The sequence below is a fragment of the Trichosurus vulpecula genome, chromosome 6, assembly GCF_011100635.1.
Source record: "Trichosurus vulpecula isolate mTriVul1 chromosome 6, mTriVul1.pri, whole genome shotgun sequence".
Lineage (NCBI taxonomy): Eukaryota > Metazoa > Chordata > Mammalia > Diprotodontia > Phalangeridae > Trichosurus > Trichosurus vulpecula.
Genome location: NC_050578.1, coordinates 277,623,815 through 277,763,417, shown reverse-complemented (window position 1 = coordinate 277,763,417; position 139,603 = coordinate 277,623,815). Strand labels below are relative to the sequence as shown.

Sequence of the window (139,603 nt, the reverse complement as noted above, 5' to 3'; positions counted from 1 at the left end):
TTTTTATTTTCAGAACATTCCTTTTGGGCGAGTTTTCCTTCATTTGCTTGAAGGTGTCAGTTTTGCTTGCCATTTTCACTCTTCCATCTTGGATCTCATTTAATTTTTTCCAGGTACTCTTGGAGGTCTTGTGGCCAGGACATTTTTTCTACCCAAAGTTTTCCATTAGAGGTCTTTTTTTTTTCTTTTTTTTTTTTGGAGGGGAGGGCAGGGCAATTGGGGTTAAGTGACTTGCCCAAGGTCACACAGCTAGTTAAGTGCATCAAGTGTCTGAGGTCGGATTTGAACTCAGGTCCTCCTGACTCCAGGGCCGGTGCTCTACTCACTGTGCCACCTAGCTGCCCCTATTAGAGGTCTTAAAACAAAAGATAGATGGCTGCTTCTCAGTTATCAGAGACTTAGAGTTGGAAGAGATTCCAGAGATCCCGTAGTCCAACCCCCTTCTCTTATTTTACAGATGAGGAAACAGTCCCACGGAAGTGGTTTAGCCAGCATCCCATGTGTAGGAAGGAACGGAGCAGGATTAAAGCCCAGGGCTTCTGCTTCTGTTTGCCAACACTGTACAATGCCATCCTCGTGCTCTTTGCTACTGAGCAAGGTAAATTCCTTCAGCACATGACTCGGCTGCCTTACAGGTGCGTGGCAGGTAGAAGTTTCGGGCTGGAGAAGTTTATCTTCAGCAAGATAGACGATCTGGAAACAGAGCACAGGTTCAAATCCTGCCTTGGACACTTCCTAGCATGGAGATCTTGCACTAGTGTCCTTGCCTCACTTCTCTGGGTCTCGGTTTCCCCATCTGGAAGGGATAGCCCTAGCACCTGCTCCTCAAGGTTCTGGGGCCAAATGAAAGCGTGGCTGTAAAGTGCTTTGGGATCCTTAGGGTGCTACAAAAAATGCACCCCTTCCTTATCTTGTAAGAGGCAGTTGCCTGGGGCAGCAGGAGAGTCATCCTCCAAGCTAGGAAAGCCAAATCTTACTTCTGACTGGGAGGCAGAAGGGACCATAAAGGACAATTTACCGATGAGGAAGGGTCATGCGGGTAGACAGGCAGGATTTGAACCAGATTCTCTGACTCCAGAACCCAGCCCCTTTTCATGCCTCGGAAGATCCAGAGATCCACAGAGAGGCGCCTTTATCTCCCAGGACACCGGACAACACTTTATGGCTAGATAGGCCCCAGGAATTGCTGATTGGCATCTGTGGGAGCACTTTACCTACGTCCACAGATGAAATCACAGCCCCGGGCCCAAAGAACAGATGCTGTTGTCCCTTTGGAGCCAAGTCTGTGCTCCTGGGCCCTCAACCAGAAGACACAGGCTTCTGCCACAAGGGATGGGTTGGGCCACGTAAGCCCTGACAGAAGTGGGGTTCGGGGGTCCTGACCATGGAATGGCCGAGCTGGAGACAGAGAAGCCCGCACAGATCATAGCTTTGGGACTTGGAAAGGACTGAGAAGTCTGTCTAGTTCAACTCTTACAATTTTACAATTTTACAGCTGTGGAGACTAAGTCACTTGCCCAAGGTAAGTGGTCAAGCTAGGACTTTCACCCAGGTCCTGGGCCTCCCAGCCCAGCGTTCCTCCCTGGGCTGTTTGGCTTTGTCCAGGACCCAAAGGGCAGCTCCAAGGAAGGGTTTTCAATAAAACCTCCATCTGATTTGTCCAAAGGTATCCTAGCTCAGTGTGAAAAGCCCAGCGGGAGCCCTGGTGAAAGAGTAGCTGCCCAGATGGCCTTGGTGGGGAGGATCTGCAAGGTCAGGTCCAACCAGAGAGGGCCTCCAAGCCTTTCCCCTGGGGTTTTATTGATGGCTGGAGATCACTCAGGTATTTCTGGACATCACCCTCTTCCAGGAGGGGAACCAGTTAGAAAGGGGGAGTGGAGGACAAGCAGCTCTGATGCCCCCTCCCCATAACCTGAGAGTCAGATCCATATGTACAAAAATATTTATAGCTGCTCTTCTTGTGGTAGCAAAGAATTGGAAATCAAGGGGATGCCCATCAATTGGGGAATGGCTGAGGAAGCTGTGGTATATGAAGGTAATGGAATACTATTGTGCTATAAGAAATGGGGAAGCTACGGACTTGATAATAACCTGGAAAAACATACATGATGTAATGCTGTGTGAGTGGATCAGAACCAGGAGAACATTATACACAACCACAGACATATGGATTCTGTGGTGACTAACCCTGACAGACTGCTCTTCTCAGCAATACAAGGTACAAAGACAACTCCAAAGGACTCACGATGGAGAGAAAGAACTATGGAGACTGAATGCAGATTGAGGCACACTATATGCTCTCCACTTTTTTTCTTTAGGTTTTTTTTTCTCTTATTTTCACTTTTGTGTTTTTGGTTTTGTTTCTTTTTTCTCCTGATTCATTCCATTGGTCATAATTCTTCTTTACAACTTGACTATTGTGTGAATAAGTTTAATGTGAAGCTATATGTAGAAGATATATTGGATTCCATGCCATCTTGGGGAGAGAGGGGGTTGGGGGGGAAGAAAATCTGAAACTCAAAATCATGCGGAACTGAGTGTTGTAAACTAAAAATAAAAAAAAATCTTAATAAAAAAAAAACCTGAGAGTCAACAAAGGCTCTCCAGGTCTCTCTCCAAACAAAGACCATCCCCTCAGGCCTCCTTGCCTTTCCCCATCCAGGTGTTCTCATCTATTCCTGGACAGGACAGGCAGAGACAGAAGTGGCTTTCTTGGGGGCTTATGTAGCCTGCAGGCCTTTAAGAGAGCTCAGTGGAAAACACCGCTAGATGAAAGCCTGTGTGATTTCTGGGAGGGAAGCATGCCTTCTTCCTGGCATAGTGGAAGGAGGACCAGGCCTGAGTTCAAATCCCAGCTTGGCCACTGACCATCGATGTGATCTTAGGCAAGTGGCTTGCACAGCTTCTCTCTGGCTCAGTTTCTTCCTCTGGACCACATGCCCTCTGAGGCACATTCCAGCTCCTTCAATCTTCCTCTCAATAGAGAGGTGGTGGGCTACAGGTGTGGAATGAAGCATACATTATTATCACACAATATATTGGTTTGTTTTGCATATCTGTGCCTCCAAATTACAAGGGAGAGTCATTGAGAAGGAACAGCAATATTTTTAAATTGTCAATAAAATATTTTAACAAATACATTTGTATTTAACATATTTTTATTACAATTTTATTTGACACATTTAAAAAGTATTTTAAAAAACAAAATTTTAAAAACAAAAAATAACAAATAAAACAAATATTTTGGTTTTTAGGTGAAATGGCTTACAAATTTTCAGAAGAGACACAGGCTATGGAATTAGAACATGTTACCAAGGGTAGGGCAGGGAAAAGGAAGCTTCTCTTCCTCCAGGCTGACAGCTGGGGGCCCAGAGCTACTCCCCTCACATCCAAGTGTGTCCTTCCTGAGGGAATGACATGGTATCTGTTGCCTCCAAAGCAGGCAGGAGTGTCTGGAGACAGGCAGGGGCAAAGGAGCACAGAGTTCTTCCATGTTGATGAACAGAGTAACTGGGAGGCCGACTATTGGGCTGTGGAGTCGGGTCCTTGGGTTCAGATCCTGAGTCTGGCTCTCACTACCTGTGTCTGTGGGTTAGTCACTGACACTCTCTAGGGTTCAGTTTCTTCTTCTGTAAGATGGAGGGCACGGACCAGAAGATCATTATGGTCTTTTCCAACTAGCAGATTCCACACCCTGGGATTCTACTGCCCTCGACAAAAATCCAAGCTCCTGTTTGTCTGGGGCTTTCCCTACATGGGCAGGTTGGAGCCTTGCCACAGCCTTGGGGGTAGCTGCCATCATCACCCTCTTTCACAGAAGAGGCTTAGAGAGATTAAGCAGCTGACCCATGGTCACCCAGCCAGGAAGCCTCCAGGTTAAGAGCTCCATCCACTGCATCACCCTGCCTGCCCCTCCAACACTGCTCTGATTAGGTCCTTTGCTGGTCAGCCATCATGTGGTTAGATTTGCCTACGTTTATGTCCTTTAATTGGGGAGAGGATGGCTCATTACCACCTCTGGAATCTCTAGGACTGTGTTAAATAACAGGGAGCAAAGGGAACATCTTTGCTTTGCTCTACTATTACTGGAAATTACTATTGTCCAATATTATATGTCCAGTATTACTCCAACATCTCAAGAAATTGTTCCTTCCTGGTATTTCCCCCCCTGGAGAGGGTAAGCCCCTTGCTGTTTCCCTCACAAAGCCCCCACCCTAGCCCAGGCCCTCATCATCTCTCAGATGATTGCCATGGCCTCTTCAGAGATCTCTTTGCCTGGAGATTCTCCCCACTCAGGCCTACCCCTCATCCCACTCCAGCGGCTCCCCTTGGCCTCCAGGATCAACATGAGCTCAGCTGTTTAGTTTTCAAAGCCCTTCCCAGCCTGTCTTCCAGCCTCCTTGGACATTGCTTTCCACCTGCCCCCCTCCCCCGTTCCGCCACCCAGCCCAGATGGCCTTCTCTTCCTGTTCCTCACTGTGCCCTATCTGTACAGGCCATGCCCCATGCCCGGAATGCATTCCTTCCTTATCTCTCCTTCACTGGGTCCTTAAAGTACTTTGCACCGAGCCTGGCACATAGTAGGTGATAAATATTTTTCCCCTTCCCCTTCCCTTTCTCCTGCCTCACTGAGCCCTTCTCAAACCTTGAGATGCTCTCTAGTCTTCATCTTCCTTGGGAAGCCTTTGCAGATCATCCCAACCCCTAGAGTCCTTCCCCCTCCAAACTTCCTCGCATTTAATTACTTTATATTCATTTACCATTTATGTTGCGTGTATTTTACATGTTGCCATCTCCCCTGCTAGAATCCCATCAGCTCCTTGCCAGTGGGCATCGTTACACCCTTTGTGCCTACGTCCCCAGTGCCAAGCACAATACCAGGCATGCAGTAGGCACTTAAGTATTTGCTGATTGGTTAATTGGTTAAATGCCTTGTTAGGAAGGGAATACTTTCTGGAACCTCAGATGGGGCCCAGTGACTTCCTCAGCCTTTCTAGAGACACAGAGGCTGCTCTAATCACACAAATTAAAGCTGCCTAGTGTTTGTGCTGAAGTAATCACATCTTCAAGCTAGTGATGGTAATATGTTTATAAAGCACCTACTATGTGCCAGGCACCATGCTAAGTGATTTACGGACATCATCTCATTTGATCTTCTAACAGCCCTGGGAGATAGGTGCTATGTTCTCCCTGTTTTACAGTTGAGGAAACTGAGATGGATGGAAGTTAGGTGGCTTGCCCAGGGTCACACAGCTAGTAAGAGTGTGAGGCCTAATTTGAACTAGGGTCTCCCTCACTCCAGGCCCAGCCTTCTATCCACTGCACCAGCTAATTGGCTGACTAAACACAGTAAACACATCGGTGGGGGCTCATGAGCTAGGGGGTCTTTTTTTCCTTGATATGGACTCATGGGGTGTCTTTTATGGCAGACCCTATATTCAAGGAAGTAGGTTGGGGCAGGAGTTGCCCATACTTTTTCCTTTTTTCATCTGGGACTAGTTTCGGCAGCCTATGTTCAGCGATGGGAAGGAATGAATTGTTTTGCAGCAAAGAGGGCCCAGGGGAATGACCGTGATGATCAGCACAGCTGGGAGTTAGCAATCATGTTATTGTCCAGATGGCTCCAGGGGTCCAGGTACGTGTGGGCCTCTGCTCTTCTTGGAAGATCCGCCAAGACAAGTCCTGAGGACAATCCCAGAAGGAGGCTTTTCCCATACATATAAACCAAAGCTCCCTCAGGTTACAGGGTCAGCAACTGAATGAGTCACAGAAATGGTCATTGGAGTCAGCTGGTGGGATGATCTTGCCCCCTTCCCTCTCTGTACCTCCCAGGATGATCTAAGCCCACAGAGAAATATTTTTAAGTCAAGATCTGAGCAGAAGAGGTAGAAGATGAGGCCTAGTCCTACTGGGACCACTGACCGCTGTCCACTGGCTGTGACCTTGGTCAAGTCCTTCTTCTAGGTCTGCCTCTTGGAAGGAGGGCCAAGTCTTGTCTATCACTCCACAAAGCTCTGGCCTAGAGATCCCATGTAAAGAGAAGGGCAGAGTATGTTTTTGTGAGTCTCACAGACTCACTGTGGGCAGGAAGCTCATTCCACTTGGGACCTTTGCAGGAAACCAGCCCAAGGCAAGCAGGTAAGGGTGCTGGCTGAACATGCCCTGCCTGAAGAACAGGGATACTGATTGGGCCAACCCCTAGGGATGAATGAGAGATGGCAGCCTCTGGGTGATTCCTCCTTTCTGGAGGCTTCTAATTCTGTCTTAGCCTAGATGCTAACTCACTGAGTTGCCCTAATTCTCCTGTGCCTTAAGCTTCCTTCCTGGAAAATAGGTATGCTGACGGTGATCCTGTGGGAGTTGGTGCTTACTTGCTTCTCCCAGGAAAAAAGATCACAGAGTTTTTAAGGCTAGAAGAGATTGCATGCTCATTGGATTTTAGATCTGGAAGGGCCCTCAGAGGTCAAGTCCAACCCTCTTGTTTTTGGAGAGGAGAAAATTCTGGCTCTGAGACCGGAAGGAAGCAATTTGCCCGAGGTCAGCCAGGTAGGGAGTAGCAAGAAGCAAACTGAACCAGGATCCTCTCATGGCTAAGGTGGTGGTCCACCCAGGGCCCTGAAAAGCACAAGTGCCAACCATGGCGGCCATCGCCTGGAAGGGAAGCAGTAAGAGTAACAGACTGCCCAGAGTTTGAGGAGATGATGCTCAAAGGTCAGCATGTCGTCACTGGGTGGGCTGGGCTCTCTACGCAAGGCCTTCTTCTCACCCCAACTGTGCCAGCTAAAAACCTGAGCCAGGACCCCTTCCAAATCACCCCCTTTTCAATATCTGAAATGATCTAATCCCTTTCTAGTATCCCACTGGGATTAGGTACTTTGCAGATGGGCCTGTGGGTCAGCATTAGCATTGTCCAAGCCCCAACAACTGCAGTCATAGAATTTGTTCTAGGATTTCGCTTGAGGTGACCTAGGGGTCAGCTTTTCTCTTGTATATGAATTCTTTTTTTTTTTTTGAAAACTGGACCGGGGATTTCATCCATGTTGGAAGGCCCCAAGGAAGTATTTCCTCTATAGTCGACTAGGCCAGGTAACTACACCCAACCAGTACTCCTTGTGTCCAAGGGCAGGATTTGAACCTAAGTCCTCCTGACAAGCTTCTGGCTGTGCCATGGGGGCTCTCTCTAAGTTAATCCTTTATACGATCTCACATACTTCCCTTTAGCATCGTGCTTTAGACAAGTCATCTCCCCTCTTCTGAGGGTTCTAGTTTCCCCCTTGTTAAAATAGGTTTGCCTTGGATCACTGGAGCCTGAAGGCCTGGGTTCTATGGGACTTTGGGACCCTGGCTTTCCCTCTTTCTTGGTGAAATGGCACCATTGACCTAGACAATCTCTAAGGCCCCTCCCAGCCCCAAAGTGACTCTCCCATTAGCCCAGTGTCAGAGTGGGGACTCACACCCTGGGGTCCTCCCTCCCTTGACCACTTTTCTTCTCTTCCTTGTAGGTTGCCTCTCTCCACACAAGGGCTTATGTACTATTGGCTGCCGTGATCCTGGAAGCCTCATTGTTCTCAGCATTCATCTCAGCTTGAGATGCCATCTGTCACCTGAAGCACCTTCTGCCCACTGGGGAGCAGCTGCTGACGTCCCTGGTGTCTAGTCACCACCACCCCCCCACCTCCACTAGGGAGGCAACTCAGAATCAGACTCTAATTAAATACTGGAGCCTAATTGTTTGCCCAGAATTTCACTCTAAAGTCTGAGACAAGGAGGTTGGTAAAAAGACATCAGGTCTGGAAGGGGTCTCAGATAGTTGATGATCCAATCAACCCATCGACAAGCATTTATTAAGCACCTGCTGTGTGCTAGCCCATTGTTTCACAGAGGATATACATGAGTTACCTGCCCCGTCACACTGGCATGACCCAGGACTGGCAGCTGGGTCTCCTAGTTCTCACTCTCCACTGCCACCCTGCCTCCATGGGACAAGCTGCCTTGCAACAGGTGGCACACTTTTTTCTTTGCATCCATCCTTCCTGTATCTTCCATGGGTAAGAAGCTGGTTGTATATTCTATGTGTAATGGGGACCTGGAGCATGCCAATCCAATTGAAGAAACATTTAAGTGCCTCGGATATGCCACAGTGCTAAGCCCAGAGTGTCTCAGATGGCTTCTCCACAGGGAGGATGCTAGAGGTTTGCTTGCAGGAGAGGGGGCGGGATAGGAGGACCAAATATTTATTAAGCATCTACTACATGCCAGGCATTGTGCTAAATGCTTTACAGATATTATCTCCTTTGAGTCCAAGAGTCTCATGATGATGACAATGGAGCATGTGTAGGCATTCTGTAACACGGTTCCTCTTCATGTGATGAAGAGGAGGTTCTTGGACTGGCTGCAGAGACATTTGCGCAGGCTTGTTATCACAGCCTCCTGCTCTTTGGCTCAGCACTCTTGGAGAGGGCCCAGCAGTCAGTGAAGGGTGTGGTGCCTCTGACCTGGGCAGTTCAAAAGGTGAAGAGGGTTTCTCAGCATCCCATCTTTCCAGAGTCTGGGTTTTGTGGCCAGCACAACATTGATGCCCTAAGGTATAAGGAGTGACTTCTGATAGCGATCTTTGGGTCCCAGCCCAGGGGTAACAGAGATGCAATCATGCCACATCTGGATATGAGACAGGTGGAAAAAATTTTCTATAGGAACTGAGCCAAGATATGATCCAGAGTCAGAGATGAAGTGATAGAGGAAAGATGAGATGCCCAAGGTGTTGTGTTTGTGCGGCTGCGTCCTTGAAGGAAACAGCCCTTTGTAAAAACCAATTCCCATTAAATAGTTAAATGGAACTGATGCTGCTCGTCACCAGTCCACTAACAATGGAGGGATGCAGCTAGTGGGGGCTCAAACTCATAGCAGTAGAGAACAGAGGCCCTCATAAAGCCTTCAAACAACCAAGAGCTCTAAGGGGCCATATTAGAAGCCTGACCTTGGGAGAGAAGGGGCTGAGCTACATCAGTCAATGAGTGTGTTTAAAGATGTTAATGAGTATTGCCTGGACCTAGAAATGGGAAAGTAACTGGGTATAGCCTGGGCAGCGGATGAAAGCCCTGGCTAAGCCTGGGTTAGGGGAGGGGAAGTAGAAGCTCCAGCACGAGGAGGTAAAAAAAGAGAGACCTGATGATGGGAAGCCAGAGCAACCAGGAAGAGACCTGAGAGCAGGACCATAGCATACCAATTATGACTAGCACAGAGCACGTTCAGGTTTGAAAACCACTTCATAACAGCAAAGTGAGGTAGGTGTTCTTACTGTGCCCATATGGGTGGTACCACTCTACCCTCTCTACCTCCCTCCCACTAATTCTCCCCAAGCTCACTGCTTTGCTTCCTTTTCCCTTTCCCTTGTTACATCAGCAGAGCCAGGATCAGAACCCAGAGCCTCTGACTCCAAAGTCAGGAGCTTTTCCATCGTTCCGCTTGGCCACGGTAGAAGGGAGTGTTTCTTCCCAGGTGGCTGGGGCTTCCTGGAGCCTGAGCCAGAGGGTGGGGTCCTACTCAGACACCCCTCATGGGATGCAGTGACCCAGGCCTCCTCAGACAAGACCCTCCCTCTCCTGACCTCTGGGTGCTCCCTCCCCCAGGCCGTCCCTCCTCAGCTCCATTTCCTGGCCTCTTTCACACCTCAGCCTTCTATAGAAAGGCTTTCCCAATTCCCTCAGAATTCTACCGACCACCTGCTCTCTCTTACTTCCTATTTATCCTATCTAGAGGTTACTGGTATAGAGTCGTTTGCATGTTGTCTTCCCCATTAGACCACGAGCTCCCTGCCTTTCTTTGTGTCCCCAGGGCTTAGCACTGTGCCTGGCACATAGTAGGTGATTAAAAATACCTGTTTGTTGACTGATTGATAGTAGAAATTCATAAGAGCAGGACATTGAAACTGGTGGTCCAGTCCTAGAGTAACTGTCCAAGTGACACTTGACTCCATAATGGTACTGATGTCCCTAATAAGTCTCCTGGAAACATGAGCAGGAAGTGGGATGGGACAGGATCAATAGGGGGGGGGGTTAGGATTAGCTTGGCAAGAGGGAATAGGTGGTGAGGACACAGTGAGACTTTTCACATAGACTTACTCCATGAAATTGGCAAAAGTAGGACTCCCCCCCACCCCGCCCCTGCCCAAGAAAGGCTGAACAAGTTGTGGTATATGAATGTCCTGGAATACTATGGTGCTATAAGAAATGACAAGCAGGTGGATTTCAGAAAAACCTAGAAACACTTACATGAACTGATGCTGAGTGAAGTGAGCAGAACCAGGAGAACACTGTGCACAGTAACAGCCACACTGTATGATCATCAGCTCTGAATGACTTAGCTCTTCTCAGCAATACAATGATCCAAGACAATTCCAAAGGACTCGTGATGCAAAACGCTCTCCACCTCCGGAGAAAGGACCGATGGAGTCTGAATGCAAATTGAAGCAGGCTGTTTTTACTTTCTTCATTTGTTTCGTGGTTGGTCTATTTCTTCTTTCATAACATTCCAAACGTAGAAACATGATTTACATGATTGCACATATATAATCTCTATCAGGTTGCTAACTGTCTTAGGAAGAAAGGAGAGGGAGAAAATTTGGAACTCAAAATTCTTTTAAAAATGAATGTTAAAAATTGTCTTTACATGTAATTGGAAAAAATAAAATACTATTTAAAAATAAAAACTAGACCCTTGATGGTGTTGGGGAAGAGCCCTGGATTTGGAGCCAGAAGAGCAGGGTTTGAATCCTGCCTCTGATACTTGTTCCCTGTCTGATTTATCTCTCTGGGTCTCAGTTTCCTCATTTATAAAATGGAGGGGCTGGATTTGATGAATTCTGAGGTCACTTCTTTAAATCCCACGCTTCTTCCATGATTAAATTCTGTATTGGCAGGGATGCAGAGACATGGTCACGCTGATACGGCGTTGGTGATACCGCAGGTCCAATATTTTGGAAAACAATCTAAAAATGTGCTATCAAAGTGCACTAATCTTGCCTTTTGGCATAATAACCCTTTGAGTGGGGCTTCATCCTAAGAGTGATAAAAAGGAGGGGGGAGGACTTGGTTGCCGATGAAGTATTAAAGATACCTATTTGTGTCGATAGAGATAACCTGTACGTCCAGTGAACGGGACACAGATAAAGTAAGAGGTATTAATATAATGGAATAAAAAGAGATTAAAAAATTCAAGGAAATAACTTCAATCGATAAGCATTTATTAAGCCCCTACTGTGTGCTAGGGACCGGGCGAAGCTAAGCCCTTAGACGGCTGCCTGAACAGAGGCGGGTCTCTCAGCTCTCAAATATCCGCTCCAGCAAAAAGACCTAAAAACGATTTACAAAAGAAATTCTAACGACTAACTACATAAAATGACATCTTCTATCCGAGGTCTACTAAAAAAAATAAATCTGCCAGAAGCCGATGGGCAGCAGGAAAGGAGGCCGACAGCAGCATCAACAAACCAGCCAGGGCTTTCCGGCATAATCAGATATGACTAGGAACTACGTGTAGCAGGCGAGGCTTTGTGCCTGGAGGAGCAAGATCAAAGGGGCCCTCAGAAAACCTCAGATCGATGACCTGGGGAGCCCTAGGGAGGAGTTCTGGAAGACAGGAGTCATCAAAGCAACCAGAGCTGCACAGCGGCTTAAATCAGGACAGCCTCCCCCTGGGGGCTCTAACACCCCAACACTCTATCTGGAGACGGCATAAAGGACCCTGAAGATCCAGGCTTCTAACCTTGAAGACCTAGGAGGGGTGGGGTCGGGAAGTCAGAGCAGGACCCAGGACAAGATCAAACCACACCACCCATCTCACCTAAAAACACAATGAGAAGCATAGAGCCCCAATTCAGGAATTAAAGTGGGAAGGATGAGAAAATACAAGAACACAACGTTTAGTTTAAAAAATGATTGGAGATCTAGAGAGTTGCCAACGCAGAAATCGAGTACCTCTAGGACAACTGCAAGCCGTGACTCAGTACAAATGGGATTTCCACAAGGAAAAATATCAAAGAAATGAAGCAAGAGATGATAAAAAAAAACCCAAAAAACCAAAATCAAATATCTGGAAGAAAGAATTAGAAGAATAAACAGCTTACAAGAGAAATAAATATGATATTATATATTTATAATTTGTATATTATTATACAAATATATTGTAAATACATAAATAAATCTTACCCAAGTAACAGATTCCCTGAAAACTAGAATAAATCAGATATCAATAACTTCATGAGGAAGCGAGAAATGTTAGAACAAAACTGATAAATCAGATATCAATAACTTCATGAGGAAGAGAGAAATGTTAGAACAAAACTGAGACTGAAAAATAGAAGAAAATATAAAATATCTGATATCAGAAACAACCAAGTAGAAATAATTCAAGAATCATTTGATTCCCTGAAAACTATGATTTTAAAAAAGCCAACCCGAGTACTAAGCATAATGTTACTGGGAGAAAAATGGGTCTTTAATGGAATAGAGGACTTTCAAGTGTGTCTGATGAAAAGATCAGAACCAAGTAAGAATTTCGAAATATAAACACAAGAATTCAGAGAAATCTAGAAAAGTAAATTTATCTGAGGAGTTGGGAAGGGTTGTGCAATGATATAATGTTAACATTCCAATAGGAAAGAATCTTAATGTCTTTAGAGGATATTGAGGGAGTTATAAAAGAAAAATGGAGGTCCCAAGGATGGACTAGTTCTGTTCTTTGGTTTTTAAGAGGGGAAAGAGAAGAAAAGGTGAAAGGAATATACTAATGCAGATAGGAGAAAGGGTAGCTGTTTCTTGGCATATGTAAGACAATCATATAAATGTGGAAGAAGGAGTGAGGAGACTTTGGGCATCAGATGAACCTCTTTCTGATCTGAAGTGAACAACGAAGGGTTGCATGCACACATACACACACCAATTTTGTGTAGAAATACATCAAACACACCAGGGAAACAAGCAGGGATAAGGAGAAAGGCAGATTAAAAGGAAGGACAATGATCTTAACAAAAAGAAACTTTCTTATTCTGAAGGGGAGATTAAAAAGGAGAACAATTAAGATTTGGGAGGGAGCCAATGGGGGAGTTGCTAAACAAACTATGGTATATGAGTGTAATAGAATATTATTGGGCCATAATAAATGACTAAAGTGCAGAACTGATATGGAGCATAGTGAGAAGAAGTAAGAAAACAATTTATACAAGGACATCAACATTGTAAATGAAAACTAAAGAATTCTAGTCAAAACAATGATCCATCATGTGTTCGGAAGACTTATGACAAAGCATGTTACCCACCTCCTGACAGAGAAGAGATGGGCACAAGGTGCAGAAAGAGACATATTTTGGACATGTCTACTGTGTAAATTTGTTTTGCTTGATTTCTTTGTTTATTTGTAACAAGGCTTTGACTATTTTTTCCTCTTGGTTTTAAATGGAGGAGCGGTAGAGTGGAGGGGAGGCAATACCAAAAGGAAAAAAAAAAGATGTGGAAAAAAGTGGCTAATGAAATACAGTTTTTAAAATACACAAAAGAGAGCTGAAAAGTCAGAAGGGAGGAGATGAGGAGGATAGTTTTGAAAATGTGTTGCATTATGATGTACTTTTAAAAAAGAAGCAGGGTGAAATGGAGATTCACAGTTTCATCCGCAAGCATCTTTTTGTGTTCCGTGGATATGGAGTGCTCTTTTTGCTCTTCAAGTTCAGAAAAAATGAAAATACAAGAAAAAATTGTTGTTCATCCTTCACTTTGTAAGAGGGTCAGTGACACCATGGGTTGATATCTTGACTCACACGAGAACTGGATTTAAGTGAGGCAGAGTTGCACAAAGTTGTCAGCATGATTCTCTCTTCCAGAGTCATCAAGTCCAGCGGCAGGACAAGAATCAGGACATCTGACAGGTAAAAGTTGGGTGCCAGGTGGATACCAACAGTGGGTGAGCAGTCCCAAAAAGGGCTCGGCAGCCCTCCCACCAGAGGGGCTCGTCCTCCCTGACCCTCGTAACAAGAAAATATGGAAGGACATGAAGTGACCAAAGAAATGAAGCTAGCAGAATAAGAACATGACGAGCTGTTGCAACAATTGGGCTAGCAGCTGCTGTGGGGGTGAAAGACCAACACGAGCCCAACATCAAGAAGGCTGCCAGCACACGTTCTTTTAATCCGCTTTACTAAGAAAAGTAGTGTTAGGGGGTTAACAATCTTATTTCAATCCAACATACAAAAATCATTCACTTAGTTCAGGGGAAAAAGCCAGCACCCTGAACTTCAGGACAAATACAAATCACAAAGATACATTATAAACAGACCAAATACAATGCATAGTTACCAAGAATCCATCAACATCTGAGTTCAGGAGCCGGGGAGCTCATAACAACTGCTGGCCCAGAGTCACGTGCCACTCCAGGCCACTCCTCCTGTGGCTCAGAGCCGCCCAAGAAAATAGCTCTGTTCTTTCTTCTTATACAGTCTTTAGCCGTCATCAAACATCATCTGAGTGACCAGAACTTAGGCTCCTACTATTGGCTCTGGTCTTAGCAACTCCCCTTAGAACCCTGAGGGCTTCACACCCACATAGGCTTAGCACCTAGCAGATAGGGGTTTGGGCCTGGGGCTTTGCATCTAGTAAGGCTCAAAGACACTTATCATTCTAAAACAGTAAAAAAAAAAGTCCCAACTTAATTGATATCACACATGCACATCAATTACCAATGAATTCTTAAAGCATACAGACACTCAAACCCCAAACTTAGCAATTTTATATGGACACAGATGAATGCAGGAGACTCAAAGAAAATATCTTTTTAAAGAAATTATTTTTTGGTAAAACGTATGCTATGTATTTTTTTTTCATTTTCAGTAAGCTCCTTTCAGGGTATTAGAGTTTCATATCATGCAGGACACTTAATGTCTGTCGAAATGAATTGAAAGTGAATTTGGCTTCAATTTCAGGGTGTGTTAATCTTGCCCCACATTTGGGGCAAGATTATTGATTTATTACTATTTGCTACAAATATTAAGACACAAAAATGGCAAAAAGAAATCTTGGAGTGGAACTATGGAATGGCTGAGGGAACAAGTACAATGGTCCCACATTGGACAGCTCAGGTTTTCTCTGGCGAATCATCTGTAGCGAATAAAGGAGAAGGAGGAAGGGGCCCAGGATGTAGACTCAACATTTTACATAAGAGAAGAAATCTCAGAGACTATCTAGTCTCATTGGCAGGGAAACTGAGATCCAGAGAGGAGAAGAGACTTGGCCAAGGTTACACAGCTCGTGGCAGGAGAGCTTAGGACAGTGGGAAAGGCTGGAACTCCCACTGTTTGGAACTAAAGGGTCAGTGAGTAGCAACATTGCTGAGAAATGGGCAGGAATTTGTACCAGGCCCTCAGAGGACAGCTCTGTGCCCTGCTGTCCAGAGCCACACACTATGCCCAATCTGGAGCAGCTTAGGAGGGCACACGGTCATGTGTGTATGCGGAACAGGGGAAGCACATTGCCAGGACTAAGTTAGGAGCTGGGAGGGCAGATGTGGTGGAAAGTCTGGATGGTGAGGTTTTCTAGGGTGACTCTGGGGCCCAGGCTGGGCATGGAAGCCAGTGAAACCAGAGGAAGTTGATGTATTAGGAGAAGAGAGAGGAAGCCAATGGCACGGAGGCCCTGGTGCCTCAGACAAGATAAGGAAAACAGACATGATATTGGTGGTCTCTAAGAAATGGAGAAAGGCTTTTGTCTTGATTTTTAAATAGAAGGTACATTCCCCAACAGAAAAGTGCTCAAAGAATATGAACACACACAAGGATACTTCTCAAAAGAACAGCTGCAAAGTATACATGGCTGTGTAAAAGAAGAGATAATTACACTAAGAACCCAGCCCTCCCGAGCATGCCCAGTGCTCCGAGCCAGATGCAACCACCATGTGAAAGCTGGAGCACGGGCAGGTATTCTGTGAGGCATCCAGCTGGCTTCCAATGGGCCTCTTTGAATAGCTGCTGACCCAGCAACCAGGGTGCAAGACTCATTAGCAGGGGTGATTGCCATTCAGTCCCGTGGCATCCAACAAGGAGGATGAAGAGGAGGTGTCTCAGGCCTTCTCTCCCCGGAGTCATTGTTGAGAGCCCCAGGGCCAGGACCAATGCTAGGGGCCTGCTCCCCCCACCCAGGGAGACATGAGCACATGGTCTTACTGTTGCGTCTTTCTCTGTATATTCTTTTCTGCTCTTACCTAAAGGAGTACTGGGAAAAGGCCACAACCTTGGGAGCCTCTAAAGACTGAAGTTCCATTGAAGAGGTTGCCCATAGCTAGATCTGGTGAGGCCCCAGCAGATGACTCAGAGATGGAGCCACCTACCCTTGTTCTGGGGGACCTCATTAGTGTGAGTTGGGATAAGGACTCCCAGAATCTCACAGGGGTGAAAGATAGATAGACAGACAGATAAATGGATAGGTGTCACGGTGGATGGAGTGCCAGGTCTAGGGTCAGAAAGACTCATTTTCTTGAGTTTAAATCTGGGCTCAGACACTTAGCTGCCTCGGCTTCCTCGGCTAGAGAAGAAAATGGCAAACCACTCCAGTATCTTTGCCAAGTAAACCCTAAATGGGGTCGTGGAGAGTCAGACACATTGAAACACCTACACAATAACAAAAATAAATATAGATGTGGATGGATAGAGAATTTATTAAATACTTAACGTGTCAAACATTGTGATAAGGTTGAGCCAGACCACAAATAATAAGAAAAACAGAAAATTTAAAACTGTGAGACTTCATCTCATGCCCAGAAAATGGATAAAGATGACAAAAGATGAGAATAGTTGGCCTTGGAGATATTATGAGAAGAACACCATTGTTGGAGCTGTGAGATGGCCCAACCATCTGGAAAGCAATTTGGAATTACACAAAGAAACTGGCTCAAATGTCCACTTCCTTTTATCCAGAGATGTCATTCCCCAATAGTGTCACTGACAAAAAGAAGCTGTAAATACTAAAATATAACGGCACGTTTTGTACTAATAAGAAACTGGAAGCAAGCTAGATGGCCATTCATTAGGGAATGGCCAAACACAGCATGATACATGAATACAATGGAGTATGATTGTATTGTAAGAAGAAATCAACGTTAATCTAGAGAAACATGGGAAGACTCATACGGAGAGGTTGAAGTGCGCAGAACCAGCATGGTGATATACACACACAACGGAAACACCCATAACAAGACAACGGAAACACCAAACAGAGAAACTCTAACAGAGAATTTGGTCCTAAGGAAGAGATGAGGGAAGATACCTCTCCCCACAATCCTTGCAGAAGTGACCATATATGGTGTCATACTTTTTCAACATGTTGGTTAATTTTGCTTCCCTGGTTTTTTCTTTATTTCTTATTCTTTGTTATAAGGGATGGTTCTCTGTTAGGAGGAGGAAAGAGAGACGGAGGAGACAGAGGAATGTAGGTGATATAAAAGCTAAATATAGCATTAGATTTTTTTTTAAAGGAGAGGCAACTAGTAACCACATGGAACCACTATGGATTCGCAAAGAATAAGTCTAGCCCAACTAAAGTCATTAGCTTTTCTTTGCCAGAGTTACTAGACCAATCAATTGGGGAATTGCTGTAAACAGTGGCTCTGGATTTCAGCAAGCCATCTGGCAACACCTCATAAACAAGATGGAGAGATGTTGGCTAGACAAACAACTCAAAGGATTTGAGTAACGGTCATGTGCCAAGCTGGAGGAAGAAATGGGCACATGACAGTGTCCTTGGTTGGCCCTGTTAGATACAACCTTTTTTATCATTAACTTGAAGATGTGATTGGCACGGAGGTAGGCGTGGCAAAGCAAGTCACATGAAAAAGGGTTTTGGTTGGCTGCAAGGCTGTCATTCCATTCTTCACCTTTCTGTAAATTACCATGTGAAGGGCATTGAACTAGGCACTGGAGATGAGCCAAGCATGGGATGAGGATGCCACGAGTTCATAATGACTTCATCAGCTGTGGCAGTAGAGGTATTGCCAAAGAAGTAAGGCACTTCTCCAGGGTGACCCTAGGCCTTGGGATCAACAGGAGAGGTCAGGGAGGGCCAGTCACTCACTCGATGTTCCAGGATGATCAGAAGGGAGCGACCAGTCTGACCCTCTGGCTTGAGGAGTTTTCTTTTTGACAGCTGCAGAGGGCCTCACCCTCGAGGCTTCACTATTTCAATGTTGCCCACGAGTCATGAAACATGGCACTCATTTGTTTCCCTCAGTCCCTGTAGCACTTCTCCATTTCCATTAAAGTGCAGGGAATGAGAACAACTTGGGAAGGACATTTGGTGCAGGGCAGTGTCGGACAGAGAGGCCTCCAACTGCCTGGTCCCCCAGGCTCCCAACCTAACAGAAGCCTGGATCGCTCCCTTGCTCTCTCTCACTCCCCAGATCCCATATAGCAACAAGGACTGGTGAGGAGGTCACCTCGGTGCCATCTCTCCAATTGGCCCCCTTGTCTCCCCTGACCCTTCTCCAGCCAGGTACGAGCCCCCATCACCTCAGGCCTGGATTACCGCAACAGCTGCTGGGGGGGGGGGGGGGGGGGTCTGCCTGCCTCCAGTGTGTCCCTGGTCTTCCAATCCACCCTCCACCCAGCTATCAAAATCATCTTCCTAAAGGGCAGGTCTGAGTCATTGGCCTGTTCAATCAATTCCGGTGGCTCCCTATCACCTCCAGGATTAAATATAAAATCTACTGCTTGGTTTTTAAAGCCTTTCATAACCTCCTACCTTGCCAGTCTTCTGACACCTCTCCTTTCCTTCAACCCAGTGAGGTCATCCAGCAGGGCTCCTTCATTATATGCACGAGACCCAGAGCAGACTGGTTCGCTCAAGGTCATACAACTAGGAAATGGTAGACCCAGTATCTGAGCCTGGATCCTGACTCACAATCCATCTCTCCATTGCACCACAAAATATTCCTCTGGCTCAGTTTCTCTCCCTCTAAAAAAGAGGATAAAAATATTTGTACTACCTTCCTCTTCGGGCTGTGGCCATTAAATGAAACCACACACAGTGTTTTATGATGCACCTTCAAGCACAATACAATTGTAAATCATCATTATTGTTTTTATTGAGGTTTCCCAATGAATGGAGACTGGGAGGGGAAGGAGAGGAGAAATGTCAGTGGGAAGGGCTCAAAGACAGGGGAATAGATATGAGCTTGAAAGTTTGCCGACTACTAAATGACATAACAAAATACACTTTGAAGATCCTGTCTGGATTCCACTATATTGGCATTTTGTCTTCTCGGATGAGAAAGCAGAGGTTCAGAGAGGTGGCGAGGGGCCCAAGGTCACTGGGCCAGGGCCAAGCCAGGCCTCTGAGCCAGCCCCTCTGGCCCCAGGTCCAGCAGGAACAGCCATATGTGAACGCCTGACTTTTGGCTACAAATGTGAGTTATTTCCTCTCCCCCCCAAAAAAGGAACTACACCAAGTTTCCCCAATCTTAAAGAGGATGAACTCCAAAAACCCTCAATTAAGAAACTAAAGCTCTGAGCAGCCTTCAGCAACTTGGGAGTAAATAAATCAGCAGCAGGGGAGAGGCTCAGGCTGCTGCAAGTAGCCTGGACGCCATGGGCTCTCATAGCCACATCTCCCACAGCTCGCTCTTTGCAGGGTCTGAGCTCCTGGGAATTTCTCTAATACCCTTAATGAGGCAACTTCTCTGTCCCCCCAGGGGGGCCTTGGTCCCACAAAAGCTCCACTGGGCAGAAATCGGAGAAGAAAGGAGTTACTTCACTGTGCAGGCCACGCCCCCCCCCTTCCCTGGTTTCCCTCTTTTCTCTTTGGGAGATTTCCAGAATTCCTTCAAGATTAACCAGCTTCATGGTAATGGTTAGTAGGACAAAGGAGACTGTCACCTGGTAGGCTTGGGCAACGAGCTCCACCTCGGCAGCTGTAACCTTCTCTGAAATGACTGCCCTGCCCCAGAGACCTTGGTGTTCTGCCAACTCCCCGCCCCCCCCCCCCCCACCTGGAGAAGGTGAAGGCCTGCCTCCAAAGGCCTCCAGCTACTGACTGATGAGTTTGGAATGGCAGGGTAGCCCTACCTTAGGTCCATAAAGGCACATTTCAGCCTCCTAGTGGAGACTGCCAGGCACCTCTGTAAAATGACACCTTTCTGGTATCCTTGGAATCTGGGGGAAGGGAGGAGGGCCCAGGTTTTCCAGGGCCGGGAGAAAGGCATGAAGTCTAAAAACAGACTTTTCTACACAGGGAGGGAGGGAAGACCAAGATTAGGTTAAGGGATGCATGGGGACCAGTATGGCTGAGGACCCGGGAGGGCTCGGTAAACATCACCTTTGGTCTGAGCCGCCGGGAGCCCTGGATCAGGCCTATCTGTGGGAGGGCTGTGGGGCAGTGGAGGTCAAGGCTCCCCGGGGCAGCTGGGCAGGAGCTGCTTGGCTTCAGCACTGACCAGCCGGCCATGGGTCTGTGGCCATCCCCTGGACACTGCCTGGCTCTTTGGCAGGGAGTCAGCACCTTAGAAGGGTGAACAGCTGCCCCTGCGTAGCCCTGTGCCCCAGCCACCCCGAGATGCAGGGAAGCTCCGAGATGCCGCCCAGCTGGCATCTCCTGCTTCAAGGACCCAGGTGTCTCCTCCGGCCAGTGAGGACAGGCGGCTGTGGCAATGTCTGAGCCTCCCAGCCAGTTCCCCCGCAGAGAGCCCGAGCCCCCTCCCCAAGGTCATCCTGAACTGCACTGGCCCCTGGCCTCCCCCTACCCCAGCCAGCTCCCGCACTGATGTCACTGGATCTTCGAAGCGTCCAATAAAGTCCTGGCAGTCCCTGACCCTCCGCAGGAGCGCCCCTTGCCCACCCACCCCCCTGTTCGCTTCTCAGTCTCCTCCTGGACTCCCCGGGGACCTCTACAGGCTGGATTGGGGGCAGGGAGGGAAGCACCCCCCTCCCCTCTCTCCTCCCCCACCCCGGTGCCCCTCCTTTGTCTGCTCCTTTCTCCCCCTCCCCTTCCCAGGTCTAAGTCCTCGCTCTCCCGACAGTGGGGGTTTCTCCCCTCCATTTTGCTTCCCCTCCAGTCTTCTTTTTCACCTGTTTGCCCTCCAGGTTTCTTCTCCTTCTTCGCCTCCGCCTAAGCCCTCCCTCCCCTCCCCTCCCCCTCCCGTTTCAGCCTTCCCTTCCGCTAACCCTTTCCCTCCCAGCCCCTCCCTTCAGTTTCCTCCTCCACCTGTTCCCCTCTTCTTGCCTAGCCCCTCCCACTCCGTTTGCCCCTCCACCTGTTCCTCCCTTTCCCTTTCCCCTCCCCCTAGGCTAGCCCCCTCACTCCCCCCGCCCCCCGCCTCCCCGCTCTCCCCTCTCCTCCTCCCCCCTCGGTCCTCTGGCCAGGCCTGGCCCCGCCCCCTGCCCTCCCCTCCCCGCTAGGCTGCGGAGCCCGAGGCGCCGGGGGGCGGTGCCCGCGCTCTCCCCGCCTCCTCGCCCGGCGCCGGCCGGCCGTTGGGCGCGAGGTGGGCTCGGGGGCGGGGCCTATCTCGCGGGCACCAATGGGCGCGGGCGGGCTGTGACGCCGCGGGCGGCGGGGGCTCCTCGTGCCGCGCGCCGGGAGGTGTAGGCAGCGCCGAGCCCGCGACCGCCTCAGACGCTCGGATCGCCGCGGACCGCGCTCTGACCTCCGCTGCGGCCGCCGCTCCCGCTCGGGCTCCCGCTCCCGCCGCCATCCGCCGCCGCCGCCCGCCCTCGCCGGCCCCTCCGGCCACCCAACCCGCGCCCGAGCCCCAGGCTGCGGCCCAGGCGCCCCCACGACCCTCCCGCAGGCCGGCCGGCCTCCCCGCGCTGCGCAGCGGCCCCTTTGTGCGCCGCCTCCCGGCCCCGAGCCCCCGGCCCGCCCCGCTCCGGCGCCATGAAGACCAAGTTCTGTAACGGCGGCGAAGCCGAGCCGGCGCCCCTGGGGCTGCTGCTGAGCTGCGGGGGGGGAGGGGGCGGCGGGGGAGGGGGCGCCCCAACGCCCGGCGGGGGGCCGGCGCAGCAGCGCGACGCGGAGGCGGTGCTCGAAGCCGAGGAGCGCGGCGGGGGCGAGGGAGGGGGAGGCCTCTGCCGGCCGCCGCCGCCGGTGCCGGCGCCCGAGCGGGACGAGGAGCCGGAGGAGCCCGAGGACGCGGCCGAGGACGAGACCCCCGACCCCCGCACCCGCCGCAAGGCCTACCTTTGGTGCAAGGAGTTCCTGCCCGGAGCCTGGAGGGCGCTGCCCGAGGACCAGTTCCACATCAGCGTTGTCAGGTCAGGGCCGGGGGCGGGGCCGGGGAAACTGAGGCCTGGACGGGGGAGGGGGGGAAATGGAGACCTTGCCCGTGGGGGATGTGGGGGTGGGGCGGAGACCTCGCCCTGGGGGCGTGTGTATGGTGGGAAACTGAGGCCCGGACCCTGGGGGTACGACGGAGACCTCGTCCCGGGTGGGGGGTAGTGAACTGAAGCCCAGACCCTGGGGGATGGGGGAGGAGCCCCCTCTTACCAAGAAGAAAGGGGATGTGTCACCCTTAGGAGGGAGGGAGCATTCTCCCTCTATCGGGGGGGGGGGCGCGGAGAAAGAACATCCCCCTATGGAGAAGGAAACTGAGGAGGCTCCGCTCCTGGGAGTTTTCCTGATCCCCTCCCCCTAAGATCCTGGTCTGTTGAAGTCCTGGGACCTCTCCAGCTTCCCGGAGGTGTGCTTCGGGTACTGTTAGTCAAGCCCCCCCTCCCCCAGTTCAGTCAGGAAGCCCAGAGGTTGGGGGAGGGTGTTTCGACGATTTGCTGCTCCCTAGGACCGTAGACCCCTAGAGCAGGAAGGGACCCGAGCCCTTATCCAGACCAAACCCAAAATTTGACTTGGAGTCTGGGGTCTGAGACTGTGAGTGGGAGGGGGGAGGTTGGAACCTTAAGCCAGCCCCGAATTTTGCACAGGCCTTGGGAGGGGGAGGGGAGGCAAGGCTCTCCCGATAAATAAGGGTTACAGACCCTTACTCTTCTCCCACCCACTGCAGCTTTGGGCCACTGTATTCTTGGGAGAGCCACCTGGGGGGAGGGGATGGGGGGGGCAGGAATGGAGAAGAACCTTGGGATAGTGGTGGAACCTTTTGTGTGAGAAGACTGGAACTGCCCACAAAAAGACCCTGAAGGATCAGTCCCTTATCTGGTGACCTAATTCATTTTCCAAGGCCACTGCCTCTGGGTAGGCCTGCTTCCCTACCCCCTTCTGGGAAACTCCCAGACTCATAACAACATCCATACTTGTGATTTCTAGAACTTAGGTGTCCCTGAGAGGTTTGAGAGCCAGGAGGTGCCTAGGAGATCATAGAATCCAGTCCCGTAATTTTATACAGAGGGAAACTGAGGGCCCGGTAGGAAAGGAGCCGAGCCCAAGGTCACTCAGGTTGCTAAGAGTAATCCTAGAGGCAGACCTAACTCCCAGACCCAGGGTACTGGGAATCTCCATGAATTCAGTTCCTCTTTCTTGTTTGAAGAGATGTCGTTAGGCTTTGGCTCCCAAGAATACTTTTTAAAAACCCTTAGAATGTATGCCTCTTTAAAGACATGTTTAAAGGGAAAAGAAAGTTCTTATGATAGTCACATTCAGATGTCAATCGTAAAACATCCAGAAAACTGCTGTCTTGGAACTTTGTCCATGGGAAAAGAAGGTATGTCCTTGGTATGGGTTGCTTTGGCTTAGAATCTGTAGCTTTTATTTAAAATCCTTAGGGTGGTTAGGGTGTGAATTCTTGTACGGTTTTCCATTGGATTTGCTTGAGGCCGGTTCAGCCCACCGAGCACACAGGTAACCTGGCCCAATGGGCAGAGTGCAGTGAGATGGCCTCCTTAATCCGTACAGCCAGCAGAGAAATCAAAGGTATACACAGTACATCAAACCCTCTTCAGTTGTCAGTGGGGTGATACTGGGGGTGGAGGGTGATACCCACGCAATGCCCAGGCCCAAATCTAGTCAGTTTCAATTTCTGTGCCTTGTAGCAGACTGCCAAGAACGTAACACATGTAACCAATGTGACCTTCACTTCCTCTTTATAGCCCTAGAAGCTACGGCCCTGTGGAATCCCCTTGACGAGTACTGTCTAGTCCTGAGTTTCATTGCCACCAGATGGACTTTCTTACTTGTGCTGTTAGTGAACCTCCCTAGGCAGGTATCTCCCAGAGCATGCAGAAGTGTCCGAGGAAGACATGGGAACGGAAAAACCACGGGGCTGTCTGAGCAGTGTGCAGCCTCTAGCTGCCTTTCACAGAGATGGGCTTTGCCAGAAGAGGCTTACTGGGCTTTTAATTAGGAGAAGGAGCCAAAAATAAGTGGCCTAAAGAATGTGATAGTGGTGGCAGGGGCCACATGGGGCAGTTATTGGTGTTATTCCTGACATGACCCTCCTCAGGATTGGGGGGGGGGTGATTTCAGGTGTTTTCAGATGCCTGTGAATCTGTTCTCACCTCTGATTTGAGGCTTCATTGTGGTGACCTGTGATGGTTTGAGCGTGCTACCTTGTACCTTTCATCTCAGACGGAATGGATGCGGTGGGTGCACCATCAGTCCGTCATTGTGTGGTGAGTGCTATTAATTGCCTGTTATGTGCCAAGCACTGTGCTGAGTGTGAAGGATACCAAAAGAAGCAAGGGACAGGCCCTGCCAGCTAGGAGCTCACAATCCAAGGAGGGAGATGACAAGTGTGTTTATACAAATCAAGCTATATACAAGATAAGTAGGAAATTATTAACTGAAGGAGGTGGGATTTTAGCTGAGACATAAAAGAAGTCAGGAGGTGGAGTTCAGGAGGGAGAATTCCTGGGGGCCTGAGAGACAGAATACACCGTGGCAACAATTCGGCTAGCAGCTGCTGTGGGGGTGAAAGACCGGCACAGGTTCTTTTGATCTCCTTTACTTTACTAAGGGAAGCAACATTAAGGGGTTAATAACCTTATTTCAGTCCAATATGTACATATAAACTCACTTAGTTCAGGGGAAAAAGCCAGCACCCTGAATGTCAGAGCAAATACAAACAAATTACAGACATACACAATATAAACAGACCAGATCACAATTCATAGTTACCGAGAAACCATCAGCATCTGGGTTGAGGAGCCGGGAGGCTCTTGGAGCTCCTCCAGGAGTGAAAGCCTCAAGCAAATAGCTGTACTCTCTCTTTTTATACAGTCTTTGGACTTCATCTGAGCCACCAGAACTTAGAGGCTCCTACTGTTGGCTCTGGGCTTTGCTCCCTTTAGGACCCCGAGGGCTTCACGCCCACATAGTCTTAGCACCTAGTAGATCGGGGTTTGGGCCTGGGGCTTTGTATCTAGTAGTAAAAGGGAGTGGGCCTGGGGTTTAGCACCAAGTAAGACTCAATCAAAGAGACTTAATTTATCATTCTAAAACAGTAAGAAAGAAAACCTTAGTTACCAATGCATACACGGAGCTGAGAGATGGGGGGAGGGGGGGGGGTCCTTGTTCATGGAACAGGCTGGAGCTGCTGGATGGAAGAGGACATGTCTGGGAGGGAGGTATAGGAAGCCAGGAAAGGTGGGAGGGCCTTGAATGTCAAATGGCATTTTGTATTTTATCCTGGAGGCCACAGGAGACTATTGTATAGTTTCTTGATTGGGGGGGAGGGTGACATGGTTGGGTCTGAATTTAGGAAAATCACTTGGATGCCTGAATGGAGGATAGGTTGGGGTGGGGTGAGAATTGAGGGAGGCACCATCCCCACCCCCCAGCAGCTATTGCAGTAGTCCAGGCATGAGGTGATAGGGGTCTGCACCAGAAGGGTAGCAGTGTCAGAGGACAGGAAGGAGCATGTTTGAGAGGGATGCTGCAGAGGTGACATTGTAAGCTTGACAACAGATTGGATTTGAAGGGTGAGAGATAGTGAGGAGTTCAGGGTAGGGTGGGGGGCCATGCTGCATGTGCCCATTAAGGAGGGGAAGATACTGAGTTCAGTTTTGGACATGCTGGGTTTAAGATGTCCTCTGGGAATCCAGTACAAGATGTCCGAAAGGCAGTCGGAGATGAGACACTAGAGGTCAGCAGACAGAGTGGAGAAAGAAAGGTACATTTGAGAATCATCCCAATAGAGATGGTCTTTAAATCTATGGGAGCTGATGAGATTATCAGGTGAAAGTATAGAAGGAGAGAAGAGGGCCAAGGATGGAACCCTGAGGTTAGAGGGCAGGTCTGGAGGAGGGTCCAGCAAAGGAGCTGGCATGGGGTGGGGGGGCGCATATCCTGAAACCCTAGAGAGAGGAGAGGGTGACCAACAGTCAGAGGCTGCCGAGGTCAAGGACTGAGGGTCACTAAGAGATCGTTAGGAACTTTGGAAAGAGCCATTTGATTGGACCAATGAGTGATCCTTGGGGGTTAAGGAGAGTGAGGGGAGACATAGACTTGACTCCTGCCAGCCAGAGGAAGCCAGTTCCATGATTGTTACTGAAGTGACACCTCATAGGAGCTTCGTGATAAGGAAACAATTTACAGTCTAATCGCATTACCTGCAGAGTCCTGGGGATGGAGAGACCTTCAGGTCCATGTTGGTGTCCAACAGGGTTTCATAGTCTAGTGGGGGGGGGATAGGATTTACCTGGTATTGGACCTTAGACTTATTTGGAGGAGATGAGATGATAAAGCAGAGAGAGAGACCTGCTGTAGGAGGTTTTCCCTGTGCCCTCAGGTCTGGAAGCTCATTCCTGATGAATGAGAGGTTTTTTGTTTTGTTTTGGAATTGCAGCCAGGCTGTGGTGATTGTGTTGTGGTAGTTAGCATTCTCTTCCTCTTGAAATGAGTTTGTTTTATGTGTTTTGTGTTTGTCTCCTTGAAGGTAGGGACTGTTTTTGTCACATCTCACCAGCGCCTGGTTCTAGTCAGCACTTCAGAGATTTGTATTCAGTTAGAGATGGCAGGTCTTCCCCTAGGTGAAGAGGTCATTATGAAGATTATTGAGGTAACCCCTCTGAATTGTTCCTTTCTATGATAAAGATGGATGTTTTATTCAGCAGTGCTAATGAAGAGAACATGGATTTAATTAGGCCGTTTGGTAGAGTATAGAAGTCCTTGCAGTCATCTGGATGTAATTCATGCTTCCTAATTGGATTGCATCTCATGGTGCCCATATCCCTATCACATGTAAGTGCCAGCTGGGCTGGATACTGACACTGGTAATCTGGACTTGACAGCGTCGATGGCCTTCTGTTTAGGTCCCGTGTATCTCCTTGTCCCTTGGTTTTCTAACCCTGCCCCCCACCCCCCACCCCATAGTAATCTTGTTCGATGTTGATTGCTCTGGTGAGCCTTTCTTCTCTTCGGTATTGGTCACGATAGGTGCTTGTTTTGTTGTTGGTTTCGAGTCATTTTAGTCCTGTCCGACTCTTCATGACACCATTTGAGGTTCTCTTGGCAAAGATACTGGAGTGGTTTGACATTTCCTTCTCTAGCTCATTTTACTTGCCCAGGGTCACACAACTCGCATCTGAGGCTACGTTTGCACTCAGATCTTCCTGACTCCAGGCTCAGACCTCTATCCACTGGGCCACCTAGCTGTTAATAATAGTGGCCTGATGCTTCTGTTTTAGAATGAGTTATATGGATAGTTGTCACAGTAGCCACTGCTGCTATATGGAAGACAAATTTGGCAACTCGTGGAGTTTTAAGTGGCCGTCTACTGTAGGACAGTAGGAAAAGAACATGTGTGGGGCGGGGGGCGGAGGGGGGAAGGTGTGGAGGGTGACAGGCAGGAGAATAGAGAAAGAGCAAGTCTTACAATTAGACCTCTTAAGTTGCAGAAGAAATGGCGAGCGGCCTCCTGAGGAGCCTGAAGAAGCCTCAGGGTCCAGGATCGGCTCAGAGACCTGGAAGGACCCCAGCAGCCCTGCTGCTGCTCTGCTTCTCAATTGTGGGTTGGCCAGGGAGGAGAAATGACTCGCTGGACCCCTCCTCGATGGCCTCTTGGCAGGAGAGCTTGGTGTATGGACGCTCAGCAGAGATGCTGGCCAATAGCTTGTGCCTACTATCTGTGGATCTCTTTAATCGATGCTTAAGATTTAGAAGGATGCTGATCCCACTGAAGGAAGATCTCTGATGAAACCTTTGGTTTACAGGGCCTGCTATGGAGAAAGCAGCTTACAGATTGATTAACTAGAAAAGCGGATTACACTTAGCATCCAGTTACTTGTAATGGAGAGACAGTGAAAAGAGGACTTTGCTATCTTCATTTTAATCATTTCAGAAAAATTCCGTTGTGAACTCCCTGAGGGAAAGAGCAAGATCTAGGCTTCAGAGTCTGTCTGGTCCATCCTCATGAGGCACCTGGTTGTGTAGCCCTGGCTGGAAGGCTTGGGGGGGGGGTTGCTGCTTCCTGAGGCACCCCTTCCACTTGGGAATGACTCTTGTTGTCAGAAAGTTAGACCTTGCAGCAAGCAACCCTCCATCTGCCTTTCCTGCCCGCTGGGGCCAAATGAAATAAGCTTTACATCCTCAGAAAGGATTATGGGAGGTTTCTTGTTTTATCCATAAAAGAGAACAGAGGGCAGCTTTGAAAGTGACAAGCGTCTTGTATATTATTATATTATACTTGGATGCACACCGTGGAGATTAGCAGCTTCATGCCCACTCTTCTGTTTTACTTTGTTCATGGAGAAAACCTCTCCAGATCACATGGAAGGGACCTTAGAGTTGTAGTTCATTTCATTCATTTTACAGATGAGCAAACAGGCTCAGAGGATCAGGGGCCGAGCTGGGATGTGAGCTCAGATTTTCCAGTTCCAAAGCCAGCTCTTGACAGCTTTGCCCCCTTCGACAACAGATCATCCATGGGGGTGCCAAGAGCCCATTGGTGTTTGCCACGACACCAAACCTTTCTCAGACAGCCATCCAGCCAGGTTTTCTCTATCTTGTACTTGCAAAATGATGTTTTCAAGCCTGTGTGACACAAAAGGTGCTTGTCCCCATTAAGTATAACAGTACAATACTTGACCCAGCATTCCCAGTCTGTCACCTCATATGTTACTGTCCCTAGCTTGGTACTGTCTGAGTCAATCTGAGGGTGAGTCTTGCTAACATCGTAAAAGCATGGCAAAGTCCTTTGTCTTCTTTCTGAACATGCCTCTTAGAAGTCTTAAGTTGGTTGGTGAGTGCCTCAAGTCTACAGAAGTCTCTTTTGAGGCTCTCTCCTTTTCTTATTGGATGGAGTGGCCTCAGAATTTCAGCCCTTCTGGGCAGGTTTCACCCATAGAGTTAACTTAAGTCCCAGGATCCTTTCTCTAGACTCTTGGAAATCTGCCCTCCTCAGATCTAGGGGGCCTTCCCGCTTTCTTCTCTCTCTCATCCATTTTTTCTGCCTTTCCTACCCCAGCAGTGTGAGGTCCAGATACAGACTTTTGGAGATGCCTTCATCAGTTCTGCCACTTTTTACTCAAGCCAAAACAATCATCAGCTGTTTTGCTTCAGGCAGAGTGAATTCTGTGGTGCACACCCTCAAAATTGAAGTGTCCCCCTATATGGCTATACTATGCTTCCATGAGCCCCTCCTGTTTCTTCCTTCTGCCTAGGCTGTTTGTAGTATATTCCAGAGGCAGTAGGGTTTCTGCCTCTGATGCTCCCCCCAGTCTCTTTCCTGAATTTCCTTAGACACGTCCAAATATCGATTGTCTCTTTTTTACTTTGGAATAAGAGATAGAGTTCAGAGCCGGGTCCTTTTCCACCAAGGCTCCTGTTATACAATGCTGCGAGGTCAGATGTTCCTGACGCAGCAGGATCTCACGTTTCTTCTGTGGTGTTCACACTTGGTGCATTTTATGCGAGCCGCCGTGGCCACAGATTCTGTTGCTCGCTCCTTCCTTCAATTTCATCTCCTGTGAATGGCTGTTCTGCCTCTCTATTGTAGCGAACCTCTTTGGTGTCCAGTTTGTAGCCAGGTAGGCAGTTGTCTCCCTCCTTTGGGTTGCCAGACTCCTTGCTCCATCCCTGGCCAGGAACAGGTTATTATCTTCTAAACCATAGCCTAAAAATCTAAAGTCTTGTCAGACACCAGCTTCTTAGCTAGCCCTTGCCTTCAGTAGGCAACAGTGAGAGAAACATCGATATCTTCAGCAAGGACACTGGAGTGGTTTGCCATTTCCTTCTGCAGTGGATTAAGGCAAACAGATTAAGTGACTTGCCCAGGGTCATACAGCTTGCCCTATGTGTCTGAGGCCAGGTTTCTACTCCATTCTTCCTGAGTCCAGACCCAGGGCTCTATCCACTGAGCCATCTAGCTGCCCCTAACTTTTTTTTTTTAATCTCCTAGATGTTATTTAAAAAGGACAAACTGGTATACACTACAGTCAAAATAGGAAAAATGATAAATGTGCAACCTGAATGTTGATACTTTGGAATATTTAGGAATTTGTAGTTAGGATGTGAGCCAGGGTAGTAAACATAATTAGCCCTGGGCTAATTTGCCTGCTGAGATGGAGGAGGTCACAGGCACAGAGAAAAGACACCAGAGAGTCTATTGCATTCCTTTAGGTGATGACCTGAGCTGTGTTGCTGGTTTGAATGTTTCACCTTGGGGGTGGTTATCAGGAACCCATCCCATCCAGTGCTTTAAGCATTATAAAGTACTTGACATATGCATTCTCATTTACCCCAACCTTGTGAGGGAGGTGGAGACCCTTCAGGCCCAGCAGGGTGGGTTAGGCAGGTGGGAAGTCTCACTCCAAGTATAGGCTTTTGATGCCTGCATCTAGGCATAGGTTCCCAAAGTGGCGATACTGCCCCGCTTATGGGGCTCTGGAATGAGCCAGGGGAGTGGTAGTAGCCTCGGGAGCAATTGGGGGGCCTTGAATAAAAACTAGGGGGTGCTGAGTAATTTTTTTTAAAAGAGAGCAGTAGGCCAAATAAGTATGGAAACCTCTGAAAGAGTGATGAAATGGATGGTCTTGTGCTTCGTTTTAACCCCCCCTTCAGGTTCTAGAACATTTTGCATGTAATAAGTGAGCAACTACTGGCCCAGAGGAATTGATCTTACTAGCCTTTAGTCAGTCGACTAGCATTTAATGAGTGCCTACTATGTGCCTTGTAGACAGGCATTATGCCAAGCACTGATCTTGCATTCTGTTCCACTTATAAATAAAGGAATCAGTACTTACCTTTCTGAAGGCTGAGGATTTGTTCAGATAGTCACCTTTGCAGTCTGACTTCCAGTAGATGCTCAAACAGCTGTGGGGGGCCAGCTACCTTTTCCTGAAGTGGAAGCCTTTCCAGGGAGATACTCTCTCAAGTTTTTATCAGCAAGTGTCAGAAGCACCTCAGGAAATCTATTTGGCAGAGACTAGTTAGGGCACTTTCTTCTTGGTTTTGCCTAATTCCCTCACCCAAAGGCATCACTGGCAGAGTAGACGGAGTACAGCCACATGTGGAGTTTTGCGGCCTGCCCTTGGTGGGCTGGCGTGGGCTGGCTCGGGCTGTCCGAATGGCCACAACTGGCTACATGGGAGGGGTGGCTTCTTTCTGTCTTGGGACTGTGTGGGCAGTGTCATGGGCCTTTTTCTTGGGCATTCGTTGTTGATGTTTTGGGGAACCCACTTGTGGGCCATAAGCTTCAGTGTTCCCAGGAAGAATCAGTGAGGCCCATTGAAGTGCCCAGAGGGAGGGCATCTTCAGCAGAGGCACCAGGTATTGGCGACATGAAGAGGTGCTGCTAGGATCACATGGAGCGTGTGTTTTAAAGAGTTTTACCAAGCCCATCACTTCAAATAGCTCCTGTTTCTCTTCCCCAGCAAGCCAGCCTGGTACCAAAGAATAAAAGGAGGGAAATAAAAGCAAGTTGGCCAACTGAACCAGCTGAGTATGGTCTCTGCCGCGTCCCTCCACTGGTTAGGTACTGTGCTAAGTGCGGGGGATACAAAGAAAGCAAAAGACCCTGCACACCACTGGACAAACAGGCCATGCAGAGGATACGTTGTGGGTAGTCTCTGAGGGAAGGCCCCAAGGTTAAGGGGAGGACTGGGTAGGAGTTCCTGCAGAAGAGAAGCCAGGAGGCAGAGTGAAGGAGACTAAAGTTCTGAATGTGGAGAACAGCCAGTGAAAACTCTTGAAATTGGGGCAGATGGAGTGTTTTGTTCAAGGAACAGCAGAGGAGGCCAGTGTTTGGAGGGGAGTGAATGTGTGAGAAGCCTGGGAAGAGGCCAGGTGACGAAGGACTCCAAATACCAAGCAGAGGGTTTAATGTTTGCTCCTGGATGTAATAGGGAGCCACTGGAGTTTATTGAATATGTGCGTGTCGGGGGGATGCTCACACCCGTGTTTTAGGTAGGTCACTTGGGCAGCTGAGTAGAGAGTGGACAGGAGTGGCAGCCAGACCCACCCTCCCAGTAGCTGTTGCCATAATCCCAGCATAAGGTGCTGAGGCCTGTACCAGGGGATGAGACAGTGTCAGAAGAGAGAAAGGGTTGTGTTCAAGAGATAATAGAAGGTGGGGTGACTGGGAGGACAGCAGTGCCCTGGACAGGAAGAGGGGAGGCTTTGAGGAAAAGAGATGAATTCTGGACAAGTCTAAGAGGGTCTCTACAGGACAATCCAGCTTCAGGTGTTGACAAGCAACTAACAGGGTGGCTTTCACTGTCAGTGGTAACTTCTCGACAATGCCAGCTGTCCCCTTGATGACTGAATGATGTCTCGGAGGGCATGTGCTAGAGAGAAGTCGGGGTGTTTCAAGCTGGGGGTAGGTCACATCGGTCTCAATTTTAAAACTGCCTGTTGGACACAGAATTGGCTCAACAAGACTGCTTGGCAAAGTTGGCATCTGCAATGACTAGCATCTAATGACCACTGGGTGATGATGTCATAAAAAGGTGAGCCAGAGCAAGGGCACATTGGCTACGTCAGTGAAGAAATCTGAATTGTCTGTGGCATTTGGACCTAGGAGAGAACTCCAGTCAGAACAAAGCATCTGTGCCAACGTAGCCTTCAGGTGGTTTCTTGTATCAGTAACCAATACAGCCTTCATGGCAGTGGGCCAGAGGCCAAGTGACCATCAGATGGATCGAGAGGGTGCATTTCAGGGTTTTATGGAGGCGAGACAGTTGAGCTTCAAGGTGTCCGTGGATTCCTCTGCACTCAGGAAGCCTTTTTCCATCACTGAGCTGTTCACTAATGGGAAAGGCGAGATTTTACCCTTGTCCACATGTCAGTGCGTGGCAGGAATCACCGCACTCTACCGGACACTGGTACCCAGGGAGGATCCTGAGGCATTTTTTGGGGGGGGGGTTCCCCTCTATTCTCTAGGGGATATATTTTTCTCAGTTCTTTTTTCTTCCTCTTTCCTTTCTCCTTTCAGTTTTTCTTTCACTCCCTTCCTCATCTCCTAGTGGGACTAGTAGGCATTATATTCAGCACTTTGGTGACACTTAAGTCAGGGAAGTTACTAACCTCTGCTCTAAGGGAGAGAAAGAGGGAGGGAGGAGGGGAGGGGGAGGGGGAGAACTTAGAACATTCTTCAGAAGTCTGGGAACAAATGTTAGGCTGTGCTGAGTTAGCTCTCAGTGAGGGCAGGAGGTGGGGCTCTCATCCTGAGACATTTGAAATGTTTGCAAAGATTTCTCCTGCAATCAAATCATTCTTTTTGTAAGTCGATCCTACCTGTAGGAGACAGGAGGTGAGTGGACAGAAGGGCCAGGAGGATTCATGCCTCCCCCCTCCTTCCAGGTTTAATACTAAATGCTGAGGCACAGCCCTGGCCAGTCACACATGACCGTTTGTACATCGCCTGCTGTCCCCCAGTTAGTCTCACACAGTTTCCTCTTTATCATTGAATCTTCTGAAGGCTCTGACAGCAGAAACCACAGTGAGTCTCAGGCTTCCTGGGTTTCTAGGAGAAGGGACTTTGTAGAGGCTTGGATGAGGGACTGTGGGGTCTGATGAGGAAGCAGAGTCCCGAATCCTACCCATGTGCATCTGAAGTCTGACTCCAGGTGTCCTGCATTCTCTACTAGGCCAGGCCTTTTGGCTTCCAAGCTGTGCTTCTGTGTATGATGTCTATGCCTCTTCACTCAGAAGCACTCGCTGTTCCCATGCTGCCCTCTGCCCTCATTTGCACAGAAAGATCTACCCTGATAGCCCTCATCTCTGCCGCTCCAACCTGGTCATCTCAGTCCTGCTGAGTAAATTGCCATGAAAAGCAGGCCGGTGCCTGGAAATACCAGAGAGCAGCTGGCGATTGCATATGACTGCGTGTTATTGGTCAGTTCACTGACAAGAAGGCGGGGCATCCTTTCAGTAGTTGCCAGATGCATAGAGAAGGCAATGCCCGCTGGTGTCAGAGGAGAGAGAAGTGATATTGGCCAAGACACAGTGGCCTTGCGCTCTGGAGCCACACGGCTGAATTAGGGTGAATGGGGGAAATTCCTGCAGATATAGTTGCTAGTTTAATTTGCCATCTGTCCTGTGGCATGTGTTAACTACTCTCATGTAAGCGAAGCTGTCGTTGGTGGGCACTGAGTCGCCACTGATGGCAGCCCTGGAGTAGAGCAGCTCAGGCTGAGAACATCTGACTGGCTCCCTTCTGCTGCTTGCGTTAGCACGGCAGTCATTTTGGGATTTCTGCCATACGTGTTGGGGGATTTCACATGGCATTCCCAAGTCTTAGACACCTACGGAGCTGTGGATAACTTGAAGAGCCAAGTCACTTTTCTCACTTGTATAGAAAACATTCAGGGGGAGTTCGCCTATTTACAAATTACTGTGTGAACTTGGTTTTTACTTGTTGGTTTCTTTAAGAGAGAAGGGCTTTCTCAGGCAAACAGATTTATTCACAAGAGCCTTTCTAAAGTAGAGTTTAATAAGAACCTCCCAGATTGACGTGATCCTTTAGGGTTTGGTAGACCACTTGCCCCACACAGCTTTGTTACCTGGTGATAGGAATTTTCGTCCTGGCTGCTGAAGAGTGCCCAGGCTTCCTTGGCTTCCATTTTCCCCACAGAATGTATTTCTACTTTCATATTCTTGTGATGTGGCATTTGAGCCATTTGCTGCATGCCAGGAGCCCAGTGCTGGGTTTGAAAATGGTGAAATGCTTCTTGTTGACCAGAAGAGCAGGCTGCTGCTCCCACTGACTCCTGCTTGTCCTTTCAGGCTTCCTGCTTCTTAGGGCACTTACTCTGTGAGGCTTGAAATCTGTTGAGTTTGTTTTATTTGATAGAATATTTTGACAGTTGGATATCTTGTAGACTTTGACCCATGAAATCATGGCATGGATCCTAAGTTCAGGGTAGAGTGCCCAAATCTTAGACCAGAATGGTCTCATGAGCTCTTGCCACCATCCCCATCACAATGCCCTCCTACTCCATTCCCAGGCATATCATTGGAGCTGGCCATTCTAACCTTGGGGTCAGTGACCTCTTCCTATTGAGTGCATCATTGACAGTTACCTTCCTGAAGCTGAAGCCTATTGGGTGACAGTTGTAAAGGAGTCATTGTGTTCAAGCTTACACAAAAAAGAAGACAGCTGGTGACGGTTCCCAGGTTGTCAGGAACCTTGGTTTAAGCCAAGCTGGCCTGCCTGCCCATTCAGGAATATAGGGATAAACTGTGAATTCAGTAAGCTGGTTGAGAACAGTAGTTCATCTGTTTGCTCAAGCTTTTAGCTGCACTTTTAACAGTGTGTCAGGAAGGGGACGAAGGCTCCCCTTGGATGTGGTGCCAATCTTGTTGCTTGGCGACCAGAAGCCCATTTGGATCATGTCTGGCACTACAATAGAATTTGAACAAGCTCGTACCAATAGAGCTGACTGGCTTTGGACAAACATCTAAGAACTCTCAGATGGATTCTTCTTCCCTGTATTTTTTAGGTGAAAACATTACTTGCCTTCTCAAGAACTTGGTCTTTCCCAGGCATGTGGTTCCTTCCCACTCACCCACCCAAACCCTTCCTTGCATGAATACCAGGCAAGCAACTTAATCATTCCTTTCCTGGTCCCAGGAGTCCAGCAGACCAGTACTTTCTTCCTGTCGTATTTGTTTGGCTCTCCCTTCACCCCCAATGACTCTGTGATTCTGTGACTATGGAGGGGCAGTTACTTAAGCAGTGAAAAGTGGGCAAAGAACACTAGGCTTTGCTTTTTTTTTTTTTTCACTGTGTTCTCGATAAAAAACTAAAACCATTTAATGAGAGACAGCGGTTTAGTGGAAGACAGGAGTCTTCCATTGTGCTTTTGCCGCCTTGGACAAATTACTTCTTTGGTCCCCTTCTTCACAGCCAAGGAAGTTGGACGGTCTCCCCAGCTTTGTCAGGAAACACTGCCCGAAGTTGTAGCTTGGGCTCAGGGTAATCGGTGTGGCAGTCACTGGGACTGGAAGGCCGCTTGGCAAGAAGAATGGCCAGCTGAGGAAGTTACTTTGCTTTACTGTGGAAAATGTGAACTATACACCGTGATGGAATTTTCTGTTCTCTTGTTACGCTTATTCAAAAAATCATGTAACCATTGTTTTCTAGGTTTGTACTTTTGGGTCTTCACAAGATTAAATAGACCAGTGAGTATGGATTGCTCTAATGTTGTGTCAGAATGTGGCCCACGGCATAATGATGCTACTGCCTAATGCAGCTGTTTGGGGACTTTACGTTGAGATTTATCCTGGCTGAATTTGAGAAGTCCTGGCTGCCTTTGCTTTTCTAGGTGGTTTTCACCAAAGACCACAGAGAGGATAAGGAGCTTAGACACAGTAAATTCATCTTGATCGGTTCCTTCCTTTGAATCAGAAAGACTATAGTTCTGGTAGGAGGTAGATTGAGGAGCCAAGGGATGAGGGAGCTGTCCTCCTGACACCCCACCCCTCAGGAATCATCTGGATTGATTCTCCTGGTGGAGTCTTGTCCCTGGCTGGCTAGCCTGCTGTGTATAAGGAGAAACCAGAGGCCAGGACAAGTGGTCTCTTTAAGAAATGACTTTCCGATGGTGACTTTGAATTCAGCTACTGTTCTAAATTGTGTTTATCTGTTTACTAGTTTCTCATTTTTTTAACATTTTTTTGGCTTGGTCAGACTTTTGTGGGGCCAGAGGAAAAGCAGGGCTCGACTAAGGAGAAACTTGAGGAGAAAAGGCTGCTGCTGTTGACCAAAATAAACTTTGGAAGATCCAAATGTGGGCTTGCTGGCTCATAGTCTGTACTGGCGAGCCAGCCCAGAGAGCGTTCTGTCGTCCTGGGCTCCCTCTCTTCCAACCCCAGAGTTCAGGCCTTCAAGGTCTTCACGCATGAATCTTTACGGGGATGGGATTGAGGCCAGAACAGAATCCCCAGGGTCACACGAGGAGCAGCTGGGATTCCCCTCCAGGCTCCGGCTGCCCAGCTACATGAGTTACCTCAGTTTCTGAGGGTCTCTGAAAAAGGGCATGCTGTCATTTTTTATCAGTCCTCCCTCCTGTGGCCAGTCTTAGTTCTGTCCTCAGGACCTGGGCTGTACATAAATGCAGGGGGGTTGAAATATGCTGCCCTAGGAAAGCCTCGAATGTACGCTTTTGGCATTTGAACCCTTGGAATTAATGCAGATCAGCAATTTTCTTAGTCCTGAGTAAACTTGCTTAGGCTGACTACATTGACTCTGTGACTCCTGGGAGACGATCACATTCGACTCTCAATGGTTTAGTCAGATTTATATCGTCCCAAGTAGGCACCTGCTCCTGCCAAGGGGGAAGATGTCACACTGTCTTGATCCTTTTGGTTTTCATAGCCTTCGTTAGGGCATGGGGTTCCAGAGTCATTTGAAAAAGTCTTTTAGACTTCCCTTTTCTGCCTTTTTGAGCTCCCGTGTATAGCGGGCTGTTGGCATTGCAATGTAAGACTGCTGCGTGCATCGGCGAATGGCTCCTAGATGGAAGAAATACCCCAGTTGACAGCACTGTTGCTGAGTTGTGAATGTGGGGGGCACCGATGGGGAAAGCCTTGCCTGGGCCCAGGTGCTTCTCAGGCTTCACTGTCACGAGCGTGACCCACGGTGGCTGCTCTACCCCTCATTGTCTCCTCTTTCTGTCTGTATTGCATCTAAGAGATCTCCAAGATGAACTAACTCTGCAGCCTTCCCCACACCACTGCTCATGGAACAGTCACAGTACTAAGTGTCACTGGCTGACAGTCATGTTCTTTTAAAGTTGGTAACGCTCCTTATTTTGGTCCACGGGCTACAGGTCTGTGAATTACTGTTCATCTTACAGATGAGGAAGCTGAAGGCTGAAAGATACTTTGGCTTGCCGAGGGTCATATTCATCATAATGATCGGAAGTGGGGTTGAACCCCAAGTCTTCCTCATTTCCGTGTCTGGTGTTCTCTCTTTGTGGAAACACTTAATCTCTCTCTTCTTTGGACACCTTGATTCATTCTCCTGCTTGTTAGACAGCCTAGGGGCTTGGGCACTGATGGTGAGGGCTGGATTCTCCCTAACAGCCCCCCAGAAGTTAACACTTTAAGTTGTTAGAAAATTTGCAGTCCATCAAGGTGAGCTCATGATTGAGGAAGAGGTTTTCATCAGCAGTGGGTGGATTCTTGGAACTTCTTCAAAAGGGAAACGTTTACCTCCCTTTTTTGCATTTAGCAAGCTATGGAGGGAACTATGGAGGGAAAAGGTTTAAAGAGTGCCCTATGAGGAGTAGTTAGAAGTTACAGAAATGTCTCTGAAGCTGATTGAGAATTGGGCCATGGGAGTATGAGGGAACCCTACAGTAATTAAATGCTGTCATGTGTTAATGGCCATTCAGTACCATTGGGTTGCTCCCTTGGGTCTTTAATCGATGTTCCAAGAGCTATATCTTGAGGGAGAAAATCAGCATCAATCCAAGAGTAGTCAAAATGACCCTGTTGTCTCTTCTCTCCAACAGAGGTGGCCTCAGCAACATGCTCTTCCTCTGCTCCTTACCTGACTCTGTCCAGTCTGTCTCAGACGAGCCCCGGAAAGTGCTTCTGCGCCTGTATGGTGCCATTCTACAGATGGTGAGTAGATTCTTTGGGAGTGGGGGAGGAGGAGACTGGCCTAATCTGGCACTGTTGAGATGTAGTCATTTGGAGTCTGGTGAGACAGTACCTTATTTCTTGCTCTGCCCTTTCTAATTCCATTCCTGTTCTGATTTGGTATTGCCCTGGTGTGGACCTCCTGCCAAGCCAGACCCCACTGTCTTCTAGGGCTGTAGGGGTAGGCTAGGCATAAATCAAAGCTGTGTTTTCTAAAACCTAGGAGAATGTTCTCTTCAGAGCCTCCGTGGCCCGTAAGGGTCTCTTAAGACGACACAGGCTCCATCTGCCCTCAGAGGTTTGAGGCAAGAGCTTTGAATTAGGTACAGATTCATAATCCATCATTCCTAGATTGCCCAAAACTGTAGCCTAGTTTAGAGTGTGAAAGGCCACTGTTTGCTGAATTGCCTCCTTTATAGTGTTTTTAGCTTGCAAATGTAGAATCCTAAATATTTGTTTTCCAGAATATTTAAGCTATGTAATTAACATTTTAATGACCATAAAAAGAAATGTTTGTCAATATGAACTTTGTATGTCAGCATATTTGATTTCCTTGGCTTGCTTTTGGAAGGGTCCATTCACAGAACTACCAAAATTGGCATTTTACTCAGAGGGAAAGCCTGGATACCTGGCAGGTTTCTCCTTGCAATTTTTGTTACTGTCATATGTAGTCCCTCTCCCTAACTGGGTACAAAGCCCTTTTTGTAGAAGGGTGTGTCAATTAGGTCTGACAGATTTTTAGGAGGTGCTCTCTCTGTTCACCCTGTGGTCTTTCTGGGTGCTGAGAAGAGTCAGTGTGTCCCGGTGCCATGGTCACCACTCCCGAGCAGCCTTACTGGGCCCTGCTGCCCTGGCATCTTTGCCTGAGAATAAAAATGCTCCCTGTGATCCGGATGTTCTTTCAGTGGAGGGAGACACTTCTGTGTGAATAGGCCCTTTCATTATGCAATTTTCCTTTTCATTGTGTCAGGATATGAAAATGACCAAGATGTGAACACGCTGGAAACAGTGTCCTGTTTTGGGGAACTTTTAGGTCCTTCCTTCCCTTGAACAGTGGCATTTTACAACACCAGTCTCAGGGCCTTTGGTTCTATGGGCTCTTGTGAGCATGGCTGGGGCTGTGGTCTGTTAGCTTCACTCCTGACCCCTGAAAATCCACATTAGAAACAAAGAAAGAATGACCCAATGAACTCTTGAGAGCACCCACCTGGGCCCGTGGCAGGGTATAGATGGTCCTAGAGGGCTTGCAGTATCACAAGCAGGCTGTGTCAGCTCTGAAGGTACCTGTAATTAGAAGGTTCAGGCCTCCAAGTAAATATGAAAGAAGCAACAGCACGTTCTCCAGCACTTTGGGGTTCTGTTTTAGCCCATTTATTTCTTGTGCCTTTTTGAAAATATTAATGACTTCACAGGCCGCCTGGCATTCCGAGCCCAAACCAACCATCGCAGTCCTGACTGTATTACTGAGAGCCAGGCTCTTCTGAAATACAGCTTAATTTGAATTCTGTTACAACCCACACTTCATTCATTCTTGAATGAGTAAGGGCCACACCCCAGGGTTAGGGGAGAGGCACCTCACACCTTACTGTGCCACAGAACTAAGCATTTCTGCTTTGACTGAGATGGCCATGGCCACCTACTGAAAGTGGGAAATTCTTTGGAGATGCTTAAGCAAAAAATGCTGCTATCATATCTGGCCGTGAAATATCCCCAAATGCTTCGGCTACAAAATACCTACCTAACCGGTCACTTCCTTGGCCAATAGAAGATTTAGGAGTTTCCATTCCCAGAGGACTCAGGCCCAGGTGAGGTAGGCCGGTCTGCCTCAAACTACCCACATGGAGGAGGGGGGAGATTTGTGTGACTACTGCCCAGGACCATTGAGACGGGCACTGGGCCCCTTCTTCTTGGGGCTGTGCAGCATACTGACCACCACCCTGCAGACTTTTATTTCCAGTTTATGAATATAGATAGTAACTTTTTAAAGCAGATTTGTTTGATAGCATTCTGGACCTATAAAATTTAGATTTTTAAGACAAACTGTTTTGTAGGACCTGAAACCTTAAATTTAAGGCATCTTCCCTTGATGTGTGAGAGTGGTATTGACTCTTAGAAGCCCCCAGTCTGACTCTTAAACACTATAGGCAAATCTCAGACAAAATGAAGGGCAGCCAGGCTCAGGATGTGAATTGAGAATAAGAAATATTGTGCCTTTGGTCTGAGGCTCTAGCTGCCACACTCCAGAGGGGTTCACCTCAAATCCTCATGGCCCTGCCTCACTAAGTCCATATGACCAGTTCTGTGATGGAATCACTAGAAAATAGGGTTTGCTTTGCAGAATTTTTAATCATTCCTTTCCTGGAATGGCTTTTCACAAAGGAATAGATTCCAATGTAACTTTTGTCAGCTGCCACCATGGGCCTTGCTGCATAAACACAGCCCTGCCACCCAAGGCGTGTGCCAGGGCTGCTGACACAGGTGCTGCTCACTGTTCCTTTGTCCCCCAGGTCATTTCAGTGGGTGAACATGTTAACCTGGGCCAGACTCCCCCAGTGGTGATGGTGAAGTGTATGTACGAGTGGGGGAGGGGGCCAAAAACCGGGTCTCCTGGGTGTTTTGAGATGTCTAATCTCCTTTATTTCCATAGTGGCAATGAAATGACACTAAGGTTTAAGTAGCAGAGTCCAGGTAAAACTTTGAGATTGCCCTGAGGGGGGGTGCACTTTCTGTGCCCAAACACCTGCCTCTTCAGCAACTGTTTCTACGTAAGAGAAACCTAAGTAATGTTCTTCACTGTTGTTCTGTAGACTTCTTTGGGGCTGGATCTGTGTGAGCATTTAGGTGGCATGTGCACATTGTGGGGGGTGGGGAGGGAAGGCAGGCTAGAGCCAACTCGTTCCTTCAAAACAAGTACCACAAACAAGATCGAGGAGACATTCATGCACTGTTCTTTATGTTTTATTTTGTTTCAAAAAGCTAAACATTTCCAGCAGCCCTAGAAAATGTATTAAACATTCTGGGACCTAATCACAAAACTGCATAGAAATGCAGCTATTCCAAATTCACTCCTGATAATTCTCAATAGGGTTGATGCAGGAGGAAGGCCCCCATTGTAACAAACCAGACCAACTGGGAAGAGGGAGCTGGACAAGTCAAACTCTCAGTAAAGCAGGGCAGTTTGTGTTCTAACTCAGAGAAGTGCCAAGGGCAAGGACGATTTGCCATTCAGGAAGGGCACCACCTAGCTGGTGGAAGAGAACTTGGAAGAAGAATGTACAAGTTCTGGTGCCCTGTGCCTGCAGCCTGAATCTCTCCTTTCTGCTATTGGGAAGGAAGAGGAGCAGCCGGTTTGGCAGCTTTACAAACCATCCGTCACCAGTTTGGGAAGACACGAATGGTCAGTCTGTAACGCTCATTCGGTGGAACCTCTGTTGATTGGTTGCGTTGGCCTCAGAGGAACACTTTGTACCTTCCTCAGGCAGAATTTTGATTCTCTGTTTAAACCAATTCCTGTGCATGAATGGGAAGATTTGGCCTCGCCATTATGGGCAGTCCCTTGGCATGAATGTTTGTATCCATACACATCAAGGGGCCTCTCGATTGTGGGTTTTTAACGGTAGAATGCTAACATTAGTGCTTGTTTGAGTACTAACCATAATGAAGTTAAACAGATTCAAGGCCCAAGGCAGATATGCTTTAATAGTTCAAAAAAAGATACTTGGGAGACAACATTTTTTTCTTTTTACCTTTCCAACTGGTTTCTCAGGAAACCAATCTCCTTCCCTTCCTCCCTCCTTTCGAATTGAATATCAATATTTGCTTGTGGTAGCCTCTGGACCATTAACTGTAAAGCATTCTGTCCTGAAGCAAAGGGGCTCTTCTTATTTTCTCCCCCCTCAGTTTGGGGTCTCACAAGTTTAATGACTGTGGCGGTCTCGTACCGCTTTGTGAGCACCCCTAGTAACAGATCACAGTTTTCAGAAAGTTACTTGGTTTTGTTAATTCCCTTGAGTCCATGAAAACCTGGTTTCCTTTGTGTGATGAACACTTTATAACAATAAGTTGCCACAAACTAGAAATAACTTTGAATTCAATTTGTTTTTGTTGCTAATAGGACCACTGACTCAGTTACATTTACTTTTGTTTGGTTGCTTAAAAAAACCAACCCAAACCAGCCAGCACAGTGCCACTCGGTTGGAGGGAGTCAGGCCGAAGCTGCTTTGATCATCTCGGCCCAAACTGACTCTCCTCTACAGATAAGGCTTCCTGGTACTGTATGTGCCCACTAAGTGTCCACATCCCTGAGCTGACCCCGGAGCCTAGATGGCAGCCAAATCACTGCCCAAAGTCCTTCCATACCTGCTTTGGTGCCTCCTTGGGGCAGCTCCATTGTCTCATCTCGACAATCCAAGTCTCTTTGTGTTGCTGGTCCTAAATGTGTGGGGGTTTGTCGCATGATGCAAACACAGATGCCTGGTGCCTGGCCGAGCACCTCGGATGGGGACGTGGCTGTGCTGGGTGGCGCGAAGGGATTTGGAGGGTAATGTACCACTTTAGCTGTATGTGCATGTGTTCTCTGCTGCAGGCTTGGCCATGCGATCGTGCCTAGAGCACTCTGGTTTCCAGGTGACAGACACGATTCACGGTATAGTATATGAGACCTCTGAAGTGGGAGCATTCTCTACGGCTCTAATTTCTTTCTTTTAGTTCTTGGTTTCAAGAAATGCTTTTTAAAAAGAAAGTTGTAACGCTTATTTAAGGAGCACCAGCTCCCTAAGTCTGGGCTGGGTTTGCAGAGCTCGACAGCAGCTGCCAGTCCACATGGTGGGGGGTGGGGGTGGGGGACGCTTGGTCCTCGGGCCAAGGCAAACCAGACCCCTGGTTTCTGTTTCCTCAGTAAAGAATGATGCTTAATCTCCTGGTCCCTGATGGGGACCCTCGCTTATCAGGATCCTGGTGAAGTATTGGAGGTTTGGAGGCTTCCTTCCTCTACACCACTTTGAACATGTAGTAAATCCTGTCTGCCCATGTAAATCCAAGTTGGAGACTTGACTCCCTGGAGCTCCAACCCCCAGGATTTAACATCAGGCCCGCCCCTACCTCCTACCCTCAGATCTTAGGACATGACATTTTCAGTGTCATTAAATGCATTTGAAATTAGATTTCTTAATTGGAGACATTCTGGTGCATCCCTGACGAGGGGTGGAAATCACTAGTCCAGTGTTTTTCCTCTGTCCCTGCTCCTTGTACCAGTTCTTCTGGTACTTTCACCAAAGAAAACTTTCCCTCTGGCATTTTAAGATTCACTGGGACATGACAAGTTTGAAACCCAGTGCACAGCTCCTGTCACCAAAGGAATTCTATTCCCCTGTTTCTGGGAGGGTCCAGGATTCAGTGATGGCCCAAAGGCTAGAAGCCCGGGGATGGAGCCTTTTCTTCTCAGCTCCCCTTAGTAGCCACACACTGTTGGCCTTACTTGGGTTAAAAGGATAATCCAGGCTAAGGAGAGGGACATTGCTTTCCCTACTGCAAATTCCTTTGGTCCTGGAGCTCCGGCTGACCCCTGTACATATATGACTTTAACTTTGCCGGCTCTGGGTTTCGTCTTCTGTGAAATGACCTTTGAGTTCCTATAATCCTGTCCCCTAGGAATCCAGGTGTGGACAGCGTAGGGGCTGTCTGCCTCCCATGAGCTGCTTCTGAAAGGCCAGCCCTAGCTTCAAGCTCCTCTCCTCTTTAGCTCAGCATGGCCAGAATATCAGAGGAAACCACCTCTAGCCACCGCTATGCTGCGAACATTTTATTTCCACAGCTGCAGTAGTATTTATTGATGAGCTGCCTCCCCACAAATGCTCAAATGGATTCCTTCACAAATGAGATTGCCGTTTTTTCTGGCCCATAAGCACCTGAGATCTCATTGGGTGCTGTTATTAAAGACAGTTCTGACAACAAACCCAAGTCCTGTCAGTCCAAGATTTACCCATCTTGAAAATCCATGTGTGTCCCTTGGGTAGAATTTCAAGGTTTCCTCCCAGTTCTTTAACTCTTGTGGGGGAGAAAAGAGCTGGTGGAATTGACTAGCTTGGGGGTGTCTCTCCATCCTCACCAAAGGAGATTTCCTCCTGTCTTTTCTCAGCTCAGCATCTGGCTCTTGCTCCTTGTCCTCCATTTTCCCCCAACATGATTTGGAGAAGTCTTGTCTTCTCTACTGAGGAAACAGGCTGGAGCTGGGTTGCCTTCCTGGTGGTGCTGCTGCATCTCCCATTCGGTGGAGGGGGGGAGGAGGGAGATGAGATTCCTTTGTAAAGGAGCTAATTGTAAAAAGGGATGATGGCCGTAATGAAGAGAAATGGTGTGGCCTTTCAGGCCTTGAGAAAAAGAAGCAATTTGTAACTTTGGATGGAATGACTTTCTTTCAGGAGCACCATTAGGTAAGGCAAAGGGGCTTCTTCCATTGGCAGAGTAACCTTTTAACTGTGTCACCCCCGAGAAGATACAGCTCTTGTTATAACAGTGAGGTAATGACCGTAGCTCTGTTTAGAATTTGTATGCAGGTCAAATCCCGTTACAACACGTTGTAGGCAGCTAGGCACGTAGCTTTTGGTTTAGCTGTCCTCGAGTAGCTTCATTAACACTGGGAGGTTGGAGGGGGCGGTGGTGTGGGCCAGAAGGGAGGGATGGGGGAGGGGGAGGTTACCCACATCTAGCCAGGTGCACACCTGGGTTGACCCCACAGCCTCGCCCGTACAGCCTTAGAGAGAGGCCCGGCATTTCCCCAGCACCTTCCCCTGCCTGCCGTGCCCTCCTGGGCTGCCCAGTGCCAGGCTTTAATGGCTGGGGAAGAGTCATTCCCTACTCTTTAAAAACATCATCTAGCTGGAGGGGAGAGATTTCTTTACGGGACGTTTGGAGTCTGGTTCTAAGGCAGTGGATGATAGCTAACATTTATATTTCTTTAAGGTTTGCAAAATGCTTTATACACATTCTAACTTGACCCTCACAACAACCCTGTGAGGTAGGTGCTATTTTTATCCTGATTTTACAGGTGAGAAAACTGATTCCCAGAGAGGTTATTTGGCTTGTCCAGGGGTAGCATATCTGTTAGTAAGTGTCTGAAGTAGGATTCGAACTCAGGTCTTCCTGACTCCAGCACTCTGTCCAGTGCACCAAGCTGCCTCCCAACAAAGGAGCCAGTGCTTTATCAAAGGACAGAGCTGGAATGTTTACCACACTGAATTCACAGAGCAGGATTGCTTTAGGGTGAGGTCAAGGCTTAGAAATAGATTTTTCCGAACTTGGAGTTGTCATGGCTTTCCTTGTAACGGGATTTGACCTATAGCACCTTTGTTCGAAGGGAGTAAGCATTTCCTGAAATGGCCCCACTTATCCTTGGTCCAGCCACCCAGCTGGGTTCCACTCAGTGCTTAGGAAGGGATGAGTGAGTCTGCGAAGTCGGGCCCGGAGGACCCCTTCCTCACTAGGAGCCTTCATTTTGTTTCCTTGTTGGCACCCTTAGCGCCACATGCTCCCTAAGAATCAGTCTCCCTGCTGCCAGAGGAGCTGGAGAGACTTACCTGGCCTTTGCCATTTCCCAGCGACACCGCTACCTTGGGAGCGGGTGTTTTTGATAAAGCCATGGAACCGGAAGGTGTGCGGCTCAGGAGAAGGTCCAAAACCCCTGGTGCCGTTTTTGAAATTTAGAAAAAAGAGGCTTCCTTTATGGGCTTCTTTGTGTTTGTCAAGCCGTATCTGGGGCGGCGCTCTCTGAATGTTAAGGCAGCCGCCATGACAGCGACCTTGTTGGCTTCCTTCTTTCCCATCCCCTTATTAAACACGGCAGAGCCCGGGGATGATGGGGCAGGGAGGGTGGGGGTGCATTTTAAAAAGCTTCTTTAGAGCCTTCAATGGAATCTTTGTTTAGTAACCTGTTGGTAGGCAGAGAATTTATTCTACAATTTCATCAAGGAAAGTGATAGAAAATATCTCCTACCTAGGAGGGGGGACTTAACCTTTCGGGAGATTTCACTTAAATTCTCACAACCCCATTTGTGATGGAGGAGAAAGGAGATGACTGATTGCTTGGGTAACTGCTTTGAAAAGTCAGTGACCAGATAGGTGAGCAAGGAGTGTTCCTGCCTGTGCATGGGGAAAGCTCGCTTGGGCCTGGTCAGGGCAGATGCCGGGCCAGCTTCCTGCCTCGGCAGTACATTTCAGCTCCAGCACGGTCAGACTTAGCCCATGTCCAGCTCTGCTGTCCTGGGAGGAGGGAAGTGTAGACTTGACACTTGATATGGGTGCCTCACCCTCAAGCCCTTAGAAATTCCAGTTGGAAGATGGAAGTATTCCACTTACTTTCCTCTAGCAGTGAAATTGCTCTTAGGTGCAAGGGTGGCTGTTGAAAGGTGAAGTTGCTATTTGGAGCCATTGTAAGGTGTCGGTGCTTCTTTATGCTGGATTTTGTTGGTGTAGTTTAGGCTGCTGCTGGGCAGATCTGGCCGGAAAGAGGCTAGCTCCTCTAGTTCTGTGATTTGGTTTTGTCTAGTTGTGATGGCTGCAAGTTAAAGTCTGCATTCGTTTTCACTGCCTCACTGGAAGTGTTTGCTTTTTCTCATTCATAGAGATCCTGTAATAAAGAAGGCGCTGGACAAGCCCAGAACGAGAATGCATGCCAAGTGAGTGATCTTGGGAGATGTGGGGTGGGTGAACCCTCCTCAGAGAAGGGCTCTGAGGCTTCTGCTGCTGTTACCCTTCTACCCAGGGGCTAGCTGAAGAGCCCTGCCTTTGACTTGGAGTCAGATTCCAGTGTGGAAGATGCTGGGCCTAAGCTTTTTGGTGGGAGGGAGGAGCCCGGCTCCTAAATGGAGTCATGGGGAGTGTTTGACCTGGTTGAAGGACAGAATGAGTCCATGACTCAGCAGCCAGAGGAGAAGACCAGAGCCATGGGGTAAATTTAAAACCCTGAATCGGGTACAAAAAAAATAACCCTCAGCTAGGATGGAAAGTATTTTGCATGACCATCTGAGTCAGCTGTAGGCCAGGGAAGCCATGAGAGTTGGAGGAAGTGAGAAGGGAACAGCCTCCACTGGGTGCTGCCTTTGACTGCCCTCATCCCCAGTGGGAGGTTCAGGTCTGGGCAAGGCTGTGTGACAAGCTGGAGGGTCTAGAGGTGGGCAGCCAGCTTGGGGAAGAGCCCAGAGTAGGCATCAGCTGGGATGACCGGCCTCAAGGATTGCCAAGCTGTTGGGGAGGAGCCATTAGACTTGTTCTCTGTAGCCCCTGAGGCCGTGAGCATCATTCCACAGCCACGGCTAGTGCCCACTCAAGTCTGGCCCCTCGTGCTTTCCCTTTGAATGCCTCCTTCTGGCCTGAAAGAACAGATGTTGGGGGTAGGGGGCTGCTGTGAGACCCCCAGGCAGAGGCTATTTACTGGAAGACTAGATAGAGGGGGGCTGAGAGTGGAGGGAAAGTAGGCCTTCAGATGATATGGGGACATGAAGCCCACAAGACCTTGGGGCTCGGTGCAGGGCTCGAGCCACCCCCCACCCAAAGGAGAAGTCTGAAGGGTCAGAAGTACATGATCCACAGGTGACCCTCACTCCCCTCCCTGGAGCGGGGTGGGTCAGGCACCAGAGCTCAGCAGGAAGTGCTGCTGGTCATTTCCCAAACAGGGAGCCTAACCGTTCTTTTCTCTGTGTCTGTGCAGGGTGCCGAGGCCATGGTGCTGGAAAGTGTTATGTTCGCCATTCTTGCTGAGCGGTCCCTTGGCCCAAAGCTGTATGGAATCTTTCCCCAAGGCCGCCTGGAGCAGTTCATCCCGGTAAGAGGCCTTCCTTTTCCGTGGGTGCTTTTGCAGTAGGAGCAATTTCCAAAGGGGCTTTTATTGTATGCATTGCTGGATTTAGAAAAGCCCCTCCCATCAGGTAGCTTTGTGAGGGGTGGCCAGGGGATTACACAGCAGCACCTGGCTCCCCCATCCAGTGAGGCTTCCATTGCTTAAGTGAGGATTTTAACAGTTGAAACATCAGAGAGACTTGAGCTGTAGCAGCAGTCAATGGGCATCTTTTGCAAGTGTATCTTTGAACCCTGACTATCCTGCAAAGACAGCCCAGAACAGAGAGGACCTGTATGCAGAGTGTCAAACTGTCCATACCCTGAGCTGTGCTGGATCCCCACACTCCCCTTGGCAAAACTTTGAGCCCCTTATTGGCTCTAGGGGAGCTGGAAGAGTGAGCAGGTTGCCTCTGGGTGGGGGGGCCTCTGTGCCTGGGGTCCAGAGGCCCACCTCCTTGAAAGGTTTCCATCTCTGGAGTACTTTGCCAGCTGTTGGCCCACTCTTAGCCCCCCTGAGCAGCCTCTCAGACTTGTGGCTCCTGAACCTTTCAAGGGGTTGAGAGAAGTGACCTCTCTTCGAGCTTCAATGCAGCTTGTGGGTACCCAAGAAACAAAGATCTGTCGCTGTTGTAGCTGGAGAGAAACCTCCTTCCCAGTCAGTCAACAGGTCCCAAGATGTCCAGGAGTCTCTGGAAAGGAGGACAGTTGTTTCCACAGCTTCAAAATGTCCTCCTTCTCTGCTGATTTTCAGGTGGTGTTCCCCATCCCTCAGCTAACTTCCCCCCACGAGATGCTGCCTGCCCCCTTTTTGAGGCCTCTGGTGTCAACGAGATCTTCCAGGGGACAGACTTATGCCTCTGGCCTTTCTCTTTCAGAGTCGACTAGGGGGAGGGCCTCACTCCCTTCCACTGTCTCCCAGGTTTCCCATCATTAGCACCTGGTTCCTCCTGGTTGGTCCGCATCGAGTCCATCCTTCGGTCATTTGTGGTCGTGATGGCTAGGGTTAGGTGGGAGAGCCAACTCTGCTCCTCCTTCCGTCTCTGCCAGACAAAGGGTCACAGGCCACTGTCTTCATGTCCTGTTCGGGGATGCTGGAATAACCAAGTAATCTTGTGTGGGCAAATGTGGTGGACAGGCCTGATTTCTAACCAGAATGTGATTGGGTCTCTTTGGCTTCCACCTTTTCAAGGGTCATGTGAATTATTGTCATGACCTCCAAGGAGGGCAGCTCCTTTCATAGTTTTGTTTCTGCATAGAACTGTGAGGCTTGTCTGCAAGTTAGCCTGGAATGTTGTTTCTCAGTTTCCTCGTCTGTAAAATGGCGATCATGATAGTGCCTGCCTCCCAGGGTGGTTGTGAGGATCCCATGAGAGAATATTTGGCATGTGGGAGGGCACTTAGTGCTTATTTCATTCCTTCCTTCTTGAAGGGACAGCTGGGCTAAAAACAGTCAGTGTGACAAACGAGCAGTTTTCTTTGACGGAGATTAAGCCTACAGAACAAGTACTTGGAATTTTAGGCTGTGTTCATAAAAACATGTCTTGTCTGGAGCTAGAGACCCTGCCAGACTGTCCTGGCCAGACCATCCCTGGAGCATCATGGTCAGCCAGACCACCCCCATTTGGACCCACAGAAGGTGACTGGCATGGTGCAGAACCCCAGAGAGGCTGTTTGAGGATATCAGGAGTTGAGAGTTGCGTTCAAACAGTTGAGGGGGATCAGAGCTGCTCTGGGTGGGCCCTGAGGATGGTGAGTTGTGCAGATTGTGACATGGTGTTGGGCTAATGGCCTCCAGAAACAGAGGCACCCCCTGAGCAGGGGCCTGCACTGTGTGTGGGGAGAAGGACTGGGCCATCCCCAGAGAAAGCATCTTCTGCTTTGCACGGGGCAGGAGGGAGATGTGACCTTGTCTTCTTTTCCTCTTTCTAGAGCCGTCGGTTAGACACTGAGGAGTTAAGTTTGCCAGATATATCTGCAGAAATAGCTGAGAAAATGGCCACGTTTCACGGAATGAAGATGCCGTTCAATAAAGAACCCAAATGGCTTTTTGGAACCATGGAAAAGTAAGTGGTCGGACTGGCCTGGCCGGTGTTGCGTCATTCGTAAGCGATGCCTAAGTTTGTCTGCCGCTTCCTTGAAGTGGTCAGTGGCAGTATTGTAGTTTGCTAGATTCCGCCTCCTCTGACGTGAGACATGGCAAAGCCCGGTCCTGCCCTCTCTGGGCCCCTCCCACTTGTAAGTTGTGAGAAATGCCATTGAACAGGCTGACAGGGTAGGCCCCCAAGGCTCCCCAGGCATCCCTGGCTTGGATTGGATGGTGGAGGGTTCTTCCTAAGAACGTAGGATTGCGTTTAGGAGCTTGACCAGGTTCAGCAGACTGTCTGTAGAAGAAGCGCAAGGGGCTAAAATCAATTGTCTAAGCTTCCTTTTTCTTTTTTTCACAAAGATATTTAAATCAAGTTCTGAGAATTAAATTTACCAGAGAATCCAGAGTTAAAAAACTAAACAAACTCCTCAGTTATAATCTGCCTTTGGAAATGGGAAATCTAAGGTGAGTTTTCCTTTTCTTTTTTGATCCTATGAATTAGTCTGTCTAAAAGATTACGTTTTCTCACTGTCACCATAGCCATCTCCTAATTGACCAAAAAATGTAAGATCCCATTGTTTGCTTTGGAGAAGGCCCTGGGCTCCGGCAGGAGAACACAAGGCTGCCTCGGGAGCACCTTCAGGGTCAAATGGCGTCCAATCTGAACATCTGGTGGGGCACAGAAGGCACGTCCTCAGCACTGTGATGGAGGAGAACCCAGTGCAGGGTAAGGAGGTGAGGTCTGCTCCTCTGGCCCCAAGACTCTGCTGAGTCTTCCAAGAGAGATCTGCGACCGTGCAAAAGAGTTTGGCTTCACCATTCATGCCGCAAATACCAAGGAAAGGAACAGCATCTCTTGACCAGGTTTCGCCACACACGTGGATGGACACTCTTTACAGCTTCTCTGGCAGTGTGCGGGACAGGCAGTACCAGTGGGCAGTGAACTGGGCTCAGGGCTGAACAGAGAAGACGAGGCAGCTGGATTGTATGACGGCAAGATGAGAAGGTCACTTTTCAAGAGGGAAAGAGGGCAGGAGGAGGAGAGGCAGAGTGCTCCATTGTTACGGCACCATCGCCATGTTAAGAGACAAGAAAGAGGGCATCCACTCCATGGCCAACTTTCGGGAGGGCCTAAATGAATTTTCTGCATCATTGGATGAAACTCGTACATTAATAAGATCACAGACACCAGAACATGCTGGTCATCTACAATTCACGTAGTGGGATACTGACCTGGTATCTTAGGGAGTAAAGGGGAGCACCAGAGAGGCGTCCTCCAAAGGCTTCCAGGGCTGATGCATGTAGCCAGGGCAGTGCTCAGGGAGGGGTTGCCTGGGGACAGCTGTCAGAGTCCCATCTCCAGACGTCACGAGATACCTTTTCTCTAAGATGTCGAAGAAGTCTCAGATGCTTTCTAGAGAAGGTCAATTTTAGGAGCCAGCCAAATGATGGAAGAGAAATTTGTGGGCCAGGGAAACTGGAGGTGCTGCACCCAAGGGCTGGGCCTCCCTTACCCAGGCCTGCTTTCCTCCCCTCTTGGCCCAGGGCTTGGTGGTGCTTGCTGGTGGGGGAGGAGGAGAAGGAGCCCAGACAAGGGCTCTTCCAGCCCCTTGCACTTGCCCTTCCTGCCTTGGCCTCCAGCTTCTGAAGCATGTTCAGTGCCTGTTCACTGAATATGTGTGTGAGATACTGAAAAGCACCTCCTTTTCTAGGTCTTTGCTGGAATCAACAACGTCGCCAGTGGTGTTTTGCCATAATGACTGCCAAGAAGGTAGGAGGGGGAGTTTCCCTGTCCAATGGCTGCCTCTCGGGGTGGTCACCTTAGGCGCAGGGTGGGTGGGTGTGATCTCCTCTACCTGCTTCGCCTTTCAGGGGACTGACTAACCCTAACTTGATAGAAAACCACGCCAACGCACTTAAAACCTAAGGAACTCTTGAATCCTACCCAAATAGACAGTAAAGGCAGCTGGGGGGGCACGACAGAGCACTGGGCCTTAGAAACACCCGGGTTCAAATCCAGCCTCCACACTCACTAGCTGTGTGACCTTGGGCCAGTCACTTCACTCGCCCCTCGCTAGAAGGGTTGTGAAGATCAAATGAGACTCTTCCTTGTGGAGTGCTTAGCACGGCACCTGGCACATAGTAGGTGCTTAATACACGTTGGATCCCTTCCTCCAGTAACCCTGCTACGGAATGTACTGGTTCCATGGTACCGTTGGTCCTTGTGATTGCCATGAGCGCCCCACGTCTCGGGACCATCAGTGCCAAACATTGAGTCCAACAGTCTTCAATTAAATACGCCCCCAATTGGCAGCCACACGTTGGTTACTGGGTAAGGCTTGGCAATGATGTCAGACCAGAAGTGGGCCAGATGGAACAGAGGGACTCTAGAGTGAAGACATTTGTGGGCCGCTATCAGGGCATCCCAGTGGAAGGGACTCCAGCGACTGCCCCTGGGTCCCAGGAGGGTGTACTAGAGTAGCAAGCTGCCTCCTCATTTCCCCAAGGAGGAGACCTGTGGGTGCATGCTGGGTTGCACCTTCACCAAGAGGTCACACTCCTTAATAGAAGGTCTGTGGGTCCAACTCTCTTGTAGGGAACATCCTCCTTCTGGAAGGTGAGGAGAACTGGGGAAAACAGAAGCTGATGCTCATCGACTTTGAATACAGCAGTTATAATTACAGGTAATGTGTCCGGCGGGCCTTGTAGCTGCCGCGTGGTCTGCTTACTGTTTGTTTTGAGATTCCTCTCGTGGGTAAATCAGGAAGCCAGAACTGCTTCTTCGGGCAGAGAGTTGTTAATTCACATCACCTAGGGAGCCTGGCGAGGAAGGGTGCGGAAGGAAAAGCTGTTGGCATTGACCAGCCTTCATTTTTGTGAAATTAAAAAAGAATTTTAAAGATAATGGGACAAAGGAGAGGAGATTGAAAACTAGTGTTTGAGCCTAAGAGTGAATGGTCATTTCTGGGGAAAGGGGGAGGGATTCATTTTTCAACAAAAACAGGTCTAAGAGAAGTTGACAGTTTCTTGGGGAGGGGGAGTCATGACTTCAAGGAAATGGAGACAAAATTGGTGAATTTAGTTATGTAAAAAGGAAGAATGCACAACAAAAAACAGTGAACCCAAAATAAGAAGGAAAGATAATGAAGGGGAAGATATTTACAGCAAACATAATAAATCAGAAATCCAAAATTCCAGGAACTGACACAAATTTTATAAGGGTCATTGTCTAATAGATAAGTGGTCAGACGGTATGAACAGCATTCCTTAAAATAAGCGTAAATTGTTAGTAACTATTTTAAAAAGTTACACGTTATTTTGTGAAATAAAAGAACTCTTGAACACCATCTACCTGGATAATTGGTAAAAATAGTAATAAAAAAAGGCTAAAGTTGAATGCTTAGTGAATACGCTGCGCTGATTCCCAGCTCGGAGCAGCCTTTTTAGAAGCAATCCGGAATCCTGAGAGCTGGAGAAAAGCATTCCTACTCTTTGATCAGATGATCCCACAGTATCCGTAAGGATGTTCATTTTTTTTCCCCATAAGTTACTTTTTTTTCTAGTTCCATGTAAAGATAGTTTTCAACATTACTTTTTTATGAGATTTTGAGTTCTGTATATGCATCCCTATTCCTAAGCACGAAACGCGGAAGAGTGGTGGACTGAGTGGTAATAGAGAAACAAAACAATCATCTGGCTCTCTTAAGGAGTGACTGCTGTGCACTGTTAACACCAGATGGTGCCACATGGAGGAGGAATTTGTAGAGAGCTTAGCTGATATGCTCTTGAGTGCAGAAATCACTGCCACTGTTGATTTTGTTCACTCAGGTCTGACTCTCTGTGACCCCATTTGGGGTGTTCTTGGCAGAGGTACTGGAGTGGTTCACTGTTTCCTTCTCCAGCTCATTTTACATATGAGGAAACTGAGGCAAACAGGGTGAAGTGACCTGCCACAGTAAGCATCTGAGGCCAGATCTGAACTCGAGTCTTCTTGACTCCAGGCCTGGCGCTCTATCCACTGCACCACCAAACATAAAAGTTGGAGGATTTTTGTGGTCCGTGTTCCCCACCAGCCCTTATCCTGCACCGCAGGGAGTCAGGATCGGTGCCCCCTCTCACCTGCTATTTACTGCTGGGTGACCTTGGGCCAGCTCCTCAGCCCTGGGCCTCAGTTTCCTTGTCTGTAAAATGAGAGGGTTGTCCTCTAGGTCTGGGGTCTTGTAACCCAAATGAACTCTGGGCCAGCAAGATGATGGGTATGGATCACATCCTGAGCATGGTAATTGATTTTCCTATTGTAGAGGCTTTGACATCGGCAATCACTTCTGCGAGTGGATGTATGACTACACTTATGAAAAGTACCCTTTCTTCAGAGCCGACACCTTGAAGTACCCCACCAAGAAACAGCAGGTACGTCCGCATCTCGGGTGGCTTTGCCAGTTGGGGTTGGTCCCCTCAGCTGTAAGCAGACAGACAACGTTTCCCTGAAGAATCTTGCATGAGGTAGCTTTGGGAGGGGGCCGAATACAGGAGAGTGTCTCAGAAGGCATATTGCCCCACTTCGGGACCCAGCGAGGGGCTTTTGGAGAGAATGTGTGTTGTAAGGAGCCTGACTTTTCTGTGGTTAGGAGAGAACTCAGATACTTGGGTGCAGAGAGAAAAGCAAAGAGAAGGGGTTTCCTTGGTAATCCTATGATTATGATTAATTCTGGAAAGGAGCCTGAGGCCCTCTGGGCCCATCACGCATGGCCCACCTCCAGGAGGGACTTTCTGCTCATCCCATACATTCCATGCAAAGAAGTCCCATGAGGGCCCTTTGTTGGGCCTGCCTGCCTTCCCGTGTGGGAACTAGACAGGTCAAAGGCGCAGGGACACCCAGTGGGCACTCAGTGAATGCCTGAGATTCCAAAATGAGACCGAGGGAAGACAAAGGGTTCAAGTAAACTGTGGTCTGAAGGGAGCCAGTGGTGTGGAAGCCTGCTAGCCAAGAGGGAGGGAGCCCCAGACTGGGGGCCGGGCCAAGGGCGCCTCTTCTCCTCTTTCTTGGCGTCATCCCTCCCTCCCTCCTCTCCTCACCAGGACTGGCCCTTTGGGTGTGCTCTGGACGCCGGCCTGTTCTGTCTGCTGTAGACTGCCCCTGTGGCCCTCCTTTCACCTTCTCATCTTCTCTGTCCTCCTACAAACTGGAGCTCCCCCATCTCAAAAGACTCGCAGGCCTGCCAGCCCCGGGGCTCTCTTCTATGGGGGTGTGTGTCATTGTGTCCATCTGCCTCTGCTCACCCTTTTGTCAGCTGGCTTGCAGACAGGCATAGGCATCTTGTGGGTGCTCTGGACATTCTCTTGCATGATAACTTCATCTGTCCTGGGGGCTCCTGGGGCGTATCTCCAGCCCCAAATTGTGCCTTTTGGACATTGTAGCTGGCCCGCCATCTTAGACGTGTCTGAAACAGAACTCCTTTTCTTTCCTCACCTCCCAAACCCAGGCTCTGGCGAGGGGTGACAGACAGCCACCTTGCAGTGCCAGGAAAAAACAGGCAAGGCCCCCAGCACACTGGATGGGCCCCTGATGAACTGAGGGGAGCTTAGGGACTAGAGGGTCTCAGAATGGGCAGACGCAGAGGTTGTAACCTGGAGAATATTTGTATGTGTTTGTTTGTGTAGATACTGAACCGCCCCTTCCCCCTTCCCTTCCCTGAGGGTCAGACCTGCTTCACTTATGTGCTTGTACCCCCAGGGCCTAGCATGGTGGCTGGTGTATAGTAGACCCTTTAAGCGTTGCAGGTTTGCCCACCTGCAGACCAAATTCGTGCCTGGGCACACAAAAGCATGGAGGCCCCTGGATCCAGGGGTGCATCATCCTTCCTGCCACCTGCTGTAGGGGGCCCTGGCACCGATCAAGGTGTGGGCTAGTCCAGCTTTACGTTTTCAAGTGGGAAAAGCTTGTAAGAAATAGCTTTGGAATTCATCAGACCCATCAGGATTCCTTGGAGCCTTGGCTTGTATTTCTAGGTTTGCATCCTTGCCTCAGTGGCCCTGGGGTGGGACTCGTGGAGTGGCCTGAGCCCAGACACACTGGCCAGTGGTCTCGGAAGTCTGGCCATAGCTCTGGGAGCTGGAGACCATCTTCCTTCACAAAGACTTCATGGCCAGTTTACTTTAAATAGCCTTTTGTCGTTTAAGTTGTGTCAGACTCTTCGTGACCCTGTGGACCATAGCACTCCAGGCCGTTCTGTCCTGCACCATCTTTCAGAGTCTGTCCAAGCACACGTTGGTCGTTCTATGTCCCTTTCTATCCGTCTTGTCCTCTGCCATCCCCTTTCCTTTTGCCTTCAGTCTTTCCCAACATCAGGGTCTTTTCCGATGAGTCTCATCTTTTCATCATGTGGCCACAGTGTTTAAGCTTCAGCTTCAGTATTTGTCCTTTCAGTGAATAGCCTCAGTTAATTTAAGTGTTGACTGCTTTGACCTCCTCGCTGTCCAACACTCTTCAAAGTCTTCTCCAGCACCACAATTCAAAGCATTGACTCTGCTGCATTCAGCTTTTCTTATGGTACGACTCTCAACAGCCGTACGTGGATACTTAAAAAACCATAGCTCTGACTGTGGACCTTTTTAGTGTCCGGCTTTGCCAGAGCTGTCCTTCCGAGGAGCAGGCATCTTTTCATTTATGGTTGCAGTCTCCATCTGCATGGTCTGCAAGCCCAGGAATATCAGATCTGACGCTGCTCCCATTTCTTCTCCCTCTCTTTGCCAGGAGCTGATGGGACTTAGCTCCAGTACTGTGTGCAAAGTGTTTCTTAACATGCAAGAATGTGTGGGTTTGTCCTCCCGGCTCCCTTGGAGCTTGGAACCGCTGAGCTGAAACACGATCCTCCTAGAGTCGTGGTTGTAGCCAAGCCTGCCGGAGAGGCTGTGGTCGTTGAGCAGCTTCTGGTCAGTTCTGAGACGTCCCTTGGATGACCCTGGCATGTTCTCCAGCCTGTTGGCCCTCCCGACACCGCTCCTGCAGCTCTCTGGGCAGTGCCACTCCCTCCCTTCGTTTAGGGGGCACTTCTGCTTCTCCCACTGTCAGAGACTGTTGGAGCACACTCGGACGTAGCCTCTGTTGTATTCTCCCTGTCCATCGTTTTCTGCATTTCCGTGTGCGACTTTCTCTTCACATTCTCAGGTCTTCTTAGTTTCTCTGAATGTCATTTGAGGAAATTTCCCAGGATCCCTGCTACGGTTTCTCTGTTCTGTCTCCGTGGCTTCTGGTCCCTTGAGCTGCGTCATTGTTGCCTGGTGTTTTGTCTCCCCACTCTGCTTTGGCACCTGCTCTGTGCCAGTCCCTGCCCTCGAGAAGCTCCCATCCTGATAGGACAGACAGTAGTTAGGTGTCAGCCACCTTAGCGGGCTTTCCTGAGGGGCGTTTTCTTTTCCTTCTTTGTTTTTAAGAATCCCTTCAGCCCTCTCACTCAGATGTCTTGGCTTAGTCTCATCTGATAATGATTGGAAGTTGTAGTGACCTTGTGACAGAAGTCGCAGCTGGCGACAGCAGGTGCTCCTGGCCTCTAGCTCCACAATGCACAAATTCACTCGTTCTGTTTGTGACTGATCTTTCCCCCCCCCCCTGCCCCTTTTTTCAGCTTCATTTTATTTCTAACTACTTGGCTGCCTTCCAAACTGGATTTGAAAACCTCAGCAACGAAGAAAAGTCCAGGATGAAGGAAGAAATGTTGGTGGAGATCAACAGGTGACTTGTCCTCGTTGGCGTCTGGTGTGTGTGTCTCTCTGAGGGGTGCTCCCAGGGCCTCAGGTTTGCACAGGTGGATGTGATTGGCCAGGGCAGGGTCACATCTTCTGCCCCATTTAATGACAGAGCCAGCCGCTGGCAGACTTGAGTCAAGGGCCTGGCTGACTCTTGGGTATCCGGCAAGACTGTCTTCATAGAAAACACCTTAAACATCTTGCTTGAATCTTTACTTTGGGCATCTTCTGGCCCATGAGTCTGTGTCAGAATGTTCCCTGCAGTGGGACCTTCGAGGTAACTGAGCATTCTACAGGATGTTCCCTAAAGAACTCGGGTCTGCTGGGAAAAGGCTGCTCAGTAGAGAGGATTAGGTGGCTCTCTTGGACCAAAGGGGAATACTCCAAGAGCCACCAGGGGCCTCTGACTGCATGTCTGTGATCCTGCCCTGGTCCCAAGCTCGTTGACTTCGTCTCAGCCTCTCTCCCCACGTGGAAGCACCATTGATTTCCCAGGTTGGCAGAGGGACTAGGAATGGGCCAGAAATCAGACAGAGGGGCCCTGAGGAGATGAAGCACAGGGGTGTGGGAGGGAAGAAGGACAGATCTGAGGAAGCTCGATTGTGGGCTGAAGGAATTCCCAGAAGAAATGGGCGGGAAAATGTTCTCAGCAACTTGTTTTCATTATAAATGCAACCCTCAACAAAAGTACTTGGATAACCATACATAATAAGAGGAGGGGCTCCCTGGCCTGCTTCACCTCTGTCCACTGTGGCTCTCTTCTTGGCAGCCCAGGGGTGGGGAACCTGTGGCCTTCCAGGTCCTCAGGTGTGGCCTTTTTATGAAGGGTTTGTTCTGTGCAGTTTAGAATCTAAACCAACCTGCTAGTCCATAAGCGTATCTCCTAGTGCAGAGAACGGGCGGCAGTGCATCCTCCTCTTTCTCGTCTCAAGAGAGAGAATAAGAAAACTTAGCAGCTCCCCCGGGAGCACCCTGACCGCCCCTTTAGTCCTCCTTCTCAGGGAGTGTGACAAGTTCATCTAGAGTCCTGAAATCACTTTCACAATCACAGACGTTTAATTTTTGCAAATTCAGCTTCACCCACTGGGCAAAAACAAAACCAAACACCACATCCAGGAAGGAGAGAGCAGCAACAACTTAGTAGAGCAAGCAGATGCCCTGGGGTGGGTGTGAAGGGAGAGGCACCCCTGCCCTCCTGCTCTGTTCTCCAGCAGGCAGGTGGGACAGAGTGGCTCCTCCAGGCCTCAGAGACAGTCTTTCTCTCAAGGTTACAGACCCACCTGGCCAGCCAGCTTCCCTAGCCTTCTGTCCTTGATGGACGATTTTGGTTAGACCATTTTCACCTGGCATGCTGACCCCAGAGCCTTATGCCCACAAAAAGATGTGACTCCCCAAGACTGTGAGAGAAAGCGAGGGTAAGGAGAGACAGCAGTAAAGAGCGTGTGTGCCTTTGTTTCAAAGCCTGCCTCACCCCTCCCAAGTTTTTCCTCTGGCCCTGTAGATCACCTTCAGGAACCCTGCAGGGTGGGGGGTATGCCCCCCCCCCCCAGCACCTGCTGCTTTAATCGGCTAGGGTCCGGGTATCTGTTTGAATCAGGCATGAATCAGACCAGTATTTTAAAGCACAGATGTGATTCTGGTGTGGATTTGCCCTTCCGGAAGGGCTGGGAAGCCCTAACCAGACCTTTGGACACGGCTTGTGACTGACACCCTGTTCTAGAACGTGTCTCTCATGATATTTTCTTGTTTCTGATTTACCTTTACAGGTTTGCCTTGGCCTCCCATTTCTTCTGGGGACTTTGGTCAATTGTACAAGCCAAAATTTCATCTATTGAGTTTGGGTACATGGTATGTGTCATATCATTTTCTCCTCTGTTCTCACCTGCCCTTCACCCCTTGGAGAAGTTATGGAGGGAGCAGTTGGGCATTTAAAGGCGGTGACTCCCTCTCTCATAGCAGGGTGACCCAGAGGAGGCTGGCCCTTCTTCAGGAGCCTAGTGGTCAGCACGAGCTGTCCCATAGCTGTCCAGGGTGCCGGAAGGGCTGCTGTGGCCAGACTCAGATGGGGCACGCTTGACTGTCCCCACTCTGCCTTGGCTTGGCGATCTCCCTTCAGTGGGGAGATACAGGGGGCACATGCTCATCTTTGGGACATCGTGTTAGAAAGTTCTCTGTTAACTGCCCTCACGATCACAGTCACGGCAGTGGACACGGACCCTGGAGCTCTCCTTTCTTGCCTCTCTCTCTGTGAACGAGAGAGGAAAGCCCCCCACTGCAGGGCTCCGGTCCCTGAGGCCTGCCTGTTCTCTTTCCCTTAGGACTACGCACTAACCAGGTTTGATGCCTATTTTGACCAGAAGAGGAAACTGGGCGTGTGAACCTTGGAGCCACTTGAAGCAGGGGGTCCCTGCACTGTTTGTATGAAGAGAGCAGCTGGGCGGGATTTCTCCTCTGTGCTTGACTCGTGCACCTGCAGCCAAGGAGGCTTGGCCGCCTCCCTTGAGAACCCCGATGTGTGTGAGACTACAGAGACTATTAAAGTTGAGTGACGTTGATTTCCCATCTCGTTGACGATTTCCCTAGGAGTCTTTGACATGAGATGGGGAAGCAAACCAGATTGAGTGAGTCGAGTGTCTCATCATCTTTTACTCCTCCTTCCGGCAGGTGGGGAGCTTTTCCCCCACACACACCAAGAGCAAGCAGCGTTCGGGGCAGGGGGGCTGTTTTTTATTGTTTCATGGTTATGTATTTTTTTAAACGGGCTGGTAAAGGTTGTGGCCAGGATGTTTGGCGGTAGCCGTATATTGTAGACACTACTAGCTTGCAGAAGGAACCAGGAGCTGCCCACGGCATCACTTCTTGGAGGGCACGCTGTGTACACCTGCAGCTCTAGGACACTACTGTTCCAACCCTTGGGTCCAAAACACCAGCGCTCAAGAAAGCACATCAACAGCTCACGCTGTAGCTTCCTTGTGACTGGTGAACTTGCTTTATTATCCAGAGGTATCTTATTGTAACTGGAAAGAACCCTCCCCACTCTGGCGGGGCTGCCAGTGGGGAGGGGCAGTTTACATGTGCTTCCACCAGCTGATGGGGCCCTAGGCCTCCCCCTAGTCTAGAGCCTCCTGTGTGGTGGGGAAGGGAGCGAGAGCACTTGGTCTTCCTCCTCCTCCCACCATTTGTGGGGTGGGAAGGGAATCCTCGTGAAGGTTGAGAAGCCCCAGCTACTGCCCCCACTTCTCCCTCCTGGCACCCCACTAGTACCATGATTGGGGTGACCAGTGGAGCTGTGCTCAGAAATGGGGGCCCCAGAAGAATCGCTGTGAAATGTCCATAGGTATTAAACGACCCTTTGGGCTAAGCCTGGAGCTCTTTTTGACTCTGAACTTGTATTTGAGTTTTGTGTGCAAACATTTCAGCCACCACACAGATTGTACTATACTGAAAATAAAAGTTATAAAATCAGACCTTGCTGTTGTGGGGTTTTCATCACGCTGCCTCGTGTTGTTAACCTCAGTGTTTTGGTTTTGGTTTGGTGTTTTTGTATGAGGGATAGCTCTTGGGAAGGAGAGGGAGAAGACTGGGGAAATCCAGGTGATGCAGAAAACAAAAGCTATAAATACCTTTTTTAACTAATGTCATTGCTTGCTGAAACCAGCCTCTATGTGGAGGGTGGTCTGCTCGTTAGCCCACCACTTGGAGCGCTCAAGTCTTATCACCTCTGTGGTCCAGATGACGATTCTGCCCTTGGCCAGGCTTGGCCGTCCTGCTGTGAACCCAAAATCTATTTGGGAGTTGGCCCCGTGGGAAAGTTCTCTGGCTGAGAGCAAGTCCCCAAGAGATAGAAACAGGCAAGTTTCAAAAGAAGAAATGCAAACTATAAACTACCCTATGAAAAAATGCTTCGTCTCCCTAATAAGAATTACAACTCTGGAGTTTAGCTCGCACCCGTCAGACTGGGCAGGACAGGTGGTTGCACTCATGCACCTTGGGACTGGACAAGAAAAGCCACTGGGCTTTGTACCCAGCAATCCCAGGAGCAGGCGCACTGCAGAGATCAAAGAAGTGTATGGCAGAACTTGGGGGAGGGGATGGGTGGACAAATTGGGGCACATGAATGGATGGAATGGGATCTCGCCCCTAATGCCTTCAGAAGTGAGGAAGATGAAGAAATGTGAGCGGAGCCAGAATGAGGAAGATAAAGATGAAGACGTGCACCCGCCCACACTGGTCAATAGGGGGGCTGTCTCCACTCCAGGCAGAAGGAAGGTGGGCTGAGGATTTGGCTTAGTTTGCTGTTGGGCCACAGCTGTACGTGACCTCTGCCCCCAAGCCTGTGCCCTCATGGAGAAAGGCTGGTTCAGTGAGAAATCAGCATTGACCTTCAATTCAGAGGGTGTCATTTCAAAATGTGGTTTGGTCACATCATAGCTGTGTGATCTTGGAGGGTTCCTTCTGCTCTCAGGGATGATTTCCCCATCCGTTAAGTCTGAAAGGGACCTTTGTGGGCAGCCGATGTAGCCCATACCTAGAAATGAGCCCCCTTAACATGGGCAGCCAGGTGGGGCAGTGCGTAGAGCATTTGCTGGACTTGGGGAGCCCTGTAAGAAGACTTCCATTCAAATCTCAGCTCTCTGACCCTTGGTCATTTCACCATTCTGCCTCAGTTTCCTCATCTGTAAAACCCTTTGGTAGCCTTGAGGTGCTATGTAACTGCTAGCCACTGGTGTTTTTACTACAATTACTATTATCTCCGTCAAGTGGTCACCCAGACTTGGAGAGGGAGAGCCCCTGGCAGCCCAGGAAACATCCTAGTTTGGGGCCATGCAAGGGCTCTGAAAACAGTTCTCATGTGCCCCCCAAGCCTCTTCCCCACATTAGATAAGCCCAGTTCCTTCAATGGATCCTCCCTAGGCACAGAGTCAAGGACCCTTCCTGGCCTGGGTGCCTTCCTTTGTTGATACGTATTGAGCTTCCGAACTGCAGCCTGCTGCTCACCTACCCACTCTTCTCTCATCTCAAATTTATGAAGTGGACCTGGAAGATGACATTGTCCCCTAGCGAATTTAATCTCAGATTCGGCTGAATTGGATTCAGACTGGTGAGATCTTTTTAGATCCTGACTCTTCCAGGCTGTTAGTGATTGTCCCCTCACCCCCAGCTCGGTGTCACCAATGGGGCTGATCTCAAGATCATCCTTAGGATCCCTGGGAAGGGAGCTTGGCTACAGCATCTCGCACTGGGGAGTGACAATGAAGCGTATCAATAAAACATTCAGACAAGGGAGGTTTCTCGGGCTGCAGCCCAGCCAGAGAGCTCATCTCCTTCGGTCACAAGCCCTCCTGTGTGCTCTTCTCCCCCAGGCCTGGAACGCTGGGCCAGCCTAGCAGGCTTGAGGCCTGCCAGAGCCAGGAGCAAGGCCAAGGCCAAGTCTGCAGCACAGTTCCGAGGCCTGGCCACAAAAGGGGCTTTGTCCCCCCACCCCGACCCCGAGCTGTCAGGAAGGATCCTTTGCAGCCTGGGCGCTGGCTGAGAAGGTGGCTCCTCGCCCCACTCCCAGAGGAACAGGCAGGGGCAGGAGCCAGAGAGCTGCTGAATCCTCCATCTCCTGGCCTAACAGGCCTCTAGCTGCCGATGGCCAGTGCCCCGCTCCTTGGGGGATCCAATAACTTCCCATCATAACCCTTCATTGTACAAGAATTGCTCAACCTGTTTTTACAAAGCGAGAAACTGAGGCTTGGAGGGGCAAAGGGACTATTTCAGGGTCTCATAGCTAACGAAGTGTCGGGATTCGAATACAGGTCTCAGGATTCCAAGCTCAGGGCTCCTTCCCCTCCCCTGTGCCATAGCACCTAGCAAGCCAACAGGCTTAGAACCTCTAGAATTCAGAAGCAGCTTAGTTCTAATAGAGGCCAGCAAACATCCCTTCGACCCCCTCCCCGCTGGCCAGGCTACATTCCAATTCCACTCCCAATATAGGGTGACCCCACGCCCAAGTCACTCCCATTTCCTCTTCTGGAAATGGGCGCTAATGACTTTAGTAACTGAGCCCTTTGCACACGGTAAAAGTTGTGGGTCGCTGAAGGTCATTCTCTCCTGGCCAAGGTGTGCAGATGCAGGGGCCAGGGTGTAAGAGGGGATTAGGTACATTCAGCTGGTACCCATCCAGCTGCAGCCTTGGTGCTCACAGAGAAGCAGACAGGTGGAGGGGAATCTGAGAATGGTTGGGGAAGGGGCTCTGCCTTGGCACAAAGTCAAGAGCCCAAGCTGGGAAGGGAGGCCCTCCTCAGGGGGCCTATTCAAGGGCCCAAGAGCAAAGTCTTGGGAGCTCTACAGAGCTCCTTGAGGGCAGGGTCTTCCAACTTCTTTCTCTGGCACTTAACACACAGTGGGTATCTAATCAATGTTTAAGACGTCGCTTTGCCCCCCAGCTCTATGGAGATGGATGCAAAGATTACTCAGAGAGGTTGCCCCTTGTCACTGGTCACACAGGTAGGCAGTGTCAGGTGGGGCTTCAACACGTCTGCAGGCAGACATGGTCCCCTCCTGGCCCACACCCCCAAAGAACCAAGCAAAACAAGTAGGGCCGTGGCTCTTTCAATTCTTCTTTATTGCTGTTGATGACCCTCTGAGGGACACGGGTGGGCATGGGGCACAGCTCTATAGGGCACTCTCCTCCACCTCGAAGGTAAATGGGCTCAGCTTGTAGCCGGTGCCGGCATAAAACTTGTTCTGGAACTCCACCCTGTGGGCCAAGCCGGGCCGTGAGATGGGCATCAGGGAGAGAGCTCCCGCCGTCCAGGCCAGCCATCAGCAGCCCCTCCTCCCCCACTCACCAGTGCAGACGCAGGGCGTGCAGGAAGGCGGACAGCCCCTCCATCACCAGCAGGATGGCCACAGTGAGGACAGCAAAGGCAGCAAAGATGGGCACCAGCACCAAGCTGGCCACGCCCACCTCTCGGTCCATGTTCAGGCCAACACGCATCACCATGGCCCATAACACTTCCGAGAGTTCTGCAGGGGCACAGAGGCAGGGAGGCATTTGTGTGCTCAGCCCCCTGCCCCGAGCAAACGTCCTGCCCATTCTGATTCTGCAGAACAGAAACCGGGGCCCAGAGCACCCGACACACACACGCCAGCCACATACATCTCGTCACCCATCCATCCATCCCCATTCTAACTCACTCCTCAAGTCTTTTGTCCTCGGGGCTTCGGGTTTCCCACTTGTAAAATGAGGGAAGTTGGCCCAGGGGAACTCCAGGGTTCCCCCACAAAACCCCCTCTGACCAGACCGGCCACAGGAATGCACCCTGGCCAAGGACCAGGAGTCTGGACTGTACAAAAGGCACATCTCACCTCCCAGGCTCCGACTGGCCTGGAAGCCTTTCACAAACAGGCCTTATCTCCCCACCAACCAACCTGAAGAGCCTGGAAACTTCCCGAGGCTAGAGAGGGTATCTGCTTGTGCCTGGGTCTGCCCGCACAGGGAGCCAGCCAACCAACCTGGGGCAGAGCCAAGGGCCAGGACCCAGGACTCCTGGACCATGGGGGCAGCTGCTGGTTCCCCCCCACCCAACCCAGCACTGGGGGAAGGGATGCCTGAGCCCCTTCCTTAGGCAGGATGACCCAGCTCCTGCAGTGGCGGTGGTGGCAGCACTCACGGGCATGGGCCAGGCTCAGGGCCCAGAGACGAAGGTAGGAGGCAGTGTTGGAGATACAGCCCAGACAGTACTCAATGGTATGGATGGCCTGGTGCATGAAGATGTCCGAGAATTCAAACTACAAGGAGGAGGGCATGAGGCTCACAAAGCAGGAAGGAAGAGGAACAGGAAAATGGAGGGTATCCCCATTTCAACACTCCCATTTCACAGCTGGGGAAACCAAGGCTCAGAAAAAGGCACTGACTTGCCAAGGGTCACACAACTATGAAATGTCTGAGATAGGGGTCAAAGCCCTGGTTTCCTTGGTCTAAACCCAGCTCTCTGTGAACTCCAGAAATCAGAGGCTGGCTGGAGAGGGGGGCCCATGAGCTGGGGTACTGCAATCTGCCCCTTCTTACAAATGAGGATGCGGAGGTTCAGAGCAGGGTTCCCAGCTGGGGATCCCAAGAGTGAGGGGAGCAGGGCATGGGGAGGGCTGGCTGATGCCAGACTCACCTTGGGCTCCTCCTCTGCACACCCCACTTCCTCCTCATCTTCCTCAGCCCCATGTCCATTCAGCGAGGGTTCGTCCTCTGTCTTCCCCAGAAGGTGTGTCTTCTCTGAGGAGCCCTGGTCTCGGGGAGGTGGGTTAGGCTGCGTCAGGTGGGCAGGAAGGCCAGGTCCCCCATGCCTGCACCCTCTGTCTGTCTCTCCCCCACCACAGTGCCCGCTCCCAGCTCCATACCTGCATGTAGCGGCCAGGCCGTCTCCTCCGACGGTGCTGGGAGCACAGATACAGGGGTGTCCCCAACAGGAGGACGGGCACAGAGGCCAGAGCCAGGATCACCAGAAACATCTGCACAGGCTCCTGTGGACAAGAGAGTGACGTGGTTATAGAGACACAGAGACCAGAGTCAGAGCCCCCAGCCACACTGACACCCTTCCCACACCTCCAAAGTCACTGGCAAGGTCATTTCAGCCACAGCAGCCTCCCTGATGACAGGAACAACCCCCAGACTCCCCGCCTAACCTTCAGGATCTGTCTCCTGGCCCTGGGAGTGAGTTGGCTGATCTCTCCAGCCCAGAGAATACTGCATGGTTACTCAACATGGGCCTCAGCCCTCCCATCTCTCTGGCAGGAAGTAGGTTCTCCAATACTTAATCTGCTTAAGGGAGGGAACTGTACTTTGCTGCCTCATCCCCCCTGATGACACCCCAGGGACACCCCCATGGGAGCAGCCTCCCTTCTCTGGCCCTGACCCAGACCCTCAGGGAAGGACAGGGGGCTCACTACCTTCCAAGGCAATGTGTTGTTCCTAATTATTAGGCAGTTTTTTCTTATACCAACTCTGTGATCAGGGTCTATGGTGTAGCACACCACACATCTGCACTCCTATCTATGCACATGTGGACAAACTGGCCATTTGACGGATGGACCAGGTGGTTTTGCTGACTTTTTTTCTTGTTGTTAGAGATTTTTCACTGGGGAGGGGAGGGAAGAGGTGTAAGACAAAAGTGTGTGGGGGCACATTTAGCCTGGAGAAGGGAAGATTCAGGAACCTGAGAACTGCCATAACCTTCCTGAAAGGCTTGGGGAGGAGGCATCAGCCTGGGCATGATGGGGGTACAGTGTAAAGAGGCCTTCCCTCGAGGAGAAAGGGCTGCCTAGGTAGGGGGAGCCGAGGCTGGAGGCCCCCCTGTTGGAGGTGCCCCTACAGGCTGTACCAGAGGTCTTGGAAGTGGTCTCTGCTAATCCTCAATGAGCTGTGATTCTTGTTCCAATAAAAATTGGTGTTGAAAAGGAAATGTGCCTGGTCTCACAGGAATCAGAGCTGGAGAGAGCCTTAGACACTGCCTAGCCCAGCCCCAAAGGGAAAGCAACTCGTGGCAGAAGGAAAACTCGAACCCAGCCCTCTTGACTCCCACCCGAAGCTCTTCCCATCACCTTCTGCTGCCAGAGCACCGCTCAGCTCTCGCCGCCTGCCATGGAGCAGAAGCTCCCTGTGGGCAGCAGCTGTTTCAATTCTGTCTCTGTATCCCCAGCACTGGCCCAGCACCCAGCAGAGCAGGCCTTTGGAAATGCGGGGGAGGTGGGGCAGCCGGGGGACAGGGGGCTCCCTCCGAGCTCACCTGGTGGGGGTACAGGGGCATGTTGGTGGGGCTCCGGGAGAAGAGGAACATGTTGATAAAGTGAATGAGGATGCTGGGTGCCTTGGGGGCGCTAGCGGCTGGGAAGCACAGCCACTTGTAGGCAATCATGAACACCAGGTAGCCAAAGAGGCCCAGGAGGAAGAGCATCTCCGGCAAAAACTCGAGCAACAGCCGGTGACGCTGCCGGAAGTGTCTGCGGGGTAAGGGAGGTGAGAGGCAGCTGCAGGGGCCTGGCCCCCCCACCCGCTCCTGCCCTGCCCGAGCTCCCCCCCAAGCCCCTAGTCCCCAGCTTGCCCCTGCCCTGCCAGAGCCCCCAGGCTGCCCCTCCCCAGCTCCCAGCCTGCCCAAGCTCCCCCACAACCTGCCTCCCAGGCCCCAAGCTTGCCCCGGCCCTGCCAGAGCCCCCAGGCTGCCCTAGCTCCCCCGCAACGCCCCAGCCTGCCCCCCAGCCCTGCCTAAACCCCCAGGCTGCCCCTGCCTTAGCCCTCACAGGTGGTTAAAAACACCCAGGATGACCCCAAAGGTCATGTGCAGGATGCCCAGAATCACTGACATCTTCATCTTGAAAGAGTTAAGAAAGCTCAGGTGGTTGATGGCCAGACTCCAGATCTAATCAGGATGGGAAGGGACAGTCAGAGGCTCCGGGTCGTGACGGAGGGAGGGTGTGGGCTGTGTGCATGGGTGCTGGGGGGAGGGGAGCTCCTGGGTCACCCCGGCCTCTTCCTGGGCCTCCACCCTCACCTGCTTTCTATTTCCTGCAGCATCTGACACTGCCCCTGCTCCACTGCTTAGAGAACCCGTTTCCTTCATCACAAGCCATATAATACTGTGTTTATAATTATCCCCTAGGCTGTGACCTCCATGACAGCAGGGCCTGTAATTTCCCCCAGGGCCCAGCACAGGGTTTGGCATGCACTAGGGGTTTAATCAGTGCTGGTCCTCCTGGGTCTTCTCTTCTCCACCTGAACACCCTGATCACCTTCAGCAACTCCTCCGACAGCACAGACCTCTGTCATCCTGACCCCCTCCCCTCTCCAAGATGACTCCAATGACCTCAGGGCATCTCCCTCTTCAGGTCCATCCTGCACAGGCTGCCACAGTCAGCTGCTGGAGGAACAGGTCTGACCCCACCACTCACAAATGTCAGTGGCTCCTACTAACTCTCAATCTGGGCCTGGCTTCCTGTCCCAGCCTTCTCTCCCTGAAGGCTCTTGATCCTGCCAATGTGCCGGGCTTTGGGTGGTTGTTAGCTACTCCTCGGCACAGGCTGGACGTGCCTTTGTCAGGGACATTGTCGAGGTCCAGCTTGGTCAAGACCAGGCTAGCCTGGACCCCTCTCAAGCCCCTTCTGTCAACGGGACTTCAGCACTCCGCAGACCTGCCCCAGCCTTGCTCCCACACACATGCTCCCCAAACCATGGCCACTCAAGAAAATCCTATCCCCATCCTCTGAAGCCCAGCTTAACTGCCACAGTAGACATGATCATCCTAGCTGGGAGTAAGGACCTCTCAACTCCTACAGGGTTTTGTATTTTGCTTCCTTCCCCTCTCTGGCCTCAGTTTCTCCATCTTAAAAACGAGGTGATAAGGCCCCTCCCAGCTCTGACACTCTATGTTCTGTGTTCTGTGACACAACCTATCTCTGACATTCCATGTTTTAAGCCTCCCCAGCCCCACAGTGACATTCTAACTTCTAATGTCCCTCTTAGCTCTGAAATTCTCTGTTCTGAGGTCCCTCCTGCCTCCACCAGTCTGTGTTCTAAAGGCCTGTCCAGTTCTGACAGTCTAGGACTCACCGGGTCGATACCAAAGGGGTAGGGTCCCCGGAAGACACCAGCCACATTGGGATCCAAGCTAAGGATGGGGTGTTCGGCCAGAAATGCTGAGCTGTAAAACACAAGCTTGTCAGGGGGCATCTGGAGGTAAGTGAGGAGGATGGGGCTCAGTTGGGGTGGGGAGAGCTTCACCTCCAGTTGGACTGGTTCGCCATGGCCCTGACACTCCAGCCCGAGGAGAAGATGGTGGTGGCTCTACTGAAACATTCGTTGTAGATGAAGCCAGTGTAGACAGAGAAGGCCCCCATGAGCAGAAGCAGGTAACGGCCTCCGAAGAAAGTCCTCCAGATCTGGGGAAGGGTGAGGAGTGAGGGTCTAGTGTCCAGGGAGATCCCATCCATCCTCCCCCACTCCTCCCAAGCCTCCAGGATTGACAGCTGGAAGGATGGCAGCATCACAGATCTGGCCTGGGAGGGATCTCAGAGGCCCCATAATCCAGCCCCTGGTTTTACTCATAGGAGCTGAGGACCAAGCACCCAGAGCAAGCCTGCTCCACCCCCCAGAACCCCATGCCCCTCACCTCATTCTGTGAGGCCTTCATGCCAGGCCAATTCTCTCCAAGTACCATGGCCAGGGCGAAGAGAAACATGATAAGTCCATGCCCCACATCCCCAAACATGACGGCAAAGAGGAAGGGGAACGTGATGATGGTATAGGGGGCTGGGGAGGAGGAAGACCATAAGACACATCAGCCCAAGGCTGCCGCCCCTCCTGAACTACTTCAGCATTCACCCTCACAGACCCACAGAAGGGGGATTGCCTGGTTCAACTCCAGCCTCTGACAGATGGGGAGACTGAGGTGCAGACGTGGTGAGCAGAGCCAGGATGCAAAGCTCATTCCCAACCCCAAATCCAAAGCACTTCTGCTCTAATGCTCTGCTGAGTGGAGAGACCAGCACCCAGCATACTCCCAAGGGCCCCCCCCCATTTCTCAGCACACACCTGCCCTAACTCTGTACACAGCCAGTCTCAATGGGGGTAAGTGCTTGCTGGGCTGTGCCTGATGGGTGCTCCCTGGGTCCCTGCCCCGAGTCCCCCGCTGTGAAAATAAGAAGGACTCTGGGAAGCAGGACAGGACCTTAGAAGCCATCTAGCACAGCCCCCACATTTTATAGAGAGAAAAACAGGCCCAGAGAAAGCAAGAAGCTTGCTGAAGGTCACACAGCTGGCGAAGCTGGTTAGGAATGAGGAAAGGGTCATTATCCTTCAAGATAGAAACATCAGCCATTGGCCACTCTGGGAGGGGCAGGGAATCCAAGCTAGAGACAGTGCCTGGATGGTCTACACTGACAGTGCCTGGTCTACACTGCTCAGTTCTAGGTGGCCCAGCACCCATCTAGATGACATTCTTTGGAGCAGCCACAGCACTGCCCTTACTCGAACCCAAGCCAAGGTCCTAGGTCCAGCAGTGGCCCTCCAGAGATGTGGCTGTCCTCCCATTGCAGCCAGAAAGTCAGCCTGACACCCACCCCTGGTTCTGGTGCTCACAACTAGGTCCAGTCACCTAAGGAGGACGGAGTCCCATAAACGTATTCCCCATTGTGGCAAACAGTGTGCCCTGTTCTTTGTACCACACTTTTCTTCACTCCAGCCCCAAAAGGCGTCCCTTCTCTGTGAACTTGGGGAGTCAGTGTGAATGCCATTAATCTTTGCCATTCAAACTTTGTAAAGTTTCCTTTTGCGAAAGAGAGACAGATATAGAGAGAGACAGAGACCAACACAGAGAGTCAGAAAAGGAGACTGAGAGAAAGAGACACAGAGAAAGAGAGAAAATAGAGAAAGAGACAGAGAAAGAGAGATGGGGGAGGTGGGGAAAGAGAAAGACAGTGGTCTAGTGGTCTAAGAACCCAATCCATGCAGGGGCGGCAAGGCCTGGCTGAACAGCTGTTTGTGCAAAAACCATCTGGGAGTCGGTGGGTGGCGGGCTCAATGTAAGTGACCAGGGTGACCTGGCAGCTGTATGAGCTAATTAGATCCTGGGACAAAAAGTCCTGCTCAAACCCCACCTAGAGGATGGCAGTCAGTGCTGGGCACCACCAATGAGGAAGGACACTTTGCAGCTAGGGTGGGCCTGAGGAGGACAGCCAGGAAGGGCCTGGATGGACACCATAAGAACCATCTGTAGGAACCAGGACTCTGGCTGGAGAAGAGCAGCCATGATTGGTGGTGCCCTTAGCTTCCTGGAAGGCTGTGCCATGGAGGAAGGCTTAGCCTTGTTCATCATGGCCCCTGCAGACAGAGCTGGGCTGCTACTGACACGATGATAATTTGGCAGTAAGTCACGTGGGCTTCCTTTGGGGGGGGGCAGGTCATGACCTCCTGTTCATGTTCATTTTTAAGTGGGAGAAGGGCATTATGGGAGAAATGGAGATGTGTATGATAGGATGATCTGGGGAAGTGGGTTTCAGCAGCTTAGGGCAGGGATGCCCATCCTAAGGACCGCCTGTCACAGAGGCTAGAAAGGAGATTCCTCAGTGGGGGAACCGGGATCCTTTCCAGGTCCGAGGTCCTGGATTCTATCAGGTCCTACAGCTTGGCAAACCCAGTGAATGAGAGCAAACCAAGAGGAAGGATGCTTGGACCACAGATCCAGAGTCGGGAGGGTCTTCAGGGGTCAGAGTCCAACCCCCTCATTTTCCAGATAAGTAAACTGAGGCTGAGAGTGAGTAAAGGGATGGCCTGCCCAGGGTCACGCAGATAATACATGCTGAGCCCAGGTGTTCCTGAGCATGACCATCATGCCACTACTATGCTATCCTGCCTCGGGCCAAGCTGGGCCATGTGGGACATCACCACCCAGAACTGGAAGGAAAATCTGGCCTCCCCAATACTGTCCCTATGCCCGCATCAGTCAACTGGCCTGACCTCGAAAGATTCCTGCACCGTGAGTGCTCACCTGGGTTCACCTCCTGGTAGCGTCCCACACCATAGGCATCCACAATGCCCTGGAAACTGGCGGTAAAGCGGTTGGTGCGGACGAGCGTTGGGGGCGAATCTCTGGAGGGGATTCGATGTACCACAGTTCCCACACCAGCCCCACTTCGGAGCTGGCAGCAGAGGAGAGAGAACAGGGCAACAGATAATCTGATGAGCTGTGCACACTGTGCTAGGCACCATAGATTTGGGGACAATGATGACCCTGCCCTCCAGGAGCCTACATTCTTTTGGGGGATATAGCCTATACACAAGATACAAAGCATACACAAACAAAAAAAAAAACCACAAGCTGGCACCACAGTGCTGGGCCTAGTGTTAGGAAGACCTGAGCTCAAATCCAACCTCAGACACCATCTAGGTGACCCTGAGCAACTCCCTTCACCCTGTTTGCTTCAGTTTCCTCCTCGGTAAATAGGAAATGACAAATCACTTTGGTATCTTTGCCAAGAAAACCCCAAATGAGATCACAAGTAAGGACAAGACTAAAAAGGACTGAATTTTTGGCAAAAGGGAGCTTTTGATCTTTAAAAATCACACCTTGAAGGCACAGGAGCTTTTAACAGACCTGTTAATTACCCAGATGAAGAGGTTTAAGGAAATAGAGACTAATGGGCTACAGATTCTAGAAAGAACAATCTCTGACCCAGTTTTCACTGGAGACTGTGCTGAACCCTGACAAAATTAGGGTCATCAGGGAGAAGAGAAGCAGGAGTGGAGATGGGAGAGGATATGTACAGAGAGCTTTGGGCTTAGCCTGTTACTACGCACTCCCCAGGCACCATGTCCCAGAGAGCAACTTCCTTCCTGGGTGGGAAGGGGAGGTCAGCTGGCTTTTACCACCAAGGTACAACTCCAAGGAACTAGAGGGGTGGCAGGAGAACCCCTTCAGCGCCAATGGCTCACTGGAGCAGAGGGGCCATTCTGGGGGGTTGGGAGGGCCTACGGAGGATCTGCATCTGGACCACTGGGAGCTCCCAAAGGGATTATCCTTCGTTCCTTTTCAAGTGGATAAAAAGGGCAGTTCTGCACATCTGGCTTCAGAAAGATGCATTTCCACTACAACCAGTTTCCCTAAAGAGGACAAGGGAGGGGGTGAAATATTTATAAGAGATGGATTTGCTGGATTAGATCGATGGGCTCCACTCACAAGCCCCTGATCCCTCATGGTCAAACACACCTCTCACCACACAGTGAGAAGGCCTGGAAATGAAACATCGTCTATGAGGAACAGCGAGTGAGGGACTTAAGGGCCACAGTGTTGAGTGAAGTTGGTGGGAGAACGGGGCCTTGGGTGAGCTCCCTGGAGCCTGCCCTGCCCAGGCTGGGGACTCACCGAGCTCTCGTTCAGGGTCTGCTGCAAGGTTCTGAGGTCTCGAGTGGGGCACCAGACCTCAGCGATGAGACACTTGTCAGTGACACTGAGGCTGCACTGGTTGAGCATTAGGTAGACAGCCTTCATCTTGTGGATTTGTACTTGCCACAGGGGCAGTAGGCCTTGGACTCGATGGAGCACCTGTCCCAGGAACTGCTCTGTCTCCTGGAGCACCTGGAAAAGGGGGCCGAGCAAGGGACAGTCACCTGTGAGTCTGGGGCAGCTTCCCCAGACTTCTGGACTTCCCAAAGTCACCAAGCCACTACCTTCTCTGAGCTTCAACTTCCTTCTGTGTACAAGGAGGGGCCTAGACTATGTGCTCCCTATGGCCCTTCTTTCAGCCCCAAATCTCCTTCCTATTATCTCCCCCAAGAGACTATAAGCTCCTTGAGGGCAGGAACTGTTTCACTTCTGTCATTTGATCCCCTGGGCCTGGCACACAGAAGGTGCTTAGTAAAGGCTGATTGGTGGATTCACAGAAGAGGGATTGGGTGGAACCAGGAGCAATGGCAGGGGCCTTGCTGGGCTTGCCCTTCAGCCAGGACTCACCACACTCAGGTCCTGTTTCTGCTGCTGCAGGTGCTGCAAGCTGGCCAGACGCTCCTCCTCACGCTCCGGATACGGGAACACGTTGCAGTGAAAACTGAAGGGACAGTGGGGTGGGGTTGGGTGACGTGGAGTGAGGCCAGGGCAGGAGGAGAGAATAGAAGGGCCGAGTGGGGGGACTCACTCACCAGTCTGTGATCTTGCGGATTTTCCGTCCAATCTGCTCTCCCCAGTAAGAGATGAGGAAGATCACCCAGGGCACGCTCTCCCCCTGCAGGAGAGGTCACCACCAGGTGTGACCTTCAGAGCCAGCCCTTTCTCCTGCCCAGACCCACCCCTGGGGCTCAGATGGCACTGCCCCTCATTCACAGTCCTGAGGACACAAAGCAGAGGCTGGGCAGGAGCCCCAGCCCCACAGGAGGCTGAGTCTGTACTGGACCAATCCCGCTTCCCTGCAGTAGGGAGACTACATGAGGACGGGGGCTGTTTCTGTGTTTTTGCCTTTCTTTGTGTGATTGGCAGAGAGAAACACATAATAAATGCTTATGGATTTAGGTTGGTCACTGGTTAGGGTCAGGGGTCAATAAGGGTCGAAGGATCCTTGAACTTGGCCTCACTAGCGCCACACTGTGACCACTGAACCCTACAACCTCAGACAACCCTCCAAGGAGAAGGGCTTGGTCCTCACATGACTGGCCTAGGAGCGTACCCCAACCAGGGCGAATGATCCCTCCTGGTTTGGTTTGGTCTCCCCAAGGCCTGTGCCAGGGCAGCAGAAAGGGGAGGCCCCTTACCGTCAGGGGGTCCTCAAGTGGCTCTTCCATGTCCACGAAGCTGGAGATGAGGTAGCCACGGCATGCCCGCCACAACAGACGCTCAAGGGCACCGGCTCGCCAGGGCTGGATGGCCCCTGCCACAAAACTAACAGATAACCCCATGAGAGCGGGAGAGGGCCAGACTCGCCTACAAGACAGCCTCATTCTGTGTCCCTGCTCACCCCTGGGGGACAACTAGGCAAGTGGAAGCACAGATTCATGCCCCCATGAAACCTGCCGCACTTTGATGCCTTGTCCCAGAGTGGGAACCCTCATGTCAGGTGCCAGCTTCCCTGAAGCTCCTGTCTTGTTACATGGAACATCACAGAGGCAGGCAATGTGCAAAAGAAACAAGACAGGGGGCAAGAGTCCTGAATTTGAGCTTCAGTCTGGCTCTATGACCAACATGCCAAGGGCCACAGGCATTGGCTCTTCGTTTTTCAGCTTCTTTTGCTATGGAGGCGGTTTGGACTAGATGATCTCTAAGGCCCCTCTCAGCCCTGCCATTCCATGTTCTAAGGCCCCTCCCAGTCCTGACATTCCATGTTCTAAGGTCTCTCACAGCCCCGTCATTCCCTGTTCTAAGGCCCCTCCCAGCCCTGCCATTCCATGTTTTAAGGTCTCTCGCAGCCCTGTCATTCCCTGTTCCAAGGGCCCTCCCAGTCCTGACCTTCCATGTTCTAAGGCCCCTCCCAGCCCTGACATTCCATGTTCTAAGGTCTCTCCCAGTCCTGACATTCCCTGTTCTAAGGGCCCTCCCAGCCCTAACATTCCCTGTTCTAAGGGCCCTCCCAGCCCTGCCATTCCCTGTTCTAAGGTTTCTCCCAGCCCTGACATCCCATGTTCTAAGGCCCCTCCCAGCCCTGACATCCCATGTTCTAAGGCCCCTCCCGGCCCTGACATTCCATGTTCTAAGGGCCCTCCCGGCCCTGACATTCCATGTTCTAAGGCCCCTCCCGGCCCTGACATTCCATGTTCCAAGGGCCCTCCCAGTCCTGACCTTCCATGTTCTAAGGCCCCTCCCAGCCCTGACCTTCCATGTTCTAAGGCCCCTCCCAGCCCTGACATTCCATGTTCTAAGGTCTCTCCCAGTCCTGACATTCCCTGTTCTAAGGGCCCTCCCAGCCCTGACATTCCCTGTTCTAAGGGCCCTCCCAGCCCTGCCATTCCCTGTTCTAAGGTTTCTCCCAGCCCTGCCATTCCCTGTTCTAAGGGCCCTCCCAGCCCTGCCATTCCCTGTTCTAAGGTTTCTCCCAGCCCTGACATCCCATGTTCTAAGGCCCCTCCCAGCCCTGACATCCCATGTTCTAAGGCCCCTCCCGGCCCTGACATTCCATGTTCTAAGGCCCCTCCCGGCCCTGACATTCCATGTTCTAAGGGCCCTTCCAGCTCCCATATTCCAGGTTCCCTTCAGGTCCACACCTGCCCTCTCAAGTACCTAATCCTGAGATCTGCTCGTGGCCCAGCCGGGGGGTCAAGTAAAGGAGTCTCTTCCAAGGGCCAGTTGGGGGCAGCATCTGGAAGCTGTGGAGCCCCAAGGACACTAGATTCAGGGTTCCACACCCAGATATGGGAGTTCCTGGGAGCCCCACTCCAATGGGCTGAGTCCACCCCGCACCCTTGCTTCCCACCACGAAGCCCCGGGAGGCAGGGGGTGCTCTAACATGCTGGCCGTGGGTGTAGGGCCCCTGCCGTAGGACTGCCATGTGCTGCTGGAGCAGGTGCATCCGAGTGCGCATGGCCTGGTGGTTACCCCGGACTTCCCGAAGCTCCTGTGCCACCTGCTGGGTCCCCTCCTGGATGCGCAGCAGGTCCTTAGGGGGCGGTGCCTCCGGGTTTCCCTGGGGCTCTGGGAGGGTCAGGCCAGCTCTTCTCACCTCCTCCTGCAGGAAGGCTGGGGACAGAATGGCTCTGGCCAGCTCGTCCTAGTCCTGAGCCTCACTGCCCTTCAGGCTGAGAAGCCCAGGTCACTCCCTGAGCCCCTTGACTGAGCTTCCGGATGCTCTGAGGCCAACAATTCTACACCACAAGCACCCACTATGTGAAAACTCCTGGATGCTCTGAAGCCAACAATTCTACTCCACAAGCACTTACTATGTGCCAGCTCCTGGATGCTCTGAGGACAATTGTACTCCACAAGCACCCACTCTGTGCCAGGTCCCAGACTGGGCTCTGGAGATACAGTGCCTGGAGAAAACCCTTACCGAGGTTTGATTCCTCAGGGCACAGGAGCCTCTTGGGCCTAAGCCCTAGCCCTGTGCTGCCCCAGCACCCAGCAGCATGGCCTTCCCGCCATCCCTCCCCCCAGCTGCCCATGCTCTGGCTCCTCTGTTTCCCACCCAACAAGCCTTGCTCACATTAGTCAGCTGAGCTGGTTAATCACCAATGAGCAGCACGACCCCTTTTTAAGGCATGAGTGGGTCACGTCACTACACTGGTTCTGGACAGCGCACTCTGGAGGCCAGACGTCATAGGAGCCTTTCCAGATGATGTGGATAACGTGCGATGAGAGCCCCAACAGACCGATGCCACAGACACGTGCACAGGCGGCCCAAATGCCTGCCTTCTTTTCTCCAACAATCCCGCCCAGTCCTGACCGCCCCATCAGAAAGGGAACCATAATGGCCCCAGGAGGCCTTTGGGGCTTCTCCGGCTCGAGCCTCAGATCCCAGATGAAGCCCAGTCTGTGCTGCCTTCCTCCTTTCTTCCCCCTTTGCCTCTCCACCTCCCCAGCTCAGCCCCGGCCTCAGCTCCCATTCTCACACTTACAGAAGGTCTTCTCTAGGTCCTCACAGCGCCGAACCTCCCCCACGTAGCGTCGCTGAAAGGTGCTCACTGAGGCGTTTAGCTGTAGCCAGAAAGGCAGGGTCAGCGATTAAGGGGCAGGAGAGAGCTGTGCGGGCCCCGGTGACTGCCGGCCAGCCCCGGAGCCCTTCAGAGCTCATCAGGGGTCTAGGGGTGCTTCACAGACTGAAGATGCGAAGCTCGAGGCCACCCAGTCTACGCTCCTTATCTCACAAATGAGGAAACTAAGACCTGGAGTCACATAGCCCTTAAGCATTGGGGCCAGAATTTGAACCCAGGTCCTCTGACTTCCACAGCACCGTAACGACCCTCCTGAAGCTTGGGGTCAGAGCCGCTGGGCCGGCCCTTTCATCCCAACCCCCAATGAGCTCAACCAAAATTCAGCAGTGAAGGAGCAAAGGGGCAGGACTTCCTAGAAGCCAGGGCTCTGACTGAAAGTGGCTGTATGACCTAGCATAAGTCATTTCCCTGCTTCACACCGTAGTCTTTCCCCACAAATGGGTATCACATAATTTATAGAAATGTGGGTGCGTGTGTGGGAATATATGCCAGCTATTACTAGAGATGCGCTTTAAAAAAAAAAGGGGAGGCATGCCCCCCGCCTCCCAGAGAGAGGGCTCCATCTCAGCACGAAGAAGGCACATTTCTGGACATGGCCGATGCGGGAATTTGTTGGACTTGACTATGTTCATTTGTTACAAAAAAGGGGAAAAAGTAAAACAAAATGCCCGTCGCATCCTGAAACAAAGCATCTCGAAGGTGGGAGGGACCTTGGAGGGATCCGGCCCAAGCATTTGCGGGGAAGGAGCTGTGGCTCAGAGATGGGCAGGGACTTGACCAAGGCCACACAGCTGATGAGTGGTGGGGATGAAACCCTGGCAAAGTAATTTCTCTCCTAGCCCAGATGGAGCACATTTGGCCCCAGATCTTTCTAGCCAGAGGTGCCAAGCTGCCTGAAGAGGGAAGTATGCCCATCATTGACTCTCCTGGCACTCCAGTAACTTTGTGAGACCCTCTCCCTCCTGGGGCCTGACGAACCCCTCTGGGGCCTGGTACCAGCCCCTCCTGCCTCCCCTCCCCCTCCAGGATGCACCTACTCCCTGCAGCCCTACTCACATCTCTAAACTCCACCAGGCCACGCTCTCCCAGGTCGCTCACACAGGTGTAGGCAGCGGCTGTGGGCAAGAACAGCTGGGCCAAGGCCACCTCCTCGCTCCTGAACATGGAGCCCATGGTTCTGTGGGCACAGAGAAGTCAGGAGTTAGTGGCACCTTGCCACCCAAGAGAGGCACTCAAAGCTGCTGCTTCCCGGCCTCCCATGGGAGCTTGAAGGATAAAAGGTGCTTATCTCCACATTGGCTCCTTGGTGCAGGCTCAAGCCAAGTCTCCAGCCTCCACAGAGCCTCCCCTGAGTGCCCGACCCACAGTGAGTCCTTGGGATCCCAGCTCTAGAGCTGGAGGGGCTGCAAAGGCCATCTGGGCTAAAATCATCATGTTACAGAAACTGAGGCCCCAAAGCAACTCCCAAGGTCATACAAGTTGCGAAGGTCAGAGGGGGGATCTGAATCCAGGTCCTCCAACTCCAGAGACAATAAGTACTCTTTCTTCAGCACCAGCCAGAGCTACAGGGACTCTAGGGCCCGTTCCCCAGGCCTCCATCCTATATTCCTTCATGATATTCTCAGAATCTCTGTCAAGGAGGACCTCAACAGGAACGCCCCCCTCCCCCAGCCCCGTCAGGGGGTGTCCTCTGGGGCCATCCCCCAGACAGCCCTTCTCAGGGCATTCATCTACACAAATGAAGAGGTTGGGGGAGGTGGCCTGTGGGCTCCATTTGGGCTCTGATCTAGGCCCATGGGGCCTTTTTTCCAAGCTGAACACACAGAGCTGTAGAAGCCTGTCCCTCTACTCAGCAGTCTCCAGGGCCCTCATTAGGGTAATCATGCTTCCTCCTTGGGAGAGACACTTCCCAGCTTATCAGAGTCCCCTCTGTACTGTGTAGCTCAGAACTGCCCAGACGGGGCCTGACCAGGGCAAGGCCAGTGGGGAGAGGGCCAGCTGGCTGCTTGAGACTGTATGGCCTCTAGAGCAAACCAGACTCAGGGCCCTCACCCAAATGACCCCATGGCCCCATTTGGCAGAGAGGAAGGAGGTGTTGGTTAAGGGCCGGGGCCTCCACTTCTCTGTCAGCTGATGCAACATCTGGAAACAGAAACCATCGTTTCTTTGCTCACTGCTCTACTGGCTGGGCCTTTCTCCCAAGCAGGAGAAGTCAGAAGGTGGTGGACACCAAGCGGTCTGTGGGGGAGCTGATGACCCAAGCCATGCGCCCAGGTCAGGGCCGGGGGGAGGGGATATGGCCCAGGCTTCAGACAATTCAATAAGCTTCTATTAAGACCCTACTATGAGCTGGGCCCTGTGCTGGGCACTAGGGACTCATGGGCAAGACCCAAAGAATCCCCACTCTCAAGGAGCTCGCACTTCACTGATAGGAACCAACAGGCCCAGGGAGAAGTAGATAATTAACAGGAGTACTAATAAGTAGCGTGTCTGTGCCCAGCACTTGCTGCACGCTAACTCCTTACAGATATTAGCTCACTTTATGCACACACATGTATATGAAACACAATCTCTCTAGAAAGACATACAATCCACATGAAAAGGAGCACTGGGGAAGGGGGTCCCACTGTGGGGGTGGGGAGCTGGGGCTCTAAGAGAGACTGTCTCTGTGTGTTGGTTTCGGGATCAGAGGACCTGGGTGCAAATTCAGATCTGCCACTTACTAGCTGTGTGATCTTGGGCAATCTCTCTGGTCCAGTCAATGCCCAATGAGGAAGTTGGACCACACGGCCTTTTGGCTTTCCAGTGAAGATCCTATAAGAGGCAGAGGGAGGAGGAAGCGCATTTCTGTCATGGGGCCCAGAATGGAATTGGAGAAACTTTCAATCTGACCTAAGGAAGAAGGCGTGAGGTGACTGGCCCTCCTGGAGGCCCAGTTGAGGGCCTCCTCAGCAGCATGGGACACACGTGCCCACACAGGGAGGGCCAGGCAAGTCACACACTCCTACATGGCTGCCCCCACTCCCGCCTCCCACCACACATAGTCCGGCCATGCCTCCGAGTTCTCTGGGGGACAGAGCAGGCCCAGCAGGAGAGGGGATGGGAGAGGACAGAGGACAATGATCGCCTCCCCTCTCCTGCCTTCAGATGCTCCCCCTTGGCCCAGAGGAGCACCTAGCCAGTGAAGGCGCATCTCCTGCCTGACCTCCATCAGCCCTCAGTGTGCCTCAGCTAGAGGGGAGGCAAGGAAGAGCCAAGGTTTGTTCTGCAGAGGACCACAAACTGCAAGTCAGAGGCTGGGGCTGGGGGGTGGGCAGCCCTTACACCAGCTCCCTGGCTCCTACTCATGACCTTGGCCTCCCTCAGTGTCTGCCTTCAGACTCCTTCCCTAGTCTACAGCAAGGCTCAGGCAGATAGGGGTAACTTGAGGGATCCTGAAGAAAGACTGCCCTGAACTGGACACTGCCCCCTGTATGGGCACTGCCCTGTAGCCCCCTCCTGGGCAGCTACAGACCCCCCCTGTACTGGGCACTGCCCTGCAGCCCCCTCCTGGGCAGCTACAGATCCCCCTACACTGGGCAGTGCCCTGCAGATGCCCCCTGTATGGGCGCTGCCCTGCAGCCCCCTCCACCCCCTCTAAATCACCCTCCATTGTGCCTAGCTGACTCTCTTTCCTTCTTCCCCCACATCCATCCCGTCTCCCTGCTCCAGCTCTGGCCCTGAGCCCCTTCTCTCCTGGACTCTGCTGTTGAGCAGACTCCTCACTGGTCTCCCTGCCTCCTCTCCAATCCACCTTCCACACGGCTGCCAAGAAGAGATCTCTACAGCACTCTTCTGACCAAGTCACCCTTCCCCAAGTTCAAAAAATCTTCCTGGGCTCCCCACTGCCTCCAGGATAAGATACAAAATCCTTAGCTGGCACCGACAGCCCACCGTCATCCAGCTCCCACCCACATGCCTTCCCCGAGCTCTTATCTGACAGGACATTTCTTCTCCCACAAGCCTTTGCCCAAGCTGTGGCCCCTGCCTAGAAGATGCTTCCGCCTGGCCTTGGCTCCCAGAATCTCCAAGCGTTCTCCCAAGCACAGCTCAGGTGTCCCAGCCCACAGGGAGCCCAGTCTGCCTGCTTCCCCCAGCCCATACTCTGTGACTTGGTATCTATCTGGTGTGTACTTTGTGTCTATTTGGTGTTCCCCATAATAAATCTGGAAAGTCTTTGAGGCTTGTCTCTAATCCCAGCATCTAGAACCATGCCTGCCAAGAGGAGGAGCTGCCTTGTGGACTTGAACTGATGTGCTAAGGACTGAGATCGATTCCCTTGCCTGACGTTCCGGGTTCTAAGGTCTCCGCCAGCTCTGACATTCTCTGTTCTAAGGCCTGTCACAGTTCTGATGCTCTATGTTCTAAAGCAACTGAGTGCCTCACCCACCGCACCACCCCCCCCATGGGCCTCGAAGTGGGGAATGAGGGTGGAGAAATTTTTCAAGGGGAGGGCTGGGGCTGGGGCCTGAGAGGCTATTTAGAAGGTGTAGCACAGGAGGGAAGCTCCCCTTCCTGCCTCACCAACGCCACCTGTCCCAGACTTTGGTCTCCTTTGAAGAGCAAACAGCAAACACCCCGGGAGCTTTGTTTTCTCAGCCCTTCTCCATGCTGGAACCTGCCCAGGGCAATAGGGAGTGTGTCTCCAGAAGAAACACTGCTGTATGGGCTCAGGCTAAGGGCTGAGCTGGGGAGGCCACCGTGCTCTGACAGAGGTTCCCCCCCACCCTCCCCAAAGCACAGTGAGCTTGCTGGGCCTTCCGAGGGGACAGCCATCTAACCTGATGGATTCATGTGGGCTCAGGTAACCTCAAGCCTCCCCCTCCTCCCCAGCAACCAGACCAAGGTGAATGGGACATCTTGGAGCTACTGTCTAACTCATTGGCATGACTCAGAAGAGGAGAACAGGTGCCACAGAAGGCGAGTGGAGAGATCTGGGGGCTCCCCTAAAGGCTGCACTGATCCCACTGGGCCCTGAGACTCTGCATTCATTCCCAGACATTCCCTGGCCCCCTCTATGTACTGGCTCCAAAGATGAACAAAGTTGATATCCTGCTCTCAGGGAGTTTACACTTTAGCCTATAGCAGGCTGCTGCTGGCAGAAGCCCGGCTCTTCAAAGCCACTGCAGTGCTGGGAAAACAGAGGTAGGGGCTCTCCATGTGACTTGGGTCAGTCACTTCCCCGGGGGGAGGGGTCACCTAGCATCCCATCTCTGGACAGGGAAATGGATGGCCACCCAAAGAGGGCTGGGAAAAACAGCATCACCCTGGCCACAAGAGGGAGGAAAAGGCCTAGAAATGGAAAACCCCCCAGAAGGGAGGACCAATGAGTCAAGACCACAATGACAAGTTCCTACAGGGCCTGGGAAAGAGGGAGCGGAGGAATGAAGAAGTCAGTCGGTCTCCCCAAAGCATCATCGCTCTTCTGGAGTGGCTCAGCGGCTCCCCTGTTCCCCGAGGGGCTCAAAGCCAAACTCCTGGGAGGGCCCAGAGGGGAAGCCACAACCCAGTCCTACCCCACCCAAGGCCCGCCCTTACGCCTCTGGCGTTATTCACTGGGGCTCCCAGTCCCCCCTTTCACTTTCGGTTCTTCAAAGACTTCTTGCATCCGATGAGCTGTGCTTGGAACTAGGCTTTGGAGGACACAGAGAGGCCTCAAACCTTACAGTCTCGAGAAGGTTCTCAGTCTGAACAGTTCAAGCTTTGATAGCCTAGGCTGTCCGGAAGGCAGCCCTGACCTTCTGTGTTCTATGTTCTAAGGTTCCCTGCCCTGCCATTTCTGATATTCTAATGCTAAGAGCCCTCATTAGCTCTGATTTCCTATTAGCGCCCCCTCCAGCTGTCGGCCCCCACTCCAAAATGGCCCGCAGCCAGGCAGCTCTCACTGTCCCCAGAATTCCCCAGGGCCCTGTCCCATCTTCAAGCTCGGTTCTGGAGGCCCCCTGCCTTCTGGCCTGCACCCTCCAGCCATGGGGAATTGGCCCTTGCTTCCTTGCACCCCCATTCCCTCTTTCTGTGTCTCCTCAGCTCTCTGAGGACCAACAGAAAGAGGTCTGCAGTCCTAAGCCTAACTCAGCATCAGTGGACTAGCCGGAGAGCTCCCCAGGGCAAGCCCTCTAGTCAGGTTGGAAATACATTTTTTCTGCTAGTTTTTGCTCGCACATCACCTACACTTTCCCACGTGTCCCTCCCCTATCTTTGCCTCTACAACAAAGAATAAAAGGAAAAACCAGCTAGGCTGGCCGCACTCCCCTCACATCCCCATAGGCTGCCCCATGTGGGACGCACTGTCCCCCCGGGGCTGGGGAGCACCCCCCGTCCAAGCTCAAGCCTGGGCATTAAACCTGCTGCCGTTGTGACTTATTTGCCTTATCTTCCTTTGCACAGTGCAGAGCGTTCCTGACGATGTCACCCATGTCCCACTGTAGGGGTTAGAAGCTCAGGAGGGGACTAGCCCAAGCAGACCAGAGTGGAGGATGGGGAGAGGCCCCAGGCCCCCTGCCACCCAGCCCAGTACTGCCCTTTCTGTTCTGTCCCAGGGGGAGAGGGCTGGAAAGTGACAGAATAAGGACACTCGCCTTGGCTGGAAAGGCTGGCTGGGAAAGTCTGGAGGCAGTGGCTGACCTCCAGCAGCAGCAGGTCAGCCTGTGACTCACCCCCCTTGTGTCTGCCTGAGTCCTAGGAGGGGAGGCGAGAATGACTCCGAGAGATGGCCCTAGGATCTTCCTCTGGGCTCAGGTGACCCTAGTGGGCAGTTCCGGGGTGGGGGAGGCGCTGGGAAGGGGCCAAAGAAGGTGGCGAGGAGGAAGAACTTGGAACTTAATGGTGGGGGGGGGCGGGCAATGTGGTGCAGGACTGGGAGCCAGGAGCCCTGGGTTCTAGGCCTGAGACAACAATGAGAGCTCTAAATTGGGAAAGTTCCATTTCCCCTCTGCGCCCGGAGGGGCACAAACTTCTGCAAAATGAGGCTGGTTGGACAGGACCGCCTCGAAGGTCCTCGGAGCTGCCCAGATTTGTTATCGCCTGGCCAGGAGCAGCTGGGCGGTCTCCCAGGGCACCGCGGAGGCCATCTGGTCCTCTAACATCCCTGGCAGGAGCCCCGGGCCCGGGCTGCTCGCCCCCGCCCCCAGCCCCTTTAACTCCAGCTCCCTGTCCCCTGGAGCTCCGGAGCCTGTGGCTATTCTCCCTATTTCCGAACGAGGAAACTGAGGCTTATAGAGAGGGATAGACTGCCAGGGCACGCATCGAGGCGCTGAGCCTGGAACTGGACCCAGGGTCTCGGGGCGGGGCTGGGGAGGGCGCGCGAAGCGGGCTGGGGGCGCCAGCCTGAGGATGGCGTTGCGGGCGGGGTGGGTGGGATGTGTATCCTATTCTCGCCCCGGCCCCACTCACCCAAAACTCTGAGCCCAGGCTCCAGCCCCAGCTCTGGCTCCTCCGCTCCTCTGGCAGATCTGCGGGCGCGACAGGGAGGATCCAACTTCTGGCTGGCTAGTCAGCCGGCCCGAGGGCGGGGCGGGTCCCTGGGAGGGGAGGGGAACCTGGAGAGACCGCCCCACCAACTCGCTTCCTTCTGGGGAAGCTCAGCCCCTCCTCCGGCCCCTCCCCAGCGCCCAGCGCCTTCATTCAGGCCCATGGGCCCTGAGTGCCGCAGCCACAGCCTCCAGAACTGGTTCCCTGGTCCTCCCGGGGCCATGACTGCGGTCCGAGCTGGGAGTCCAAAAGAGGAAAATGCGACTGGGCAACGAGGGGTGGGGAAAGGCGGCTGGCAGTGTCAGGTAGAGCTGAGGGATCCTGAAGGACACCCAGAAGACAGGGAATTAACCCCACTCTCAGCCCCATTGAGACAACCAAGAAGCACCTACTGTGAGCCAGGCACTGGGGATACAGGGCTGAGCATCGACAGGGAGGTACCCTGGTAACGGAGGAGCCAACAGAGACATATATATGAGTGGGATACCATGAAGACCGCTCAGGGGACCTAGACATATGGTATCTGTATCTGGCCCTGCTTTGGCACTAAGTCCAGCTTTACTGTGAGAACAAGATTACCTACAAAATGTTCCGGAAAACCGAAGATATATGGTCCCGCTTGCAAAATTCCCAAGGCCAGGGGCTGGAAGAGGGGGTGGGTAGAATTGTGCAGAGTTTGCAGAATACCGAGCTTGCAAAAATAACCACACTTGTTTGTCTCGGACTTTTTCATTGTTACTGGGGTAGATTTCCGCCTTTAGATCATTCTGCCAAATGACTCATGACTCTGAGCCAAGAGGAAGGGGGTCGGGAGGGGGAGTTCCTCTTAGCAAGGTCTTACACTGAGTGTGCTCTCTGTGTGAGTCGCCATTCTCCCAGACCCTAATAAAACTCTTTTCTACTTTCTACTTTGAGAAGCCTCTGAATTTAATTTGGGTCAGGGTCGCTGTCCCACACAGCTTTTGGGGACTCGTCCAGGATCTCCCTTACTTGGGGAAGGATCTCCCAATCAATCCGAGGTCAGGCGCCAGCTGGCCCTTCGCTGGCAGTCCCCGGAGCGCTTGGCGGCTTTCCTTTCACTCTTAAGGAACAGACGCGAAGAGAGGTACTCCGAGAGAGCAGAAACAAAAATAAGCCGAGCTCCAGATGTGCTAGGAAGACTGTCAATAGAGAAACTTGAATCCCGGTCACGTAAGTAGTCTGCACAACCCAGGTAAGCGACACCCGTGAGTCCTGTAGAGGGTGACCATTAGAGAGGGGAGAAGGGAAGGTCTAAGCAGTTCCGTAAGGCTCCCTTTTCTTTAAAAGGAATTGGGTAAGACCGAGTGAGTTCTGGTAAAAGAACAAGACCTCGTGAACTATGGGGAAAGAACACTCCGAAGGAGCTAGCACGAAAGATCTTCCTAATATCCCAAAGGAGACTCCTCTCGGGACTAGACTTAAAGATTGGGATAAGCGGCCAAAGTACAAGGGAAAGGATAAAAAGAAAATGGTCGAGTATTGTTGCATAGTTTGGGGGGGCGCCCCGCTTGGAGGAAACGTTTTCTGGCCTAAATACGGATCCTCCGAGGACTGGGTGTGCCAGCAACTAAATTTATATGTTAATTCCACAGTTGGGTTCAATTCAGAACAAAGTGAATATGCAGCCTTGTGGTTACCGGTGGAGGGACCAGTTGTGTTAGTGAAAAAGGAGGAGGAAAAGTCCCAAAGGAAATTAGAACTGAAGCCCCATCCCTGGGACCCCCTCCTCTCGCTACCACTCCCATATGCACTTCCACCACCAACCCCTCCTCTGGTTGTAGGGGGATCAGAATCCACCTCCGCACCACTACCCCTTCCTCTTGAGGCGGGAGCAGACCGGGACTTAGTTGATTTCAATCCATCCCCTTCCCACGGTCCTCTTAGAAAAGAACTTAAGCAGCTGATTAAAGATCAGGAGAGTTTTGCCTTCCCCTCTAGGACTGAAGTCGAACCCTTTCTCTTAAGGGAGGTTCCATTAGCCCAGGGAGGGTTGGGCTTGGTGATTGCACCCTTGAGCTCCTCAGACGTGAAAGGATTTAAGAAGGAAATGAAGTCTCTATTAGAGGACCCCGTGGGACTGTCAGAACAGGTTGATCAATTTCTCGGTCCCAACACTTACACCTGGCCAGAGCTAATGTCAATTATAGGGATCCTCTTCACGGGAGAGGAGCAAGGACAGATAAGGAAAGCTGCTGTGAAAGCCTGGGATGATGCTCACCCTATAGCACAAGGAGGACCTCGGGGAGATCAGAAATTCCCCCTTCAAGACCCAGGGTGGGATCATAACAACGCTGCCCATAGGGAGAATATGAGAGATCTGAGAACATTGATCGTCCAAGGGATTAGGAAGGCAGTTCCCCGGAGTCAGAATATTGACAAGGTGGTAGGAGTTAAGCAAGAGAAAGATGAAACCCCCTCTGCCTTTCTGACCAGACTTAAGGAATGTATGAGGAAGTTCTCTAGACTGGGGGAAAATGACCCCACTGCCCAGAACTTATTGAGCGTATATTTTGTTACTAACTCCTGGCCAGATATTAATAAAAAGTTGCAGAAGCAGGACAGGTGGCAGACAAAACCCCTGGATGAGTTACTGGAGATGGCTCAGAAGGTATATGTAGCCAGGGAGTCAAAAGAAAAGAAGGAGAGGGACAAAAATACTAAAATTATGCTGCAGTCCCTGAAGCAACAGGAGGAACAAACTAAAGCAATACTTCAGATAGTACAGATGCTAGCTAGATCAGCGATGAAACCTCAGGTTAGAGTGCCCAGGGGAGGACAATTTGGAGAGCCATTTGGGTTTGGCCGAGGGAGAGGAAGAAGATTTAAGCCCTCAGGAGAGGGGTTTAAGGATAAGCCAGAACGAACACCCTTAACTTGCTTTGAATGTGGGAAAGAGGGCCACATGAGGAGGGAATGTCCCTCACGGAGACTTGAACAGAAAATCTTCTCCCTTGTGGAGCTGGAAGACTAGGGGTGTCAGGGGTTCATTGAAGAAACCCACCCAGAGCCCTCGATAAACTTAAGGGTGCGGGCCAGCTAGATGGCACAGTGAGTAGAATAAATAAATGAATGAATGAATGAATGAATGAATAAATAAATTTAAGGGTGAGACCTGATAATCATTTAATATCAATTTAGTAACTTCAGTAAGGGCCAGAGCCTGAACTGATTAACCAGAAGAAGAGATCTCAGGAAAAATTAGCGTAAGTATTGCCAGCGCTAGTGTCAGTTAACTAAAGATAGCCCAAATTATGTTGGCCACAATAGGGCTCTTTTGGACAGTCAAAGTTACTTTATCTTAAAACCAAATTAAGTTTAAAGGCCAACAAGGAATCTAGCCAGGGTGGGAATGCTTTTCACCTTGGGTTTGCTGAGATGGCTGAGCAAGAACTAAAGGCAGAAGCCTCTTCCCTTAAGGCTTGCAAAGCTGTTTCAGCATCACCCTCAGTATTGGCTAATTCCCTCCACTCTCTCTCCTCTATTCCAGCAACTCCAGGTGTAGCTGTTCCTCTACTCTTTCTGCCCTATTCCTCATCTCCTTCCTCCTCCTCTTTCCCTTAAAGGCTCTGATTTTGGGGAGGATAACTGCACCCTGTCGTTACTTCCTCCCTCCTGCCTTCCCTTCCCTGCCCTAGCCCTAAGGAGGGTAACTTTGTACCGCTGCCTCCTGCCTCCCCCCTTTCCCCCTTCCTTTAAGGGGCTGTGTTCTTGAGGAAGACAGCTACACTGTGGATGTAGGTTATGGAAAGTCAGAAACATCAGGAACACCTAGGCTTTCCCCCAAAGACCATAGAGAGGTGCTCTGAGCAAAGGTTGCAGGATCCATCCCGGTCAGATCTTAGGTCCTTGCAAATTCCCCAAACACCCTTTCTCTCAGAATAATAATAGCTGATTCTTTATTGGGGGGGGCAGGGCAATTGGGGTTAAGTGACTTGCCCAAGGTCACACAGCTAGTACGTGTGTCAAGTGTCTTGAGTTCGGATTTGAACTCAGGTCCTCCTGACCCCAGGGTCGGTACTCTACACCACCCTAGCTGTCCCTGTAATAGCCAATTCTTGATGGGGATTTCTAGCAAGCCTCTAATTTCCTCTCTGTTGTTAAATTCTGAGCTCAGTTTGTATTTGTCCTGTCATTAATTTGTCACTTTGTCAGTGTGTGTCTGTTTCTATCTAGTGCACTGTGAATGAGTCTATTACTTTGTACAATTTAAAATGCAGGCAGCCAGAGATTCCTAAAGACTGCAGCTAGGGAAACAGATACAACTTTACCTTGTAATTTCTGGTCTGACCAACTCGGAATTACAGTGGAAACAGAACTAACAACATTTTAGCAGATTCTGGGATTAATCATTTAAAAAGTTTGGAAATTGCTTAGTTGGAATTTTGGGAGAGAACTGCTGAGACCGTAGATCACTCCAGGAGCTCTCACCCATGCTGATCACTCATCATTCCCCACTTCCTCCCCAGAGTTAAGAGGGTATCTCAGTATGGGAATCTTTAACAGCCACAAGGGTTCTTGTTAACTCCTCTCATCCCAGATCAAATTAAGAGAAGAGAATGCAGGAGAATTGTAGGGAAAACTTAAATCAAAGGAGGGGAGGGGCAGCAATTCACAGACTGGCAGTGATACTGCCAGTCCTGTGCCCCTGGGCCCCTTGTAACCCACCCTTCTAGGCAAAGCTTGGAAATGTCACCCAGTTCCTACACATTCTGCCCACCCTGTCCCAGCAGCTGCAAACGGCCCCAGGCTCAGTAAATTCTGCCGTTGTAAGGGAAGGGAAAGGTGGATGGATCCGGCCTGTGGGAAGCATTCCCTAAGCCCAGCCTCCAAGAATTATCATCATCGGGAAACCAGCCTCTGCTCTTGATAACTTCATACTTCTCTGTCCCAGTTGCAAACTGTATTTTATCTCTGTTTGACCCATTTCCTGATTTGTCAAGAGAAAATGATAATGGTGGTTGTTATGGGATCAAAATGATGTGATGATTGTGAAACGCTTAGCATCATGACTGGCATAAGTTAGAAACATTATTTTTAATGTCATTATTAACTTTGAAGTGGTTTTTAAATACCAAAGGAAGTTGAATAATTTCTAGATGTGACAATCTGGAAATGCAGTTGGTGTCGTCTGAATTTTACTGTTTCTGTATTTCTAAAATTGCATTGTATTTCTCAAGTTCTCTTATATTGTAAAATTTGAGAAGACTGTTGTGTGGTAGAAATGGTATTATAGCCATTTCAATCTGATTTTGATATATATGAATTGAGTTTTTAAAAAAAGGATGTGATAAAACTTTGATAATTTGAGAGTTATATTTGGTTATAAACAAGGAATGATAACAATCTTGATATTTAATATGCTAGCGGATTGTCCATTATGAGAATGTATGTGGTGGTTTGAAGTTACAGTGTCAATATATTAATGACAAAATGAATGATTCTCTGTGCAAGATGATTTAGAAATGCATTCACCTAAATTGATAATGGGTTGTTTCAAGTTTTTAAATACCCAATAATATTTAGGACATTGTTACATTTCTAGATAGTGTAATTTGGCAAACAGATGTGTCAGTAATATTGTTGCAAAAGCAATTCCTCTTGAGTTATATTAAGATGTTTGGTGCTGGATTAAGAATCGAACAAAAAAAATAGGGGTGCGATTTTCAAGCCTGTTTCACCTAAGGAAAGGCCTGGTAAACTTCGTTATTGTGATAAGGCTAGTTTAATTGGGTATGTTCTTCTTGACTTATAAAAACGAAGTGTCCTCTCCATTACAACACCTTTTTGACTAAAGAACTTTGTGATATCTAGGAATTTTGTATAAGACTTTGGGAATAAGGACATTTTACACCAACTTAGTTTTAACAAATTCCAATGTTTAAAGGTTTATTTTTGCTTTAAGGAGGAAGAAAGCGATTTCTACCATTTTAAACCTCATAAAAGTTTAGTGATTATTCCTCTTAACATCAGGATAAATTTTAACTGTTTTTAAAGAAGGGGAAATATTTCTAGAAGAAATATTTTGAAAAATCTCGTGTGATTTTTTAGAAGGCCTACTCTAAATTTGTAGTCATTCCATGGCCTAAGCAAGAGTTAAAATTAGTGTTTGAACTTATGTCTGGGGAGTGGTGCATGTATTTGGAAAAATATGGGAAGAAAGGGAAACTTGGTAAACAGTAAAGGCAAAGGACTGGTCCATGTCACCCTACTAACATGAGTATTAGAGAATCTGTTATTACCAGAGACAATTGCTGTCATCCATTTCAATGGACATCAATCTAGCCACTCTTTTGAAGCTAAAGGAAATCTATTGTCAGATCAAGAGGCAAGGAGGGCTGGGGATGAGGAACCTAAGCATAGCAGCCCAATGTTGGTCCTAATTCCTTCCTTCCCTCCGAGTCTACCACCTCCCTCCTTCTCTAAGGAAGAAGAACAGAAAGCCCAGAAGTTAGGGGCCCAGAAAGGAGGTCAGGGGAATTGGTTCCTCCCTGATAGTGGAGAGGTCCTAAATAAGGCAAGTATGAGACAGGCGTTGCAACATCTCCATCAGGGCAGCCATTTGGATGTACAGAATCTGTGTGATGCAGTGCTAACCCGGTTTGTATCACCTGGTCTTTATACTCTAGGGAGACAATTGGTAGAGGGCTGCCTTGTGTGTCGAAGGACAAATAAGTTGGCTCAACGTCAGTCTCCTGAAGGAGGAAGACCCCCGGGAATCAGACCTTTCCAAAGCATCCAGATTGACTTCACCGAGCTGCCCCTGGTTGGTCATCTCAAGTACTTGCTGGTCATGGTTGACCATTTAACCTCGTGGGTGGAAGCATTTCCACTGACCCAAGCAACAGCTCTGGTCGTTGGCAAAGTTATCATGGAACAAATTCTTCCTAGATATGGGTTAGTGGAGCAGATAGACCTGGACCAAGGAACACATTTTACCTCCAAGGTCCTCCAGTCCCTAGTACAAGCCTTGGATATTTATTACCTGGGAGTTTCATACTCCCTGGCATCTTCCTTCCTCTGGTAAGGCGGAGAGAAGGAATCAAGAAATTAAGAGACAGCTCACTAAATTAACTTGAGAGACCCAACTACCATGGACCAAGTGCCTACCCTGAGCACTTCTTAGGATGAGAACTAAACCCCGGAAAGATAGTGGGCTGTCTCCTTAAGAGCTCCTTTTTGAGTATCCATATCCTGTTGTGGGGTTGGGGGGTGGTGGTGGGGGTGGGGGTGTGGGGCGGTAGCAATAAAGAAGAAAGTTGCGATCCTATACTGGATTGTAAGGATAGATTTCTAAGGAATTATGTACATTCTCTGGTGAGGCATTTAAATGTGTTGCAGCATAAAGGACTGATTGCCCAGACACCACCTTTGGGGTTCCCGGTTCACAAATTTCAACCTGCAGACTGGGTCCTGATCCAGACTTGGAGAGAAGAGAAACTCACTCCATCCTGGGAAGGACCGGTACAGATCCTGTTAACTTCAGACACAGAGGCTGGAACCAAGGAACGTGGTTGGACACACCACACATGAGTGAAAGGACTGGTGACCCCTCCTGCATTCAGGAGAACTGAAACTGCACCTCTGGCGAAAGCCACCTACCGGCTGGGTACATGGACCCTGAACCCCTGCCCGATCACTCAGGATTCTCATCCTTCTAAGTGTGTTAATCCCCTTCCTACTCTTATTAGTATTGGTATTTGGCATCTTTGTTTGTGATTCCCGCCCCCCCCCCACCCACGTAATCACTTTACTTGTAATCAAAGTGTAACACCATGGGGATTCCCTTAATACTATTTCTGATCTGTTCTGTGACTCCTGCATAACCCCTCCCGATACCCTGGTTGGCAGAAAGAAATGTTTGAACAATTAATGGAGATTGTAGCTCAAAGTTCTAACTTAACTAACTGCTGGATCTGTGGCGGGCCCCAGAGACTATCCCAGTGGCCTTGGGTCCCTGTTCCCCTGAAACCAGAATGGCTTTTTAGTAATAAATCCATGGTCAGTAATGAAACAGGCTTTTGGGAGGATTGGGAGGAGCATTCCTGGGACCTTGCTGAGGAGAGGAAGGGAGTATACTGCCTGAATCAAACAGGAGGGAAAACTGTACTAGGAGAAAGCCATTGCAAATGGACCTTCACAGGAATTGTAAGGGTAAAACTATGCAACTGTACTAAAGTCCAGCAAGAGTGGAATGAAAAGGGTACACAGAATACAAGTTGTAGATGGGAGGAAGATGTAGCCCTCTGGAAATGTCAATATTGGAGTGGGAGTGAAGGTGGACCCTTAGGACCCCACGATTGGATTTATTACCCAATAACAGGGAATTACTCTGATATATATTGGTATAACCAACCAGCCTTGAGAGGACATTACTAGATTTGTGGTTCTACTGCTTACACCCATCTCCCACTTGACTGGACTGGAGTATGTTGTATTGGACGGGTCTGCCCCAAGTTCTTTTTCCTTTCAGAAACAGAAGGAGGTCACCTTGGGGTAAGGTTGCATGACAACCTCAGTCAGGACCGATTGAAGAGGTCCTTAGGTACCTCTATCGCCGGCACAGGAGATGCAAATGTGTGGGGAAGTAAATGGCCCCCAGAGAGAATCATCCAAACCTACGGACCAGCCACTTGGGCTCAAGATGGGAGCTGGGCTTACAGAACCCTGATTTATATCCTTAACAGATTAATTAGACTCCAGGCAGTGATGGAAATCATTACCAACCAGACGATGAAAGCTCTAGATCTGCCAGCAGACCAGGCTACCCAGACTAGGGAAGCTATTCTTCAACACAGACTAGTCTTAGACCATCTGTTGGCTGAAGAAGGCAGAGTATGTGGAAAACTAAACCTATCTACACGCTGTGTAAAAATTGATGATAATGGGAAGGTGGTAAGGGACATTACTAAGGATATAAGAAAACTAGCCCATGTCCCTGTTCAATCCTGGTCCTCGCCATTCAGCACCTCCTGGTGGTCCTGGTTCAGAGGAAGCTGGTGGAAGCAAATCCTATGGTTCCTCTTATTAGCAATTAGTGGCATTATATTATTACCTGCTTGTCTCCCCTGCCTGATTCAGTTGATCACCCAGAGAGAGACTTCCTCTCTAAACTGGTCCGATTAGAGGTCAGGGCAGAGGGGTCCACCAGGATGATGATCTTGAGGAAACAAGGGTGGGTAGAGTAAGAGGACAAAATTGGGCCAGATGGATTAGAGGATGATGATGAGATGGTAGAAGAATTGTACCGAGAATGGTATGAGAGGGCTTCAATGGATAAATAAGGGGAGGGATTGAGTGGGATGCCATGAAGACCCCTCAAGGGACCTGGACACATGGCATCTGTATCTGGGCCCGCTTTGGCACCACGTCCAGCTTTACTGCGAGAACAAGATTAGCGACAAAATGTTCCAGGAAGCCAAAGATATATGGTCCCGCTTGCAAAATTCCCAAGGCCAGGGCCTGGAAGCGGGGGGCGGGGTGGTGGCGTAGAATTGCACAGAGTTTGCAGAATACCGAGTTTGCAAAAATAACCACACCTGCTTGTCTCGGACTTTTTCATTGTTACTGGGGTAGATTTCCGCGTTTAGATTGTACCCTCAAAGCTCATGACTCTGAGCCAAGAGAAAGGGGGTTGGGGAGGGGGAGTTCCTGTTAGGACCTCCAAAGGAATCTGATCCATGCTTAGTGCGGTCTTACACTGAGCTCGCGCTGTGAATCGCCCATTTTCACAAGACTGTAATAAAACTCTTTTCTACTTTCTACCTTGAGAAGCCTCTGAATTTAATTTGGGTAAGGGTTGCTGTCCTACACATATATAATATAGGGGACACACACCACACACACACACACACACACACACACACACACACATGCATGCTTGAGGCACAGTGGATAATGAATCTGGCCTGGAGTCAGGAAGATCTGAGTTTAATTCTCATCTTGGACACTTCCTAGCTGTGTGACCTCAAGCAAGTCACTTCATCCTGTTTGCCTCAGTTTCCTTATCTGTAAAATAAACTGGAGAAGGAAATGGCAAACCACTCGGGTCTTCAGGGGGCAATCCCAGCTCTCTGGTTGAAATTCGGAACTCTCACCGACTACATCCTCTTTCCTCCCTGCCCTGCTGTGTCTGCATTGCTGCTGGCCAGCACCACAGATGGGATTTGGCTGGGCATTGTCACAGGGCTGCCCTTGCCCTCCCAAAGCTTCTGCAGAAGGCATAGTGTGGCTGAGGGGGCCCTGAACTGGGAGGGAGGCAACCTGGGGCCCAGCTCTGGCTCTCCCACTGACTCACTGTGGCATCCTGGGCAAATCGCTTCAGTCTTTCATGCCTGGTTCTTCAGCTTTAAAAGCCAACTTTTGGGAGTTGTTACTAAGGAGCCAATCAACGGTTACAGTCCTTGAGTAAGTGATTCAGCCAGGGGAGACATCAGAGATCCAGTCTCCAATTCTCTAAGTTTGGGAAAGGGAAGCCCAGAGAGTCTCCCAGGCTCAGGCTGGAAGCCAGGCCTGCAGCTCCAGGGTCAGGATTGTCCACTGCACCAAGACCAAGCCAAGGGGGCCCAGTGGAGAGTGACTTCAGGAGCAGAGACTGGGGACTCCTGCAGAGAACCCCACAGGGCTCTCCTTTAACCTAAGCTAGTAATTAGAAAGCACCTACTATGTGCCAGGCACTGTGCTAAGCTCTTTACAATTATCTCCTTGGCTCCCACAACCCTGTGAGGTAGGTGCTATCCTAAGTTTCATTTTACAGTTGGGGAAACCCGAGGCAAATAGGGCTGAAGTGATTTGCCCAAGGCCACCTGGCTAGGTCACATTCGCACTCGGGTCTTCCTGAATCCAGACCCAGCCTATCTCCCCAGCTCTAAGGATAACCATTCCAGTCCTGCCTTGCACAAAGCCCTTAAACAAGCTGGGCCGCCACCTGCTCTTCTATCAGACAAGCAGTGTGACCCTGATGGCTCCCGAGAGTCCTTCTCAATGGGCCTCTGGTCATTCTTGTGGGGGTGGGGCCTGGTTAGCCAGTCTCACCTACCGGGTTTCCTCTGACTTGTAGATCTCCTGCCCCCTCCTCTGCCTTCTGTTTGGGGGCTCTGAATGGGCACTCCCTCAGGGTCCTGGCTGACACAGCAGCGCTTCTCTGCCTGTTGACCTTGCAGGAGTGTGAGGAGGGGGCTGCAGCACACACACTCTCCCCTGGCTATCTGTGCCCCGCTGGCTCCCACCCCCCACTTTGGCTGTAAGCGCCCTAAAGCCAGGTAGGTCTCAGGGGCACAGTGGTGATGGAACACGAACCCATCTCTGGGGCTGCTGTAAAACTCAACCGAGATAACCCTAAGCCTTCCAGTGCAATAGAAACGTGAGCAGTGATGCCCCACCTCCCCCCAGAAAGCCTTTCTCCATCCCTCCGGGTTCTGGGGCCTTCTCTTGGTTGGCCACCTCCTGTCCAGCCTGGCTACAGCTTTGCACGTTCTCCCCCGCTGGACTGAGCTCCTCGAGGGCAGGGACTGACATTTGCCTCTTGGATCCAAGGCCTAGCGCACAGTAGGTACGTAATAGAGTCTGTTGACTGATGGGTCTGGCTGGCGTTCTCCACTCTCCTAGAACTTCCCTGGGCCCTCCCCCAGACCCTCTGGCTGCTTTCATCGCCTTGTGCACGTCACATCCAGAGTCAGAATTAGGAGGTGGTGGGGCCTGAGCAGCCTCCACCATGACAGTGTTTCTATGAATATTAATCTCATTTTATTCTCACAGCCGCCCTGGGAAGTGGGTGCTGCTCCTCCCACTTTGCAGATGAGGGAGCTAAGGCTGAGGTCAAAGGACTTGTCCAGGGTCACACAGCCAGTGTGTGTCTGGGATTAGATTTGAATTCGGATCTTCCTGAGTCCAGTACCAGTGTTCTGTCATTTGCTAGGCCCCCTAGGTAGCTGCCAGTCCACCCATGCACAGAGAGAATTAATTCCCTATTAGAACACAACCACGGTGGTCCAGCTTCTGCAGAGCGGAACCCTGTCCACTTTGGGCAGCTCCAACTGGCAGGCATCCCTCCTGACCTCTGGCCTAAAGCAACTTGTCTGCGCCTGCCCAGGTTCACTGCCATCCCCACTTCGAGCCCTTTAGCCCTGATGGGCCTAACTCTGCGCACCACCCCCCCCCCCCCGCCCCCCCCCCCAACTCCCAGCTTCTCCAGGCCCAACATTCTCCTTTCCCTGTCCTTCAGGTGGCTGAACTTAGGGCCCTTCCCATCCCCTGCATTAGACTATAAGCTCTGAGGAGCAGGCAGTGAGTCCTGTAGGTCCCTGTTCCCAAGGTCCAGGACCACAAAGTACAGTTGTAACACAAGCTTCTGGATGTTTTCCTTTCCCCACAGCCTGCGCGCCTGACCCTTGGCCACCCTTCATGCTCAGCCGCTCCTCACTCTCTCACCCTCAGGGGCTCCCAGGCTCCCTCTTGGGCTTTTGCTTGCTACTTAGCCAGGGCTGCCTTACCTAGTCGGCAATTTCCCCTGGTTCTGATCCAGGCAGGACCTCACAGCCAGGGGGTTCTGGGTCTGAAGGCACGACCGAGGGGCCACCTCATGCCCACAGCTATTCCCACCGGCCGGGGTGGGTCTGCTCTTTCTTCCTGCCCCTTCCCTCTGGCGGGAATTTCTCAATCTTGCTCTTACATTAGATTTCACGGGGCTGGGGGACCCTCTCCTACCAAAGCAGATAAGCCTGGAGCACAGAGCAGTCCGAGCTGGCCCTCGAACCTGGGCCTTGCTGATCCCAGGGCGGCCCCTCCTCTCACACCTTTAGGGAAGAGTTTGGCCTCTGTGGGCCCATTCCCTTCCTGCTCCCCAGGCAGCAATGACTAAGTATCGGCCCTGGGAAAGGGGAGAGGCAGCTGCCAATGACCTCTGACCTCCAGCCAATCTGGGGACAGCACCCAGCAAGGCCTCCTACAACGGGAGCCCCAGCCCCACGACTCAGCATGCCCCCAGCTCCACCAAGTGAGACGTTCAGCACACATCTGAAGGCTTTATTCGGGGGGGCCCAGGTAGGAGGGCAGCTGCTGCCCTCAGACCAGACTGGGTGAGAAGGGAGTGGCCGGTAGCTCCAGCTATGGCTTCACCGGTATAAGAAGTCGGCCTGGATGTTGGCGGCGATCTCGGCTTCCCACTTATCCCCGTTATTCAGCAGTTTCTCCTTGTTGTAAAGCAGCTCCTCATGGGTTTCCGTGGAGAATTCAAAGTTGGGGCCCTAGGCAGAGGGACGGGGAGTTGTGAAGAACTGAGGATGCCCCTTCCCCCCCACACCCCTCCTCTGACTCCCGGCCCTGGCCTGCTAACCTCCACAATGGCATCAACAGGGCAGGCTTCTTGGCAGAAGCCGCAATAGATGCACTTGGTCATATCGATGTCGTAGCGGGTTGTCCTGCGGCTGCCATCTGCCCTGGGCTCAGCCTCAATGGTGATGGCCTGCAGAAGGGAAGCATTAGCAGCAGAACCCCCACCCCCACCCCAACCTCTTGCACCCCAGTGCCTCACCTGGGCCGGGCAGACAGCCTCACAGAGTTTGCAAGCAATACACCGCTCCTCCCCCGAAGGGTAGCGCCTCAAGGCATGCTCCCCTCGGAAGCGAGGGCTCAGGGGGCCCTTCTCAAAGGGATAGTTGATGGTGGCAGGTTCCCGGAACAGGTAACTCAGAGTCATCCCCAAGCCTACGAAAAAGGAAGAGGTTCCTCAGCTAGGCTGTCTCCCTCTCCCCCTGGGGTCTCCTCAGCTGCTCCCCAGCACTCGGCACGTACCTCGGAAGAGCTCCGTCCACAGCAGGGTCTGTGCCGCTCGGTCAGTCACGGACTTCATGTCCATGGTGGACTCCTTCACATTCACATACTCTGGAAAGAAGGTGTGTCAGTTTGTCAGGGAAAAGAGAGGAAGAATGGACAGAGAGAGGACTCAGATACAAAAACACTCTCCCCAAAATGAGGTCCCTTGACCCTCATATAAAGGACTACAGTGTCCCTGGTCATCCACAAAACCCACTATGCAATCTATTCTATTTACTAAGGCAGGAAAGTGAACAAAGGCACTTTAGTAAGATTTTTTATCAAACCTCAGGTCACCAGAAAAAGAAATCACCTGGATGATCAGCAAACAGGATTTTTGGATAAACTAGGCTTACTGCCCTAAGTCACCTGGCCTTGCCACAGTATCAACTCTCTAAGGATATAGTGGACATACCTCAAAGGGTCTGGGATGGGGTCACCTGCTGAGTGAGGTGCTAGGAATGAGCTCTTAATAAAGAAAGATTCAGGGTAGAACGTTTTCTGCTGTGCTCAGGGTAGGGGACGTCTGGAGGGGACAGTGCCAGCAAAGCAGGCTGATGGGTCTGGAGGGTCTCGGTAGGTCCTAGAAATTAAGCACCTGCTCTCCAGAGCTGAACTCTCTGACTGTAAGCTGCCTGAGGGCAGGGCCTGTCCTCTTCCTGCCCCTGACACTCCTCTGAAGAAGCTGCCACCAGGGCACACACAAGCACACAGAGCCCAGGATGCTTGGCCTGGGATAGACCACTGTTGCTGCTGCCGTGGCTGGACCAGAGAAAGCGGATATCTGAGGATCTCCAGGAACCAACCAGGCCAGAGCCATCACTTTCTGGAACATGAAGCTCAAGCCTGGAGAAGAAACCTGGCCAAGGCCCCAGAGGGGGCGCATTTAGGGGCTCTGGGGCAGCAGGGACACTGGCCCAGGTTCTTGGAGGCCCACTGCCCTTTTGTCTCTTGGGATGCTCGACATCCTGGGGCAAATGCTAGTTGGCATCATGCGGGCCTGTGAGGGGTGTGGTCCAAATCTAGCATTCTGTGTTGTGTCTAGAGGTCTCTGGGGACTGGTCGAGGGCACTGGGCTAAGATGGTGCTGAGGCCTCCTTCCTTGCCAGCAGGAGAGCAAAGCCTAAGGACCTTCTGGGAGCTGGGTCCCCTTATCCCTTAGTCCTGTATGGGAGAAGCAGGGTAGAGCCTAGGGCCCCCATCCCGCCCCTGAAGATGTGAGGAATGGGCCTAGAGGACCCCTCAATGAGATCCTGGCAGCAATCAGGACACAGCTGGCACTTATGGCCCCTGTCCGTCTGGCTCTGAGCAAGTCACCCCAAGCCTCTGAGCCCCCGCTTCCCCATCTGCCCCCAAAAGCACTAAGAATACCAGCAGCTGTCCACAAGAGGTCTGGAGGAAGCACCCCACCAACGCTCCAGAAATGGGACTGGCTCCTGGGACCCCCTTTGCTAGGGTGCCAGGTGCACAGTGGATGGGGCAGAGGCCGTCCTGGGCCACTCCACCATCTCTGCCCTGAGTGGATGCAGAGAAACCCTGGACTGCTCTGGGTGGGCTGGGTCGGAGGTCAAAGGTCCCCAGGAAGAGAGTGGGGAAAGAAGCACTGCTGTCTGAGGACCAAGCCCGGGATACTCACTGTAGGAGGAGTCGGAGGAGGGACTGCTGTGTAGACCTCTGGCCAGGCCTGGGCAACGGGCTGGTCCTGGAAGAAGAGGCAGTGGCATTACCGGGCCCAGGTACGAAGAGCCTCCCGCCCCCTTCTCCCAATCCCTGTGCCCGCCGCTGGGCTCGGCCTACCTGCGCCTGCGACCCGGGAGAGGACCCGCAGCAGAGCCATGTTAGGGCCGCTCATCTGGGAAGAGAAGGGGGAGCCATGGTCAGCTCCAGGTCGGGCCCCACCCCCACAGGAGCCCCCTCCAGCCTTCCGTCACTTGCACATTTGTTCAATCCCTCACTCGTCTGCTCATTCCTCATTCATTCGTTCGTTCGTTCATTCACTCACTCCTTTGCTCACTGACTCGCTTGTTCATTCATTTGTTCAGCATCCCTTCACTCATTCATTCACTTGTTCACTGATTCCTTCCCTCCCCCCTCGCCGGCTCACTCGGGGTCCTGGGCCAGATGAGGCGCCCCCTCCCCCTCAGAGCTGGAGGACCCTGAGCCCGAGGCCGTCGGACCATCTGGCAAGCCCCCGGGGGTGGGCAGCGCCCAGTGTGCCCGGCAGAGCCAGGCGGGGAAGGGTCTCGGGGGCCCGCGGAGGGGGGTGTGGGGGCGAGGCTCCGCTCGTGCCCTTGGACGTGTCCCTTCCATCCCCCGGAACCCAGCCCGATCTCTCCGGGGCTGAGAAGGAGGGGAAGGAGCTGGAAGGCGGAGAGGGAGCAGAGGAACCACGTCGTAACCCCTGACCTCTGACCGGGCCCCCGCCCCCAGGCCCAGCCGTGCGCATGCGCACTTTCAGGGTGACCCTCATGCTCGCAGCCTGAAGGACGCCCGGAGCGGCCTCCTGCGTGGCCCAGCCGGAGCAAGAACGACCGACCTGGCCCCGCTCGGCCCCGGCCCCGCGCCGCTCTCTCCCCTTCCCTCCCCGGCCCCATGAGCTGAGCGCCCACCTCAAGGAAGCGTCGGCGCCGCCACCGCAGCCGCTGCTGAGCCTCTGAGCCGGGTCCCTCGGGGTGGGCGGAGTGGGGCTTCTCCCCACCCCTCTGTCATCGCCGAGCCGCTTCCATTGGAGCACCGGCTTGTCACTCAGACGCGCAGGGCGGAAATGGAGAATCTTGATTGGTCGAGACGCAGGAAGCGGAGCCACAAGCTCTACTCCGCAGAGGATTGGCCGAATTCGGAGCCGCGCAGGAAGCCAAGCAGGGGGGCGCCATGTTTGTCGGGAGGAACCAATGAGCCAAGGTTCTGCGGTCACGTGAGGGGCGGGCGCCGCCGGGTGTCACGCGGTTAGCTTCTCGGGGGCGGAGCAGGGGTGCTCGTGGGTGGGGCGTGATAGCTGTTACGGGGTGGTCTCAGTTTCTTGGTCTGCGAAGTAGGCACGTGGAGTCACCTTGCCGTGTGCAGGCCTCAGTTTCCGTAATTAAAAAGTAAAGGAGGGGGAGGGGTCTCTGCTCACGTCCGAGGGTTCTCGTCCCCGCCCCGGGTGCCCAGGTCGCCCCTCCCCGCCATTGGGGTCCCCCGAGGCCTAATCCGGGACTTGGCGCGTGAAGCGGCCCGTGCGACGCTTCTTGGGCGTTTCGTTGGCATTTCCCTCACGCCCGCCTCTTCCCGGCCCCACCGGGGCTTTCTCGGTAAAAGGCACCGCAGGGTTCGCTGTTTCCTTCTCCAGGTGAGGAAACTGAGGCAAGCGGGTGAGGTGATTTGCCCAGGGTCACCCCGCTAGGGAGTGTCCGAGGGCGGATTTGAACCCAGGTCTTCCTGACTGCGGGCTGGGCCCAGGCAGAGCGTGCGCTGGTTATTACACATCTGTTAATCGCCACTTTGTGCAAGGCCGTGTGCCCGGCCAGGGATCCGAGGACAAACTGGAAGAGCTCCTGCTCTGGGGGCCCACGCATGCTGGGAGTGGGGGTCAAGTGGGAAGGAGGGGCCCTGAGCCGAGCCTGGGGCACCTGCAAAGACTGGGAGGTGGGAGATGAGCCCGTGCGTGAGAAGTGATGGGGAATCCGCTGGAAAGGGGGGGGAACCCGATTGGGAAGGGTTTTGGAGTCTGGGGAGCCCCCAAAGGCTGCTTAGCTTCCATTTGATGACTGGGGCGGGGGTGGCCTGGACAGGGGAGATGCCAGATGCAGGGAGGCCGTGGCAGGAGCCCAGGCAGAGGTGGGGAGAGGGAAGAGTCAGCAACAACTGTGAAGCTGCCAACCTGGGGGACTGGAGGGATGAGGCCCTTTGGGACAGGCTGGGTTTGAATCCCTCTGGAGCCTGCACCTGGGCAAGAATTCAGATGGACACCTGACCTCTGCTTAGAGGACCCCGCCCCCCCACCTTGTTAGAAAGCCGCCGGCCCTGGCACTGAGCCGCTGAGGGGAAAAGATAGAATTTAGTGCAGAAAGACACTTGGAAGTCACCTCCTCACATCCATTACAGGTGAAAATCCAAAGGGGCATCTCCCACACGGATAGCAGCCCATCCCTCATCCCTCATCCCTCATCCCTCTTCAGTCTGCTTCACGCTGAACATCTCCAGCTCCTCCTTCCAGTCCTTGAATGGCTTCATTTCTTGTCTGGTCGGTCCAGTGTCCCTCCAAAAATATGGTGCCTAAAACTAAACTGGGGGCCCAGCCTGAGGCTCAGCCCAATAATCAGCTGAATTTGGCCCTTACTTAGAAGTGGGCAGCACTAGGGAGCCTAGGGCCCCTCTGCCCCAAGCACAGAAAGACAGACAGACAGTGGGGCTGGAAAGTGGAGTCCAGGGGATCTCCTGCCCCCAGCAGCTCTCACTACAAGTTCATCTGAACCCTGCTGCTGAGACCCAAGAGACAGATGCTCCGCCAGGAGAGTAGTCCTGATGCTTGTGAGAGGTGAGGGGGACAGCTCCCAGTTCAGAGGAGCGTGCACTGGCCCTTGCGACTGATCTCCACCAAGGACAGCAGCAGCCCCAGACTACGCTGGGCATAGGGCGGATACCGCAGGGAGTTAAGCTTCTCCATGCCCGAGCTTCGCAGGAGGCAGCTGCGCTGATGTGAGAATGTATCAAAGCTGAACTTTCCATGGTATTTGCCCATCCCGCTGTTTCCTACAAGACAGAAAGGCAGGCAGTGTGAGGGGCAGCCACTGGGGTTTGGGCCTCTTGGCGTCAGGCAGTCCCTCCTTCCCCCCACCCCCACTTTCAGTACAGTCTCCATCCTGCCATCTGGAATTCTGGGGGAGGAGGGAGATTCAGCAAAACCTTCAGCACTGGGATGAGGAATTGGGTAAAATGTCTTGTGTCAGATCTCTGTGAACTGATGGAAAGTGAATTGAGAAGAACTGGGAGGTTGCTACCCAGTCACAGCAACGTCACACGATGATCCACTGTGCGAGCCTTAGCTGCTGTGATCAAGACACTTCCAAAGGGCCATTATGGAAGGTGCTGTCCTCCTCCAGAGAGGGTGATGGGCTCTGAGTGCATGTGGAAGTAGAATTTTCTCGCTTTCTGGTTTTTTTGGCCTAAGAACTTTTTTTTTTTTGCCTTTTTTTGGTGATGTGGCTAGTATGGAAATAAGTTTTGCACAATTTCACATGTGTAATTGATAGAATTTTGCTTGTCTTATCAGTGAGGAGGGAGGGGAAGGAGGGAGAGAGAGAACTTGGAACTCAAAATTTAAAAAGAAAACCATGTTAATAACCAAAAACATTTTTTAAGTCTTACATCTTTTTCTGTTGAACTGTGAGTCCCTGAGGGCTGGAATTGGGCCTTTTCTAACTTTTGTGTGACTTTTAGGACCCAGAAGGGCAGTTTGATTCAATAAACATTAACGTTTGTGTCAGCAGTGAGACAGTGTGGTACGGTGGAGGAACCCTTGGAATCAAGGAGGCCTTGGTTCAAGTACCACTTGTGACCCATTATAGCTATTGTGGAGAGAACAGGCAAGGACAGGGTGTCTGCAGCATCTCTCCTGACTTGGGAGAGAGCCAGGGGCCACAGGGATTGGATGAGGGTCACGAGGTGGAGCGCAGGACCTACCTACTCCTCCAAAGGGCAGTGTAGTCAGGGTCATGTGCATGAACCCATCATTCCCACAGAAACCCCCACTGCTGGTCTGCTCCAACATCTGGTGAACCACCTAGAAGAAAGCCAGGAGGGCTCAGGAGACTGGGCACACTGCCGCAGGCGATCCCGTGACCCCTGTGCCCTCTGCTGCCTCAAAGAGGCTGAGGCACACATGCCTGACCAGTCCTTGGGAGAGATGCCCTGAAGATCTCGTTCTCTGTGTAGCCACTTTAGTTACCCCAGAGTGTCGAAGCAATAATACCGAGGCTAGGAGCCTGAAGGCAGAGTCAGGAGGGTGAGGCCCTTCTCCGAGTCCCCCAGATTCTGCCCTCTCCCCTGCCCCTTGCACCTAGTTCAAGGTCTGGACTGTTGCAAAGGACTTCTAGTTTTCCACCCAGTTGCCAAAGGAGGCTTCCTGAAGCACAGTTCTGAATATGCCAGTGCCCTGCTCAAGAACCTTCCCTGTCTCCCTCTTACCTTTAGGATAAAATAGTGTCATAGATTTGGAGACGGGAGGGACTGTCAGAATTACCTAGTGCAGGTGCCCCCCTTTTTATGGAAGAGGAGACTGACCAGTGAATCCCAGAGCTAGAGCAGGGTTCTGAGACTGAAAAGTCCAACTCAGGAGTCCACTCTTACAATAGGGCAGCTGGGTGGCATAGAGGATGAGAGCTGGGCCTGGAGTCAGGAAGACCCGAGTTCAAATCCAGCCTCAGACACTTAGTAGCTTAGTGACCTTGAGCAACTCACTGATTGCCTTAGTTTTCTCATCTGTAAAATGGGCTGGAGAAGGACATGGCCAACCACCCTGGAATCTCTGCAAGAAAACCTCCAACGGGGCCACGGAGAGTGAGACATGAAAGAGGAACGGGCAGCCCGTCCTCACTGTGGGGCAGCTCTCAGCGCTACGGCTCTGCTGACATCCGGCTCATCCTCTGTCCCTTTTCTCCGGGCCCTGCAGGACAAATCTGATCCCTCTTCGTGCCGTCGTTCAGTCATTCTAGTCGTGTCCGACTTCCCATGACCCAGTTGGGTTTTCTGGTGTAGATGCTGGAATGCTTTGTCATTTCCTTCTCCCCTTGTTTTACAGACGAGGAACTGAGGATCACACAGCTCCTAAGCGTCTGAGGCCAGATTTGAACTGGGGAAGTTGGGTCTTCCCGACTCCAGGCCCAACACGCTATGCACTGTGGCACCCCCTAGCTGCTCCCTGTCGGACTTAGATGGCGGCTCTTGTGTCTCCTGAGCCTTTCTTTCTTCCAGGCTCTACAGTTCCAGTTCCTTTGGGCCTCCAAGTCTCTCACCGTCCTACAGGAGATGCCCTCTAACTTGTCAACCAACTTCTTAAAATGTGGTGCCCGGATCTGAACGTGGAGTCACGTCACCTCCGTTAGCTTTCTTGGCCTCCATGAAAAACCGTTGACTCATATTGACCTCGTTTTTACAGAATATGATCCCCCCCCCCGCCCCCACACTAGTGAAGTTGATTTTTTAAAAACTGCATAGGACTTAATGTTTTCCTCATGAAGGTTGATCTGAGTAGATACAGCCTGGCATTCTAGTTTGTCATGGTTGTTTTTGGAAGCTCACTCCGCACTCCAATGTGTCAGCCATCCCTCCCAGCTTCTTGTCTTCTGGAAATTTGATAAGCAGCCATCTGTCTTTTCATCAAGTCACTGGTAACGATGTTTAAAGCCCGAGACCAAGAACGGAGCCTTGTGGCTGGAGACCTCGCGAGTTTCTCCAGGTCCATTAATGGTTACTCTTTGGGTCTGGGCATTCAGTGAGTCCCAAACTGACTTAGCAGTCATCTGGCCAGTGTCACTGTTGTATCCAGGAGGAGGACATGGGAGACTTTGTCAAGTACTTTGCTAAGATCTAGGTAAAGTAGATGTGTAGCATTCCCTAGTAACCCAATCAGAAGAGGAAATGAGCTTTGGCATGACCTGATGTTGGTGAGGTCCAGCCTGACTCTGAATCATCACTTTCTTTGTAAATGCCATTCTAGAATTTGGTCAGGAATCAAAGTCCAGGTCACCTGCTCCTTGGAGCAAGGACTATGGCTCTCTCTAGAGACTATGGGGCGTACTTTGGAGCTCCCTCTCCTGAGGCAGAATCGGAGGTCCATCACGTTCGGAATCCGTGTTTTGGGTGTTTGTGCCCCCTTCTTGTCTCGTTCTTCCTCTGGTGAGCCTCCATGCTGTCAGACTTGCCGAATCCCTGGGGAGAGTTTTGTCCTTCACGCTCCCTTTCTAGTCAGAAGCTTTTTGATCAGGTTCACAAGACTTCATGAGCATGTTTCCTTTGCCCTTACGAGGGCCCTACGGCCCTGAACAACAGGCCTTGTATCTGGGGACGCCTCACTCATGTAATAAACCAACAAAATGATCCAGTCCCTCTCAACTCAGAACCTTAGCAATGAATGAAATTTGCTCAGCAAAATAAAGAAATGTAGCTTAACAGCCAGGGGAGAATTGCACCCAAGATCAAGGCAGGGGCGTGGGGGTGTGGGAGCCGAACAAAGACAAATCCGGGTAGAGACAGAGGGCATGTGGTGCTAGAAGGGGAAGCTGGAAAGGATGGGTCAGTAAGCCCTGCAAGGCTTCGGTCAATGAGGACCCCGTGTTCTTCTGGTAAAAACCAGCAGCAACGTGCTTTAGAGAAGGAGCTCGGGTGTCTGGCCTAGGAAGCGGAGCCACGCCCGGGACTGTGCCCACTGGTGACCTTTGATTCCATTCTGTCCACTCCTTCCCCATGGTCCCCTCCCCCCAGGCTTCATCGTTTAGGCTCCACTGTCCCATCCCGTCTTTGTCTGGGCCCTGCCCTCTGTCCCCACTGCCTTCCCTATCCCTGGACCCTCCACTCAGACCGCTGTTTTCCTGCCACCGCCATCGCTCTTACCTTAGAGTCCTTGGAGAAGGCATACAGGGCCAGGGGCTTCTCTCTCTTCCTGATGAAGGCAATGGCTTCATCGACGCTCTCCACATTCAGGATGGGTAAGATGGGCCCAAAGATCTCCTCCTGCATCACAGGGTCCGTCTCCTTCACATCCACCAGCACTGTGGGGGCTGCCTCGGACCACAGAAGAGACCTTACGCTGGAGCTTTGAAAGGGGCCCAGGGCAGGGTGGGGGCAGGGGTGCTGGGGATATGACAGTGTCATCATAGGGCAACTCAAGATAAAGCAACGTTTGCTGAGGAGCATGAGGGTCACGGGGTCCTAGTCACACAGAGGTCAGTGAGGACAGGGACGACTTGGCTCCCGTGGAGCTACACAGCTACCAGCACCAAGGACTCTGGGGAGATATGGGAACCACTCACCAATGTAGCGTTCCTGCTCATCTGACTGGCCACCGATGGCTACTCGGCCGTTGTCCAGCAGGTCTCGGATCCTGTGGAAATGCCTGTCATTGATGATGCGGGCCAGGTCTGGGGAATTCTGGGGATCCTTCCCATAGAACTGGGTCACTGCACTTTGCAGGGCGGGCAGCAGCTTCTTCTGGGTCTCCCGGCTGCACAGGACGTAGTCTGGGGCCACACACGTCTGTCCCGCATTAAAGAAACGGAACCAGGCCACACGGTTGGCCACATTCTGGGGGTCACAGTTGTCATCCACGTAACAGGGGTTCTTTCCTCCCAGCTCCAGAGTGATGGGGGTCAGGTATTTTGAGGCAGCAGACATGACGATCCGGCCTACAGAGGGGTTCCCTAAGGAGGTACAAGAAGTGTAGACTGTCTGAGACCTCTCCACTTGACCAAGGAACCCTGGGTTTCCATAGGGTCATAGGTTTTAGATCTGGAGGGACCTGAGAGGTCATTCATTTTAACCCTTTCTAACCCATTTTCCACAGAGCTGAGCTATTGGTAACCTGACTGTCCCTCCCCTGAAACTTCAGAGGCTCCCTGTTACCTAGGATGAAATACAGAAGCCTCAACCTGACCCATAAAGCCCTCCATCGCCTACCCCCCTCTGCCTTTCTGCTCATTTCTTAATCCCCTATGCTCCCTCTTCCAGTCAAAGTAGCTGATTTGTGATTCTCATAAAGGGCATCCCCTTGCTGGTCTCCATACCCGGGGCTGCCAGAAGGTTCCCCTTCCTTCAAAGCACAGGCCAGGTGCCCCCTTCTACGCAAGACCCCTCCTGAGCACCCCAGCTATTAACCCTGTTTCCCTCCTGACACCATTTTGTATCCTTTGTAATTGTTTACATGTGTGTGGATTATATTCCACCTCATCCCTGCTATAAGCTCTGTGAGGGCAGGGATCCCCATGGAGGCTAGAGAGGAGGAAATTGCCTTTTCAAGATTGCAAGGAGAGCCAGGATTAGAACGAGTCATCTGAATCCAAATCCAGGCCATTCCCATGATGGCCACCAGTGGTTTTCTGTCCACTAGTCAAGGCTTTTCTCCAAGGCCCAGGGAAGTAACTGCCTTGGGGGTGGGCAGATCAAACCTGAGGCATTCCACACCTCTTAGAGGGGGGCTGCTAGCTGTAAGGTGGGAAATGGGATCCCCATAAGGTCCCCCGTCCTGGAGGAGCTCTCCAAGGATAGCAGGCCTCTGGCTCTGACTTTGAGACATTGGACAATCTCCCTTCCCCTCCAGGTCTCTATTTCCCATTTGTGAGATGAAGAGGTTGGACCAGAGGACCTCTAAGGCCCCTTCCCACTCCAGAGTTCTCTGTTCTTCTGGTCTGGTCAGAGAAACAAGGCATGCCCATTATCTGCTGTCTTCTCTCCACTTCCACCCCACAAGTGTCCAAGCCCTGCTCACCTCTAACACGGTCATGGCTGGGGCTTCCAACTATTCTCTATTCTCCCAGCTTCTAAGTCTGGCCTGCACCCTCCTGCCTGGCTTATCTTCCCATCGTCCACCCCACCCCTCCCCTAGCCCCATGAACATGGCACACATGGACTTTGTTGAGGATCCATCTTTAACTGGACCCTCCCGGCTGGGCTGGACTCACCTGTGAAAAAGATGTAGTCGAATTTGTTCTCCAGGAGGCTGGAGGTCTCTTGGGGTCCTCCCAGCACCACAGCAAAGCAATGCTATGACACAAGAAAGACACCTTCCCTTAGAGCAGCCTGTGGCCCTGGCCTGGAAGGCCCCTCCTCCCCTCCACCACTTCCTAGAGTGCTCAGCTCAAATGATCCCCTTCCCTACTTACCCACCCCACAGGAAGCCTGTCCTGATTCTCCACCCCTGAAATGACCTGGTAGCCACTTTCAATCTCTATCGCATTTATTCGATTTTTGTCTTTGTATCCCCTGGCCTGAAGGTGGAGAGGGTTAAGCAGAGAGAGAGAGAGAGAGAGAAAGAGTGTGTGTGTGTGTGTGTGTGACACCCAGGACAGACCCGTAGCCTTGGAAGGCAGGCTGTGGCCTAGCTAGGGCCTGCAGACTGGGGAAGTGAGGGTCCCAAGGCTTTGACTAGAAGGCTGGGTTAAGGGTTTGGGCCCAGTTGGCCTAGATTGGGCATTCACCCTTTGTCCTTGGTTTCTTCCCCTCTGACTCCCCCACCTCTCCTCCACCAAGGCCTCTCTACACATCAGGTGGAGCCCAAACTGAGCCACCCATAAGCCCAGGACCACAAAGGAAGAGGCTTCCTCCAGCTCCAACATTGCCTCACCACCTGATACTTCCTACCACTAGTGACCCAGGGTCCTTGGGGAGGGATGTAGGAAGCTGAGGGACTTAATGGAACTAAAGGAAGGCCACCATGAAACAAGTGACCCCAGTGGTGAGCGGAGTGTGACCCTAGGCTAGGGCTCTGGCCAGGGGCTCCCTCCTCAGCCTCTTTCCAGAGGTGGCTTGTTCTGGGCATGGAATATGGCACCTGCATTGGCCAGTTTTGGGGAACTGCTCTTTTCTTGGTAGAAGGGGTGGCTCTCGGGGAGAGAGGGGGTGGGGAGATAGATTGGGAAGTGTAGGTGATATAAAAATAATAGCAATAAAATATTTTTTCTAAATGAACTGGGGACAGATGGACAAAGTGTATGGATGGACACTTAGTGGGAATGACTGATAGTTTAGGCATTAAACTGCCCCATCTTTCAAGTGTTTCTGTGATTGCAGAGACTCAGGAGCTCTCTCCAGTGATACAGGGAGCAGCCCATCCAAACCCAGCCTTTCTGGGTGACTCTTGTTCATGCTGTCCCACAAGCCGGTGGCAGAGAGTCCACCCAAAGTGCTAGAGGTCTTCCTGTCTCTGGATGTCTCTAGGGTATCAAGGAAGTACTCTGGCTGTCTCCCCTCCATCCCTTGCCCTTGCCAAGTGACCTGACCATCCTCTGGGCATTGAAATAAATGTGTATAAACGTGATAACAATGAGCTTGCTGAGCAGCACCCCTGTTACCCCGTGAGTTACCCAGAGCAGACTAGACAGAAGCTCTGTGACCCAGCTGGGCTTCCCTCCCCTCCCCTCCCCTCCCCTCCCCACAAAGCCTTAGTGCAGCTGGAAGATCTAGGCCAGAAGCCAGATAGAACAAGTCTCTCATTTTATACAAGAGGATACTTTGGCCCAGAGAGGGGACATTAACTGGTCACACAGGGAGGGAAGGAGAAGTGGGGCTGGAATTTGAACCCAGGTCCTCTCCCCTAAATCCCTGCAGAAATTGCCCCAGGTGCTTGGGCAGATCGGGGTGCTGATGGCATTGAAGATCTGGGGAACTTGGAACCCTGGGCTACGCTGTCTCACCTCGTCTAGGTAGTTGGGCAGCACCTCGCTGATGATCTTCTCCATGCTCTTGCTCATTTCTGAAGGCTTTAACACCACGCAGTTGCCTGCAGGGAGGGGAAGGAGAGGCAGGTTCAGCCATGGGGTGGAGGGCCCCAGCCAGAGGTCAGCCTGTCAGAGAGGTCCCAGCTGCCAAGGAGATGGGAGCTGAGGATTTCTGAGCCCCAGGCAAGTCTATATACTCCAGGGTCATCATCACAGAACATGGGCTGAAGCTGAGATCTAACCTGCTCCTCATGATTGAACTCTAGAGGGCAGCCTTGTCCTCGGGTTCCACGGTCCTGCAGTTGGTCGCTGCCTGACACTGGACCCGCTCTAGCCTCTGTATAGACAAGCCCCTTGCAAGGGAGGGTGGGGCGGGGGCAGTGGGCCTGGACAAGTCTGGGAAGGCATGAGATTGAGAGAGGAAGGAGGAGGGGAGGAAAGGGAGATGAAGCCAGGGCAGAACGGGGCTTGTTCACTCAAGTATTTCATAGATTTCTAAGGCCTGGGAGGAACCTTAGAACATAGAACCTAGAATGTCAGGACTGAGCCTTAGAACCCAGAAGGGAGATTGTTGGAGGAGGGGCATCCCTGGGAGTCACTTAGTCCAACCATTGTCTCAGATGAAGGTGGAGAGAACTGAAGGACGGAAGAAGAATGGCTTATTGACCACTATTCCTGGGCCACTGGTCTCTGTGGGTTTGGGGGAGGACATGGGGGTGTCATTTATAACCAGTGATGTCACAGACTCAGTTTCTTTCCTTTAAAATTCTTTTAACCCAGCCCCTAGATTTCTAGGATAATGTTTCTCTCCCCCACCCCCAGCCCCAATTCCTCCACTGCATCCCCCTCCCCATTAAGGGACTGGAAGAGACCTTAGGTAGACCCTTGTTCAACCCCAAACTTTGCAGGAGGAAGAAAACAAAGCCCAGAGAGGAGCCTTGTCCAAGATCCCTGGGCATGTCAGGGTCCCCTCACTTGCACTGGCTGCTCTCCTCCCTCTCCCTTCCCCTCCTCTGCTCCCCATCCCATTTCCCTCCCTGCCATTGTGGGGAGAGAACCAGCTCTGACCGCAGAACAGCAGAGCCTGAACAGGTAAGGACCGTTCTGGGGTAGCAGCAGGGACGAGGAAGTCCAGGCCCTCATTCCTTACCTGCTGCGATGGCCCCGATCAGAGGAACCAGCACGAGGTTCAGAGGATAGTTCCAGGGGGCAATGATGAGGACCACGCCATAGGGCTCCCTCCGGATAAAGGCTGTGTCCAGTTGCGTAGCCTGGTGACCAAGGAATGAGAGCCTAGGCCCCTGGGCCAGGATCTCAGCTTGGGCCCCCCTCCTTTAGGAGATCTGGGGAGCCGGAGGGAAGAGAAGCCCCAGGGTGGGGGTGGGGAGAAAACACCTGCAGGGGAGCCTCTCTCCCTGCCTCCCACCTCCCACCCAACCCACAGCTGCTCCGCCCTCTCTCCCCAGGCAGCCCAGGCTCACCAGGTTTTTAGACACATGTTCATCCTTCATCCAGCTGTCCAGGCTGTTCAGAGCCAGGTTGATTTCACTCTGACAGATGCTGATTTCAGATATCTCAGACTCAAAGGGAGGCTGAAGGAGAGGTGGTCCATGGGTCAGGCCCCAGGGCCCTCCCCATGTATCCAGGAGCCTGGCATACACCTGACCCTGCACTCCAGACCCCTAAGCATCCTTGTATGGTGCTGTATCCTGTGTGTGTGTCTGTGTGTGGGCTCTTGTCCTTGGAGCCTCTGCCTTGGAGCACCGATCCTATCCGGTTGGAAAGGTCTGATTGGGAGTTCTGAGCTTGGTTCTCTCCACAGGCTGCCTATGGCTCAAGGACCAGCCAGGCCATTAGAGTTCACAGGGGCCCTCCCCCAAGTTGGCCACAGCAGGAGGAAGTTTTTAGCTGCTGCTATTCTCAAAAAACATTTGATAAGTCATACAGGGAACACCCTCCAGTGATAGGATTACATCGCCTCGAAGCTTTGGATCTGTCAGTAAGTATTTATTAAGTGTGTGTCACTGTGCTAAGCTCTGGAGCTACAAAGGAAGGCCAATTCAGAGGATGCCCTCTCCCTTTCCAAAGGAGCATGTAAAGAACTGGGTGCATAGAGAGTAAAATGGAAGGCAGTAGGAAGACACTAGGGGACAGCAGAAGGGGACCTTAGAAGGCAAGGTGGGACATGAACAGAACTTCCAAGAAAGTCAGGGAAATCAGGAGGCTCGAAGCTAACCTGGGCAAAGGGGCAGTGTTAGGGGGACAGCACATGCTGCAGTTTGGATGGAGCACAGTCTGTGAAGGAGAGTTAGCTGAACATGGCTTAAAATGGACCTAAACTTGGACCTATACGTACAAAAGGATTTACAGCTGCTCATTTCTGGGGGCAAAGAGTGAGAACTTAAGAGGACGCCTATCAATAGGGGAGTGGTTGGACAAGTTGTGGTGTGTGATTATGATGGAATACTGTCGTAGAAGAAAGCAATGAGCAGGACGCCCTCAGGAAAACCTGGAAAGACTTGCATGGGCTGATGCAAAATGAAATGTACTGAGTACAAAGTAACAGCCATACTGTGAGAGGATCAGCTGTGAAGGACTTCGCTGTTCTCAGCGACACGAGGATCCAAGACAGCTCTGAAGGACTGATGATGAAAAATGCCATCCATCCCTGGAGAAAGAACTGATGTGTCTGAACACAGATTGAAGCAGACTTAAAAAAAAGAACTTAAACTTGAAAGGCTGTGTTTTCTCCTAGAGGAATAGGGAGCCACCAATGGCTTTTGAGTAGGGGAGTGACACAATCAGATCTGTGCTTCATAAAAATGATTTTAACAACAGAGTGGAAGAAGGGTTAGAGGTAGAGAGTCTGGGAGCCCAGTGGACAGTCAAGAAGCTGTTGAAATAATCCAAATGAGTGCTGCATAGGGCCTGGACCAGGATGGGGGCCATGGCAGTGGGAAGAAAGGGGTGGATGACTGAGAGAGATGCTGTAAAGGTTGGACCAGCAAGTCTTGGCGACTGATCGGATGTGGGGAGGAGGATGGGGAGAAGACTGGAAAATGTCACATAAAGGTCAAGCAAAGTAAGAAAGGGGTGAGACAAGACTTGGGGGCATGGGATAGCTGTCCTTAACTTCGGGAGGGTTGTCTCACAGGGAGGAGGGACTCCAGAGTACACAACTAGAGCTAATGGCTAGAAAGTACAATGAGGCAGAGTTACCACGATTAAGGGGAAGGAGAAGCTTTGTACTAGGGCAAGGCCCTGGTCTGTCTTGTAGGTAATAAGCTGCCCATCCCCAGGAGTGTTCAAGCAGAGGCTGGGGGGCCCCTGTCAGGGAGGCTGTCAGTGGGGTTCATATACAGGAAAGAGTTTGGATAAGATGCTTATAAAGAGCCTCTCCATGCCCAGGGTTCTGCGATGCTCTGAACTGGTCAGTCTCCAGAGTAACCTTTAGGTCCTCACCTTGTGTAGATCCTGGGTCAGGGCAGCCAGCAGGGCATCTCGGTTCTCTTTCAGGAAGCGGTTCAATCCCTCCAGCTGGGCAGTTCGGAATTCTGCTGGACGGGTTCTCCCAGAGTTGAAGGCATCTTGGAGGCTCTGCAGGGTGTCCTTGAAGGGATTCATCCTGACTCAGAGAGAAGTAGGGATTGGGTTTGGGGCTTGGAGCTCCCTGCGTACTGGGATTCCCCAGGCACAACACTCTGCTGTACCGAGGCTGAGAACACGTGCCCCGTTCATTACACGCAGACTCCAGAAAATGCTCCAATATCAGCTCTCCTATGAGGCCTTCCTCAGTCTCCCCAACCCAAAGCTATCTCTCCTTGTGCAGGTCCTTCTCAGCACACTCTCACACTCGAGTCACAGACCTAGGTTGTACAACCTTGAGTGTAGAACTTGAGTCTAGAACCTGAGATCACTGAGTCTGACTCCCTCATTTTACACGCTGAGGTCCAGGGATGGCAGTGATCTGCCCCTACAGTGAGCAAATGGACAAACTGCTACTTAGGCCCAGGCCTTCTGGCAGGAGGCTTTGGGGGCTGGTTTTAAAAATGCCATGGCTGGGAACGAGGACCCTCAAGGAGCCCAGGATGCAGGAGGAGCTGTCACTGACACACCTTGGCCAAGGTGGGAAAGAAAACTCAAGCACCTTAGAAACGTTGTCATGAACTAATGAAGCCACAGCCTTTCACTGGGCCTCAGCCTGCTCATCTGTAAAACAGAAGAAATCATTTCTGACTCACCGCTGGGTGGGAGAGCCAGATGAGAAACTGTTTGGGTGTAAACTTTCTGGGACAGTTGCCAAACAGGGTTTCAGGCTAATGAAATCCTCAGCCTGCCCTTAGAGTCCTCTCCATCCGGCTCCCCTCTGATTTCCCAGCTATGTCTCAGACTGCTCCCCTTCACACTCTATTCCAAACTGGTCTGGTAACTGATTTCTGTCAATGACATTCCATCTCCTGCCACCTTGCTTTTGCATAGGCTGTGCCCTACGCCTAGAATGCTTTCTCTCTTCCCTGATGTCTCTTAAAATCTATGGCTTTCTCAAGACTCAGCTGAAGGACTGGTAGCTCCTATAGGCCTGGAATGGTCCCCCTCAGCCTTGAATGTTCTCTTCCTCTTTTTGAAAAATTTTATTTATTTTTAATTTATGGAATAAAACGGAGCATTTCCATGACATAGCATAATAAAAAAAAAACAATTGCACCTAAAACTGCAAATCTATTGTGTACAACTTGCTATTCCTTTTAAATAGATAATATTTAAATATATGATATTATCTCCCTCTTGAAAGTCCTTTGCATAGTCTCCATATTTTCAAACCTGTATCCATGTTGTAATCCCCCGCCCCACATCTGGCCACTGGACCCAGATGGCTCCAGAGGAGAAAGTGAGGATGGTGACTTTACACAGCCCTCCCTCACTCCAACCCAACTCACTCGCAAGTCATAGTATCGCCTCCTCGACGTCATGGTCTTCTTCGAGGACAAAGGATAAGCAACAACAACTCCCTGGTACCTACCAGAGTTCTAGCTGGAAATGTAGCAGTAACTACTGAACCGAACCTTCAGTTTTTCAGAGAATTGAGTTCAAAGGAACCCTTCCTCCCCATTTACTGAGACTGAGATCCAGAATAGTCCAGTCTTCCCTGGTATTGACTTAATGAGTCACAATCAACCTTAACAAATAGGCCAGGACTCTTTACAATGGAAATAAAATGCCCAAGTAGAGAGACTGCCAAGGCCAGGCCAGAGAGCCCCGGGTGTACACACAGGCACACTCCCTGCCTTCCTCCCTCCCTCTTCTCTCTCTCCCTCTCCCACCTGCCTGCCTAGGAGTGTGGCAGAAGGAGCAAGTGGCTCAGGTCTGGCTGAGGCCAGCTGGCAGTGTAGACACCAGGTACAATGACTTAGCAGCAGCCAGCAGGGGCTTCTTTCTGAAATAGATCAATGATAGTGACACAGATGACATTGATAAGCAAACCCAACAAGCTGAGGATGCTCCTCTGTCCCCTTTCCTGGTGGGTGAGTCTACTGGGCTATCAGGAAGGGTATGAGATGGGGGAAAGGTTGCTGGGAAGCCTTCTCAACCCCTCTCCCATCTCAGGGAAGAGCCCCTTACCTCAATATATCTATGCTAATTTATCACCCTGCCAGAAAAGCCACCATCAAATCCAGCCTTGGATTAGGGACCTTGTCTCCTGTTAAAATACACCCTCTTGTCCCCCTCCAACACATCAAGCTACTATCATCCGTTCACACACTGTAGTATAAATGGGTTTGCCAGACCCTATCCAGGTTGGGTGAAGGGAAATTGCCCTCACAAGTGCAAAACAGAGAAGCTATCGTTAGACTGTAGTTCCTATGAAAAAATCTGGGAACTCTAATGGACATTTCCCTTTCTCTTCACTTGCACAGCCACCCTGCAAGTCCAGGCCCTCATCACTTCTTGCCTGGACTCTTATAATAGCCTTCTAACTGGTGTCCAGGCTTCCCCCACTTCAGTCTCTCCTTTAAACAGCTGCCAGAATGGTTTTCTCATGGTAGAGGTCTGGCCACATCACCCCTTTACTCAATAACCTCCAATGGCTTCCTATTACCTCTAGGACCCCAAATAAATGCACTAGCCATCCTCTTCATAACACAGCCCCATCCTATCTTTCCATTCTTCTTTCACATTAATTGCTTTCACACACTCTATGGTCCACCAGTGTTGTTGGCCTGTTTGCTGTTCCTTGTATATAATGCTTCATCTCCCAGCTCCAAGCCTTTGCAAGGGCCATCCCCATGCTCAGAATGCTCTTCCTCCTCCCCTTCACCTAACAGTTTCCCTGGCTTCCTTCAAGACCCAGCTCAGGTCTTTCCCATTTCTTACCCCCGCCCCAACTCCTAGATTAACCTCCATCTATTCTGTATAGATCTTGCAGGTGCCCGTTTATAAGCACGTTTCCCCCATTAAAATGTAAGCTTCTTGAAGCCAGGGCTTGCATTTGCTTCTTCATTACCCCAATACTTAGCTCATGCCTGGCAAATAGGAATTGTTGAATCAAGGTTAATTGATTGATTGTGGACTGCATGCTAGGTATGAATTGGCTTTATGAATGCTGCATTTGAAGGCAGAGGTTCTAACCCTAACCCTAACCTTGTCTTGGCTATTTAGGTTATGGTCAAATCACTTAACCTCCCCTCAGGTCTCAGTTTCTTTAATTGCAAAAATAAAAGAGTTGGACTAGAAGGCCTCGCAAATTCCTTCCATCTTGAAATCTATGATTCTACCCTCATAAAATAATAAACATGAAGAGTCATGACAAGGGAGGTGGGAGTCCCACTGTCTTTGGCCCTGGCTGGGCTTCATCTTGAGGACTGGACTCCAGTTTAGGAATGACATCGATAAACCAGAAGGTGTCCAAGAGATGGAAGGAGGAGTATATGAGGAGACTAGAAAGCATGCCCTGGGGGAGGGGAGGTGGAGCAGATAAAGATCCTGGGGGGTTCAGTTTGGAAAAGGATAAGAAAGAGTTGGGGGTGGGGGAGAGATGATAGAAGAGCTGTCACAGGCAAGACAATTGGAGGGTAGAGCTAGGAGCAACGAGGAGAATTGCAAGCCATGAAGTGGGGGGAACAGGCTTTGGTGCCATGTAGAGAAAAACTTCCTAACGTTGAGGGCTGCCCCTGAGTCCAATGGGGTAATTCCAATACTATAAAAATGATTTGAAAAATCAGGCAAAGAGGAGTTCTACCAAGGATCAGGATGGATTTACAAATAAATTCTACCAAACAATTAAAGAACAATTTATTTTATAATTGAAATACGGTTTTAATACCTAAATCAGGAAAAGCAAAAGCCGAGAAATAAAGCTATTGACCAATTTCCTTCAAGAATATTGATGCAAAAAGTTTAAATAAAGTACTAGCAAGGAGATGACAGCAATATATCACAAAGATCATGCACTATGACCTAATGGGAGAAATGCACCAGAAAAAGTACCAGAAATGCAGGGCTATTTCCACTGTTAGGAAAACTATCACCATAACTGACCATATTAATTAAAAAACAATAAATATCATATGATTATCTCAACAGATGCAGAAAAAGCTTTTGATAAAATATACTCATTCCTATTAAAAACACTGGTGAGCACAGGAATAAAGGGAGCTTTCCTTAAAATGATGAATAAAACCAAGAGCAAGCATTGTCTGTAATTAGGATAAGCTAGAAGCCTTCCCAATAAGATCAGGCTTAGCAAGGATGTCCATTAGCCCCATTACTATTCAATGTTGTCCTAGAAATTCTAGATATAGTAATAGGACAAGAAAAGAAAATTGAAGGGATAAGCTTAGGCAACTAGGAAACAAAACTATAATTCTTTGTGGCTAACATGATGGTAGACTTAGACAACCCTAAAGAATCAACTAAAAAAATAGTTGAAACAATGAACAACTTTAGCAAAGTTGCAGGATATAAAATAAACCCACAGAAACCATCAATGTTTCTATATACTACCAACAAAACCCAGTAGGAAAAGATAGGGGAATTCCATTTAAATTGCAGACAGTCTAAAATACTTGGGAGTCTACCTGCCAAGACATATACAGGAATCAGATGTACATAATTTGCAAACACTCTTTACACAAATAAAGACAAATCATGGTTAAGCCAATTAAACCAAAATTAACCCAAGTTAATTTACTTATTCAGTGCCCTACCAATGAAACTCCCACAGAATTATTTTATAGAGGTAGAAAAAAAGAAACAAAATTCATCTGGAGGAACAAAAAGGTAAAGAATATCAAGGAAATCAATGAAAAAAGTGAAAGAAGGTGACCTAGCGGTACCCCATCTCATACTCTATTACAAAATGGTAGAGAAGGAAATGGCAAACCACTCTAGTATCTTTTCTAAGAAAACCCCAAATGGGGTCATGTAGAGTCAAACATGGCTGAAAAATGATTGAACAACAAAATTGCAAAATGGTAATCATTAAAACAATCTGATAATGGATAAGAAACAGAATAATTAGCCAATGGAATAGATAAGGTCCGCAATATACAGAATTAAATCACCACAGTAACCTAGTGTTTGATAAACACAAAGATCCCAGTTATTAGGTAAGAACTCACTATTTGACAAAAATTGCTGGGAAAATTGGCAAGCATCCTTATAGAAACTAGTCAGAGACCAACATCTCACACATACCAAAAGAAGATTAAAATGGGTAAGTGAAACATAAAGAGCAATATCATAAGCAAGCTGGGGTAGCATGGAAAAACTTATCTACCAGATCTATGGATAAGGGAAAAGTTTATAACCAACAAGAGATACAGTGGATCATGGGAACTAAAATGAGTAATTTTGATTACATGAAATTAAAAAGTTTTTGCACAAACCTAATGCAGTCAAAATTAAAAGGAAAGCAACTGGGGTAAAAATTTTACAGCAAATTTCTCTAATAAAGATCTCGTTTTTTATTTTTATTTTTTAAATTTTTTTAAATTTAATTTAAATTTATTTATTTAACATATTTAGTTTTCAGCATTGATTTTCACAAGAGTTTGAATTACAAATTTTCTCCCCGTTTCTACCCTCCCCCCCCCACTCCAAGATGGCATATATTCTGGTTGCCCTGTGCCCCAGTCAGCCCTCCCCTCTATCACCCCACTCCCTTCTCATCCCCTTTTCCCTTCCTTTCTTGTAGGGCAAGATAAATTTCTACGCCCCATTGCCTGTGTATCTTATTTTCTAGTTGCATGCAAAAACTTTTTTTTTTGTTTTTGAACATCTGTTTTTAAAACTGTGGGTTCCAAATTCTATCACCTCTTCCCTTCCCACCCACCCTCCCTAAGAAGTCAAGCAATTCAACATAGGCCACATGCGTATCATTATGTATAACCCTTCCACAATACTCATGTTGTGAAAGACTAACTATATTTTGCTCCTTCCCAACCCATCCTGCTTTATTGAATTTTCTCCCTTGACCCTGTCCCCTTTCCAAATTGTTTGTTTTTGATTACCTCCACCCCCATCTGCCCTCCCCTCCATCATCCCCCCCTTTTATTTTTTTATCTTCCTCCCTCTTCTTTCCTGTGGGGTAAGATACCCAATTGAGTATGTATGGTATTCTCTCCTCAGGCCCAATCTGATGAGAGCAAGGTTCACTCATTCCCCCCTCACCTGCCCTCTCCCCTCCTCCCACAGAGCTGCTTCCTCTTGCCACCTTTATGTGAGATAATCCGCCCCATTCTATCTCTCCCTATCTCCCTCTCTCAGTATGTTGCTCTCTCATCCCTTAATTTCATTTTATTTCTTTTAGATATCTTCCCTTCATCTTCAATTCACCCTGTGTCTGCTCTCTCTCTCTCTCTTTTATATATATATACACACATATACATATATACACATAGACATATACATACATACACATTCACATATATATATATATATATATATACATAAACATATATATATATATATGCATATTCCCTTCAGCTACCCTAATACTGATGTCTCATGAATCATACACGTCATCTTTCCATGTAGGAATGTAAACAAAACAGTTCAACTTTAGTAAGTCCCTTGCAATTTCTATTTCTTGATTACCTTTTCATGCTTCTCTTGATTCTTGTGTTTGAAAGTCAAATTTTCTATTCAGCTCTGGTCTTTTCACTGAGAAAGCTTGAAAGTCCTCTATTTTATTGAAAATCCATATTGTGCCTTGGAGCATGATACTCAGTTTTGCTGGGTAGGTGATTCTAGGTTTTAATCCTAGCTCCATTGACCTCTGGAATTTCATATTCCAAGCCCTTCAATCTCTTAATGTAGAAGCTGCCAGATCTTGGGTTATTCTGATTGGGTTTCCACAATACTCAAATTGTTTCTTTCTGGCTGCTTGCAGTATTTTCTCCTTGATCTGGGAGCTCTGGAATTTGGTGACAATATTCCTAGGAGATTTCTTTTTGGGATCTATTTGAGGAGGTGATCAATGGATTCTTTCAATTTCTATTTTGCCCTGTGGCTCTAGAATATCAGGGCAGTTCTCCTTGATAATTTCTTGAAAGATGATATCTAGGCTCTTTTTTTGATCATGGCTTTCAGATAGTCCAATAATTTTTAAATTATCTCTCCTGGATCTATTTTCCAGGTCACTGGTTTTTCCAATGAGATATTTCACATTGTCTTCCATTTTTTCATTCCTTTGGTTTTGTTTTATAATATCTTGATTTCTCATAAAGTCACTAGCTTCCACTTGCTCCAATCTAATTTTTAAAGTAGTATTTTCTTCAGTGGTCTTTTGGACCTCCTTTTCCATTTGGCTAATTCTGCCTTTCAAGGCATTCTTCTCCTCATTGGCTTTTTGGAGCTCTTTTGCCATTTGAGTTAATCTATTTTTTAAGGTGTTGTTTTCTTCAGTGTATTTTTCAGCATTTTTCTGGGTCTCCTTTAGCAAGTCATTGACTTGTTTTTCATGGTTTTCTCATATCCTTCTCATTTCTCTTCCCAATTTTTCCTCTACTTCTCTAACTTGCTTTTCCAAATCCTTTTTGAGCTCTTCCATGGCCTGGGACCAGTTCATGTTTTTCTTGCAGGCTTTTGGTGTAGGCTCTATGACTTTGTTGTCTTCTTTAGGCTGTATGTTTTGGTCTTCTTTGTCACCAAAGAAAGAATCTAAAGTCTGAGACTGAATCTGGGTGTGTTTTCGCTGCCTGGCCATATTCCCATCCAACTAACTTGACTCTTGAGATTTTCAGTGGGGTGTGACTGCTTGTAGACTACAGAGTTCTATGTTCCACGTTTGGGGGGGAGGTGCCAGCTCTGTCACCCCAGCACTACTCCTTCCCCAAGAACCTCCAACCCGGAATGGGCTTAGATCTTCAGCAGGCTGTGCACTCCTGCTCTGATCCACCACTTAATTCCTCCCACCAGGTGGGCCTGGGTCCAGAAGCAGCAGCAGCTGTAGCTGCCCCACCTCTGCTGCCCCCGGGGCTGGAAGCTGAACCGCGAACTCCTTCCACTCCTGCAACTTTTCCCACTAACCTTCTCCGAAGTCTTTGGTGTTTGTGGGTTGAGAAGTCTGGTAACTGCAGCAACTCACTGATTCAGGGCGCTAGGGCCCCCTCCACCCGGCTCCTGGTCTGGTTGGTCCACGCCGCTCAGGCTGGGCTCTGCTCCACTCCGTTCCCAGCTCCCAGCTCCCAGCTCCCAGCTCCGTGTGGGATAGACCTCACCCAGAGACCATCCAGGCTGTCCTGGGCTGGAGCCCTGCTTCCCTCTGCTGTTTTGTGGGTTCTGCCATTCTAGAATTGGTTCAGAGCCATTTTTTATAGGTTTTTGGAGGGACTCAGCAGGGAGCTCACACTGGTCCCTGCTTTCCAGCTGCCATCTTGGCTCCGCCCCCCCTTGTTTTTTAAATATATAGGGAAATGAGCCAAATTTATAAAATTGGGAGCCATTCCCCAAATTATAAATGGTCAAAGGCTGGGAACAAGCAGTTTTCAGAAGGAGAAATCAAAGCTACCCACAGTCACATGAAAAAATGTTCTAAATCACTAATAATTAGAGAAATGCAAATTCAAACTACTCTGAGGTATTACCTCACACCTATCAGCTTGGTCACCATGACAGAAAAGGAAAATAGCAAAAGCTGGAGGGGACATGGGAAAATAAGGACACTAAATCATTGTTAGTGGAGTTGTAAACTGGTCTAACCATTTTGGGAAACAATTTGAAACTATGCCCTAAGGGCTATAAAACTGTGTACTCTTTGACCCAGCAATCACCAGTAGGTCTGCACCCCAAAGACATAAAAGAAGACCTATGTGTACAAACATATTTATAGCAACTCTTTTTGTGGGGGCAAAGAGTTGGGAATTGAGGGGATGTACATCAGTTGGCAAATGGCTGAATAAGTTGTGGCATATGATTGTAATGGAATATTATTGTGCTGTAGGAAATGATGAATAGGGTGATTTCAGAAAAATCTGGGAAGTCTTACATGAACTGATGCAAAGTGAAGTGAGCAGAACCAGGAGAACATTGCACACTGTAACAGCCACATTGTAATGATAATCATCTCTGAATGACTTGGCTACACTGATCAATACAAATGATCCACCTCAGTTCTAAAGGACTCATTTTGAAAATTGTTACACTTCCTAGAGAGAGAGCTGATAAACTCTGAGTGCAGATTGAGGCTTTTTTTTCCCACTTTATTTTCCTTGCTTTTCCCCTCTACAACATAGCTATTATGGAAATGTTTTGCATATGTATCACGAGTATTGTGTTTCTTCCCTTCTCATAGGGTGGGGAAGGGGCTGGGGGGAGGGAGAGAATTTGCAACTGAAAATAAAAATTTTTTAAATAAACCAAAAAAAAATAAAGGAGCAATAAGCTGCCTCAGGAGGCAGTGAGCTCCCCATCACGGGAGAGCTGCAAGCAGAGTGATTGGTTGGGGTTTCTAGCTCAGGAACAGACCAGACTTGGAGGGGTGGGACTCTCAGGTCCCTTCTAGTCTGAGCTAGATTCTGTGATTCCAGAAGCCGGTGTTTGGGGAAGAGAAGGTGGAGAGAGAGGGAGGTCTTGAGCCTTGGGTAGGGAGGGGTCTGAGACAACCCCAAGAAGGGCATGGGGCTAGTGGTACCCACTTCCTAATTTTGCCTCTGACAGTTTCAACTGAATCACTTGATTGCTACAGAGGGTTCAGCCAGCACTTGGGGTTCTCAGATAAAACGGTGCAGCAGCTTTGAGGCTAGATGCATCCTGTCAACAGTATTTCGTGGTAACTCTCTTGGCCACTTATCCCTTGGCTGTCATGGCTCCAGTTCAGCTAGCCCCTAAACCCAGTAGAAATTGCACAGGAAGGAGATTTGTAGTCAGAGACTCTGTGAGAGAACATAGGGTCTGGAGTCAAAGGCCCCTGATTTGAATCCTGGCTCTGGCCCACACTACTAGTGTGGCCATGGGCAGGGTGCTTCACTGTCTGGGTCTTGGTTCCTCATCTCAGTTGGGCTAGATGACTTTGAAGGTCCCTACAGGTTCTAAGTCTTTTACCCTCCTTTTAAACCAAACTGTTGGTGACCTCAAGGAAGGGATGAGCCAGATGGCCAAGTGATCTTCGAGACAGAAGGCAGCTCTGCTCAGGTTGGTGCCTGACATCAGTCTGAAAACTCCTGCTATGCATAGCTATCATGAAGAAAAGAGCCTGGAGGAGGACTTCTAAACTTTTCCACTGCTATGAAATGAAACACATTTCCTTGGGACTCCAGGGGAAGGTGCCTCCGAAGGGGCCATCAGGAAGGTTTGGGATTCGCCCAGACAAAGCACTTGACTGCATTCTCTACATTCCAGAACAATAAAGGTGCCTAGGCACCTTTGGCATTCAGGTGGGAGGGAAGACTATTGTTGAAGAATGCTCTCACCACCCAAATGCCTTTAGCAAAGGCAGCAGGGAGTGGCATCTGGACAGGCTGGGAGGCAACCTGCTGGGCTATGGTGGGCGAGGCAAGAAATGGAGCCTTGGGGACAGGCTCCCCTCTGTGCAGGGAAATCTATGCAGAGGCTATCAAAGACTGATTAATCACCTCTGGGTAGGGATCTCAAAACTGAAGCCCAGCAGGAGTTTACCCAAGGTCACAGAGCAAGTTAGGAGAAGACTCCAAGTCCAAGAAGCGCCTGGAGTTCGAGGCAATGTTGTCTAATGGAAAGAGCTCTGGGTTTGGACTCAGGAGAGCCCTGGGTTTGAATCCCATCTTTGACATGTACTAGCTGTGTGCCCTGGGCAAGGTGGTTCAACTCTGTCAGCCGGTTTCCTCACGAGTACAACTGGGATACTAATACCTGGGAGGGTTGTTGGGGAGTCTCAGATGAGCTTGTGTGTCAAACACTTTGCACCCTTACACCACTCTAGAAGTGATTATTTCTATGGTTATTTTTTATCTTTGTATGCCCAGCGCTTGAAATTGGCACTGGTACCAAGTAAGGGCTTAATAAATGTTCCTGAGATTCTAGCCTCTCAGCTCCTAGCCCCTTCCTCTGTCCCATCTGACCTCAGAGAAACAGAGAACAAAAGTCCTGCGGAAAATAAGACCTTTCACTAAAATTCTCCAGCTCTGCCCCAGTGCCTAGAGTCATTTCTCTCCACCCATATATTTGCCTCTAGATGGTAAACTTCCGGAGGGCAGGGATGGATCTTATTCTTTGGCTGGTTGTGCTCAGCACAGGCTTGGCTGCTAGGACTGGCCAGGACCTTAGAGGTCCTCCCATACAATCCTCACTCCACCCCTCCATTTGTACAGAAGGAGAAACTGAGACTCAGATGGGCCAAAGAGACTTGTGTCCAAGACACAAAACTGGGATTTGAACCCAGGACCTCAGACTCCAAAGTCTGCCCCTTGCTTCAGGCTGAGGAAAGCTCCGGTTACACAAAACAGGGTCCACCCACAATTTTCCTTGCTTTTTATAGGAAAACGGCTGAGCCCATCCTGCCTGCCCACTCCCTCCCTCCCTCTTTCCCTCCTCCTCAGGGCTCTCATTTTGGGGTTGGGGGGGTTGGCTGGGAGGGCGCCATGGAACATGGGACACAAGTTCCTTTTCTCACTTCCCTTCCCTGACACCCCCACAACTGGTTGGGGCCGAACCACGTGAGAAAAGTCAGGCGCCAGGGAATGGGGATGTGAGAGTGGCTGCCCACACACACTCACACACACGCGCACGCATGTGTGCCCTCCCTCTAGAGCAAAGCCCCACCCTGGCTCCTCTGAGTCTCACCAAAGCCCACTTCCTGCCTGCTACCTCAAAGCACCCAGTTGCAGGATGAGGGGGGGTGCAGAGGACAATCCCTAGGATTCCATACCTGAAGGTGTGGCCTGGTTGACTCCAGCTCAGCTGTCTTCCTTCTCCTTCTCCCTCTCCTTCCCCCTCTCCTTCTCTGAGGCCAAGTTTCTGCACAAATCTTCAGGGCCTGGTTATGAAATTCTGCTGGTAGTCAGCCCAGCCCCTAGGAGGCGGGGACAGGGCTCTCTCCCCAAGGCCAGTGAGGAAGCCTCTGGGCTGGGCCCACAGTGAGTGTCCCAGCTGGGTGACCCTAGACCCATGTGTGGCTAACAGGCTCCTGCCTATGACTTTGGCTCTAGACCCAGCTGGTTCCTGAGGCAGCCACCTCCGCCACCCACCCAGAGACCACAGCTGAAGGAGGAACACTGTGTGTCTTGGTCATCCTCCTGAACTGGCCTGGTCTGGGGTGAGTGGTCTGTGCTTGGCTGGGGTCCAGGTTCCAGGCAGCACTGGCCCCCAGCGAGGCCTGTGCTGGCTGGGATTCAGTTCCAGGCAGCAGCTTCAATCTGTCTTGTCTCCCCCAGGCCTGGGAGCCTGGATGCCTGGGTATCAGAGCCTGGGCCTGGTGCCAGGCTGTTGCCCTGGTCACAGTAATGCCCCAGGTCAGGGCCATATTGGGCTCTCTTACATCACAGGCAAGCTCCTTGGGGAGCTCCCAGCCAGGTCCCCTGTGGGCTCCTTCTAGAGAGAGCAGAGATAATTCTCCCCCCACAACCCATTGCCAGGGGGCTCAGTAGCTAACACAGGCAGACAGTCTCCCTACAAACCCGATGTCCTCTGGGGATGCAGGCAGAGGGAGCAGGAAGTCAGATATCTCGGGAAGAAGCTGGGCTGTTCACAGGTCCTCTGTCCCTAGTCTGGCTCTGACCTCCTCTGACAGCAGCCTCCCTGAAGCTCCCAGGGTGGAGTTTCCTGAACATGCATAATCAGCTCTAGACTGACCACACAACCTTCTGGGGCTCCCTCCACCATTCAAGGCCCTCCACAATCTGCCTTTCCAAATTCACCAATTAAGCTCCCTCAGCTCAAGGTAGCCCTCCCTGCCAGCCCAATCCCAGGCCTAAACCTCAGGGTTCCCTGGGCACTCCAGTCAGGCCTCAACCCAGAGGACAGCTTTCTGTTGACATTACTTTTCTGCCCTGCTGGGGAGGCCAAGGAGAGGTTCCTGTCCTCAAGAGCTTCTCCTCTAAGGAGGACACAGAATACAGACGCTGCTTCAGGAAGGGTTAACAAGAGTTGTCAGTGGCTAAGGTGAAGAGGGGCCGCACTCTCAAACGTACAGAGGCAGGGATGGCCATCCATGTGTGTAGATGGGACAAAGAGTGCTATGGAGAGTATTGTAAAGCAAGCCAGTCCACTAATCATTTATTCGCTAACTTGGAGAAGTGGGTTCTAAATGGGCTGGGGAGGGCCTTGAATGCCATACCTAGGAGTCAATGTTTTCTTCTAGAAGCAGTAGGGAGCCCTGGTTGGAGGGGAGACTCAGATCTCCTGGGCTTCCTTCAAGTCCCAGCTAAAATTCTGCCTCCAAGAGGAAGCCTCCCTTGTTATTGTGGTTGGCACTGGAAAGGCGGTGGGCAGCACACAGTAGGTGCTTTATACTGTTGACTAATTGATGGAGTCTGGAGGCCGGGAGATCTGTAGGGAGGCTATAATGATAGTGTAGGTTAGAAGAGATGAGGGCCTGGAATGGGCTGCATCTGCCCCCAAGGCTGCCACCTCCTCCAAGAAGCTTGCCCTGACTGCTCTCTAGAGACCACAGCTCCCAGGCTTCCCTGGCCCTCAGGGTTGGGGTGGGGAGAGGGGGCATCCAGGCTCCTCAGTCTCACTCTTTAGCTTTGCCTGAGGCCCTGTCCTATCACCCCACCTCCCCCAACCACTTACAAACACTGAGCTTCCCTAAGGTCAGGCCTAGCTCAAGTTCATCCTTGTCTCCTGAAGGCATTTGGCACCTGCCCTTGCTCCAGATTAAAGCTCGGGAGATCTGGAGTGAAAGTGGATCCTGTAAATCATCCCAGCCCACGCCTTTCCCAGGTCCTACCTAAGGGCTCGGATGCTCCCAGTAACCCCAGTCAGAGAATGAGTGACCCGGTTTCAGGACCTGAGCTCTGTAACTGGATCAGGGTATTTAAGGCTGGGAGGTCCATTCCCCCATTTCACAGAGAGAGAAACTGAGGCCAAAGAGGGGAAAGGAATTTGCCTAGGGTCCCCTGACCCCCAAATGCAGAGCTCTTTACACTATAATTAGTTATATGTAGGGCGAGTTACAGGCTCCAGTTTCCTTGTCTGTAAAACCAAGGCTTTAGTAACAACTGACATTTATAAAGCTCCACTTTACATTTGTGTCTCCTTTGATTCCAACAATAACCCCGTGGGATCTTGAATACTCTCGCACAGCCCTCCCTCTCTCCAATCAAAGTGAGCTAGGAGTCACGGCATCATTCTCTGATGTCGTGGTCGTCTTAAAGAACAAAGGACAAACACACACAAGCCGTGCTCAGCCCCATTTTGCAGATGAGGGAGTGAGGCTCAGATCCTTAAAAGGCCACACAGCTGATAAGTCTTGGAAGCAGGATTTGAACCCTGATCTTCTGTCCTGACCCCAAGTTCAGCTTGCTATCTCTGCTACCTTTAAAAAAACATGCTTTCAGACATTCCCGGTCCATGCATGGTCCTTCTATTTGGGGTCCCAGGGGAAAGGGTGGGGACACTGAAGGAGATACATGAGGCTGCCCCTGGGGAGGCCCCAGGAGAGATGGACCCCACTGCAGCTGCCACCCTGGGCCGGGCCTGGGCTCTCCTTTTCACTACTGGCTCTTAGAAAGGTTTTACTAGGCCGGAGTGTGGCTCCTGGGTGGCTGGTCCAGGCCGGGAAGAGCCCTAAGCCCTTGGCATGGCAGGTCAGCAGAGGCTCCAGAGTGTCCTCTGAAAATCTTGTTATCCTCCATGGCCTTGCACACAGTGGGTGCTAAATAAATGCTCCGTAAGCCCAGTGGAAGCCTCCGAGTGCCAGGTTTGCCTTCTTTTGAGCCCCAGATCGCATCCTGCCTGTCGGGGGACTATAGGAAATTGGCTTAGTCTTGGTTTGAGAGCCAATGGACCTGGATTCAAAATGCACCCAGACTGTCTCCTTATCTTGGCTCCCATGGCCCTGCTCCCGGCTCTCTCCCTGCCCGACCCTGCTACTCCCTCTCAGGCTCTGACCTTCTAAGTATGACCTCCTCCAGCTCTGTCCTGGGCCCTCTCTAAGTGTGCTCCCAGCTCCCAGGAGGCTCATTATTCTCTCTATGCAAATGGCTTCTGATTTCTCTGGAAAGCCATGAAATCCACCCCATCTTCTACCCATCAGCCACCTCTGACCCGACATCCCCAGGCATCCCCAACTCAACACAACCAAAGCCAAGTTGACCCCCCCCATCCTCCCCTCTTCTAAACTTCTCTTCCCCAGGCCCCAGATTCGGAGTCATTCCGGCCTCTCACTAACCCCTTATCCAATAAGTCGTCAATTCTTGTTGGTCTTCTTCTCACACCAGAGCCCCTCTGTGCGCTCACACGGCCCTCATGCCCCTCACCTGGGCTATTACAATGGCTTTCTCATGGATCTCCCAGCTTCTAGGCTCTCCCCTCTCCAATCCAGCCTCCAAACTGCTGCCTTGGGGACCTGGCTCCATCCCACATCCGACAATAGCATTCTTTTACTCAGAAATCTTAGGTGAATTCTGCTTGCCTCAGGTGAAACACAAAAGCCTGGAGGTTGTTTAAAGCCCTCCGAGGGTGGCCCCCACTTAACTTTCTTGGGTCATTTAATGACTCCCCTGGACCCATTCCTGTTCCAGTCAGACAGACTTGACTGCTCCCCACATCCCACTTCTGCCTTTGACTACGTGGTTCCCAGCCAGAAATAGATTCCTTCCTCATCCTTGGCTCTCTGAACCCTGGGATCCAAAACCAGGCTCAAGTGCCATCCCCTAGAGGAGACCTTTCCTCATCTCCTAACTGTTAACACTTTCTCCTCCTCCAAGGTACTTTTTGTTTTTGGGCCCCTTGCCCCTAGCGGACTGTAAGGTCCATGAGGGCAGGGGTGACTGAAGATACGCAGCACCTGGTGTGGTGCCCAGCACACAGTAGGCCCTTAAGCAGTTTGTTCAGTCTAACTGAGCACTATCTTTGCTTAACTGTGTGACTTTGGGGAAGTCTCTGTGTCACACTTTCCTCTTAGGTCAGATGGGCTAATGGCCCTTGCACCACCTGCCTCTAAGTGTTGTTATGAGAAAAGCTTTTTGCAAACCTTTGAGCTGGAAAACAGGGAGTTGTTATTCAGTGGCATAAGGTCGGGTTCCAGGGCTTGGTCCCTGTCAGACGCGATCATCTGCAGAGGTTGGCGCTTCTGGATGGAATCCTGGAGCTGCAGGGGTCAGAAAGGGAGAGGTGGGCTCTCGTGCCCTCCCAGGAGGCTGCACCCCACCCCTCAGCGTCCTCCCCCCCAACTTCTTGGAAGTCAAAACAAAGAAGGAAGATTTCTCTGCGCGCTGCTGAGGATAGACAGGAGAGATATTGGGTTACGAGTGGGTGGGGCAGAGAAGCGCATCTTTCCTTCTCTCTGCCCTCCATGCCCAGCTGGTACCCACTGCTACCTGCCTTGCCGCTATGCCACCTGCTGCCGCCATGCCACCTGCCCTGGCCTGAGGTTCCTTGGATGACCCTCACCCCCAGGTTCGCAGCCTCCTTCTACTTACCTGGCCTGTTCCTCCCGGGCATCCTCTCCTGGAAAGGTACCCATCCCTGCAGCTGGGAGAGGTCTCAAGGGAAAGCTGGAGGTGGCTCTCTCACCTTGGATGCAATGAGGAGGGCGGGCAGCTCTCCTCGTCTTCTCTGAGAGACCCACAGCTCTCAAGCTGCCACCCTATCACGTGAGCCCAGCATGTGACAGAACTCCATCTTTGCCACCTGGAGAGGAGCCAGGTGGAGATGGAGGGAGGGGTTGGGCCAGAGAGAAAGGTGCCTGACAGCTCCCTGGCCTGGTGGCTCCTTCCTCTTCCCCAGGAGGTGCAGTTTTCCTGCTATTGCAAGGGCTGCTTGGGCACGTGATGGAGCCCACAGGCCAGAGGGAGCCTTGGGGCCAGCCAGATCCTGACCAGGGGACAGTTTGCTGACAGCATTTCTGAGAGCCTTCTCTTTCTGGACTACCCTCTCCCCAGTGTGGCGATGATGGGGCTGGGGATAAAAGGGACAAGGATATAGAAGGAAAGAGTCTGGGTTCGAGTCTGGTCTGAGATAGCATCCTAGGATTACGCCTGTAAAGTATCTTAGAAGTCATTTCATCTAACTGCCTTATTTTATAGGTGGAGTCTCTTGGACTCCAGTTAAGTGACTGGCCACAGGCCACACTGATTATCAATGGCACAGCCAAGCTCCTACCCCAGGAGTCCTGACTCCAAACGATACCTCCTATGCACACTGGCCATGTGGCCAGAGGCACACGAGTGACCTGTCTGAGCCTTAGCCAGGATTGTTGGTTGGAACCATTCTCTGATCCTCATCATCATGGAAAGGGCTTTGACAGCTGCCAACACAGATGGCCAAACATGGGAGGTGGAGGCTGGTGGAGGTGTGCTGGGTGCTGAGAGCTTGGCTCTGAATTTCTCCTGGATCTCTAGAAACTCATCTTCCTTCAAGGTCACATTGACTCTGAAACTTGCACATCCTTGGCACCCCCTGCCCCACCCCATCCCCCGACTCCCCATCGGAGAGGGCAGAGCTCCTCCTAGACCCTCCACCATGTAAGGAGGGCCCTAGAGAACTGATTTCATCCTTCCCCACCTGCCTTGACCTTGCCTCCAGGTACCCTTTCCTTTCCATCTTCCTTCATTAGATTTAAAGCTCGTCAAGGGCAGGGACCAAGTTTTGCCTTTTTTTGTATCCTCAGAATTTAGCACAGAATTTAGCACACAGAAGGCACTTAATAAATGTCCATTGACTGAACCCATGTGACCAGGACCATGAGTCACTTAACCTCTGTGGTCTTCAGTTTCTTTAAAGTGAGAGTCAGTTGGATTATAGATTTTTCTAAGGTTGCTTCCAGCCCTAACTTATCCTGCTTTGGCAAGTGACTTACCCAAGGTCACACAGCAGGAGTGATACCAGCAGAGCCAGAGGGGCAGCCCTACCATCCTCCCAGACCAGGGCAGGGACTACAGGGCTTCTGGCAGGTGGGGTCCCAAGTCCTGGGCAGAACTTCTCTGCTCCCTTTGGTGGTTTCAAGGTGCTTGGATCTAGGGCCATCCTAAACCTGCCACATGAACCTAGGAGGTGACCTAATTGCATCCCTACTGTCCTTCTAAGCCCTCGATGGTCTCCCAGAGTGTGTGGTAAGACAAAACCCTCTGCTCAAGGATTCTGTTTTGTTCTCTCCCCATCCCCCCTCCCCCCCCCTCTTCCACACACACCTCACACCTCGTCTGGCTGGCTAGACTGCTGGGCTTGGCTCTTCACCAAAAACACCTGAGTATGGAAGCCCCTCCCCTAATCTCGAGAGAGCTGTTCCAAAGCCTGGGGGGCCCTGTCAAGTGCCTCTTCTGCCAGCACCTTCCCTTCCCCACCCAGCTCAGACCCAACCTCACCACAGCCACAGCCCTTTACAAACAAACATTCATTCAAGTGAGCCTCACAACAGCCTGGAGAAGGTCAAGTGTTTTAGTGACCATTGTCTAGAGAAGGGAACTGAAATCTCAGCTCTCTTCGCCTTTTGCAAGAAGCTTCTCCCAGCCCTGCCTAATCTCTATGCCTTCCCTCTTGGATTGTCTCCAGTTCTGGCTGTCTGTATCTGGTCTGTCCACAGTTCTTCCCATGCTGTTTGCCCCATTAAAACTGTGGAAAATATTAGACTATTTTATATCATTTTTGTAATTTCAATAAGACTCAGGGCCTGAACTACTTAACCAGAAGAAAAGCCTGATCCTAACAGTCTCTTTGTTCTCTGAGTAAGCTCAGAGATATCTCTATCTTTTGTCAACAAATCCAGATGGAGCATTCCTTGCTCTGTCCATGGCCATTAAGGGTGAAAACCTTGACCGCAGACACTATCTTGAATTATGTGACTTTTCCTTATCTTAATATTTTATGGGCATATACTATGTTGTGGAATGTTAATGGCAAATTAAACACAGAGATCCTGGGTTGTAATTTCCAATTGACACTTTGTCAACTATCTAATTTGTTGTATTTACAATCTATTCCATTAAGGAAAATCCTCTTCTTGTATCATGGTTAAACATACATAGGGCTCATAAAAATGAGGTCATACAGGCTTGCTAGCTCTGCTAAAATAACGTATATAAGTTTTCTCATTGCTTTGTTCAGGCAGCCAGAGTTCATACTCTGACTCCTTGTACGTACAAGTAAGCTAGCTCCGCTATGCTTTAAGGGAAAATAATAAACAACATGGATTTTTCTATCACCTAGCTCTGTTGTTTCCTTCAACCACATTTTCAGGTTTAACAAAACTGACCTTGAAAACAGGCGCTGGGTTTTACCTTTTTTTGTACCTTTGGTACTCAGCCAGTGCCTGGCACATACTAGGTGCTTGCTTAATCAATGTTCATTGACTGATTGAGGCTCAGAGAGAACAACTGATCTTCCTGTGGTCACACAACTAGTCTGCGTCAGAGGAAGATTCAGACCCAGTTTTTCCCAGCACCAAGGCCAGCACTCTAACAACCATGCCAGGCAATCGATCAACCAGGACTGGGGGGGAGGGCAGCTAGGTGTTGGCTAGACGTCTCCAGTTGGATGTCCCAGAGACATCTCAGTCTACGTGGCCAAAACAGACCCTGCTATCTTTTCCCCAAAACCTTCCTCTCTTCTAAACTCCTCTATTTCTGTTGACAGCACTGCCATCCTTCCGGTAACTCAGACTCTCAACCTTAGTTTAATCCTCAACTCCTCACTTTCATTCACCCCACAATCTAGTCAGTTGCCAAGCCTTGTTGTTTCTACCTGCCAGCATCTGTCACATTGAATCCTTTCCATTCACTCACATAGCCACCCTCTTCATGCAATTCTTCAACCCCGCACCTGGACTATGGAAATAACTTTCCTACTTAGTCAGTGGGCAAACATTTATCAGGAGCTTCCTATTGGGGGCCATTGCTGCCCCCCAGAAGCCAGCGAAGTCCTGTCTATCTACTGCCACCACTATTCCCTCACTCTGGCCCCAGAAAACTCAGTCATGGATAAAAATGAGCTGGTGCAAAGACCAAAGTGGCTGAACCAGCTGAAACATAGGATGACCTGGCAGCCTGAATGAGATCTGTAACTGAGGGGGGGGGACTGCATTATCCACTGAAGCAAGGAAACTTATCTCTGTTGCTGTAAAAAAATGTCATCAGAGCCCGGAGGTCATCTTGGAGGGTCCTTTCAAGTATTGGACAAAAGACAGAAGGTGCTGAGCAAATGGCCCAAGGGTGCCAAGAGAAAATCGAAACCAAACTAAGAGATATCTACCATGACATCTCTCGATCTCTCTCTGGGGAAAGCTCTTGATTCCTCAGGCTTCTCAAGCACAAAGCAGAGTTTTCTATTTGCAAACCAAAGGAGACCATTTCCGTTATTTGGCTGAGATTATTGCTGGTGACAATAACCATTCAATGGATCACATCAAGAAGCATTTGAAATTAGCCAAAAGGAGGAGCAACCCACCCAGGCTTCCTCTCAGATTGGGTCTGCCCCTGAATGTCAGTGTTCTGCTGTGAGATCCTGGACTCTCCAAAGAAAGCCTGCTCCTTGGCAAAGACAGGGATGAAGCCATTGTGGAACTGAACACGTTAAGTGACGAATCCTAGAAAGCCAGCACACTAATGATATACTTACGGAGACAATTTAACAGTGTAGGCATTGGACACCCCAAGAGATGTGGGAGAAGGAGGGGAGCCATTAGCTAGCTTTCCAGCTTTGATCAGCTTCATTCTAAAATGGGCATGGTAGACCATTTGTCATCCAGGCTTTCCCACAAAGAGTGTTTCCATGGCTTCCATGGTTAAGCAAAAAGTAATAACAAAAACTTGACTATATATTAGCCTGTTATGGTTGTGGGGAGGAGGAAGAGAAAAGGAGATATTGGTTTGAGCCACAGGTGCAGTTGTGGTTACTTTAGGGTAGGAGCAGTCATGGCCGGTGTCCCAGTGGTATGATGGTCCTGCCATGTCTGTGGCATACAGAATCTCAACATGTGCCCTTTATGAGACTGCAGCCATAAAAGTGTTTCTTTTTTTTTCTTTTTGGAGGGGGGAAGGCAAGGCAATTGGGGTTAAGTGACTTGCCCAAGGTCACACAGCTAGTAAGTGTCAAGTGTCTGAGGCTGGATTTGACCTCAGGTCTTCCTGACTCCTGAGCCAGTGCTCTATTCACTTCACCACCTAGCTGCCCCAAAAGTGTTTCTTAAGACCAAGTTTTAAACCAGGTAATTTACTCTGGAGAAGGGCAGAAATAGTTCCCATTCTATTAGCTGTTTTCTTTCATTATTTTTGCTATATTCATTTTATTTGCATTCATATTGTTTAGGCCGATGTAAAATGGATAATTTTGATCACATTAAATTTAAAAGGGTTTGTACAATTAAACCAGAATAGCCAAGATTAGAAGGAAAGCAGAGCACTTGGGGGAAATTTTATACACAGTTTCTCGGATAAAGGTCTCATATCTCAAATATATGGAGAACTCTGTCAAATTTATAAGAATATAAGTCATTCCCCAATGAATAAATGGTCAAAGAATATGGCTAGGCAGTTTTTGGATGAAGAAATCAAAGCTATGTATATAATCATATGGAAAATTGACTAGACACATCTGCACTAAAACAAGTTTGAGATATCATCTTGCACCTGTCAGACTGGCTAAAATGAAAGAAGGGGGGAATGACTAATCAGGAGGGAATGTGGAAAAATTGGGACACACTCACTGTTGGTGGAACTGTGAACTGATCCAACCATTTGGGAGAGCAATCTGGAATTATGCCAAAGAGTTCTAAAACGGTGTATACCCTTTGACCCAGCAGTACCACTATTAGGTCTGTCTCCTAAGGTGATCAGTAAAAAAGGAAAAGAACCTATAATCTCTAAAATATTTATAGCAGCAATCTTTGTGGTGGTGGCAAAGAACTGGAAATTTCAGGGATACCCATCAGTCGGGGAATGGTTGAACGAGTTGTGGTACGTGATTGTGGTGGAACACTACCGTGCTGGTTGGTTTTAGAAAAACATAAAGAGGCTTGTGTGATATAATGAGGAGTGAAATGATCAAAGCCAAGAGAATGCTATGTACAGTAACAGCAATATAGCAATATTGTTGAAGAAGATATGTATGTATCTGTATATGTATATAATATATATGTATATATATATATATGCTCTTTTCTCCTCCAACACACACACACACACACACACACACTCACACCCCTCTCTTCTTCTCTCCTCCGACACTGCCACCATTCTAGTATAAGCCCTGACCTCCTCACACTTAGGACTCTCCTCCTTCCGCTCTGACTACTGACCTCCCTGGCTTCTTTTAAGTCCCAACTAAAATCCTACATTCTATTGGAAGCCTTCCTAATCCCTTCTTAATTCTGGTACCTTTCCTCTACTAATTATTTCCTATTTATTCTGCATATAGCTTGTTTTGTATATGTTTGCATGTTGTCTCCCCCTTTAGACCGTAAGCTCCTTGATGGCAGGCACTGTCTTTTGCCTCTTTTGTATCCCAGCACACAGTAGGCACTTAATAAGTTTTTATTGGTTGACTGATTGACATCTTAGACTATTGTATTAGTCTGCTGGTGGGTCTCCTCCCTCCCTCAAATCTCTCCCCATTTCTAGTCCTCTCTTTTCTGACTTCACGGATTTCTGTGTGATCCCCATCAGTCTCCTCTTTCCAGCCTTTTAAACCATCCTGGTTTTTAACATGCTATTTCCCTAAATTCCTTTCCCTTTCATTTTCTCAGACTTATTATTTATTCCTCTGCCTCAGGCAGTCTTTGTTCTAGTCAAACAGAACACCTTGCTATTCCTCTCTCCCACTCTCATGTCACCCTCCTACTTGGGCCCACAGAATTTGTTTAATAAGAAAGAGCAGAAGAGAAAAAATTCAGCAAAACTAATCAATATATCTAAAACGTATCTGGCAATGATCTGCCACTGGGGAGCCCGACCTCTGCAAAGGAGTGGGATGGCAGGCTTAATCTTCTCCTATTTCTTCTTTGGAACCAAGCCTGTTTTTTGTGATTCAGCTACAATCGTGTGGTGGTGGTTGTCCTTGGGGCTAACACCACATACTCATTGTGTAGCTATGTTGGTCTCTTAGCTCCTCCGACTTCACTTTGCATCAGTTCATGGAAGTCTTCCCATACTTCTCTGTGTTCCTCAGATTTGTTTCTTACAGCACAGTCACATTCTGTTCCATTCATGTACAACTTGTTCAGACATTCTCCCATCAATGGGCATCAACTTTCTTTCCAGGTCTTTGCTACCACAGAAAAAGTACTGCCATAAATACATTGGTGTCTCTGGAGTCGTGTGTGTGTGTGTGTGTGTGTGTGTGTGTGTGTGTGTGTGTGTGTGTGTGTGTTTTCTTCAGTATATGCCTAGCAGTGAGATCTCTGACTCAAGAGCTATGGCCATTTTAGTGACTGGTTAAGTGACTTGTCCAGGATCACACAGCTAGT

At 50.5% G+C, this 139,603-nt stretch overlaps 4 protein-coding genes and 1 long non-coding RNA gene across 9 annotated transcripts; 2 read left to right on the top strand and 3 right to left on the bottom strand.

The window, feature by feature from the left end:
- Positions 1–21,899: 21,899 nt before the first annotated feature.
- On the top strand, positions 21,900–62,126 carry CHKA (choline kinase alpha). 3 transcript variants are annotated; one of them, XM_036763364.1, is made up of 13 exons: positions 23,082–24,171; positions 24,479–24,580; positions 38,867–38,978; positions 47,615–47,668; positions 48,700–48,813; positions 50,757–50,890; positions 51,274–51,378; positions 52,626–52,684; positions 53,510–53,597; positions 55,215–55,323; positions 58,539–58,645; positions 60,426–60,507; positions 60,978–62,126. In XM_036763364.1, exons 3-13 carry the CDS (start codon positions 38,883–38,885, stop codon positions 61,035–61,037), a joined length of 1,008 nt encoding a protein of 335 aa, XP_036619259.1. In that variant the 5' UTR covers positions 23,082–24,171; positions 24,479–24,580; positions 38,867–38,882; the 3' UTR covers positions 61,038–62,126. The 3 variants fall into 3 exon arrangements, with proteins under 3 accessions (XP_036619257.1, XP_036619258.1, XP_036619259.1); XM_036763362.1 differs by lacking the exons at positions 23,082–24,171; positions 24,479–24,580 and adding an exon at positions 21,900–22,276; XM_036763363.1 differs by lacking the exons at positions 23,082–24,171; positions 24,479–24,580; positions 58,539–58,645; positions 60,426–60,507; positions 60,978–62,126 and adding exons at positions 21,900–22,276; positions 57,668–57,814.
- On the top strand, positions 42,405–45,996 carry LOC118853345. Its single transcript, XR_005010673.1, has 3 exons — positions 42,405–43,641; positions 45,416–45,514; positions 45,957–45,996. It is a non-coding gene; the product is annotated as an uncharacterized LOC118853345 (long non-coding RNA).
- A 3,126-nt stretch (positions 62,127–65,252) lies between the features above and the next one.
- TCIRG1 (T cell immune regulator 1, ATPase H+ transporting V0 subunit a3) lies at positions 65,253–86,335 on the bottom strand. 2 transcript variants are annotated; one of them, XM_036763919.1, is made up of 21 exons: positions 86,252–86,335; positions 81,544–81,634; positions 79,877–79,997; positions 78,725–78,803; positions 77,620–77,849; positions 77,394–77,479; positions 75,935–76,061; positions 75,329–75,411; positions 75,144–75,237; positions 74,556–74,768; positions 73,182–73,332; positions 70,806–70,945; positions 70,418–70,575; positions 70,247–70,337; positions 68,941–69,059; positions 68,430–68,643; positions 67,045–67,167; positions 66,816–66,929; positions 66,321–66,438; positions 65,496–65,673; positions 65,253–65,404 (listed from the first exon to the last, which is right to left on the bottom strand). In XM_036763919.1, the coding sequence occupies exons 3-21, from the start codon at positions 79,991–79,993 to the stop codon at positions 65,320–65,322; spliced, it is 2,520 nt and encodes an 839-aa protein (XP_036619814.1). In that variant the 5' UTR covers positions 79,994–79,997; positions 81,544–81,634; positions 86,252–86,335; the 3' UTR covers positions 65,253–65,319. The 2 variants fall into 2 exon arrangements, with proteins under 2 accessions (XP_036619814.1, XP_036619815.1); XM_036763920.1 differs by lacking the exon at positions 81,544–81,634 and having other exon boundaries at positions 86,252–86,301.
- Positions 86,336–99,349: 13,014 nt separating this feature from the next.
- NDUFS8 (NADH:ubiquinone oxidoreductase core subunit S8) lies at positions 99,350–102,845 on the bottom strand. Its single transcript, XM_036763881.1, has 7 exons — positions 102,769–102,845; positions 101,957–102,011; positions 101,796–101,861; positions 100,139–100,228; positions 99,879–100,051; positions 99,681–99,809; positions 99,350–99,591 (listed from the first exon to the last, which is right to left on the bottom strand). Exons 2-7 carry the CDS (start codon positions 102,009–102,011, stop codon positions 99,460–99,462), a joined length of 645 nt encoding a protein of 214 aa, XP_036619776.1. The 5' UTR covers positions 102,769–102,845; the 3' UTR covers positions 99,350–99,459.
- A 1,334-nt stretch (positions 102,846–104,179) lies between these two features.
- Positions 104,180–128,185, bottom strand: ALDH3B1 (aldehyde dehydrogenase 3 family member B1). 2 transcript variants are annotated; one of them, XM_036762216.1, is made up of 10 exons: positions 127,910–128,185; positions 116,029–116,191; positions 114,048–114,158; positions 113,717–113,837; positions 112,543–112,628; positions 110,812–110,893; positions 109,168–109,554; positions 108,749–108,915; positions 105,821–105,920; positions 104,180–104,890 (listed from the first exon to the last, which is right to left on the bottom strand). In XM_036762216.1, exons 2-10 carry the CDS (start codon positions 116,188–116,190, stop codon positions 104,697–104,699), a joined length of 1,410 nt encoding a protein of 469 aa, XP_036618111.1. In that variant the 5' UTR covers position 116,191; positions 127,910–128,185; the 3' UTR covers positions 104,180–104,696. The 2 variants fall into 2 exon arrangements, with proteins under 2 accessions (XP_036618111.1, XP_036618112.1); XM_036762217.1 differs by lacking the exon at positions 105,821–105,920.
- Positions 128,186–139,603: the final 11,418 nt, after the last annotated feature.

Coding starts and splice junctions, on each gene's coding strand:
- CHKA (XM_036763362.1), top strand. CDS start 21,900: ATGAAGACCAAGTTCTGTAACGGCGGCGAAGCCGAGCCGGCGCCCCTG. Junction 47,669..48,699: donor AGAACGAGAATGCATGCCAA/GTGAGTGATCTT, acceptor GTGTCTGTGCAG/GGTGCCGAGGCCATGGTGCT. Junction 51,379..52,625: donor TTGGAAATGGGAAATCTAAG/GTGAGTTTTCCT, acceptor CTCCTTTTCTAG/GTCTTTGCTGGAATCAACAA.
- TCIRG1 (XM_036763919.1), bottom strand. CDS start 79,993: ATGGGCTCCATGTTCAGGAGCGAGGAGGTGGCCTTGGCCCAGCTGTTC. Junction 73,333..74,555: donor AGACCCTGAACGAGAGCTCG/GTGAGTCCCCAG, acceptor CTCTGCTGCCAG/CTCCGAAGTGGGGCTGGTGT. Junction 66,930..67,044: donor GGCCTGGCCGCTACATGCAG/GTATGGAGCTGG, acceptor CCCCGAGACCAG/GGCTCCTCAGAGAAGACACA.
- NDUFS8 (XM_036763881.1), bottom strand. CDS start 102,011: ATGAGCGGCCCTAACATGGCTCTGCTGCGGGTCCTCTCCCGGGTCGCA. Junction 100,052..100,138: donor GTGGACGGAGCTCTTCCGAG/GTACGTGCCGAG, acceptor CCTTTTTCGTAG/GCTTGGGGATGACTCTGAGT. Junction 99,810..99,878: donor AGGCTGTCTGCCCGGCCCAG/GTGAGGCACTGG, acceptor TCCCTTCTGCAG/GCCATCACCATTGAGGCTGA.
- ALDH3B1 (XM_036762216.1), bottom strand. CDS start 116,190: ATGAATCCCTTCAAGGACACCCTGCAGAGCCTCCAAGATGCCTTCAAC. Junction 113,838..114,047: donor AACATGTGTCTAAAAACCTG/GTGAGCCTGGGC, acceptor CTTGGTCACCAG/GCTACGCAACTGGACACAGC. Junction 104,891..105,820: donor ACTGCCCTTTGGAGGAGTAG/GTAGGTCCTGCG, acceptor TCTGTCTTGTAG/GAAACAGCGGGATGGGCAAA.